General features: G+C 35.7%; 10 protein-coding genes and 3 pseudogenes across 13 annotated transcripts; 6 read left to right on the forward strand and 7 right to left on the reverse strand.

Moving 5' to 3' along the window:
• The first annotated feature begins 2,514 nt into the window (after positions 1 to 2,514).
• LOC121240593 (D-xylose-proton symporter-like 3, chloroplastic) lies at positions 2,515 to 7,262 on the forward strand. 2 transcript variants are annotated; one of them, XR_005935570.1, is made up of 15 exons: positions 2,515 to 3,508; positions 3,592 to 3,692; positions 4,164 to 4,242; positions 4,384 to 4,443; positions 4,547 to 4,613; positions 4,693 to 4,817; positions 4,918 to 5,019; positions 5,121 to 5,498; positions 5,630 to 5,677; positions 5,773 to 5,835; positions 5,949 to 6,029; positions 6,137 to 6,235; positions 6,525 to 6,662; positions 6,775 to 6,965; positions 7,054 to 7,262. XR_005935570.1 is itself a non-coding variant. In XM_041138071.1 (14 exons), the coding sequence occupies exons 1-14, from the start codon at positions 3,302 to 3,304 to the stop codon at positions 6,907 to 6,909; spliced, it is 1,683 nt and encodes a 560-aa protein (XP_040994005.1). In that variant the 5' UTR covers positions 2,515 to 3,301; the 3' UTR covers positions 6,910 to 7,262. The 2 variants fall into 2 exon arrangements, 1 of the variants encoding a protein (XP_040994005.1); XM_041138071.1 differs by having other exon boundaries at positions 6,775 to 7,262.
• Positions 7,263 to 9,145: 1,883 nt separating this feature from the next.
• On the reverse strand, positions 9,146 to 17,979 carry LOC121240594 (annotated as a pseudogene).
• A 2,522-nt stretch (positions 17,980 to 20,501) lies between these two features.
• LOC121240591 (D-xylose-proton symporter-like 3, chloroplastic) lies at positions 20,502 to 24,561 on the forward strand. Its single transcript, XM_041138070.1, has 14 exons — positions 20,502 to 20,840; positions 20,924 to 21,024; positions 21,499 to 21,577; positions 21,718 to 21,777; positions 21,879 to 21,945; positions 22,025 to 22,149; positions 22,250 to 22,351; positions 22,440 to 22,817; positions 22,949 to 22,996; positions 23,089 to 23,151; positions 23,265 to 23,345; positions 23,453 to 23,551; positions 23,841 to 23,978; positions 24,091 to 24,561. Exons 1-14 carry the CDS (start codon positions 20,634 to 20,636, stop codon positions 24,223 to 24,225), a joined length of 1,683 nt encoding a protein of 560 aa, XP_040994004.1. The 5' UTR covers positions 20,502 to 20,633; the 3' UTR covers positions 24,226 to 24,561.
• A 1,359-nt stretch (positions 24,562 to 25,920) lies between these two features.
• LOC121240590 (L-type lectin-domain containing receptor kinase SIT2-like) lies at positions 25,921 to 28,214 on the reverse strand. Its single transcript, XM_041138069.1, is given in 2 exon segments — positions 25,921 to 26,538; positions 26,541 to 28,214. Coding segments are annotated over 2 exon segments (2,004 nt in total). The 5' UTR covers positions 28,138 to 28,214; the 3' UTR covers positions 25,921 to 26,131.
• Positions 28,215 to 31,148: 2,934 nt separating this feature from the next.
• Positions 31,149 to 33,460, reverse strand: LOC121240595. The gene is made up of 4 exons (XM_041138072.1): positions 33,197 to 33,460; positions 32,718 to 32,978; positions 32,147 to 32,611; positions 31,149 to 31,403 (listed from the first exon to the last, which is right to left on the reverse strand). The coding sequence occupies exons 1-4, from the start codon at positions 33,285 to 33,287 to the stop codon at positions 31,360 to 31,362; spliced, it is 861 nt and encodes a 286-aa protein (XP_040994006.1). The 5' UTR covers positions 33,288 to 33,460; the 3' UTR covers positions 31,149 to 31,359.
• An 8,378-nt stretch (positions 33,461 to 41,838) lies between these two features.
• On the forward strand, positions 41,839 to 46,093 carry LOC121240596 (protein TOC75-3, chloroplastic-like). The gene is made up of 7 exons (XM_041138074.1): positions 41,839 to 43,092; positions 43,387 to 43,608; positions 43,726 to 43,833; positions 43,941 to 44,132; positions 44,265 to 44,513; positions 45,111 to 45,365; positions 45,682 to 46,093. Exons 1-7 carry the CDS (start codon positions 41,953 to 41,955, stop codon positions 45,919 to 45,921), a joined length of 2,406 nt encoding a protein of 801 aa, XP_040994008.1. The 5' UTR covers positions 41,839 to 41,952; the 3' UTR covers positions 45,922 to 46,093.
• Positions 46,094 to 47,016: 923 nt separating this feature from the next.
• LOC121240768 lies at positions 47,017 to 51,715 on the reverse strand (annotated as a pseudogene).
• A 608-nt stretch (positions 51,716 to 52,323) lies between these two features.
• LOC121240769 lies at positions 52,324 to 57,591 on the reverse strand (annotated as a pseudogene).
• LOC121240597 (transcription factor PCL1-like) lies at positions 56,016 to 60,193 on the reverse strand. 3 transcript variants are annotated; one of them, XM_041138076.1, is made up of 2 exons: positions 58,990 to 60,193; positions 56,016 to 56,438 (listed from the first exon to the last, which is right to left on the reverse strand). In XM_041138076.1, exon 1 carries the CDS (start codon positions 60,012 to 60,014, stop codon positions 59,010 to 59,012), a length of 1,005 nt encoding a protein of 334 aa, XP_040994010.1. In that variant the 5' UTR covers positions 60,015 to 60,193; the 3' UTR covers positions 56,016 to 56,438; positions 58,990 to 59,009. The 3 variants fall into 3 exon arrangements, with proteins under 3 accessions (XP_040994010.1, XP_040994009.1, XP_040994011.1); XM_041138075.1 differs by having other exon boundaries at positions 56,016 to 56,446; XM_041138077.1 differs by having other exon boundaries at positions 56,016 to 56,468.
• Positions 60,194 to 80,051: 19,858 nt separating this feature from the next.
• LOC121240599 lies at positions 80,052 to 80,920 on the forward strand. The gene is made up of 2 exons (XM_041138078.1): positions 80,052 to 80,487; positions 80,610 to 80,920. The coding sequence occupies exons 1-2, from the start codon at positions 80,134 to 80,136 to the stop codon at positions 80,772 to 80,774; spliced, it is 519 nt and encodes a 172-aa protein (XP_040994012.1). The 5' UTR covers positions 80,052 to 80,133; the 3' UTR covers positions 80,775 to 80,920.
• Positions 80,921 to 82,254: 1,334 nt separating this feature from the next.
• On the reverse strand, positions 82,255 to 91,494 carry LOC121240600 (pumilio homolog 2-like). Its single transcript, XM_041138079.1, is given in 11 exon segments — positions 82,255 to 82,748; positions 83,476 to 83,650; positions 84,177 to 84,371; positions 84,988 to 85,098; positions 85,191 to 85,403; positions 87,089 to 87,196; positions 87,294 to 87,435; positions 87,521 to 87,668; positions 87,671 to 89,069; positions 90,165 to 90,394; positions 90,397 to 91,494. Coding segments are annotated over 11 exon segments (3,180 nt in total). The 5' UTR covers positions 90,818 to 91,494; the 3' UTR covers positions 82,255 to 82,710.
• An 18,750-nt stretch (positions 91,495 to 110,244) lies between these two features.
• LOC121240601 (E3 ubiquitin-protein ligase RDUF1-like) lies at positions 110,245 to 111,862 on the forward strand. The gene is given in 2 exon segments (XM_041138080.1): positions 110,245 to 111,163; positions 111,166 to 111,862. Coding segments are annotated over 2 exon segments (1,113 nt in total). The 5' UTR covers positions 110,245 to 110,365; the 3' UTR covers positions 111,481 to 111,862.
• A 25,029-nt stretch (positions 111,863 to 136,891) lies between these two features.
• Positions 136,892 to 139,969, forward strand: LOC121240603 (laccase-2). Its single transcript, XM_041138081.1, has 6 exons — positions 136,892 to 137,325; positions 137,471 to 137,622; positions 137,741 to 137,985; positions 138,074 to 138,202; positions 138,407 to 139,369; positions 139,505 to 139,969. The coding sequence occupies exons 1-6, from the start codon at positions 137,194 to 137,196 to the stop codon at positions 139,633 to 139,635; spliced, it is 1,752 nt and encodes a 583-aa protein (XP_040994015.1). The 5' UTR covers positions 136,892 to 137,193; the 3' UTR covers positions 139,636 to 139,969.
• The last annotated feature ends 4,210 nt before the right edge of the window (positions 139,970 to 144,179 follow it).

Raw genomic sequence — 144,179 nt, forward strand, 5'->3', positions numbered from 1 at the left:
CTCTTAGGATTTTTGTGAGGGAGATTGAAGGAAAGAGAGGGAAAGAGAGAGGGAGAGAGATTCTAAAGATTGGTTTAGGTTTTTCGTGAGGAAGAGGAAAGAAGAGAGATCGAATGAGAGAGAGATTCTGAAAATTGGTTATAATATTCAGAGAGGGAAGAAGAGAGATTGAGCACAGAGAGAGATCAGTTATGGTATTCAACTCGGGAAGGAGAGGCGTTTGGCTCAAGCGGGAAGGAGAGAGAGCAATAATCTCCTACTATACGTGTTTCACGATTTACTAAAGAACACCTACGTAACAGCTCATAATTCGTCTTTGATAAATGCCGTTTACAGGTGCCACGGGACCCAAGAGGAACTCTTCAAGGTATCCTTCTCAACTTTTACAAAATTAATACCTTTGTCAATCTTTTGTTAAAGAATTAATAGGAGGCTATGTGTTAGCTAGCTAGGTTCTGATTGACTGACATGTGATATCAATATCAACACTAGCCAATCGAAGACTACACGCCACGTGGCAATCATCCGGCCAGTTAATTTTTTAACAGGAAATTGATGGAGATGCTAATTGTAAATTTCTTGAAATTTCAGGTTTAAATTTTATAAAAGTTGAAAACTAAGATCTCAAGTTGCAAAACTTTGAAAATCCAAAAACTGATTTTGCAATTAACATTATTTAAAATTTTTACGTTGTAAAGTTAATAGCACAACTATAAAAATAATAAATCGAGTTTATACAACATTATTTGAAAACTTGGCTTGTTTAATTAATAAATCTAATATTTTTCTTCAAATTTGGTTATTTTGTATGATCTATCGAATTACTTTTAAGAGTTTAGTAGGTGGCATAAGTGAACCATGCAAGGTGGTTAGATGAATGGGTGTTAAATGAATTGAATTTGAATTAAGTATACATATAAGTCGAGTTGAATTTATACGAGTTCAGTTAAATTAAAATGAATCTAACTCGTTTAATAAACGAATCTAAAATTAGTTCCAATTTGATGAGCTTGTTAAATGAGGCAAACTTGATCGATATTTTACAAACTGAACTCAAACAGTCAATGAACAAATCATTTGAATTTGCATCCCAAGATATTCTGTTAGTGTGCAATATTATGTTATTTTAATTTTCTAGTTTGGACATTCCATTTTTAAGAAGAGTAATGATATATCTATAATTTTTTTTTATACTTATTTTAAAAATTTATTTCAAATAGAAAGTGGTAATGAAAAATTCAAATTATCAAACAACAAATCCTTTAGTCGTCGCTTGTAAATATATATATATATATATATATATAAGTAATACTACGTATACTTATAATTTTAAGTACAAGACTCATTTTTTCGATTTTCTTTTGAAATTCAAATTTTGAGTTTCATATTTTATAATTTTTAATATATTAATAACTGACACGCAGAGAAGTAAGCTTTTTATAAATTTTTATTAAGTACAATAAACATTAGAATTAGTCTACGTATAGTCCTCAAATAGGGACTGCTCATGCAAATTTAAATAGTTGTCTTTAAATTTTTTTTTAAAATTATAATAATATCCCTCTTAAAATTGTGTTTTTTTCCATTTAATAAAACACATCAATAGGTCTACATACGCAATTCTTAAGTGAGGACTGTAAATAGAATTTCTCTTAATATTATTCAATATATATATATTGTAAAATAGCATAAAAAAGTTGGAATTATATATTTTCTTAATTATATATTTTTTAGGATTGTGAATAGAGGAAAGTATAAAATTTATAGGAAAAGTTACGGATCAACTACTGTTCGCAGTTGATCTATAGCACACCTTGCATGTCATATATATATATATATATATATATATATATATATATATATTTTTTTTTTTTTTTCTTTTTTTCAAATCGTGCGTTTTAGAGGGTTGGTTTGAATGCCGCCCTCTGTTCCACACCACTCCAAAATTCAAAGAGTTTTGTTATTTATCACATACAATACACTACAATTTTTTTTTCTTTTTATTCTTTTATGTTTTTATTTTTTTAATTTTTTTTAGTTTTATTATTTTTAAAATAATTAAATTCTTTTACTCATCATCGATATATCACATATTTAGCAAGAGAAAAAATTAAAAAAATAACAAAAAGAATAATTTGTAGTGTGTGATTATGAGTAGAATTTTTCAAATTCAAAACTAGCACTATAAAAGTTTCACTCTCTAGGCATTTCATTTCAGTTAAGGAAAACCTCCGACGAAAAATATCAAATCCAGAAAGAGTAATGTTAGAGATAAGTTATTATAACAGTACATACTTTACATTCACTACATAACTGCTTTTAATTTTTTACTTTTTTATTTTAGACTTAAGAGATATATGATCTAAATGATATCACATAATATATACAAAATGATTACTCTCAATAATAATTTCTATCTATATTTATTCATATATATCAGATAAGTACTCCGAAATGCCCCGATTGCTGCAAATACGGCCTTCATACGAAGCAATGGAAAGGAAAAATCAAAAATAAAAAATTGTTCCTAACAGAGTAAACCAGATTGTAAGCCCACAAACAAAAACGAAAAAAAAATAAAACCAAGAAAACCCTAGGCATACAAAATGAGTAGAAATGGAGAGGCTTTTCTGGGGTCTTCTTCGGCAATTTAGAGGCTTTATCAGATTCAGTAGCTGTTTTCTTGGGCAGCAAGATGGGGTTGATGTTCGGTAGAACTCCGCCGCTAGCAATGGTTACCCCCTATAGCAACTTTCCCAGTTCCTCGTCGTTCCTCACGGCCAAAAGGACATGCCTCGGGTTGGTTCTAAAAGTACTTCAGCAGCGAGATACTCAAGAACCGCGGCGAGGTAGATCGAAGCACCAGAGCCTGTCCTCTAAGCGTAGCGACCCTTCTTCAAATACCGAGCAATTCGACCCACGGGGAATTGAAGCCCATCCTTGATAGACTTCGAGACCAACTGAAGGAACGCGGGCTGGGGATGGGGGAGGAGGAAATCAAACGTACTGTTTTCAAATGGGTGAAATAGAGAGGGAACATGCAGAACATGGGTTTTGTTGTAGGGAATTTTTGGTCATTTCGCTTAAGCCATGTAGGCTGCTCCCCAAACAGTGGCGCTGCCCAGATTTTTTCAAAATTCATAGCGTGTAGAGAGGCCACAGGTCCGTAACCATCAAAGGTCAATGCCGACAAAACTATCAAGATTGGACCACAGAAAACACCCCAAAACACTGAAGAACAAAATAATAGAGCGGCAGCCATTAACAGCTTGATCGTAATATTCGGTCACCACTTCCTCATATGGCTTGCAGTGCCTCAACTCAACTTCTCTTCGTCCTAGAATTCTTACATTCTCACCCAACTCATCGAACGAAACCATCACAAGCTTTCATCTGTTACACTCAACGGAGGACACGCCCGTGTTTATCATATGACAGTCAGTTCAAGGCCAATTTTCCCACGTTCCCGAAGCTCCCTTTGCTCTCTGGCCGTCTAAGCAGATTCAATGTGAGGACCCAATTTCCCTCATTTTTTGTTTCCTCCTGTGCTTTAGTGTTTGGTTTTTGTTTCTCTTTTGGTTTTGTGGGCAGGCAGGAGTACAGAAAGTCGATGCTTCTGGGGAAGAGGGTGGGTCGCTTGTTTCTGACGCAACGTATCAGGAGAAATTTACTTGGTCTTCTGTGATATTGCCGTGCGTTTCTACCACTTTCTCTTTATTTTAACGCTTGTTTTACATCTTTTTGGCCAATCGGTATTCTGCTTTTTCTATGTATTTAAGGGTGTTGAAAATACCAAAGTATTCCTTAGCTCTTGCGCCAGAATTGATGCGGCTGACACTTATTTGTCATTTTTTAGTGCGAGCTATGGTTTTTGTGACGTGCAAATGCAATCTCAAAATTGGATCTTCAACCTTGATGAAACTAGATAGAATATTGGAATTACTTCTTTTTTAGTTCCGGTGTCAAAGCAAGACGGGTGCTTTTCAATATGTTGGCTATGGTTAATTCATGGTAGTGGGATTTTTCACTTGGTTGTTTTGGATGTAAAGAGAGTAGCGTGAATCAAGAAATAGTACATGACTGTGGTTTTTGTATTGACATTTTTTTCAAGGAAAAGATAATCAAATCATTGCCTCAATTTAATTTTGTTCCTACAATTTTAGGTTTTTGTTCCCAGCCTTGGGAGGTTTGTTGTTTGGGTATGACATTGGTGCCACCTCCAGTGCTACCATCTCATTACAGGTGCATATCTATATATAATTTTCATTTACTTCTTTCTCATGTATTTGATTTTCTTTCGGCCATCTTTCTTGTTGTTCTACTAACCACCAAATAATCCAAAATATGCATTTTTCTTCTTGTTGTACCTTGATGATTTAACAGTCACCTGAGCTCAGTGGAACAACTTGGTTCAACCTTTCAGCCATTCAGCTTGGACTTGTGGTACGGTTCAAGGATAATAGTCACATTATCTACTATCGTTCTGGAAACTTGCAGTTTTTTTCTTCCAAAAACCTTCTATGATATGCTAATTCACTCAATTCAGGTTAGTGGTTCCCTTTATGGAGCTCTTCTGGGTTCCCTTCTTGTCTATCCAATTTCAGACTTCCTTGGTATGTCCTAATTTTCTCTGTCCTGTCCTTAGAGCTTGTTTATGAGTTTTTATCTAATATAATGGATTTTATCACAAAGGGAGGAGGCGAGAACTTATCACGGCAGCTGTGCTATATGCGCTTGGTGGTCTGACCACTGCCTATGCTCCAGCCCTTGGTGTTCTTTTAGTGGGACGGCTGCTCTATGGCCTTGGTATTGGTTTGGTGGGCTTCTTTGAAACTCCACTACTATTTTGTGTGAACTTAGCTGCTATGATGTACTTAGTCATACTCCACCAACTTAATACGTGAATTTTTTTGTCAGGCCATGCATGGGGCTCCTCTCTATATTGCAGAAACTTGCCCATCTCAGATTCGTGGAACTCTAATATCTTTAAAGGAGCTCTTCATAGTTCTTGGGATTCTGGTATTGTATACTCCTTTATTATTCTTGACAATCATGTTGTTCACTTTCTTATATTTACTGAAGCTAAAAAATGATTTTTTTTTTTTTTTTTTTTTCTGCAGTTGGGCTATTTTATTGGAAGCTTTCAGATTGATGTAGTTGGAGGGTGGCGTTACATGTTTGGAGCTAGTGCACCGATTGCTCTTATTATGGGACTCGGCATGTGGAGTCTTCCACCATCTCCACGCTGGCTGCTTCTTAGGGCCGTCCAAGGAAAAGGTTTATTACAAGATTACAAAGAGAAAGCAGTTCTTGCTCTGAGCAAACTAAGGGGCCGTCCTCCTGGTGACAAGCTGTCTGGAAGGCAAATAGAAGACACATTTGTCTCATTGAAATCTGCATATGCGGATCAGGAGTCTGAGGGCAGTTTCTTGGAGGTCTTTCAAGGCTCAAGTTTGAAAGCCTTCCTAATTGGTGGGGGGCTGGTCCTTTTTCAACAGGTATTTTGCCGTTTCGCTGTTTTGAATTGCCTCTTTTAATTCCATTTTGAACTTGAGTTCAAACAAGCATATAATGGAGAAATGTGGAGTTTTTCTAGTTGGCAAGCCAATTTACCACATGACTGTGACAGATAACTGGGCAACCAAGCGTTCTATATTATGCAGGTCCAATACTGCAGGTACTTGTTGTTTATATAAATCTTTGATTTTGATTAAATGCATTCCTTTACGTCAGTTCACTTAACCACATAATATTCTTTGTTATTCTGATAAGTCTGCTGGGTTTTCTGCGGCCTCTGATGCTACCCGAGTTTCTGTTGTAATTGGCGTTTTCAAAGTAAGTAATAATCTTCTAGTGATGTCTTTGAATATGGGGGAGAGTCTCCCTGCATATTTCTCTTGGTAAAGCTAATGGTAATATGAATAAATTTGTGATGTTTCCTCCTGCAGTTCCTGATGACATGGATAGCTATCCTAAAAGTAGATGATCTTGGGAGAAGACCCCTGCTAATCGGAGGAGTCAGCGGGCTTGTATATCACTTATGACCATCTATCTATTAAATGATTTTACTCATTGGATTTTCCCTGATAAAAATTATGACGAAAGTTTAAATCTGCTTTTCTTCAAATTACTACAGGCTCTTTCTTTATTTCTGCTTTCTGCTTATTATAAATTTCTCGGAGGGTTCCCTATTGTTGCTGTAGGCAGTCTACTTCTCTATGTCGGTTGCTACCAGGTAACATTTTGTCTTTTAAGGATTGAAATTCTCTGCACTATTTCTTTCAGAGAATCAAATATAATTCCGAGGAGAAATACTAGAGTGTTGCAAAAGTGGCTGAAGTCAAACTTGTTACATCCACTGAAAAGTCTACCTCAGAAAGCTACCTTGATTTAGAACTTTCTGAAGAAATAAAAATAAAAGGAAAGTAGTTATATATAACGAGTAATGACAGTTTTTCTTCATTACAAGGTTAATGTGAATGTTGATTCATTAACAGATTTCTGTTCTTTGAATGGACTGTCAGATCTCATTTGGCCCGATCAGTTGGCTTATGGTGTCAGAGATATTCCCGCTTCGGACAAGAGGGCGAGGGATTAGTCTTGCAGCTCTTACTAACTTTGGCTCAAATGCCATTGTAACCTTTGCATTCTCACCATTGAAGGTATTGATCTACTTTTATGAATCCATCCATTCCTTTCAAAGCTGGTTATCTCATTGTTTACAGTTCTCATTCCTTGTGATTTTGAATGTGGAGTGATTTGCTTATATTGCAGGAGTTTTTAGGAGCGGAAAATCTCTTCCTTCTTTTCGGGGCTATTGCTTTGTTGTCACTTTTGTTTGTACTGCTTGTTGTCCCGGAGACCAAAGGGCTGAGCTTGGAAGAGATTGAGTCCAAGATTTTGAAGTGAAAGCGAAAATTTAAAATATGTACCAATCGAGCTTCCAATACACCCAAGTCGTTTTGGTTAGTCTGTGAACTCGTTTCCTCATTTTTTTTTTCTTTTTTTCTTATTCCCGTTCTGTGAACTTGTTTACTATCATGATACGTCAAGGTCACCTGTTTGAAGCTTCCTTGAGCCGCCTGTCTTACCATTTCATAAAAGCAACCTTATTATATTGTACACAAGTAATGGCTCTTCAGCCAGAGTACTAATTAGCTGATGGTATTTTCTTATAATCACTCAGGCATCCAATCAGAATGGGTTATGTAAAGATTTAGTGCATATTATTAGTAATTCGTGGTTCCAACTTCTGGCACAAATCGTTTTGGCTTTCGCTAGTTTTTACTGATTGCATTGAAACTTGGACATCTCCCTTTTATTTATGGTGATTGCTGCAAGATTAGAATTTTAGGAGGTGAACAGAGATTAATTCCTGCACTTGATTGTCAAAAGGCATACAAGTTCACGTTTTCGGATGTGAGACCAATAAATTATTTTCTTTGGCATTATTGTCAGCACCCGATTTCTGTTATATTACAGTTCGTCTCAATAGCTTAAACTAATCGAGAGAGAAGTGAATTTAATTGTTTAATTCATATTTTGACACTCCGCTCAGGCATGGTTGAGCTCCTTTTTTATTTGTGAGCTCGACATATGGAATCTTTAATGAAATGTAGTTGAAGTTGAGATTGAACTTAAGACTTCTAATGCGATGATGTTATGTCAAAGAGAGATTCTTTAGCCACAAATAGATTTTACAAAAGTAAATTGATAAATTGACGTGATTTGATGTGACAAGTAAAATTATAAATTTATTTTTATTGTAAAGTTGATCTAATGCACCACATGAAATGTTGTGAAATGTTGTGTAAACATACACACCAACGATGACAATTTAAGTAAAAGCAACACAATCAAGCACACGATGTACAATATACGTGGTTCAGTAAATTACCTACGTCTACAGAGCTGTAGAAATCTTATTAATCAGAGGAGATTTATAATCACTCAATCTCAACTCACATTCTCTAGGGCTTTTTGCTCTCTTACACAATATGCAATTACTTGACAATTGTTTTCTCTCAAAATATGTTGAAAAGTCGTCAAACACAAGTCAAATATGACAAATATATAGCAAATGGCACTGGAAATCCGAATTGACAAAATCTGTATTCTTCGCTCGAGCAGCGTGTCGAGCGTTCCTCGAGCGAACAACCAAATTAACATTGGCTCAAGCGGGGTGTTGAGCGAATACTAAGGTTTATGTCTTGCTCAAGCTCATTGTCGAATGCATGTCGAGCGAGCTCACGGGTTGAGTTTCGCTCGAACCCACTGTTGAACGCACGTCGAGCGAACTCACGGGTTGAGTTTCGCTCAAGTGCACATTAAGCAAACACCTTTTTCAGCTCCAAAACTAGTTTGCACATACACCTCAACATGAAACTACGTCAATTTGTCAGTTTACTTTTATAAAATTTTTTTGTGACTGTAGTATTTCTCTTAGTTGCATAGCTTCACATACTTCGCCCCATTTCATTAAATATTCTGTGTTGAGCTCACTAACTAAGGAGGCAATGATCCACTCACGAGCGACAATATTGGATATTAGAATATAAATGAAATGATTAAACTCATATCCTCCCATCAACTTAATTTAGCTATTAAACAATTTCTTGTATTAGGAGAGAAATCGATGTTTTGTAGCTATAAATTCCCTCATTCCTGATAAATATATCAGCTTAATGCACGCATGTAGGAGGGAGAGAAGGAGGGAGTTAAGATAAGCAAATGTAGAGAGATTGGGTTCCCATGCAGTAATTATTTTTTTCTATGGAAAAAAAAAAAAATCTTCTACTGAGTAACGAGAATTGTTTGGTCACTCAATATGGTTTGATCAAGTAATAGATAAATAATCTATCACAGTATATAATTTTGAAAATTATGAAATTTTGCTTTTGTGAAGTCCGGTTATCTTTTTCCAACTCATAAATTCTTTGAGTTTATAGGCTTAAATTCAATTGTTACCACTTCAATCTTGATCTCTGATCGATAAACTCAATAAGCTCTGAAGTTGCTTAGTTCTTCACCTGGAAAAAAAATAATGTATTTTAATTTTAATTTTATAATTTGTAAAGACATATATATATATATATATATGATACCCTTGGAAAATCATATAAAGTTATCTGACATTTTAAACAACTATATATATTATTTTTCATTAAATAATTTTAATTTTCCTTATGCATCACACATGTTTACAACTAGTGTATCTACTGTATACATCATAATCTTCACAAGTTTGTTCTTCCTCTTCTCTCCACCCACAAGTAATTTGTTGGCTTTTTGTGTGCCAAGGGGCCATCGATCCATGCTCTGGTTTTACTTATGATGATTCATGAGACACACACAGCTAATTCAACGACCACTTTTAAGGATTGAATCTGTGGTAGACATGGAAGGAGCAGAACCCTGGCCAGATGATGAAATAAGTGAAAAAAAGAAAATGGATTCTTCATTACTTGTAAATGTACCAAAAGAAGCATTGTCATATGGTAGATCCGGCAGATCAGCATTGCCATCCAAGAACTGCATCACTTGCCTCATGCTAGGCCGGGCTGCTGGAATTGCACGTGAGCAGAGCAGCCCTAGTTTCAAAACCAACACCATTTCCTCCAACACATAGTAACCTTCCAATCTAGAATCACTGGCATCAAAGATAGCTCCTTTTCAACCAAAACTACTTTGTTCTATAGGCCTCCTTCCACAGGCCACCTCGAGCATGAAAGCCCCGAAAGCAAACACATCAGTGTAGGCGGTTGCCCTTCCTGTTCTAGTAAGCTCGGGAGCTAAATATCCTACAGTCCCAACCACTTGGGTGGTTTGGGGATTGGTACCATGGTCATATAATCTGGCAAGGCCAAAATCTCCTAGCCTTCCATTTAATTCAGCATCTAAGAGAACATTGCTTGCCTTTACATCTCTGTGTAGAACAAGCTGTTCCCACTCTTCATGGAGGTAAAGAAGGCCAGATGCTGCTACTCTCAGGATTTGAAATTGTTGAAACCAGTTAATGCTTGTTCTTTCATTGCTATATAATAACTTGTCCAGACTTCCATTGGGCATATAATCATAGACCAAAAGGAGTTCTCTCCTTCGCAGGCAGTAGTCGAGGAGCTGCACCAAGTTCCTGTACCTCAGTCTTCCCATGCTAATAATCTCAGCCACAGATTCCTTCATCCCTTGTCTGGAATCATGAGCAACTCTCTTGACATCAATTTGAACATTAGAAGGAAGTGTTCCTCTATAAACCTTTCCAAAACCTCTTGCTCCAAGTAGGCCTGTAAACGAGCCGAGCTCGAGCAAGCCTGGGGTGTGCGAGCTCGGCTCTTTCACTACTCGAGTCGAGCTCGGGCTCGTCTCGTTTATCAGCCGGACATATTATAGTGTCCGAGCTCAACTCGTGTAGAAGGGAAGTGAGCTCGAGCTCGGCTCAAGCTCGGTTCTGTTAACGAGCTCGACTCGAGCTCGGCTCGCTTATTACAGAATTTAAAGACTAAAATATTTAATATAAAATTAAAATAAATGCATCAGTAAAATAAAAAATTAAATACAAATTTACATCATAAAACCTTTAAGAGTATTATGGCTATATGGACCTATGGTACATTAAATTACATTTTTAATTTTTACATCATAATGGAACTAGTGAATCAAAAAATACTTTACAAATTACAATAATAAATTATGAAATAAGATACATTATGATAAAAAAAAATGGTCTGTGAAATGAATGAAGTCCTCATTTGTTGGTGAATGGAGCTAGAAATCTTGACATTGTTGCCCTGCATACACTAATACACTAAAAAATTTAAGGTTATTTTTAATCCCTTGCTCAAGTACTGTTAACTTAATAATACTGTCAAGGGATGTTTGATAGAAAATGCAAAACTTAATTTGCCTAAAAAATCAATGGCATATCTCTACACGATACAATTATACAAGCAATCTCATAAACAAATATGTGCATTAGGGATTCAGACTCATTGAAATCTGAAATCACCATGACAGAGTCACAGAAATCAATAAGATTAATAAAAATAGAATCAGATAGATATGCATCAGGGATTCAGCTAAGTTACCAACTGCAGTTACCAAATGCAGACTATGCAGTTACCACAGAACAAATCCAAAATAGCGACCCAGCAATAGGCATGACTCATATCAGCCAGACAACAAACTGTTAGGTAGACAAGTTTACAACTTCAATAGGCATAGACTAATACAATAGGCATTACCAGCCATTCAGCCACAGGCCCACAAGAACAATCGAATCTGCCAACCAGCAGGCAACAACATGCAATACTCAATAGGCATACACTAATACCACAGGCAGTTATCAAATAAGTTATTAAAGAAGTTACAAGTTCAGTAACAAGTTCACAACAAGTTACCAAAGTTCAGCAAAATTAGCCAGACAACCAAGACAGACAACTGCAGTTACCAAAAAAAGTTCACAACAAGTTACCAAAGTCCAACAAAAACAGCCAGAAAAATCAGCAGAGAACTAACCAAAACAAGTTCACAAATCACAAGTTACCAAAGTTCAACAAAATCAGCCAGATAATTGCAGACTGTACTAACAAAAATTAACCAAAATCACAATGACAGGAAAATACCAAAGTTATACAAAATCTGAGTTCACCATGACAGAAGTTAGCAAGTTCCCAAATTTTAAGAAAATCACCATGACAACCTGCACACACTGATACAATAAAAAATGTTAATATCATTTTTATTCCCTTACATCATTACTCAAGTACTTTTAACTTGAAAATATTGTCAATGGATGTTTGCAATGCAAAATTTAATTTGCCATTTAAAGAAATTTAAGAAATCTGGATGGTGAAGAGTTAGAACTTAGAAATTACCTGAACTGTTATGACTCATATCATCCCAAACAAAATCAGATAGAACAAAACTGTCCAAATATCAGCTAGCAAATCATATAGATTAAACAATACAGACCAGATAAAACTAGAAAGCTGCCCAAATGTTCCATAGATTAAACATGATAAAAAAACAGAATCTGAGTCTGTATGGGCCTATGGCTATGGCAAGAGAATCTGAGTTTCTGATGGAACATCCTTCTATTGACAAGAAAAAAAGGCATTAGTATTTTTGTAAATAAATTAATAATAGTAAGAATAAAATAGTAAAAAAGCAACAGGTAGTTAAAATAAATAGATTACACTTACATAATTTGTTGATGATCTTTTAAGCCCATATAATGCTCTAACCCAATCAGACCCACATAACAACATCTGGACAGTTTCAGTTGACAATGAAACTCGATGAGGATCAACGACTCTGCCTCCTGCGCTGAATGTTGATTCTGAGCTAACTATGGTAATTGGTGTAGCCAATTTATCTTGGGTCAATTTGGACAAAGTTCAAAACTTAAGATTATTTGCTTTCCACCATTCCAAGGCATCAAAACTTGCATCTGAACCCTCTTCACAGATATATATACTCTCCTCTAAATAATTGTCTAGTTCTGATTTACTAGGCTGCACGGTATCAACACTTCTAACAAAAGATTTAAATAATGACTGGCCACTCTGCATGTTTCTCCCAACACTTGAGAAACAACTGTATACGTTTATTCAAGCATTTTCCTGCTCTCTTTGTGCCTCAAGAGTTTAATTGTATTCATGAACATACTCATCATATAACTCATGCAACACTTGTGAGACGTAATCAATATTCTTAGAAGCGTCTGAGTCTTGATAAATTAAAAAAAAAATAGAATTGGATCAGGACTATTTTGAATCTAGGGTCTAACACCGCAGTGATTGCCATCAATAGATTACACTCCCCCCAATATTTGTCAAACTTAGCAGTCATTTTCCTTACCATTGATTTCATGTATTCATTCTCATCTCTACTCTTCTTATCTAAGATGTCCTTCATTCTCCATACTTCAGAAATGAATAAGTTTGCTGTTGGGTAATCACTTCCGGATACAATATTGATTACTTAATTGAAAATAACAAGTAGTTGACAAACATTTTCAACTTGCCCCCACTCTTCAACAGTTGGAACCCATTCAAAACTACTATCTCTATCACCATATCTAGGAAAAACTTCTTTGAACTGAATTGTAGCATCCAATATTAAATATGTGCTGTTCCATCTTGTAGGCATATCTAAAATCAGTTTCTTTGAGGGCAATTACAACTGTTTTGCAATTTTACTAAACTATTTTAGCCTACTATTTGATGCTACCAGATATTTTTATACCATCTCTCACACAATCAACAATATCCCTAATCTCCCCAAGTCCATACTGCACAAGTAAATTAGTTATATGCGCACAATAACATACATGAAATAATTTCCCTCCTACAGACAATGTTTTCTTCAACCTAAAATTATCTTTCAAGATCCTAATGGCAACATCATTAGAACTTGTATTGTCAACAGTAATTGAACTAATTTTATTCTCAATTCCCCAACCTTGGAAACACTTTTCTAAAGCATCAGCAATACGAAAGCCAGTATGTGGAGGTGGCACATTACAAAAGTTCAAAACACGCCTCTAAAGATGCCAATCAGTATCTATAAAATGACATGTCACTACCATATATGAAAGTTTTTTACAAGAAGTCCACATGTCAATTGTGATATGAACTTTGTTAACAGGTTTAAGCAAAGCCTTTCATTTTGTCTTTTCAGTCTCATAAGTTATCATGCATTCCTTCTTTGCAGCAGTCCAAGACATTTTTTTCCAATATAGAGTGTTTGCCCTCATGAACTTATTAAATACCACATGCTCTATTAAAGAAAATGAATATTCATGGTAAAGTATCATATGAGAGGCAAGCTCTCGGACCCTACTACAATCATAGGTAAAGTTTGAGACAGTGAAGCCACCATCTTTCTCCTTAGACTCAACTGCTAAGACTTTCTGTTTTTTTTAAACCCCATATATGGCAAACAAGTTAGCAAGTGCCTATGCAGTGTAGTCGTAGAACTTGATCGAGATGCTTTAAACAAAGATTTACACCACTTACATTGAGGTTGTTTCGTCCCATCTCGTTCAAGTTCGATAAAATCATTCCATTCATTAGAAGTCATTTTTCTCTTTTTTCTTTCATTGGCTACTGTTTGAACATCTGTTTGGCCCTCAGTAGAGACAGTATTAGGGGCATCAATATTTGCAATGTCTCCACCATCATCAGATATGGGCTCTACATGGCTAATCCCAATAGAGTTTTCATTTTCATACTCCTCCACCGGATCAACCAAATTCGCACGATCATTCATTTGCTAAGGTCTAATATTTTTAAAACACAAAACCAGAAACATAAAATAAACATACAAACATTGACCATACAAGTTATATTAATCAACTAAAATGAAAACAACCTTATTATGATGGTTTAACGTGCCTCCAGAAGCAAGGATACTAAAATATGCTAAAGACAAAAACATTTGACTCCAACAATTTTGCCTTGGCAGCCTTGCCTTGATGGCTCAATGTGCCTCCAAAAGGCAAGGCTGATATAGCTGATATAATCAACCAAAACATGTTACAGTCAAACAATTTTGACTCAAACAGTTTCAGTAGACTCTTGCCTTGGTGGCTCGATATGCCTCCAAAATAGATTGAAGAAAGCATATTTAAAGACTTGAACTAAGAATATAAACACAAAACATATTGAAGAAAGATTAATCAACCAAGACATGTTGAAGATGTCATAATTAAATAGTTGAAACAAGAACAATATATGATAATTTATAATCAACCAAAATAGGTTCAAGAAGGCATATATAAAGACTTGAACTAAAAACATAAACACAAAACAAATTGAAGAAAGATTAATCAACCAAGACATGTTGAAGATAGTATAATTAAATAGTTGAAACAAGAACAATATATGATAATTTATAATCAACCAAAACAGGTTCGAGAAAACATATTTAAAGACTTGAACTAAGAACATAAACACAAAACAGATTGAAGAAAGATTAATCAACCAAGACATGTTGAAGATGACATAATTAAATAGTTGAAGCAAGAACCATATATGATAATTTATAATCAACCAAAACAGGTTCGAGAAAGCATATTTAAAGAGTTGAACTAAGAACATAAACACAAAACAAATTGAAGAAAGAAATACTTAAGAACATATGTTAAAGATTTTAAAAAAATGATAATTTATAATCAACCAACACATATTAAAGATGGTGCTTAAGACATGATCATAATTTATAATCAATCAACCAACCATATTTATTATCAACCAACACATCTTTCAATACTTAAGATAATAACCAAACATGAACAATAAAACATCATTAAATACTTCAAGCAAGAATATAAAGCGATAAACAAGAACCAGATAGAGTCAGATTAATCAACCAAAACATTTAAAAGAAAGCATATTTAAATACTGGGAGCGAGAAGATACTCCAATCAACAATATACACAAATAACCCGAGACTACTTAGAAAAGGAAATGAAAAATTGAAACTCACAGTGGGCTGTAAACGTTGCTTCAAGCACAGATCTGTAGGCAAGCTCTTCAAAATGCTTTTTTTCCTCAGTTCTCTTATATGAAATATAAAGTTTAAAACATATATTTGTAATTGTAAACAATAGCAAAACAGCCTAAAGCCCTAACATGGCATATTTTGCCATTAGAAAGTAAAATAAAAAAGATAAATCATAAACTTATCAATCAAAGTGATGGACATTGAACAGTGACAAAGCTACAAAAGCATGCATATACGACTGGGGATATTACTGATGTATGGTAGAACAATGTCAAACCACTGACCACACAGCATGTTTGGCATACAGTGTACTTAAATGATTAGATCTAGATTTACAAGACTACAATGTATAAAGAGTTAAGATAGAACTAGAATGAATCCTTGAAAATGCTCAGATAAAACTATAACTAGATAAGATCAATCAAATCTGCTAAGTTACCAAATCCCAGACAAATGCTTAGAAACAAGAAAAAAACAAGGGTAATCGACTCATAGACGGAAGAATCGGCGAACTAGAGAACCACGAACCATAGAATCAGGGATTCGGTTAGTTGGGAGTCATAAATGCATGCATTTAATAATCCATGTGTCGATGACCGGCTGTGATCTTAGAGGCTGAGATTACAGCCACGGCTCCCCAAAAATACGGCCGCTTGCTGCATCTACTAGGAAACCCATATCACAAGATTCATAATAGAAGCCCATTGGGTTCTTGAATCTTGATGGCTGCAAGCCTTCAAGGATCAAGAATCAAGAATCAAGAATCGGTTTCATTCCATGGCAATCACGAGGTAAGCGACGAAGCCATTGAAGCGTAGAAGGCTAAGGTTTCACGCTGGCTTTGAGACGAAAACTGAGGAAGTGTGAAACGACTGAAGGAGAAATGAGAATCGAGATGCAAGTGGCCAAGTGGGTGGGACGGCTAGGGTTTTGCGATGAATCAACGACTCAGATTTGGATATAAAGATCCAAGGGCCTTAATAACTACAAATGTCATACGGGTAGCCTCTCTAACACGTAACACTACTAACACATTACAATGTTATAAGTTATAACTGGCTGTAAAATGTAAAACTATATTTTAAAATTTAAGTTTTTTTTTAAATATTTTAATATTTAAGTTGTAACACATGTTATATACTATTATAATATATAACTATACTAATAGTATAATAGTATAACTATAAGTATATAACATTGTCTAACTTTATATTTTATCAAATATTATAATTTATTACTCATGATATAATATTATAGTTATATTATATACTAATACTATAATACTATTATACTAATATGATAAGGAGATGGTGTAATTTGTAATGTTAAAATGTTATATATTATGTAAGATTATACTACTAATAGATTAATAATACTATATAGTTATTAATACACCACTAATACTGATACACCACCATCTGTATATACTAATACTAATACGATATGTTAATATTATCCATCATCATACATAGTAACATATACTAATATCTTATACTAATACATCACCATCTTTCTTTCATATTAATATTAGTATATTAGTATATCATATACCACTATACATTAGTAATAGGATATGAATGTATCATCTTTCTAACACCACCGGTCACCATCTTTCTAACACCAATAATATATTAACATACATATACTAATATACTATTACTAATATCAATAGACAATATACCATATTTCTAACATACATTTACTAATATGAATATATATATATATATATATATATAATATGGACCATATGGTGTAATTTGTAAATTTGTAAATTTGTAAATTTATAATGTTATATATTTAATGCATGTATTCATCATAACTTCTAGTTTTATAAGACTATAAGTTAATATTATAAATTTATATATAGTATATGTAGTGGACTATAAGTCTATAGACTATAATAATAACACTAAGTCTATATACTTAATTATGAATATTATAAATTATATACATATCTAAAATTTGGTTATTATATATAATATATTGTATTATATATGTATAAATATATACGAGTTGAGCTCATAAGTTGAGCCGAGCTTCATACGAGTTTGTTCATGAACATTACTCGAGCCAGTTGAACTTTATACGAGTTTGTATCGTTTAATAATCGAGTCGAATTCTATGTTTACGAACGGCCTATTTAATATTCGAGTTGAGTCGAATTCGAGCTGTCTGTCGAGTAGCCTATTCATTTTACAGCCCTAGCTCCAAGAAGCTCTTTGTCTTTAAAACCTTTGGTTGCTTTATGGAGACTCTTATAGCTGAACCTGTGAGGACCATACTCCATTTCCCAATCTTCACGCACTTCTTCATATTTCTTCCTCCTTCAAAAGAAAACAACTCCAAGGATTGTTATCAGCACAACCGCTACTGCAACGAGAAAAGTCATGATCATTAGTCTTGGTTTATCTTTTCTTTTCCTCCGCGGGGGAAGTGGAGGGAGGCTCGAAACATCGAGGCTTTGTGCTTGTCCACTTTGTACTTAACATTACACGTTGTAGATACCCTTCATTCTTAACTTACAAGATGGCATACAGTCCCCCGATCACGTGAGAAAAGTCTTACGAGATATTATTTAAATTTGGATAAGGAGTAGGGTCAATACAATATATGACTCTTGAGATCTTAGGGGATTTAATTTCTTATGATATTATCTCTTTTAGCTGAATATTGATGATTGTTTTCTCATTTGTTTTGCTTGATGTTTCTTCCTGTTCTTTTTTGTAGCTTTGTTGTCCTTTACTCTGATCTCATCGTTTTTATCCTTCTCATGGCCCATCTTTCTCTGTTTAAAGTAAATATATGCTGGAGGGTTGGATTGATTTTGGATTTCTTGCTCAGCTAGAATATTTAGGGTTGTAATCGAATCGGGTCGAGTTGAGTGTTTAATATTCAAGTTGTTTTGTTCATTGTTTTTACCCAACACAAATCATGTCAAGTTGAACTTTATCAATGCGTTACATTTTATATTTGCGATCTATTCATTTATTTTTGAAGAGATTGAAATTTGTTCATAGACATGAACTTGATGAATTTTTATGATTTTCTTAAATAAAATGAATTTCATTCAGAATAGTATGATTAATAATTAGTTATTACCTAATTATGCTAAGACTACATATAAATTTATGTTGGTTATATAAACTATATATGAGCCGTGCTATGCCCACCGAGGGTGTTGCCCGAGGATGGCTCTCGACAAAGCCATTTGGTATTTTTTATTCTTTTATTCATTTTTTTCATATTCTTAAACATTTTAAAAAAATTCACTGTATCAATAAAAAACAATTCCTTAATTATTAAGTAAAAAAATTAAAATAAAAAAATTGTATCGAGACCCATCCTCGAGATGGATCCTTGGTGAGTTTAGCTTTTCTATATATATATATATATATATATATATGAACAGATAGAAGATAAACGGATAGGTCTTGCTTGTATTTATTATGAGTTAGTCTATTTGCAGTCTTGAATTATGCAGTCTCATTGATAAATTGGAGTAAAAGAGAAAAAAATATCATTTTAAAAATGATATTATTGTAATTTTAAGATTTTTTTAAACATAATTACATGGACTTGCATGAACAGTTTTCATTTGGAGACTATATGTAGACTAACTCATATAGAGATTACTATTAAAGATTACTATATGTAGATTATTATCAAAGAGATTACTTTGGCTCCAAACTTTTGAAAACCAATTTGAAGTTTATATAAATACCTCTATAAGAATTTAAACGACGTTTGCGGCAATAAACAACATGATTTCAACTTATCTCTTTAAATATTTAAAATGGTTAATTGCAAATTCAGTATATGTGTTTTTAAATTTTTGCAATTCAAGGTATCATTTTCAACTTATACAAAATTAATACCTTTGTCAATCTTTCCTTAACAGAATTAATAGGAGGCTATGTGTTAGCTAGGTTTCGATTGGCTGACATGTGATACCAATATCTACGCTAGCTAATCGAAGACTAACACGCCACGTGGCAATCATCGGGCCAGTTAATTTTCTAACAAGAACAGAGATACTAATTGTAAATTTCTTGAAATTTGGGTATTAATTTTATAAAGTTGAAAATTGAGATCTCGAGTTGCAAAATTTTGAAAACCCAAAAACTGATTTTGCAATTATCATTATTTAAAATTTTTACATTGTAAGGTTAATAGCACAACTATAAAAATAATAAATAGAGTTTATACAACCTTAGTTTGTTTAATTAATAAATCTAATCTTTTTCTTCAAGTTTGGTTTTTCTGTATGATCTATCGAATTACTTCTAAGAGTTTAGTAGGCAGAATCAGTGAACCGTGCAAGATGATTAGATTAATGGGTGTTAAATGAGCTGAAATTGAATTAAGTATAAATGCAAGTCGAGTTAAATTTATACGAGTTCAGTTGAATTTAAAAGAATCTGACTCGTTTATTAAACGAATCTAAAATTAATTCCAATTTCATGAACTTGTTAAATGAGGCAAACTTGATCGATATCTTACAAACTGAACTCAAACAGTCTGAATAAATCAGTTGAATTTGCATCCCAAGATACTCTGTTAGTGTGCAATATTATGTTATTTCAATTTTCTAGTTTGGTCATTCCGTTTTTAAGAAGAGTAATGATATATCTATAAATTTTTTTATAACTATTTTAATTTTATTTTAAATAGAAAATCCTTTAATCGTCGTTTGTAAATATATATGAGTAATATATATACTTGTAATTTTACGTACAAGACTCATTTTTTTATTTTTTTTAATTCAAATTTTGAATTTCAAATTTTATAATTTTCAATATATTAATAACTGACACGTAGAAAAATAAATTTTTCTATAAATTTTGATTAAGTACAATTAATATTATTCAATATATATATATATATATTGTAGAATAGCATAAAAAAAGTCGGATTTATATATTTTCTTAATTATATATTTTTTAGGATTGTGAATAGAGGAAAGCATAAAATTCATAGCGTGTAGAGAGGCCACAGGACCGTAACCATAGAAGGTCAATGCCGACCAAACTATCAAGATTGGACCACAGAACCACCGAAGAACAGGATAATACAGCGGGAGCCATTAACAGCTTGATCGTAATATTCGGTCACCACTTCCTCATGATATGGCTTGCAGTGCCTCAACTCAACCTCTCTTCATCCTCAAACTCTTACCTTCTCACCCAACTCATCGAACGAAACCATCAAAAGCTTTCATCTGTTACACTCAACGGAGAACACTCCCTTGTTTAACTTATGACAGTCATTTTAAGGCCAATTTTCCCACGTTCCCGAAGCTCCCTTTGCTCTCTGGCCGTCTAAGCAGATTCAATGTGAGGACCAAAATTCCCTCATTTTTTGTTTCCTCCTGTGCTTTAGTGTTTGATTTTTGTTTCTCTTTTGGTTTTATGGGCAGGTAGGAGTACAGAAAATGGATGCTTCTGGGGAAGAGGGTGAGTCGCTTGTTTCTGACGCAACGTATCAGGAGAAATTTACATGGTCTTCTGTGATTTTTCCGTGCGTTTCTACCACTCTCTCTTTATTTTAACGCGTGTTTTACATCTTTTTGGCAAATCGGTATTCTGCTTTTTCTATGTATTTGATGGGTGTTGAAAATACCAAAGTATTCCTTAGCTCTTGCGCCAGAATTGATGCGAGGGACACTTATTTGTCATTTTTTAGTGCGAGCTATGGTTTTTGTGACGTGCAAATGCAATCTCAAAATTGGATCTTCAACCTTGATGAAACTAGATAGAATATTGGAATTACTTCTATTTTAGTTCCGGTGTCAAAGCAAGACGGGTGCTTTTCAATATGTTGGCTATGGCTAATTCATGGTAGTGGGATTTTTCACTTGGTTGTTTTGGATGTAAAGAGAGTAGCGTGAATCAAGAAATAGTACGTGACTATGGTTTTTGTATTGACATATTTTTTTCAAGGAAAAGATAATCAAATCATTGCCTCAATTTAATTTTGTTCCTACAATTTTAGGTTTTTGTTCCCAGCCTTGGGAGGTTTGTTGTTTGGGTATGACATTGGTGCCACCTCTGGTGCTACCATCTCATTACAGGTGCATATCTATATATAATTTTCATTTACTTCTTTCTCATGTATTTGATTTTCTTTCGGCCATCTTTCTTGTGTTCTAATAACCACCAAATGAACCGAAATATGCATTTTTCTTCTTGTTGCACCTTGATGATTTAACAGTCACCTGAGCTCAGTGGAACAACTTGGTTCAACCTTTCAGCCATTCAGCTTGGACTTGTGGTACGGTTCAAGGATCATAGTCACATGATCTCTATTGTTCTGGAAACTTGCAGTTTTTTTCTTCCAAAAACCTTCTATGATATGTTAACCACTCAATTCAGGTTAGTGGTTCCCTTTATGGAGCTCTTCTTGGTTCCCTTCTTGTCTATCCAATTGCAGACTTCCTTGGTATGTCCTAATTTTCTCTGTCCTGTCCTTAGAGCTTGTTTATGAGTTTTTCTCTAATATAATGGATTTTATCACAAAGGGAGGAGGCGAGAACTTATCACGGCAGCTGTGCTATATGCGCTTGGTGGTCTGACCACTGCCTATGCTCCAGCCCTTGGTGTTCTTTTAGTGGGACGGCTGCTCTATGGCCTTGGTATTGGTTTGGTGGGCTTCTTTGAAACTCCACTACTATTTTGTGTGGACTTAGCTGCTATGATTTACTTGGTCATACTCCTGCAACTTAATAAGTGAATTTGTTTGTCAGGCCATGCATGGGGCTCCTCTCTATATTGCAGAAACTTGCCCATCTCAGATTCGTGGAACTCTAGTATCTTTAAAGGAGCTCTTCATAGTTCTTGGGATTCTGGTATCGTGTACTCCTTTATTATTCTTGACAATCATGTTGTTCACTTTCTTTTATTTACTGACAAGCTAAAAAATGATTTCTTCTCCAGTTGGGCTATTTTATTGGAAGCTTTCAGATTGATGTAGTTGGAGGGTGGCGTTACATGTTTGGAGCTAGTGCACTGATTGCTCTTATTATGGGACTCGGCATGTGGAGTCTTCCACCATCTCCACGCTGGCTGCTTCTTAGGGCCGTCCAAGGAAAAGGTTTATTACAAGATTACAAAGAGAAAGCAGTTCTTGCTCTGAGCAAACTAAGGGGCCGTCCTCCTGGTGACAAGCTGTCTGAAAGGCAAATAGAAGACACATTTGTCTCATTGAAATCTGCATATGCGGATCAGGAGTCTGAGGGCAGTTTCTTGGAGGTCTTTCAAGGCTCAAGTTTGAAAGCATTCCTAATTGGTGGGGGGCTGGTCCTTTTTCAACAGGTATTTTGCCCTTTCACTGTTTTGAATTGCCTCTTTTATTTTCATTTTGAACTTGGGTTCAAACAAGCATATAATGGAGAAATGTGGAGTTTTTCTAGCTGCCAAGTCAATTTACCACTTGACTGTGACAGATAACTGGGCAACCAAGCGTTCTATATTATGCAGGTCCAATACTTCAGGTACTTGTTGTTTATATAAATCTTTGATTTTGATTAAATGCATTCCTTGTCAGTTCACTTAACCACACAATATTCGTTGTTATTCTGATAAGACTGCTGGGTTTTCTGCGGCCTCTGATGCTACCCGAGTTTCTGTTGTAATTGGTGTGTTCAAAGTAAGTAATAATCTTCTAGTGATGTCTTTGAATATGGGGGAGATTCTCCCTGCATATTTCTCTTGGTAAAGCTAGTGGTAATGCTAATAAATTTGTGATGTTTCCTCCTTCAGTTACTGATGACATGGGTAGCTGTCCTAAAAGTAGATGATCTTGGGAGAAGACCCCTGCTAATCGGAGGAGTCAGCGGGCTTGTATATCACTTTTGACCATCTATATATTAAATGATTTTAATCATTGGATTTTCACTGATAAAAATTATGATGAAAGTTTAAATCTGCTTTTCTTCAAATTACTACAGGCTCTTTCTTTATTTCTGCTTTCTGCTTATTATAAATTTCTCGGAGGATTCCCTATTGTTGCTGTAGCTAGTCTACTTCTCTATGTCGGTTGCTACCAGGTAACATTTTGTCTTTTAAGGATTGAAATTCTCTGCACTATTTCTTTCAGAAAACAAATATAATTCTGAGGAGAAATACTAGAGTGTTGCAAAAGTGGCTGAATTCAAACTTGTTACATCCACTGAAAAGTCTACCTCAGAAAGCTACCTTGATTTAGAACTTTCTGAAGAAATAAAAATAAAAGGAAAGCAGTTATATATAACAAGTAATGACAGTTTTTTCTTCATTACAAGGTTAATGTGAATGTTGATTCATTAACAGATTTCTGTTCTTTGAATGGACTGTCAGATTTCATTTGGCCCGATCAGTTGGCTTATGGTGTCAGAGATATTCCCACTTCGGACAAGAGGGCGAGGGATTAGTCTTGCAGTTCTTACTAACTTTGGCTCAAATGCCATTGTAACCTTTGCATTCTCACCATTGAAGGTATTGATCTACTTTTATGAATCCATCCATTCCTTTCAAAGCTGGTTATCTCATTGTTTACAGTTCTCATTCCCTGTGATTTTGAATGTGGTTTGATTTGCTTATATTGCAGGAGTTTTTAGGAGCGGAAAATCTCTTCCTTCTTTTCGGGGCTATTGCTTTGTTGTCACTTTTGTTTGTACTGCTCGTTGTCCCAGAGACCAAAGGGCTGAGCTTGGAAGAGATTGAGTCGAAGATTTTGAAGTGAAAGCGCAAATTGAAAATTTGTACCAGTCGAGCTTCCAATACACCCAAGTTGTTTTGGTTAGTCTGTGAACTTGTTTCCTTTTTTTTTTTTTTTTTTATCGTTTCTGTGAACTTGTATACTATCATGATACTTCAAGGTCACCTGTTTAAAGCTTCCTTGAGCCGCCTGTCTTACCATTTCATAAAAGCAACCTTATTATATTGTACATCAAGTAATGGCTCTTCAGCCAGACTACTAATTAGCTGATGGTATTTTTTTATAATCACTCAGGCACCCAATCAGAATGGGTTATGTAAAGATTTAGTGCATATTATTAGTAATTCGTGGTCCCAACTACAGGCACAAATCATTTTGGCGTTCGCTAGTTTTTACTGATTGCATTGAAACTTGGACATCTCCCTTTTATTTATGGTGATTGCAGCAGTCTAGACTGGATTAGAATTTTAGTAGGAGGTGAACAGAGATTTAATCCTGCACTTGATTGCCAAAAGGCATACAAGTTCACATTTTCGGATGTGAGACCAATAAATTATTTTCTTTGGCATTATTGTCAGCACCCCTGATTTCTGTTATATTACTGGTTGTCTCAATAGCTTAAACTAATGGAGAGAGAAGTGAATTTAATTGTTTAATTCATATTTTAACATTCCAGCTCCGGCATGGTTGAGCTCCTTTTTAATTTGTGAGCTCGACATATGGAATATTTAATGAAATGTAGGTTAATTGTGATGTAGAGATTGAACTTAAGACTTCTACTGCGATGATGTTTTGTTAAAGAGGAATACTTTAGCCACAAATGGATTTTACAAAAGTAAACTGACAAACTGATGTGGTTTGTTGTGGCAAGTCAAATTATAAAGTTACTTTTATTGTAAAGTAGATTTACCTCATCACATAAACCACGTCAGTTTGTGAGTTTACTTTTATGAAATTTCTTGGTGACTATAGTACCTCTCTTAGTTAAACGGCTTCACATACTTCACCCCATTTCATTAAATATTCTGTGTTGAGCTCACTAACTAAGGAGGGCCATGATCCACTCACGAGAGACAATATTGGATATTAGAATATAAATGAAATGATTAAACTGCTATCTTCCCATAAACTTAAACTTTTGTAACAATAAGCTATTAAACAATTTCTTGTATTAGGGGAGAAATCGATGTTTTGTAGCTATAAATTCCCTCATTCCTGATAAATATATCAGCTTAATGCACGCATGTGGGAGGGAGAGAAGGAGGGAGTTAAGATAAGCAAATGTAGAGAGATTGGGTTCCCATGCAGTAATTATTTTTTTCTATGGAGAAAAAAAATATATCTTCTACTGAGTAACGAGAATTGTTTGGCCACACAATATGGTTTGATCAAGTAATAGATAAATAATCTATCACAGTATATAATTTTGAAAATTATGAAATTTTGCTTTTGTGAAGTCTCGTTATCTTTTCCCAACTCAAAATTCTGAGTTTAAAGGGTTAAATTCAATTATTACCACTTCAATCTTGATCTCTGATCGATAAACTCAATAAGCTTTGAAGTTGCTTAGTTCTTCACCTGGAAAAAAAAATAATGTATTTTAATTATAATTTTATAATTTGTAAAGACATATATATATATATATATATATATATATATATAATACCCGTGGAAAATCATATAAAGTTATCTGACATTTTAAACAACTATATATATAATTATATATATTATTTTTCATTAAATAATTTTAATTTTCCTTATGCATCACACATGTTTACAACTAGTGTATCTACTGTATACATCATAATCTTCACAAGTTTGTTCTTCCTCTTCTCTCCACCCACAAGTAATTTGTAGGCTTTTTGTGTGCCAAGGGACCATCGATCCATGACCTGGTTTTACTTATGATGATTCATGAGACACGGCTAATTCAACGACCATTTGTAAGGATCGAATCTGTGGTAGACATGGAAGGAGCAGAACCCTTGCCAGATGATGAAATAAATGACAAAAAGAAAGGGTGTTCTTCATTACTTGTAAACGTACCAAAAGAAGCAGTGTCATATGGTAGATCTGGCAGATAAGCATTGCCATCCAGGAACTGCATCACTTGCCTCATGCTAGGCCTGGCTGCTGGAATTGCATGTGAGCAGAGCAGCCCTAGTTTCAAAACCAACACCATTTCCTCCGACACATAGGAACCTTCCAATCTAGGATCACTGGCATCAAGGATAGCTCCTTTTCTCCCACATTCAAAGACCCAATCAACCAAAACTACTTCCTCAGGCAGCGCTTGTTGCTCTATAGGCCTCCTTCCACAGGCCACCTCGAGCATGAAAGCCCGAAAGCAAACACATCAGTGCAGGTGGTTGCCCTTCCTGTTCTAGTAAGCTCTGGAGCTAAATATCCTACAGTCCCAACCACGTGGGTGGTTTGGGGATTGGTACCATGGTCATATAATCTGGCAAGGCCAAAATCTCCTAGCCTTCCATTTAATTCAGCATCTAAGAGAACATTGCTTGCCTTTACATCTCTGTGTAGAACAACCTGTTCCCACTCTTCATGGAGGTAAAGAAGGCCAGATGCTACTCCTCTGAGGATTTGAAATCGTTGAAACCAGTTAAGGCTTGTTCTTTCATTGCTATATAATAACTTTTCCAGACTTCCATTGGGCATATAATCATAGACCAAGAGGAGTTCTCCCCTTCGCCGGCAATAGCCGAGGAGCTGCACCAAGTGCCTGTGCCTCAGTCTTCCCATGCTAATAATCTCAGCCACAAATTCCTTCATCCCTTGTTTGGAATCATGAGCAACTCTCTTGACAGCAATTTGAACATTAGAAGGAAGTGTTCCTCTATAAACCTTTCCAAAACCTCCTGCTCCAAGAAGCTCTGTGTCTTTAAAACCTTTGGTTGCTTTATGGAGACTCTTATAGCTGAACCTGCGAGGACCATACTCCTTTTCCCAATCTTCACGCACTTCTTCATATTTCTTCCTCCTTAAAAAGCAAACAACTCCAAGGATTGTTATCAGCACAACCGCTACTGCAACGAGAAAAGTCATGATCATTAGTCCTGGTTTATCTTTTCTTTTCCTCTGCGGGGGAAGTGGAGGGAGGCTCGAAACATCGAGGCTTTGTGCTTGTCCACTTTTATTAAAGCTCCATCCAAGAATGTAGTGGTTGCATGCAAGTGTACCTGTGGCAGAAGAGAAACCAACATACATAGATTCCAAGAGAATTTGAGACAGATTGATGGATTTTGACAAGAGTGGACTGTTTGGTTTTGGGATTCTGGTAGGAGCTAGTGTTACATTCAGCAACTTTTCTACTTCATCGTACTCTATCCAAAGTTGCATTGGATTCCCACGTATGAGCTCCAAGCTTATATTCCTCCCTTCTTTATTGGAAAAATATGTTGCAGGAGCTGATTCAACTGATTTCAGGCCATTCACATCAATTCCCACATGATTATTATCGATGTCTTCAAATTCAGGATTCTTAACAGAATCAATCTCAATGGCCAAAATCTGGTTTGCAGGAAGCCCGTTATTTGACGAATTGAAGAGTCCAAGATACTGATTTGCTACAGCATGGATGAAGTCCCTGGAGGGACTGATGGCAAAGGCCAAGCCATGACCAGCGAGATTTGGAGGTTGAGGAACCATGGCAAAGACAAAGTTTGTCGAAAATGATAGAGAACTAGTTGGGTTGAATTTTATGGGAAATTTGTAGAAAGCATGACCAACTTGCTGGTTTGAAAGGTTGGTTAGCTGCAAGAGACCATTGGGGTGAATTTCTGCTATTCCGTCAAGATGCAGATTGGCTTGATTGAATCCATTGTAGATGAATTGGTTTTCATCTTGAGCAAAGGCCAAGGGAAAAATGGAAACATAGAGAATTATCAGAAAATAAAGTGATCTAAGAACCGTGGCCATCAGGAGAAGTGGGAGAGATGTGCCTTCCTGTGAACAGAGGGTTTTCACTGTTTCCAATAACGTGTCTATCTCTATTCCTAAATCATCACAGAAGAACTTTCTTCCTTTTCTTTGCAATGATCCTTTAAATGAGCCAGCCAAGATATCAACATCTGAATTCCCATATTCATGGGGAATTGCTGTAAAAAATCTGAATTCCCGTGTGTCACGATGGACCAACCAAGAGGGCAGAGGATTCTGTAGAATCTGTGATTAGGAAAATGATATCTCAACCTCTCCAATTTGATGGTCTAAATTTTTTCCGAGTATGAACAGAAAAACTAGTTGTCCAGTTGCTTTCTTGCTAAATTCAATGAGGAAGACATAAATGGTTTCAATCTTTCCCTTGTACCTCTTCATGGAAAAGTCTTGGCAATCTTACCATCGCTTGAAATAAATGGAAAAAAACTCAGCGACAATATTTGACTGTGATTGATATATGGCGTGTCCATTACAAACTGAGTTTTGCTACCTGCAAATATGGCGTGTCGAACACACCATTTATTGTGGGATTCATTATAATTATAAAAAAAGTTAGAACACATTTAAACTCATAGTAGGTGAATCTCACAAAACTCACTTTACCATCTCAACTCAATACTATTCATAAAGAACTCAACTCAGCTCAACATCTAAACGCAGCCTAATACCTTTTAATCACTGTGGAATCCATTTCAATGGTGTGTTGAGCGTGCAAAAAAAGTTTTGCAAATAGATTTCCGTCTTATTGAGTTCATGAGTAATCTCATACCTCTCTCTCTCTCAATTGCTCATTTCTTCTCTCATTTTATGAGATGATTGTGTTGCTTATATTGAATCATTTGTGTTAGGTGGAACCTTTGTTGCTGTCGAATCTAGTTAATCATTTAGTTATTTATGCTGAGTTATTTGTGTTTGTTGCTGTTGAATCCATTATTGTTTTAGTTATCATCTCCTTCAAATCACTCCTTTTCTCCCCTCTCATTAAATTGTTGTGCTCTTCCTATAGTGTTATTTATGTTCTTCAGTTACTCCTTCGTTGTCTCTGTTTCGTAGGTCCACGTACAGCAGGAACTAATGAAGGAAAGGGAAGAAGTTTTCGTGTGTTTTTGACTTGCACGCATGAAGAAATCAGCCTGCTTGTGCAGACAGCGGTCTTCTCCTTCCACTGAAATTTCCCTTGTATGTTTACTGAATGAAAAGTCAAGCTGCTCGTGCTTTCATTTTCTCCGAAATCTCAAGGTGACATTGAGATAATTGAAATATGTATGTATATATGGGTGTATACACTCATTCCTTGTGGGAGAAAAACTATGTTAGGGGTCCCCACATAATTAAGGTTTTTAAAAAAAGTATTGATGAGACAACACAAATGCAAAACTCAGAGAAAGAAAATGGCGATAAAAGTTAGCAAAAAGAAAGTGAGAGATGGACTGGAAAATAGAAGACAACGATGTTTGAAAGCTCTGGCTTTTCCTTCTTTCCCAACTTGATCTTCTTTCTCCTCTAATTATAACTGGAGTTGGCTTGAGTGGTAAAGGCCTTGGGCTTGGGGTATGCTCCCTGAGATCTAAAGTTTAAATTCCCTTGGGTGCAAATAATCTCTAGAGGCCATTAGACTAGAGGATTTTTCCTTTGAATTACCTGAGGGCAAGTGCACCCTTGAGATTAGTCAGGACGCTGTTCCTGGATGCCTAATGCCAATAAAAAAAATAACTGAGAACAAACATGGGAGTTGAGAGCTTGCATATAACTGATTTAAATTTATACTTCTAAAAGGCTGATGGAACATGCTCTCTGAACGACAGGGAGTAGTAATATATATATATATATATATATATATTGAAATAAACCTCATGTATTCAATATGTAAAATCATCCATTACAAAATTTGTCTTTTACCAGACCACTAGATACAAATTCTGGTGCTTCCTCCATCCATATTCTTTCATATTCAGATTGTAAAGCTGCTTTAGCTAATGTGTGTGCAACTGTGTTTTTCTCTCTATGTACAAATCTCACCTCCCACTATTTTCTATCATAGAGATATTTCTTTATTTCTTGAATGATGTTCCCACAGCTGGAAAAATCTTCTTCTTTATTGTTAACTGCGTTAATGATCACCATTGCATCACCTTCTAGTGTCACTTTTGTAAAGCTCAAGTCTCTACATAACTCTGCTGTTCTCCATAAGGCTAAACTCTCTGCTGTAGCTGGTTGATGTATGAACTTTCTCTGATCACAAGCTGCTGCCATTACATCCCCTTTTTCATCTCTAATAACAATTCCAGTACCTACTTTCTTGTTTTTTAAATCAACTGCTGCATCCCAGTTTGCTTTGACAAAATTCTCATAATATATATGAGAAGTACTACTAAGTTTCTAAAGGAGTTATAAAAAGAGAGTTTACAAAGTGAGGTACACCGATGTAGTATATCAGATGTGCTAGTTTTACATTAGAAAAAAATTCATAATATGATGTAAAATAACAACCTCAATTTATGAAATAATTTTATTTGTAGACTAAGCATTTTACGCGTGTACGGCTAGCATCGTTGTTTCAAGTATACCATGTTAAGAATATAATATAAATAATAAATTCTATATCTTTCCATAAGCTTAAACTTTTGGGATAAATTATGATTTCACATGATATTAGAGCTGGGGTCCTGAGTTCGAATCCTGACTACTCTACACTCTACCCCCTTTCATTCTATTGGGCTCACTCACTGAGAGGAATTTTGGCCCACACGTGAATGAGGGGCAGTGTTAAGAATATAATATAAATTATAATAAAATCTACCTCTTTCCATAATCTTAAACTTTTGGGACAAAGTAATTTCACACACCGTTGATCATCTGACGTAATGATGGATAAGACCCGCCATAAATATGATAAATGCGTCTTAAACTGCAATACATATATAGGAAAAATTTTACACATCACACTTCTATTCTACTTTCATTCTATTAGGATGAGATAGCACTGCCCATCAATCTAAGGTCATTTTTCATTGCATTGATTTCAACATTTTTGAACTTACAGCTAGAGCTGCAGAAACATGCAGTTTATTGGTGACAATATCATTACATACTCAAACTGGAAATTACCTGTGCAAACTACAAATATTGATACCCAAAACTCGAACACATGCAGTTCAGAAATTTGTTTCTTTATCATCACTAGGGTGCATTCAATCTCTCTCAATTGGCTTGGATTATTCTCCCATAACTTTCTTCTTCCCCAACTGCAACAGAAAGAAAAATCACACCAATTACATGGAATCCGTAGCAGGGTCAGGCCCTTAATTGTTCAAGCACAGATCATGTATCTTTGGTTTAGCTTAGTACTCTAATTTCACTACCATGATCAGTTAAATATAAGTTCATGATATGGTTGGTCATAAAAGATTTTTAACTCACTTGCATGATATTAGAATATAATTTAAATGATTAAATTTATTTATTTTTTATCAATCTAATTGATTAGAAAATAAATAATGAATTTAAACCCGGACTCTATGCATCGCGTCTATTTATTGTGGATATTTTGACTCACACGTGAGTTGAAAATATAATTTAAATAATTAACTTTATCTTTTTCTATCCCTCTATACATTATGTGGCGCTTGTGGTAAGAGCACAACGAGCAGACGTTCGAGGACAAGGAGAAATCGATGGAGGAGCTAAAAGTTTTATTTTTTAGAACTTTTTGTACTTGGGCCATTGCCATGAACTTTAATGGCATTGACTTACATGAATTCCTTGCTTCTAATGCGCCTACTTAGCCGGGGCATAAGAGTTTTGTAATTGGCATTTTGCCCATTATTTTTTAATAAAATCTGCTTATTTATCAAAAAAAAAAATTATCTTTTTTTATCAATTTAAACCATAATTCAGCATTACTAACGGAAGATGTTAACTTGTCTCCATACACCTTTAGAGTCGAATTTAGCAACAAATCATGAACAAATTAAAGAGTATTGATTACCTTCATGTGCATTGGTGGAGATCGGAAGGTCATGTGATGGTGAGGTTTTAGCCGAATGGGCATTAATGGTGGAGATCGGCATGTCTGATATTGAAGTATTAGCTGAATTAATGGGAGCCGTGTATTTGGACGTCGACTGGTCGTTCCTGAGCAAAGAATTCACAGCTTCTTTGACCTTCCCCACCACACCTATAGCCACAGGAGTTGTTCCTCTTGGACTGATTGCCTCAGATCTCTCTTGGGATATTGCTTTCTCTTCTTCCTCAGCCTCATGGCTATGCATCAAATTCTCCACTGAAACACCCTTACTCCATGTTTGATCGCCATTAGTAGCATTTCCGCTTTGTGGAGCACCAAGATTGACACTGCTTGCCAAAACATTCTTCTCAGAAACAAAGAGAACTGCTCTTGGATGCTGCATTGTGGTTTTCTTGTACCAGTCAGGAGCCAGCTCCGATTCATACTCTGCAAATGAAAGAAAAAATACTACGAAATTACAGAGAATTCACCAAGCATGCAAGAATGAGCAGATGATCTGTCAAGAAAACAGAAGGGTTTGATGGTGAATTACTTGGGGATTCAAGGTGGTGTTCTGCATCTTCTTCATTTTCATTGTCCTCCAAGCTGACACCCCAAGAGGGAGTGGTGCTTACATAATGATCATGACTATGCTTTTTCTGGCTAAAAGTTTGTCTCAATTTCTGGGCTTTCTCCTTCACTATGGTCAGAACCGATTTCTTGGGATGGTGGGAATTGTGGTCTGGATCTTCTTGATCTGCATGAGGGTCATGGTCCTTACTAAATGTAGGTGACCACTTTGAAACTTCACCTCCTGTGCAACTAAACTTGGTTAGATTCATGGGAATAGTGATGAATGCATGAATTTTCATGATGGCTCTCACATCATGACCATTAGTTCAACAAATTATAAACTTTTTCTGAGATCCCTGGCAAACTCTAACAGTTATGCTGCAAGATTAAACTGATATATATATATAAATAAAACGATGAATTTAAGTACGTTTGAATGCAATTAATGAAAGAAAATACCAGGGAAAAAGGGTTCAAATGTGGAGTTGCTGTTAGAACTTCTGGGATTAATGTCACCCGCGTATCTTTGAATGCGGTCGAGTTGAGTCATTGCTCCTCCAATTCACAGTGAAATGGGCTTAGTAGTCATGTGTTGATTTATGCCTTCAAATAACTGTGTTTGTTATCTCTTATAACGGAGAGAAGCTTAAAGAGAGAAGAATATGATGATGCTCAAGCGTTAGCATTATAGCATAGGGCCAGGGTTCTTGTATGCATGGAAAATAAACAAGAGCTAGCCACGTGTCATCTAGTTAACATACTTGTGGGCTCCATTGTTACACTTGGCAACAGATGACTGAGTAGTACTACTGAGCTAAACCAAAGGCTAATTTAAGGGGCAAGATTTGCTCTTCCTAAGGCTTATGCCTTGGGGAAGGAATTTCTTGATGAGGAGCACTTTAAAAGATATCTAGCGAGTCAACTGGAACCTGATACAATCAAAGCAGGTATAATAGGACAATTGTGGTCTAAATTCTCAGATAAATTCATAAGAAGTGGAAATAGAAAACGATATAGAGCTGTGCTATTCATCATCTTTATACACTATACCATTTTTTATTTTTATTTTTTAACTTTTTTAATTTTTTTTTGTTTTATTTTTCTTAAACTAATTAAATTCTTTTACTCAGTAGAGAGACTTTGAACCCTTGAGTATGCGGTTGGCAATATCTTTGAAATGGTAATTAAAGACTCCAAAATTACAGGCCCAATGGGCAAAGCTCTGGCAGCCAGATTATTACAATAAAACAACAAAGAGAAATTTTATTTGCAATACCGAGTGGGAGATTGCATGTGCAGTCTCATTGATAAATACGGGTAAAAGGGAAAAAACATCATTTCAAAAATGATATTATTGTAATTTTAATTTTTTTAAATATAACTGTATGAGCTTGCATGAGCAGTCTCCATTTGGGAATTGTATGTAGACTGACTCAACAACAAAAATGCTAGAAAGCACGAGGGAGTAAGGCACGAAAATGCACGAAAGACATGTCATCACCATAAAAAACTCTTTTACCCTTTTATTTAAATCCCCTTTTAGATAAGAAATGCTACAGACGAAATGGAGGAAGAAATCCCAGCAAAGAACTCTGTGTAGTAGAGGACGCTTCTTCGGGAAATGACCTTGACATTATGGTTCTCTCCCAAGACTTTTCCTAAACCTTGTCATTGTTGGGTTCCCTAGGTTCAATTTTTCTGATCTTGTTTTTGTTCAGGTGAGGAGAGACAGTTTTCAAGTCCCCATGCTTGTTTTCATTTACATTTGCAACTCTATTGGTAGAAGACTTTGAAGACAATGAAGCTACTGGATGAGCTAATACCTTATTTGTAGCTTCTTTAGAGGTCCCTGATGTCCTGTCCATCTTGACATCATTCCTTCTTAGGCCACTACCTACTATAGAATTAGGAAAAGATCTTGGCTCCACTTTCAAGGATTTTGGATTCAAAGAAGTAGCACGCTTTGCAGACAAGTCCGAATCTTTTGTTATTTTATAAGTAAGAAGAGACAAGTCCAAATCTTAGCCTTCAATGAATCTTTTTTTGTAGAAACTCTCACTTTTTCAGTAGATGGCACTTCCTGCTTCACGACTTTAGGTGCATCGGATGTATGGGTTTTTGAATAGAGTGAAGATTTAAGCATGACCCTAGATTTCTTTTTCCTTTTGGCCAGAACTTTATTTTTCACAGGACTTTTTCTATTAGATGGTTGTATTGACACTTCCTGCTTAATACAATCAAACAAGCCCACATGATTTCTGTGGCGCCCTCGAACCCCACGTGTTATTTTTTTTTTTTTGTGGAGTTCGTGACATTGGGATGATGACCACACGGATCACGCACCCCAACGACCAGTGCTCGAAGTGTGTACAACATATAATAAATGTACAGTATAGTATTCGCAGCAGAGAAAATAAAAGGGTCTTTCTTTATTAAGTACCAGAATTGTAGAAAAAGTAGTAAAATAACTTTACAAAAATTTTACAGTCTTCTGACAGATAATTTAAAGAAAACAAATAACATAAGGGAAACAAATCCCAAAACGCTGAACAACATAACAACGACTTAAGTTTCTGGCGGAGTCAGTCCTTCAGGTTCATACTTGGGCTCTGCGTCAAACTCTACGACACCATAAAACGGAACCGTAGGGTAAAACACCACTATGAGATTATGACATCTCAGCAAGTAATTAACCAAAATAACATCTAAGAGATTTAAAACATAATTATATAGACACGCGTTCCCATACGGACAGAATAACAACCCATATTCATTTTTCCCAAAAATATCATTTTTTATACTTACACCAAAAATCTCATTTTTTTGTCCCATTCATATTTATTATGAAATTTACGCATGCACCACGGTCTCCCCTATGGACCGTCCGCACACCCTGGCTCTCTTTGTCACATCACGGGTAACGTCCGTGCATGAGACTTCGTAACGAGTGATGTCCAGTTCCGCGCCCAGCGCGTACATGGCCAAGCATCCTCTAACCTCGCCAGCCAAAAGGTCACGGAATCGGTACGAGAGCGTTACCGTCTCGTCCGTTCCCGTCGTCGCCCTGCGACAACTCAGAGGACGTCATGTCAGTCTGTTACGCTCCCGAGTGACCAGAGGAGCTCTACCGAGATAATGCCCCATCTCGGCTTGGGGTCGTGATACACACGCACCCACGCCATTAATAACAATAGTCTCAATGTCAACAGACAACGTGACATCACAGCACAATTTATTATAAACGATAAATATGCATTGCAACAGTTTATTGGAAATTTAAATATTTCATATTCAATAAAATAAACCTCCACTTTACAATTATACAGTTTCACAAATACACGCAAAATCCCATCCTCCAATCCGGCCCAAGGCCCAAATCCAACAACTCCAATTTAACAAACCCAACATTTCAACGGCTCAAGGCCCAATTTTCAACAAAAACCAACAGTTCAATAATTTACAAATGAACAACAATTATGATGTTAATTTAAATCACTTGATTTACGATGGAAAATTACATACACACGATGATGGGTATTTCTGAAAGATCACTCAAGGGTGTTGCTCAAGGCGGCGGCTCAACGGAACAGTGCCCAAAATTGGGTTTTATCACACGGCAACAACAACCCAACCGATCAATCAATTTCTCCCAATTAAAACAAAACCAAGCACAACAAAAATCAAAGCTCTCGGATTCAATCACTCAAAACTCACAAATTTCAGAATTTGAAGCTCTCGGCAAAACCACACAACACTCGGGTTCAACCCAAAAATTCACAGATCAAAACTCCACTTAAGAGGGACAAGATTGAGTAACTCCCAAAAATTATTTGTAGAAGCCGTGGCCTATTTATAGGCCAAGCACGGCGGTGGCAGGTGCCCGTGTGTCACACGGGTAGAAGAAGAGAAAACGGCATCAAGCCGTGGAGGAGTGAGATGTCTTCGCGCGGACTTGTGGTGCGGCGGTAAGGACAGCACATTCGGAGCCTAAGCACAACGCCACCGAGATGCTTACGGAAGAATGAGGTGGTGGCGTGGGGAACGGCAGCTCGACAGCAAGCTTCAGAGTCACTACCGAAAGACATGGAGAGGAAAAAGCAAGGTGGAGGTGGCGGCTTGCGGCTGACTTGCGGAAGGAAGTCCCAAAATGGAGTCGGTAGCAGCTGCGTGGAAGAGTAAGTTGCAGGAAGAAGAAACTTGCAGAAGAAAGGAGAAGAAATAAGAAGAAAGAAGAAGGAAGTCGTGCGGCGCATGAAGGAAACGATGGAGCCCTAATGCCATCCTCCAAAACGACGCCATTTCTGAAAGTGAGGGCTGAGTCTCACAGGCCGCACGGCTGGGCCGCGCTTCGCACACGGTCTGGGCCCTTGCTAGGCTGGGCTGGAACCGGCTCACCAAACTCACACACCCACGACCTACAGTAAAAAATACACATACACACACAGCCCACAATGAATAATACTACAATAAAATTACACAAAAATTACTAACACATATATAAAATAATAAATAAAGAAATTAAAATCCCAACATACCAAAAATAATTAACAATAAAATAATACACTTTAAAAATAATGAAATAACCCAATAATATAATTTAAATAAATAATTTAAAACCCCATAAAAATAGGGATCTCACAATTTCTCAACCAACAAGACCAACCAAATCATCCTTCCATTTGCTAGAGCCTAGAACTAATGTGATTGTAATTGGGATGCTAATACATAATCTTCAGATTCAACAAATATCCATTTTTGACAATTCAATACACCGATATACACTCATATTCATATTTGCTCTTTCAAAACCAACGCAAACATATAATGTTCAAGGTTGTCATCCATTAATGACCAATCCTTCATGTAAATAATTATAATCACAAATGTCATAGTAACAAAGGAAAGATAGATAACTTGCAAAACTATCAAGTTTCCAATGAACTATAATTGTTAAGGTAGCTGCTGCATATCCAAAGAGCTCCTTATCTATCTATAATTGCTAAGATGGTTGCTGCATATCCAAGTTTCCATGCCAATCAAAGCTAAACACAAGTCTCATGGTAGCCAGGGTTCAAGGTTTTGCACTCATTTTGTGATATGTTGCTAATTTTGTTGTGATAGAGAAGTAATGTGCCTCACCTAATTTTGCAATCGGGGTATAAGACTTGTGCTCGAGAAGTAATGCGCCTCACCTAACCTTTGTTGGATTACCTCCCTCGGTTGTGATGATGACGAAGCCTCGTGGTGACACAAGAAATTTGGTATACTCCTTCATGACATGGTAATCTGGACTACCAATAAGTTGTTGCAACCGATTTTGCAGCTATTGGAGGGTGCCAAATTTCTAGCATGTTACCACTAGGTTCTTGAGCCGCCTACAAAATACCCTAAACTTTGTTATTACATGTCTAACATTTGTACCAATTGTTGTTTGTGTATACTTTTTTAGAAATGGATTCACAAGACCTTGGATATATGTACTTCACCGATCTCCTAAGCCAAGATCCTCAACTCGACCCCACTTACGGTGGTCAAAGTGGACAGTCTCCTATGACTGTTGATGACTCTCCACCCCTACCTCATAACGATCCTCTCGGCATAATGAAAGCAGCTAGGGGTGCGAACTTCACCTCCGAAAAAGACAAGTTACTTGTCTCCGCATGACTTAATTGTAGCATTGATGCCGTTCAAGAAATAGACTAAAAACACTCCCAATTTTGGAAAATTTTTTTTTGAATACTTCCAGTAGTTTAAACAAACCACAAATGACCGGAATATAAAGTCCTTAATACATTAGTGATCCTCCATTCAAAAGGCGACGAACAAATTTTATGAGAAACTAGTACAGGTTGAAAGGTTGAATCAAAATGGTATGACCGAGCAAGATAATGTAGAATATTGATACTTTTACGTGTTTTACACAATAATTAATTTTTATCTCTATTGGTTTAATTGTCTTTTTTTGTTTACATGCAAGTTTGACAAAGCCAAGATCATGTACCAATCACTAGAGAAATGCTCATTCCAGTTCGAGCATTGTTGGCACCTGTTGAAGTTCCAACCTAAATGCATTCAGCGTTGCACAAATGAGGGTAAAAAACGAAGGTTAACGTTGTCCCCGTGCCCGATCCTGACTTGATGTTTGGGAGCTCCAATAGATTATGTTTTTGATCTTGAGGTGGAGAGTGTTGTAGACAAGGAGATTCAGTATTTGAAGCGGCCAATGGGAAGGAAAGCTGAGAAAGAAAAATGAAAGGCCGAAGGCAGGCCAACAGAGGAGATTGTTGTACTCAGCAAGTTGAAGTATACGCTTCTGGAGGAGTTACATGCTCAGGAGAAAAAAAAATTTCGCCTTAAGGTAGAGAAGATGGAATATGATCGAGAAAAAAAGGGAAATAAAATCCGTGAAAAGGACGAGAGACTGAGGTTGGAGGCAGAAAAACTAAAGTTCGCCAATAAAGAAGCGGATGAGCGCATTATGATTATCGACATGAGTACCTTGCCTGGACTATAGCGGGTATATTTCTAGCAATGACAGAGGAAAATCGTGGCGAGACTCAATGCTATAGAAGATTTGTTATGATTTGGTTTTTTTAAAAATTTTATTTCTTTATTTTCTGTTTCATACAATTTTGTATGGATGAGTGTACTATTTGCAATTTCTACCAAAGTTGGATGTTATTGATACTGAGACAGTTTATTTATTTTTGGATGCGGTTAAACATTTATACTAGAATGTTAAAGATGTAGTCATTGGATTGTGTGCATAGATATTTTGAAAATAGGAAATTGGCCGTTACAATTACAGAAACTATTACAGATTACCCCCTGATATTACATATCATAATTTCCATCTTCTGTTGATGACACATGTCTAGGGAATGGAAATTTGATAAACTGAAATATAGTCACTACTAACATGAAGAAAATACAAATATTATGCTGCTAGTCTACTGTTGGAAATATAATTGCCATTGATGTTCAATTAGATTTGCTTGGAGCTGATAATGTGCTAAGTTATCTCTAATTTGATGATGACGATATATGAAGTCCATAAGCTTGGTTGTACGATTGAGCGCGAAAGTTTCGAGACTTCATCATCAAGTTGATCATACTCAATGTTCGAAACCAGATTATCATCATGCTCATCTTTGATAATCATCTTATGTAGAATAACACATGCTTTCATTATATTTGTAAGATTTTTTATCTTGACCATTCGTGAATATCCATGAATGATAGCAAATCGTTGTTGAAGGACCCCAAATGCACGCTCTACATCCTTTCATGTTGATTCTTGTGCTACTGCAAAATGTTTCTTCTTATTCACTTGTGAAGATGGAATTGTCTTCATAAAAGTTGACCACTTTGCATAAATGCCATTGGCAAGGTAGTACTCCATTGTGTACTCATTGCCATTGACTGAGTAATTTACTGGAGGAGCACTGCCTTGTACCAGTTCCGTGAAAATAAAAAATATCTCTAGCACATTGATATCGTTATGTGAACTAGACAAACCAAAAAATGCATGTCATATCCAAAGATCATACGAAGCAACCGCTTCTAAAATAATTGTTGGTTCACGACAGTGGCTAGAGTACATACATTTCCACGTAGTGGGACAATTTTTTTTACTTATAATGCATGCAATCAATGCTTCCGAGCATCCCGGAGAATCCACGTTGTTCACCAACTGCGAGCAATCGAGCAATATCATTAGTATTTGGAGACTGCAAATATTCATTAGAAAAAACAATAACGATTGTCTTCACGAATTTTTTTAGGCTCTCCATTGCGGTGCTTTCTCCAATTCGTATGTATTCATTCATAAAATCAACAGTTATTCCATATGCAAACATTTTAATGGCAACAGTTATCTTTTGTATAAAAGATAAATAAAGTCTTCTGGTATTATCTATTTTTTAGATGAAGTAGGGCTCGTAAGCCTCAACCTCATTAAGAATATGAAGAAATAGTGGACGACTCATACGTAATCTTTTTTGAAAGAGATTTGAGGGATATATCGGTAGTTCTGCAAAATAGTTGCGAAATAGCTATTCATGCACTTGAATATGATCACGCCAAATATAATTACGACGTTGGCGATTGCGACCACATCAGGATGTTGATCTGTCATTGTCATTAAGAACAACCTCCAACGCATCTTCAGAGGATAAGTGAAGCATCAACTTGTAGAAGAACGAACGAGCCATTTGATGAAGTGGTAGGAGATAAAGTCAAAAATTGAAAATTTGTAAGATGAAATATGAGTTAGGTTCAAGAGAATGTGATTGTAACCAAATGCATATTTATTTAAACAAAAAAAGTTACCGTTACAATAGGACAAAAAAATGTTACCGTTAGAGAGAAGACAAAAAATATTACCATTGTAGAGAAGACAAAAAAAATTACTATTAAAGATAAGATAAAAAATGATACCGTTAGAGAAATTGAAAGGAATGTTACCGTTGCATGAAGTAGAAAAAATGTTACTGTTGGCAGAATGCTAAAAAGAATTAACCATTGGATGAAGTGCAAAAGTTGTTAATGTTACATTTCAAAAATAAAATATTACCATTGTATATGCAGATAAAAATATATTAAAAAATATCATCGTGTTGGAAATCACACATATTTAAAAAAAGAATTATTATTCGTAACACTGTAATAATTTAAAAAATATTATTGTATCATAGTAAAATTGTATATAGTGTTTACAAAATGTAGTAGAATGTGATTTTTGAAAAGAATAGGAAAAAGACAAAAAAAAATGTAATAGTTAAGAATGGAAATAAAAGTGAAAAAAAAATCAATAAAGAATGAATAGGAAAAAATTATTTTAATAGGATAGAAAAAAGATAGGGAATTAGATGTAGGAAGTTTTTTGAAAATAGATAAAATTTGAAATAAAATTTAGAAAATGATGTATTTTAATTAAAATTTAGAAAATTTTAAAGAAAATGAGATGAAAATACTCTTATAAAAAATTTAATTCATTTCAAATCAACCCAAGTTCAAACGGGTCTTTTTAAGTATGTTTGGGAGGGGTGGGCTGGGACAAGCATAGGAGATGTCGCCCATATGAGATGCAAACAGACCCGCTTCACTTCATAAACCCAACCTTTACATTTTTCTGACACTCCCCTAAACAAAAACCCTCTTCTCTCGCTTCCCTCCTCTTCCCCCTTATCCCCAAAACCAAACCCCATTCCGAGATGCAGTCTTTGGCCGCCCCAACCCACCTCCATTCCACCCCTCTCCCTTCCCGCCGCAAGCTTCTCTCTCCTACCCCTAGACGCTCCCTTCAATGCCACTCTCTCCTTTCCTCCTCCTGCTCCTCCTCCTCCTCCTCCTCCACTCCTAAACCTGAACCGCTCAAATCCACTTTCGTACCCCTCTTCAAAACCATCGCCGCCTCCTCCGCCGCTGCCCTCCTCCTCCATGTTCGCTCTCTATCCCTTGATTTCGGCTCCGGGGGCGGTTCTGATAGCGGTGGATTCGGTGGAGGCGGAGGCGGAGACGGTCACGGTGGCGATGGCGGAAGTTTCTGGAGAAAATTGTTTGCCCCTGCCGTTGCCAATGCCGACGAGCCTCAGAGCCAGGAGTGGGACTCCCATGGCCTACCTGCTAACATCGTTGTCCAGCTCAACAAGCTCAGCAGCTTTAAGAAGTACAAGCTCTCCGAGATCCTCTTCTTTGATCGGAGGCGCTGGACCACCGTCGGCACTGAAGACTCCTTCTTCGAGATGGTCTCCTTGAGGCCCGGCGGCATCTACAACAAGGCTCAGCTCCAGAAAGAGCTCGAGACCCTGGCAACTTGCGGGATGTTCGAGAAGGTCGACATGGAGGGGAAGACTAATCCCGACGGCACCATTGGTCTTACCATATCGTTCACGGAGAGCACGTGGCAGTCCGCCGATAGGTTCAGGTGTATCAATGTCGGGTTAATGCCGCAGTCGAAACCGATAGAGATGGACGCTGATATGACTGATAAGGAAAAGATGGAGTACTACAGGAGCCTGGAGAAGGACTACAAGAGAAGGATCGAGAGGGCGAAGCCGTGTCTGTTGCCAATCCCGGTGCACAGAGAGATTCTGCAAATGCTCACGGACCAGGGTAAGGTGAGCGCGAGGCTTTTGCAAAGGATTCGGGACCGAGTCCAGAAGTGGTACTTCGACGAAGGGTATGCTTGCGCGCAAGTGGTGAATTTCGGGAATCTGAATACCAAGGAGGTGGTTTGTGAGGTGGTGGAAGGAGATATTACCGAGACGAATATCCAGTTCCTTGATAAGCTTGGCAATGTTGTTGAGGGGAACACACAGGTTGCCGTGGTGATAAGGGAAATGCCCAGACAGGTACTAAAGTTCCTGCTTATCTTTCCTTTGTTATCTTTTTAATTGTTCTGGTTAAGATTTTAGATTGTTTCTTGGTTGTTTTTGAATTATCCACATCTCCAGTACACAGGCTTTTTAATTGCTGATTGATTTGTCAGAGTGTATGTTTTTTTCAAACTTTAGAGGAGCCATTGCCTTTTTAAAATTCTAAGCTTTTTTTCAATTGGTGATTGTTAAGCTACACTAGTTAATGTTTTGAATGGATAATTGATTGGTTGCTGATTTTCTTGCTGAATGTTTAAATTTGGCCCACAGCTTCGACCAGGCAATGTTTTTAACATAGAGGCAGGGAAGCAAGCTCTGAGGAACATAAACGCCCTTGGTTTGTTTTCCAACATTGAGGTGAACCCCCGACCTGATGAGAAAAAGGAGGGAGGGATTATTGTTGAAATAAAGCTTAAGGAACTAGATCAGAAGACGGCTGAAGTTGCTACAGAATGGAGTATTGTTCCCGGACGTGGGGGACGCCCCACTTTGGTATACTTGTCTAACTAGATCTCTGCCCCGTCAACGAACTATCAAATTTTCGGATTTCAGTTTTGAAAGTCTAATCGCATTTTGTCTCATCTTACCGTGTGTATGTTCCATGTTTAGGCCTCACTGCAGCCTGGTGGGACTGTTACTTTTGAACACCGGAATATCAACGGGTTAAATAGATCCATTAATGGTTCTGTGACCACCAGCAATTTCTTGAATCCTCAAGTAAGCTTATCTTGATATGCAGATAATGTTTTATTTATTCTAGGAATTCCATGTCATTTACGCAAGAACTTGTATCTTAAGATTCTCATAATATGTTCATCCCTCAGGATGATCTTGCCTTCAAACTCGAGTATGTGCATCCGTATTTGGATGGCGTGTTTGATCCACTCAACCGTACTTTGCGAGTGAGTTGCTTCAATAGCAGGAAACTGAGTCCGGTCTTCACTGGTGGGCCAGGGGTGGATGAAGTCCCCCCTATATGGGTTGATCGAGCGGGTGTTAAGGCAAATATTACAGAGGTAGTCCAAAATGCTTCTTTTTTCTTTTCTTTTCTTCTTTTTTTTTTTTTTTTTTTTTTTTTCTTGTGAGAAATTTTTAGTGAACTTTATAGTGGTGAGTCTAATGTATGTTGATCATTATATGGCTAGCAGAATTTCACCCGTCAGAGCAAATTTACTTATGGACTTGTAATGGAAGAGATAACAACACGTAATGAAAGCAGTACTATCTGTCCAAATGGTCAAAGAGTGTTGCCAAATGGAGGAATTAGTGCAGATGGACCTCCAACAACCCTCAGCGGTACTGGCATTGATCAAATGGCATTTTTACAGGCAAATATTACGCGTGATAACACCAAGTTCTTAAATGGAGCTATAGTTGGTTCAAGGAATGTATTTCAGGTGAACTAATCTGGCTTCTATTTTGGGTTTGAAAATTGTAAGGGAACAGAGAAAATAAAAGATCTTTATGACTGAGGCCATATAGTCTTCTTATTTTCAGTCAATTTGTTCACGGGAACTTACTTTTTATCTTATAATAATAGTTTCTGGTTAGGTGAGAGGACCTGTGTCCTTGGTTTCAGCTACTTTGGCAAACACAGTTATTCTGACTGTTTTAGATGTTGAACAGTATGAAGTAGAAGATTTCTCAATGTACACAAGGATAGATGCTAATCCCAGGGGTTGGCTCAAGTGGTAAGGGTCTTGGTCTTGGTGGTATGCTCCCTCCAGGTCTAAGGTTCAAATCCTCTTGGGTGCAATTAAGTTCTAGGAGCCATCAGACTAGGAGAATTTCCCCTTGAATTGCCCAATGTGCACTTATGGGAAACTCCTTGCGGTGGGTTTGTGGACTTCCGAGATTAATCGGGACTTTGTTCTTGGACACCCAGTGCCAATCACAAAAGAAAAGAAAAGAATAGATGCTGTCATCCAGTTTGACAAATTTTCAACTGGACATGTTTTCATATCTAATGTGCATATTGTATATATGAACTGCAGGTGGACCAAGGCCTTGGCATTGGCAGCAAGTTTCCATTCTTTAACCGCCACCAGCTTACATTGACCCGATTTTTCCAGCTGAGGGAAGTGGAGGAAGGTGCTGGCCAACCACCACCACCTGTGCTTGTTCTTCATGGCCACTATGGTGGCTGCGTGGGGGACCTTCCAAGTTATGATGCTTTTACCCTTGGAGGTCCCTATTCAGTTAGGGGTTACAACATGGGTGAGATAGGCGCAGCCAGAAACATCCTTGAGGTAGAAGTTCTAGGAAACAAGTATTTGATTAACAGTCCTTTAGGCTGATCACTCTACTACCATTCAATATTTTATCATTACTTCTCACCTACTTTTTACTACTATTCACTATTCAATATTTTCTTATTACTTTTTCACCACTGTTCACAGATCATCTGAGATCAACTCACTACCAACGTAGCTTAGTCATCATATATGCATTACAAGAGCTTACTATCAATTTCTCTATGGATGCAAAATACGATTACGCTTATGATATTTATACTGTTAAGTGGATCAACAAATATCTGATTCCTCTTCCTGGTGTTGCTTTCAGCTGGCAGCTGAGATACGCATTCCTGTAAAAGGTACGCACGTGTATGCATTTGCAGAACATGGGAATGATCTAGGAACTTCAAAGGATGTCAAGGGGAACCCAACAGAGGTCTACAGAAGACTGGGTCATGGTTCTTCATATGGTGTTGGTGCCAAGCTAGGTCTAGTTAGAGCCGAGTATGCTGTTGATCATAACTCCGGTACTGGTGCATTCTTCTTCCGTTTTGGAGAGAGGTTCTAAGATGTGTAATTGGATTTATATAGATATTTTTTTTCCAAATAACGTTCTAGTCATTAGCTTTTGGGATAAACTATTGGAGTTGTTTGTTATCTCGGAAAGGCATTTTAAGATGCTTGAAACTAAATACATGATTCAATTAGAGTGGAAAATAAGTTTGTTTTGTTTTCTTAAATTTTATTCTTTGTGACCTATGTTTACATGTCTGCGTCTAAAGAGCCAATAGTTGTGAGGCATGCTAGATGTTCTAGATGGATAAATTGTGCCTCTTTATCTTTTTTAAAGGTGGTGCATCCTGGGTTTGGTTGGTGGGTGGGGAAGCTTTTTGGTTGTTTACCCTTTGCCTTACACGCTGAAATCGCACCTTAATTACTGTTAAGTCCTTTGATGAGATTATCCTCTTTTTTTTCTTTTGTATTCTAGTTTTGCTTGAAAGCAAGGGAAAGCTTCTAGAGAGCAAGGAAATAGGAATTCGTATTTCCTTTAGAGCCCTAGGTTGTCATCTACGTGGGGATTTGCATTATTTTTTAATTGAACTCTAAAAGTCCAGAATGAGATAGAGAGATGCATGCAGTGAAACTCCATAACATATGTTGAACATTTATGCTCTTTTGGCTTCATAGATAAGGTGAGATGGTTTCATATGAAATTAAAAGTTGAATAAAATATTATTTTTTAATATTATTATTGTTTTAGGATTTAAAAATATTGAATTGAAACTTGAAAAAGTTAAATAGTTTATTATATTTTGTGTAAGAATTTGAGAAAGTTGTAATGATGAAATGAGATGAATTGAGATGGTTTCTCAATCAAAATGGGGCCTTAACATTGTTTGGAAATTCACTCGGGCAACCATAAATATAGTGTTGTCTACTTTATGCATATCTCTCTCTCTCTCTCTCTCTAAATCCTAAAGTTTTGTAAAAATTTCTATAAAATCTCTATCCATCCGCCTAGTACCTGGATGTGTAGCTTGAACTTTCTCTTATGCATTATCAATGTCTACATTTTTTTTAAGTTCTACATTGATCCGAAATATTAAAAAATATTCATGGCATTTTTTGGTGTTTGGCAAGACTAGCTTCTATGTCATCAGCTTTACTGCAGAGCTGGCATTCCCCCTCTTATAAACCCACCCAATTATTTTTTCAATTGAGCAAGAGCAGCTTCTATTTCATCAATATTCTCCTCAATGCAGCTTCCCTTGCCAGCTTTATTTTCACTACCACTTCCCGTTCTATCTAATCCCAGATGTTCTAAAAGAACTGCCTGTCTGAGGTCCATTACTGTAATATGATTCAGCGTCTTGATCAGTTATGTTGAGTTCTTTCAAGAAGAAATTCCACAAATTCTTCTCCAATTTCCTGCCAAGTGCAAATTTACAAAATATAAATCAGGTTTCCTCTGTTGGCCCTTTCCCTACATATTACATAAAATTTTCATGAGTAGATCACATTTGAAATACATGAAAAATGATTTATTCGCATAAATCTTCACAAATAGATTGCATTTGAAAAGGGTTTCTTCTCTATAATGTGTTGTAGTTTAGCTTACTGCCAATTCTTCCCACAGGCTCTTTGGCCTTACTTGTAAAGCAGCACTCGCTTCCCAATTCTGAAATTCTCCTTGAAGATCTCTAAAGAAGTCCCCTATACAATCAAATCCAGAACAAAATCACTACAATGAAGCAAATTTGCAACATTAAGGGGAACATATCTACCTAGTGTTATTTGAACGACATCCCTCACAAAATTACCTACCGAATAAAGGGCTCAATTATAAGAACGAACAAAACCAGCCTAACCCCGACGGTTCATCGGAGTAACCATTTTTTTTTTAACTAAAATAAAACAAGTAAATAAATAAATAAGAGTTTCTCCAGATGACATAAGAAAAAGTTTGGATGCATGCAAGGAGCCAGGGGCAACAAGGAAATTAAAGGTACTGGGAACATGACCACTAGAATCTACCACATAGGAAGAAGTATCTGCTCTGCAGATGATATAGGCAGGACCTTTGGTCTAAAGATCTGTTAGCATATTTCATCAGATAGATCTCCCCAGGGCTATCTGGAACCCTTTAAAGGGCAATTAGCATTGAAGTAGACATCCTTCATGATGTTCTAGTCGGTGTAAATGAGAGAAAAGGCTTCCATGTGCTTACAGGCTTGATAAGGTTATAACAGATTGGTTATATTTCAATAGAATATACCAGTAAAACAATCGGAATTAGAATAGCAGTTGATATATACTTTACCACCAGGTAATGCAAAGTATGAAGGATGTAAGATCGAAGAGTATCAAACAAACTCAACCTAGCAGAATATTATATGAAGTGGTGTGCCTGCTCCTAGGCAGTTTGTATCAAGATACTTTACAAGTATCGTGATAAACTGCCACAAGAACCAACATATTTTCAAGCACTTCTCCTTCCTTTAAAGCATCCAAATACACAATAATAAGAAATGACAAGGTTGTGCTGATCATATCAAGAATGTCAGTCAAAATTATGTGAAGCAAGCTGATATTGCATTCGCAGTGAGGAGTGGTAATTGCTTAGGGCTTGTTTGGATAGAGAAACGATTTTATCTCATCTCATCATTACAATTTTTTCAAATTCCCACACAAAATATAATAAACAATTCAACTTTTTCAAATCTCAAATATTAAAAAATAATATTCTAACAATATTTTATTTAACTCATCTAAAACCATCTCATCTCACTATCCAAACGAGTCCCAAGTCTATAAGAATAAACAAGAATAATAATATATAGGCGGGTGCCTTCCAAGCTTTTTTTTTTTTTTTTTTTTTTTTTGTTCTAATAAGTAATACAAACTGAGGTAGCTTAAAATTAGTAAGAATGCAATGCAGATTTTTGAGCACCACATAAAAGAACATGGAAACTTTATTAAATGGATATTCTCGAGAATCCATAAAAGAAAATGGAAATTTAGACAAGCTCTTTTCTAACAGTCTGTAGCTGGTTTCTACATAGAAGGACACTACCAATGGCTATAAGTTCCTAGAGACAAATAGAATACATCATTTCAGCACTTACAATACATACAAGTAGACTGATGAATAATTACACACCCCAATTTTGTGAAGTTGCTAGTCAGCCCCTGAGTGAATGTATATGGTGTGAGGTAAACAAACAAAAGATAAGTTGATCAAACTCCACATTTCCATATCTGACATAAAAAACTTGTCATCAAAAACAAAAATGCAAAACCATACATTTTTATGGAGTTCCATCAATACCCGGCATATCTAAAGAATTTGCAAAGCTCTTCTATGATATTTTCCACGGTCTGGCAAATCAGATTTTGTGATTGTGTTTGAGAAAGGTTTGGTGGGTTTTGCTGTCTTTTTTTCTTCTATGAGTGGATTGCACTAGTTTGAGAGATTTTCATGACTAGTGCAGTCACCAATAAAGAGTTGATTTAGCTGTTGGAAACTGCAATTGGTTCTAATCTCGATGCAACACATATTGAAAATGCGCCATAGGTGTGCACTTGGTTTTCTCTTATTTACTGAGAGATTCTTAATACCGTCTCGTTTGTTTTCATAACTTTTCTCAACTCATCTCATCTAATCATTATAACTTTTTCAAATTCTCACACAAAATAAAATAAACAATTCAACTTTTTCAAATCCGAAAACAAAGATAATATTAAAAAAATATATTCTAATGATATTTTATTCAACTTTTAACTTTAATTTCATCTCATTTGCAAAAATAAAAGATGTTTTTTGTGTCACTTAATTGTTTATGACCAAACTCCTCGAGGAGTAAACTGCCACTTCCATTAATTTCACATTAGTCTTTTCTTTTTCATAAAACATGTCACACTTGCACTTCAATTATATAAAGCAAACATTGAAATAAAAAATGTTATATGACACTAAAAAAATTAAATTCTTCGAAAATCAATTAATTCAATACAAAAACAGTTAAAGATAAAGCCCTATTCTTTGCCCATGTATAAAACTCAAAATAAGCCCAAAAGGAAATTACACTCTTGAGTTATATGCACGAAAAGTCTCAACTAAACTATAAACGAAAAAAACACAAACATCTATACGGGACTTAGGGCTTACTTTAGAAATTTGCCTCCTTATTCACATCGGGATGATATTTGAGAGCAAGTTTACAATAAACCCTTTTGATTTCATCCAGAGTTGCAGAGGGAGACACCCCCAAAACCTCATAAGGAGACTCTCTGCGACTCAAATAGTAAAAGAATGTCAAGTTTTATATAATTGAGTTTATTTTTAATTAAATTATATAATTATGTTAGTTGGTTGAATTTATTTTTTTCTGAATTATACAAGAATGTCATATTTTGAGATTTTTAATCCAAACTCAACAAGAATGTCATATTTTAAGATTTTTAATCCAAACTCAAGTAGTAAAAAGAAAAAAATTGAATAATAAAATAGTAATAAATGAGGTGTAAGGGTATCATTACTCTAAATATATTATTTTCTTATAAGGTATAAATATATTATTTATTATATACTTACATCACTCTTAAAAAAATTAAAACACAAATATTTCTGTGTTAATTAATATGACAAATTTGACCCAATTATTCATAGAATGAAACCCACTTGTTCCTATAATAAGATAAGAGAAATGTTATTCATCATTTTAAATTTTATCATTTTTATTAGGATTGAAAATACAAACATGTAAATCAGCCCAAACAGGATCGGATCTGGATATTCGGTCTAGTGCCGGTTTCATTTTTTCAACTCTGGTTCCAAACCGATCCGGTTCTGGATTTGGTTTTTTGGTTTTTTTTACACCAAACTGGTTCATATATATTATTTTTATTATATATAAATTATTTTTTATATGATTTATTTATATTATATGCTAAATTTTTAATTAATATAATATGAAATTTTAAAATCTTAAAATTCTTGTATAATAATCTAATAACATAAAATTGATATAACATTATAACAAAAAATTAAAATTAATCTTATAAATCTTATTATAACATTTGATATAATATATACATTTAATTTTATAACATAAAATTAATATAACATAAAATATTTTAATTTTAATTTTAAGTAACCATCATATTATCACTACCATATATGATAATATGATTCTTATAAATAATCTGCATATACTATAATAGTTTTACTATAATTCTTATTTGTTGTTGCATATCATTTTTATATTTAGATAATTTTTTTTAATTTATCAATTTTTTTGTTCTAAGCTCAACTTCCTAAGCGCTCGACCTTACTAGTTCATAAAACAAAATAGGTAAAATCGGACCAAAACTAATAAAACTAGAAGTACCGGTTTTGAGGGTGAATTAGTCTGGTATCGGTTCTTCAATTTTTAAAATCAGTATATATCAGTTCAGTTCTAAAATATGCCTAAAACAAGACCGATTACACGCCTAATTTTTATTTACATTTGTCATGTGATATATTTTAATTGATTATCTTTTAAGTAGTTGATGCGTGAGAAAATTTAAATTGTGTTATATCAACACGTGTGATTAAGATAATAAAATTTAAAATAGAGAGTAGCATTATTTCATAAATAAAAAAGCTATCTGCAAGCACGTGGGTCATCGTGGGAGAGTCAATGCCCACGTAAAAAATGAAACGATGCCGTTTCAGTCAAATGGAAAACGATCCGTTTCGTCCCCATCCTTCGTCTTCCCACGAGCACTCCTTCCCTTTGATCCAAATTCCCTTCTTTACAAAATCCATGAATCAAATGTAAATACGTGACCGCATTCGGCTTCATCCCCCTCGACATCATTCCATCAAGCAAAGCTTGGCCTCCGACGACTTCTTTAGCTTACACAAGCTCTGAATACTTATGTTATAGGTACCAGTACAAGGGTGCACCCCATGTTCCTGCATCAACTTCATAACTTTCCCAACGTCCTCGAACTTTTCCTCCTTGTAAAACCCAGCAATCAAGTTCCCATAGCTCGTCGCATTCGGCTTCACAGATTTCTGTTGGGTTTGGAGTCCCACACCGGTGGATAAAAATAAGGAACAAGCCTCAAGGCTTATAAATAAAATATTTATCCTCTTAATTAATTATATTAAGTCATAAACTTAATTAGTAACTTATAATTTAAAAAAAAATCTTTTATTAGTTTTTTCTTATAATAATAAAAGAGATGAGAGTTAAAATTTTACTAGTAGAAAAGTTTTATAAGTGTCATTTAAGGTGAGAAGAAAAATTGTGTGATTGTAATAATTTTTTACATAATATATTTTCTTCTCTAAATCTGATGATTTTTTTCTTATTTTTAAAAATTTTTACATAAATTCTTATATTGTTATTATTTCTCTATATTTTTTATATTTTACCAAAAAATAGATTCCGAATGTGAATTTAAAAGGTACAATTTCCTAACAATTTCCTCTCATCTCGGCTAACGAGTACCCGTAACTCGTAGAATATGAATCCCAAAACGCCTTTATAACCGTGTTGTATGTATCCAAACCCAGCTGGATGAAATAAATCTAGGGAACTCGAGTTAAATCCGTTTCAGCTCCTTGTAATCCTTGGAAAGAAGACAAGCGAACAGCAACGCATTGAGGGATTTGACCGATGCCCAGTCGGTCCATTTGGTGAAAAGTCTCGACTGCCTAGTGGAGCATTTTGGCCTGGCCGTAGAGTACAATGGCGTAGGATGCAAAACGCTCGGTTTTGAGGTCGGGGTGGGACTTGAGCTCCTCTTCAAGGAATTGGCGGATGACGTCGAAGTGATTGGTGCAAGAGAGCTTGGGGACGGCGACGAAGAAGGTGATGCGATCGACGTGGGAGTTAGGAGTGAGGGAAGCGGCGCGGCAGATCTCAATGGTTTTGTGGGGGTTTTGCTCGGACTTGAGGAGGGAGAGAGCGGCACGGGTTTTCTCCTTAGAGGTGAGTGGGGTGGTGAAGTTAGGGGATAGGACCGACGACGTGGAGAAGTGGTGGCGTTGGGCGATGGGGCAAGATGCGAGAGCTTGCTGGATTTAATCTGCAGTTTTTTTGAAAGTGATGGTTGACATGGCAGGACGACTCCCCGCGATTACCCACCGCGACTGTACGTAGAAGAGCAGTAAAACAATTAGGTCTCCTTGTAAAATATTTTATTTCATTATTATAATTTTTTTAATTTTTAATATAAATAAAATAAATAGTTTAACATTTTTAAATTTTAAAACAAAAATATTATTAAAAAATATATTCTAATAATATTTTTATTAACTTTTTAATTTTAATCTTAACTCTTCTCATCTCATCTGTAAAAATAAATAAAACCTATATGTTGTTATGACTGGATTATATATAACGACAAACTAAGAATTCTATGGTAAAAGTATGAATGAGAAAATAGCTTCATTATCACTTAGACTTGGTTTAGATAACAAAGTCCTTCTAACTCATCACATATCATCTTAATATCTAATTATCACAAATATAAATATTTTTTAATTTTAAATATTCAACTTTTTCATATAATTATTATTTAATCATTATAACTTTTCCAAACTTCTAAACAAAATATAAAAAATAATTCCATTTTTTTAAATTCAAAAACAAAAAAAATATTAAAAAATGATATTCTAATAGTATTTTAACTTTATAATATTTTTATTCAATTTTTTTTCTCTCATTTTCCAAAATCTCATAAAACATATTAACTCAAATTATTTCATTAATATTAACAAATTATTTCACTATTATTTACAGATCATCTCATCTTATCTTACTATCCAAACGAGGAATTAATTTTTGTTATCTTATCCAATTATTAAATAGGTTGTGTGCTAAAGATTCGGTAGATATTGCACTAGCATAATGGGTGGCTAACCAATTCATTCCCAAAACGACGTCGAATGCGTCCGACCAAAAAAAATTCGGTAGGTTTTGTTTTTGTTTTTTTTTTTTTTTTGTTTTTTTTTTATAGCAACGGATCTCATTCCATTAATTGAAGAAGGACATACAAAATTGACTTAAACAACAAGTCAATTATAAACGTTAGTAGTATCCCAGTACACTTTCGTGACTGACATAGTCTAGTCTAAATGGCTAATCTCTAAATACCGAAGTCTAAGAGATAGCACAACTCTATCCACGACAGAATTTACAGTAACCAAATAACAAAACTTCATACCCGACTAGACGGAGTATGGAGAAACCAACCCCAACCTCACCGCCTAAGCGGATGGGGGACAACACCCTTTGGACCTAAGTTTGAAGGGATAACATTTTTGGATTTTTTGTTTTCTTGAAAGTAAAGACAGGACATAAATAAACTACATAGAGAAAATACTATAAAAAAGGAAGAACAGTGCACAAAAAGGCTGCAGAAGGAAAAACCGACGGTCAATCTTGGAAGATCCAGAGTCGCCGGCTCGAGAGCAGCCGCGCATTGCAACGGCAAAGAGCTCCTTGGAGGCGCGCGCGTGAGGGACACGCGCCGACGAGCTCCAAAGTTTTCATCCAGAGCGTGCGGGCCATGCTCCACTCCGATTGATGCCGCATTTGGTGGACGTGTTGATCGGCGGCTGGGCAACCTCCTGGTGGGGCGTGTGTTGGCTATTGGGTATCGAAAGGTCACGATCGGCGATTCTCCCTTTATTTGGCTTGAAAAAACAAAAAATAAAAACTAGATTCTATACAAGAAGAAAACAGAGAGAGGGAGGGAAGGAGTTAGGGGGGAAGGAGCCTAAGCTCTCACCCCCTCGAGCCGGTCTGAAGTTTGCGGGGTGGTTTAGAGAGAAACAGAAGGGAAGAAAACAAAGAGAAGCGGAAGGGGTAGGTTTTGTTAATAGTAGACGAACATAAAGTTAGTTTCAATACCACACAACTTGTTTAAAGTATCGACATTTATGAATTAATGTAGAAAGAAATGAACATGTCACCACGTTGTTATTCTCATATATATGCACCACTTGGAATAAGGGCATCAACTTGCACTTATATTGGTTGTGTTCCAGATTTATCTAATTTTTTTTAAAGGTAGTGTGAAACTTGCACACTTTGAGATTACAAAAATAAGAATCATTTCTCATATGTATTTGGGCCCAACTCGCAATGCTGTATTAAGAATATACAAGACATTAAAATCCATAAAGATTTATCAGTGTTAGATTCATATAGAGATATTATAAAAATAAGTATGCAAACTGACATAATTTAATTTGAAAACTGACATAATTTAATTTGATACATAAAAAGTATTTTACAATAAGAGAAAGTCTTTAAAAATTAATGTCATATCAAACAACGTCATTTTGTAAATTTTTTTTTTTTTTTTTTTTTGGTAAACCAAGACATTTTCCTTTCTATCATACACAAGAAACCAGTGGTGTCTTTAGAATGCAAGGAACAAGTACTGCACACCATAATAATTCATTTTAGTCCAAATATAAAGGAATAATCAGATCATGAGGAAAAGCACCAAGAAACTTGAAAATAAAATGCAGGCCAAGTACCCCATAACAGTTTGGGAATTTAGATTATATGCAATGATTATTCGATAATTTTACACCAAAAGATGATTGCCATGGAAAGTTGAATGCTATTGGATGATGCTTTCATTTACATCGGTCATCGGATGTACAGATGCTGGACAATGATGTTTATAGGTCAGTATGAGTTATTGAAGACAATAATCTACACGATCATGTCTAAAATGAGACTGTTAGGAACTGACTGTCCAAACCATAAAGCACATTTTGAAAGAAATCATCCTGTTGGACCAACAAAATAATGGCACGTAAGCATGCCCACTTGACAATTGAAAAATCTGAGGAAAAAATAAAAAGACTCCCACTTGCAGCAAAGGGGACATCTCTAACCACTCCTGATAGATTCTGTCGTCGTCCATCTCCTTTTTTTTTAAGTGTTAACTCATTCATTATCCATCGAATCACAACATGGCAAACCAAAACAAACATCAGATCACAATCATGAACCCAACTAAACATCTGCCTCCATGTGAGTTGAAGTTGGCTGCTTTCATTCAGCAGATGTTCCAGAGGCTACACCAGAGAGGAAAGCCTCCTAGAAATGCGAACATGAAAAAGACATCAAGCAGTGGATGTTCTTGTTTTAGAAACTAACCAAAGCTGGTACGGTTTCAGCTCAGTATTATTAAGTAGAATTCAGTCTTTTGATGACTTTCAAGCACAAGCAGCATTAAAAAGAACCAAAAAGGAAAAACCCACAAAAGTTAAAATGTCTATGGAGAGGTACAGTGATGATCATCTTCTAGTCATAATCTTCATTGTCAACATAATTTTGTTGGATACAGTGATCATCATCTTCATAGTCAACGTGACAGTTGACAACATTATAATGCAATTTGTGAAATATACAACACAGATCAATACGTATATCATCAGCCATTGAGCATATATAATTGCTATAGGAGAGGCCTTAAGGACTTCAGCAAACTTTCCTTTGGTGTACATTCGGAGCAACAAGTCTCAGCAAGTGAGGTGTTATATTGGTAGAAACTCGATATCAACTGAAGTCCTAAGAAAAGAACACGACCCAACTGAATAGTTGCAAAACGAACCATGAATCTCAACTCAAACACATTATAATTTCATCCAACACCATTTACAATACCATTCAAAAGAAAATTAATCGACTAAGCCCAAAAAAAAAAAAAAAACCATCTTTCTAATTCCACTCGAAGAAAATAGTGATTCAATGAAGTTAGTCATTTCAGCCAGAAGTCATCTTCACTCTGTGATGCTACAGACAGTAACAGCATATGAAAGCAAAGCCCTTTCAGATAACCACATGAAATATTTAAATTAGTAGAATAAGATCCATTCAATCACGCCTACAAAGGCTATGTATAGGTTAATATGGGGAGAAAAAGAACAGATCTTATGGAGATCAGAACAATATGCATAATGATACTATATCCTCTTAAGTTACAAACAGAACTGGAGAGTTTCAAACAATCTATAATTAGAAAAACATACAAAGCGGTGACTGAGGTTAAATAAATTTTGCAGTATATTTCAGACATTCTGCAAGCACAGCTTGCAACAGCTCCTCAGCTCACTGGAAAATAGAAGACCAAATATAATAAAGTGAAAATAGACTCAAGACCCACATAGTTGTGAATAAATAAATAAAACCTTGATTCCATTAGTTCTCGTTTGGTTACGCAGTTCAAATAAGATGAGCTGAGATGTTTTGTTGAAAGTTGAATAAAATAATAAAATATTGTCATAATATTATTTTTTAATATTATTTTTGTTTTGGAATTTGAAAAAGTTGAATTTTTTACTATATTTTGTGTGGGAGTTTGAAAGAGTTGTAATGATTCTATGAGATGAGATGAGATGTGATAGTTTAGTTTTGTGTAACCAAATCAGCCATAAATCCCACAATCCTGGATTTCTGCGTTCTTGTAAATAAGATGCTTGGGAATATGGGATTACTAATTTGACTTGCTATTGCTATGTAAAGGTCTTGGGAATGTGTTAAACCAAGACATTCTCAGATACATGTTTTATCCAAGTTTTCAAAAACTGCCCGTGCCAGAGATGGTGGTCGGCAGAAAGGGAGCTTCAATTTGGTGGTGCCTGGCAGGCAGTGGACAGCAACAATGGGACAGCGGTGACAGACTTCAAGTAAATGGGTGGGACCATTTGAGCCATAATGCGTCAAACCCAAAATTCCTAGCTGATCTCAGATTACAACCCGTCTGAATGTACTTCTCACAAACTACAAGTGACGCCTGTGAAAATATTAAGACCAGTAAAATCTAGGTACAAGACCAGGAGCCAAATATGTAGATTCTATCCCATTTTTGGAAAGTGGTGGAAATTCAACCAAGTTTACATGATCAAACGGCCCCTAAAATGGGATCATATGAAACACCAAGTCATCTAGAAGTATGGATTAGGAGTTTATCCATTCTATTTCCCAAGAACAACTCCGACATCTGTGAGGTTCAAGACTAACAATAAGGCAACCTTATATGTTGAGTTGCAAGAGTTTCGCTTCAACCAAGTTGCTCAACTTCTCAATCTAGACAAACATACTGTAAATAATTTTGAAGTCTTATGCAGACAGAAACTAAGAACCACATCACGAGCAATAACATTCATCAATAATCTGAAAGTCTAATGCAGACGGTAACTGAATGCCATATCATTGACAATTAGTTGCAGCAAATGTTGAAACCGCCACAACGTGAGTATATGGCCTCAAGAGACAACTTCCATTTTAAAAGGAGAAAAAAAATGAAAATTCTATACACCACACTACCATCTCACTTTCATCCCACTATATATGATGTGGCACATTTATCACCATTGAATGATCATTTATTAGATAATTCTTTATCATTCAATGGTGATAAATATGTCACATCTTACATAGTGGGATGAAAGTAAAATGGTGGTATGGTGTATAGCATTACTCGAAAAAAAAAAAAAGGGAATTCAAGAGACAGCCGAATCTCTATGGTAGAAACATTTATTTCTCATTAAGGGAAGGTAAAAAAAGAAGCTCCTGCAGCACGGCAGATGCAAGTAAATGGAAACTGACATGTGCAGAACCAGGACTTGGAAGGTATTCCATTTCCACCTAAACTTTCTTCCCATCAACATTCAAAATTCAATTGTTTTTTGTCCCAACCAACAGGGAGAATATATATATATATATATATATATATATATATATATATACACATAACATTTCTTGAAACAAAAGGGAGAAAATGGACTCATAAGTTATATCAGACCAGGAATGTCATTAATTGTAGTGCTTAGTTACAAGCATAGCCACTATTTTTGTGACGCGAGTTTCAGTAGCCATCAAATTTGATTGAGTGAAAATTAAAACCGAGCAGCACACTCAAACAGTGTATAATCACGCATACGATTCATAGGCACTTTCTAGTTTTGATTCACCCAGACACAATTCCATTTCACTTGGTAAGATACAAAGCCCGTCTCAGAATCCAATAACAGTAGCTCACAATAAATGATTTCTTCTGAAAGGAAAAAAAGCAGCAAATGAAAAATCTAATAAAGATAAAAAAACTTCACCTTCTTTTTCTTTTTTGGGTTCATTTATCGTTAGGCACGACATGAGGGTACGACACCATAGAGCCGTACGCATTATTATTCTCCGACCAATCCCTCTGTTGCATCATATTGTACGCGTTGTGTGAGTCGAAACCGTGACTACCCACCGACATACCCATGTGGCCTACGCCAAAAACGGGCATCGGCATCATCGGCGGTGGGGGGTACGGCATCGGAATCGGCATGGGCACTTGCCCGTTTCCGTGCACAAGAGCAGTCCCGGCGGCAGCCTCTTGTAGGCTCTGCGGCGGCACTGGCGTCGACGCGAAGAGCTGGTGTTCAGAGGAGGAGGGGCCCTCGATCGATAATCCATGCATTCTCTTGAGATAAAGGCGGTACTTCTGCAAATGGCTCGCCACGTTCTCGCGGGTCAAGCCCTCCACGTTCATCAGCTGCATAATTGTCTTTGGGACTGCGCTTTTAATCCCGAGATGGCCCACCACGTCCACAAACCGCTTGTGAAGCTGCGGGGTCCAGACCAAACGGGGCCGTTTCAAGGTCCGGGCAGCGGACGAGTGGTCATCCGCCGAGTTCTCGGCGCGCAGAGCCGAATCGGCTTCCAATTCCGCACAGTCGATCCTCCGAAATTTCCGAGGCTCAGAACCGGAACCGGAACCGGTACCGGAACCCGACCCATCCCGATCGGTAGTCTCGTCCGCTTCCTCAACGACCATAGGGTCACCGCCCCTGGTCTCGTCGAAGGACTTGAAATTATCGCTGGACGAAAATCCCTTGGAGGAGTGTTGCCCACGGAGAGTGGAGAGCGTGGTCTGCGAAGCCCGGTTGACCTCGATGGCGGTCCGGTAGGGTTCTGGAGATATACTAAACGCCGAGGCAAGTCCCGGCGGGATAAGAGTCTGAGACAACGGAGTAAGATCGTCGGCGCCGGGAAGGCCCGACTCCCACTCGGACACTCGGTCGTCATGGCCACCATTCTGGTCCAGAGCCACTCCTTGGTACTCGGTCATCTTCACCTCCTCACCCATCGATTAACAAAAGAGAAAAATTGGGAGCTCTTCTAGCGAGTTTGAGGGGCATATCCCATAGATATGTGAATTTCGGATCTGGGAAGAAAAGAGGAAGTAAAACGAAGAAAGGGAAAAAGATATTTCGTGAGACTCGGGTGAAGTGCGTTTGTTTGGAATTGGGAGGTATGCTCTTGTCTGGTCCTTAATACACTTCATTCTCCGCTTTTTTTCATTTTTTAATTATCCTACGATTATATATATCAACGGATAAATGATATTTAGCCTATTTATTTAAAAACAAATTAGTAAATATATGATTTATATAAGAGTAATGTTAGATATAAATTTTAAATAGACAAGTTACATAAAAGTTCTTTATAAAAAAGTAAATCGTACTAATAAAGAATAATTTTTTTTATGTTTTTTTAAAGTGGAGTCTATTTTTTTTATAAGAATTTATATGAAACTTGTCTATTTGAGATTTATACAAATCATTTCTTTTTATACAATCTATAATTATATCTAATTTTAATTTTAAGTAAAATGTAAAGATTTAGGTTGTTAAATAATTTTATTATGTTCAATGATATAAAAAATAAGAGTAATATTATTCTATAAAATAACGAGTTTTGTTATTTAGAAGTCAGTCTGTTAACATATCGCTTATTGTTGGATTTATTGCAATTAAAAAAATATAAAAAATACTATTTTATTTGTTGATGTGTCTCCCTCAACATTGTCCACATTATTGGCGTGTGAAAACATTGACTTATAAATAAAATTTTTAAAAATAAATCTTATAAAATATTTAGTACGATATAAGTGGTTTTAAGAAAATAGTAAATATTATAAATTTCTTTTTATATAAATATTTACAAGAATATTTAAAGAATCTCAAATTAATTAAAAAGAAATATATTACTCTTTATTATAAATTTTATCATATGCGTTATTTTGTCAATATGATAAATTTAAATACAGAAATATATATGAGGTAGAAGATTTATTTAAATAGTAAGATGAGATGAAATAATTTTAGATGATTTGAATAAAATATTATTATAATATTAATATTTAAAAATTTAAAAAAATTGAATTATTTATTAAATTTTGTATAAAAATTTTAAAAAATTATAATAATAAAATTAGATGCATTGAGAGTGTTTATATATTTAAAATAAAAATATGTCTCTAAGTTTAAATAGTCATTTAAAATATAATAAATTTTAAAAAAAAATGAATAACTATTAAAAGCTTTTCTTATTCAAAAAAGTTAAAAGTTTGGTACTTTGAGAAAGGGAAAAGTGCAATATCAGATTCGCAAATCGTCCACCAAGAGTGCCAACGTGGACGCCTTAGCCGGATATTTTTGATCGTCTATAAATATCTTTCCCACTATTTTGTATTACACTCGCCTACTCTACCATTTCATTTACAATCGCTACTGTTCTCCGACACGTGTCCAACAGACCGATGGAGTCCCGCCACGAAATCAGTGTGCTGGATCTGTTGTATTGGAATTACAAACAGACACGGACCTAAGGTCTTGTGATTTGTTGGGAGTGGGCCACGTGGGTAAAAAGCGAGCTCTATTTTAGATTTTGCAGTAACTTGGTCTGCCTTAGCGCCCCACCGGACAACGCTTCACCATCCAACGGCAGACACATCACCGAAACGTTGTGCTGTCGTAAAAAGTCCACGGTTTTCACTGTCCAGCTGTCCTACAACTCCCGCCCTTACTACCGGTCTAACCGCTTCAAATAATAATAATAATAACAGAATAATATTAAATACATGAGTTACGTAAATGTTACATACTCTTTTTAATAAAGAGTAAAATTTATAATTTAAAAATTAATATTTTTATATAAATTTCATATTTATTTATTTTTTAAATATGTGATACTTATACAATCTATAATTATATTTAACATTATTTATAATAATAATATAAAAAATAATAATAGAATCTATTTGTCTTCAACCCACTTTTATCGATTAATATCATTACCCTATAATTAGACGTCACTCTAATTATATAGATTAATGTATCATATTTTAAATAATTTTATAAATTAATTATTTAAAATAAAATTAATATAAAATGTGACACATCAATAATAAAATTTAAGATGAAAACTTTTTATCTTTACATATATATTTTTTTATACAAGAGAATTAGGGGTTTTGAACTCAAATTTTTTATTTAAAAAACTGGATCATATGTTATCAGACCATAAACTCCTTACCCATATTTTGATTTGCGGTTAGTGTATCCAAAACAGGAGAAATATGTTATATGTCACACGACACCTTTATTTATTCATTGTTTTATACATTTTATCCAAAACACTATTTTCTAATATAATATAGCTGTAAATTTGTGCTTCAATCATACAAAATTACTAACTAATGCGTTATATTTTAAGTGGCTACTTAGGAGAACCTCTTAAATACAAAACTACTTAAAAATTGAGATATAAGTTGATATGATTAGGATGATAAATTTTAAAATAAGGAACAATATTATCCCTAAAATGTTGGTGATGAACATTTCTTCCATGTGAAATAATTATAATTAAACTCAGTCGCAAGCATAGGAATATTTATATTTCAAGAATGAGATCCTGATCAAATATTATTGTGTGAATAATTAATTGTTCATGGAAGTGTTTAACAATTGGCTAGTATTTATAATTGGGGTTAAAACTTAAAAGTTTCAAGTCATGAGTTTAACTTAAGGTCTCGTTTGTTTTCAGAGATGAGTTGATATTAAAGTTAAAAAAGTTGAATAAAATATTGTTAGAATATATTTCTTAATATTATTTTTGTTTTAAGATTTAAAAATTTTGAATTGTATATCTTATTTTATATGGAAATTTAAAAAAAATTGTAATGATGAGATGAAAGGTTTTCAAAATTTTCAAAATTTTGGGCTTTAGTTTTTCAAAGTTGAAGTTAGAAACCAAGCATTTTAGCCAAATTTCCTAGCACTTTAAGTTCGAGTGCTTTGAGAGTCCGAATCCACTCTTTGTCACTATAAGAAAATTACTTATAATTTGTGACCAATTATTTCCTGCTAAAACAGTTATTTTCTGTTAAAATAAGTCTATTCTCGTTATAAATAATCATTATCATCGCAAATAACTTGTTATGCCTATCAGATCACATACATGAAGTGCGCATGTAGCTCCCCCCAACAACAATGTTAAAAAAATGCTTCAACTACACAAAGCGGGCGGTTGCGGAAATCACTAAATTCTAATTTGGTAGGTTTTAGTTGGATGGTGTAAAAGTCCCTCTTCTACTAGGATAGTACTTATGTACTTACAATTATATTTACAATTTTAAGTCATTATGTATTGTTATTTAAGTAAAAATTGTTAATACATATAGAATTTTCTTTTACACTATATCTTGATTTTAGATTTTTTCATATATAAATTCAAACACTAAAACCAAATAAAATGAATAAATAGTAAATAACATACCTAGTAGTGATACAAATTTTATGCAACTTATTAGCACCAAACGAAATCCCAAAATCCGAGGAAAACCTTATTACAAAGTATCAATATTATCCTTAACAGTGATCTTTTCTTTATTTATAAAATGATAATAAAATCTTATCCATATAAATATCAATATTATAGTTAGGTAACTAAATAAATCAATATTCTTGATAGGAACAAACAATAGAATGGTTATTTATTTGTTTTCCAAAACTTATTGTTCTTTAAAAATCAATATTCTAGAATACCAATGTTTAGAACACCGAAGATGATATTCTAATTACAATTAAAGTAATAGACACAAATGTTCTATTTACATTTCAAGATAAATTCTTTAGTTTTAATTCTTATTTCGGTGATAAATAAATAAATATATATATATATATATATATATATATATAAAAGATTGCAGAGAGAATCTAAGAGTGATGATCTAAGAGTCCACACTTAATGCTTCTACCTAGCATTACTCTTTTGGAATTGGCCAAATATATGAACAGTAACTCGTGTAATGTACTATGCCACATTACAGTCAAAAATAAAAATAAAAAATCAGTCATCAATATTTTTTTTGAGTTCTTCTTCTATGTCTACATACAGTATCTACTAACAGTTCTTCTGGATACAAACGATCTTGCATACAATTGTGTACAAATTGCCTACGTGTGAGAGTTTTGTCAGATGGCTTTGTTATATTATATATATATAAAAAAAAAAAAAAAAAAAAAACAATGCAGGTTGCAGAGAATAGTAAGAGAACATCTTCAGTAAAACAACACAGCCTTCTCAACGCATTCATCTCTTCCAAATCTCTTCCTCAACGTAGGCATCTCCTCTGCGCACGATTGCGATGGTCTCCTCTGCCCGTGAGGATCTCCTCTGTGTTGACGGTCTCAGGTACTCCTCGATACGAGCAACTCCAAAGTAAGCAATTTTTAGAGTACACGTCTTATCTAGAAGCATATTCTCTGTTTTAACATATCTGTGGACAATCTTCTATGAATGAAGATAGCTCAACCTATAAAAAATGGTGGATAATAATGAACTTGACGTCAAAATTTTTTATCAATAACGAATTAAATTCATACTTGAAATGCAAAACCTCCAAAACATTCAACAAATTTGAAGAATTAAATAAAATAAAAATGAGGTGTGCAGTTTGACCCTCTTGCAAGATCCAATGCAAGATGGACAACCACTTTGAAAGCTAGCTTCCTCCTTCAATTCTTTATGAGGTATGACGTTAGTGCACCCCCAGGGCAATATTCCACAACAACACAACAAAAATTACTCGGCATGCCAATGTTGCCATTATCTGTTTGAATGTGTAGCTCAAGCGCACCCACAGTTGCCCCTAGAAAATGCAAAAAGGGATTACGAAGTTGAATTAATCAATAAAGAAAACATTCATGTAAATGTCTAAACCTATATAACAAGGAGATGGGCAAACCGGGGGGGGGGGGGGGGGGGGGGGGGGGGGGGGGGGGGGGGGGGATTGTAAGAAGAACAACCCTTTATTTTCGCATCAAGACAAGATGGACTCTAACTGGATTTAAGAGCACAAATCACAACCACCTACCCTCTATTATTAGTACATCCCTTTATTGTTTTGCCTTCAAGATGAGGAAACTGAAAATCAAGTATTTCAAGACTTTATAAAAGAAAAAGAAAAAAATAATATACTTTTAACATGTATCAATAGAATTCTTGTTACAGATAAAAAGAAAAAAAATGAGTGTAGAAAATGTACCCTACCTTAGGAAGAAATTATTCTGTTTGTGCAACATGATGCGCAAAAAAGAAAAAAGGATAATTGAGAACAAAACTTGGGTGACGTGCATATTAGAATTCAAAAAGCTTCACATAAACTACCCATGGAAATCAGTTCTTTGTAATTGTTAGTGCAGGTGCAACTGCAACTCCCACAACCAGAGCTTTATGGAGCTATAGATGGAGAATCTGGCTTTGGAATACAGGTATTGTTAGGACATACTATTTTTTTTTTCTTAGTGGAACTTTAATGGAAAATTATTTCAGTCCCTCATATATATTTCTATGTTTTTTTTGCAGAAATAATGATGTTGAACCGAGGGTAGGATTGGACAACATTGTAGACACGTACAGGACTGAAGATTTATGGAAAAACTTCAAGTTAGAGAAGTTGGTGTATTTTTGTGACGCCCCGACTCCCACGTATAAAAACACGGTCACGCATTCCAATGAAATGTGCTCAAGTGTGTGCAACATGCAAATGTGCACAGTAAAAATCGCAGTGGGTAATATAAACAAGTCAACTAAGTACCAGAAATTTAAATACAAATATTCAAAACAAATTATCCTTAAAAAAAAGTTGTACAGTCATCCCAAAATATATTACAAAGGCAAATACATAAATCATTGATAAAATAAATCTCGATATACGGGAGCAATCTCAGATCACTCCTCCAACGGAGCCAAGCTAAGGCTCGTCATCCTCATCTGCATCAAAATCTATGATACCATAAAATGGTACCACAGGTAAGTAATAATCCAAATAACTCTCGGGATAAAAACGCATTAATGCAACTAACAAACAGATCCCAAAACCTCATTTTTCTCGAAAATGATTATTTTCCAACACACGCCAAAATCTCAATTTGGCCCAAAAATTTAATTCGTCATTTTTCCAGAAAATGATTCACACAAAAATCAACCATTTATCGGACACTATAGACGGGAATTACAGGCGGGACTCTACCATCATCCCTACAGTTCCTTTCCACACAATGAAGACTTATCAGAGCACTGTAGGCGGGAATCACAGGCGGGACTATACCACCATTCCTGCTTACCACCATCTCTTCCGCGTGCACCATAGGCGGGAATCACAGGCGGGACACAACCACCATCCCTACTTACCACCATCCCTACCTCGTGCACCGTAGGCGGAAATCGCAGGCGGGACTCTACCACCATCCCTGCTTACCACCATCTCTACAGTCTCTTTTCGTTTTTCTCAAACCAGTCAATCCAGTCATTTCAAACACACTCAGAATCATTTCACATGAAAATCTAATTTTCAAATGAACAAATGAGAACTCAGTTTTCAATAAACACATGAACATGAATATGAATGTATGTACACGAAAATTCAGTTTCATTTACAAACATGATCATGCGTACAATATGCCATGTACATGAATAATGCCATAACAACCATCAACAATGCAAACCAAACACACAACAACTCTGTCCACAATCCATCCGACTCTCGAACTCCTCGGACTCAGTCTGGCATAACCAACCAGTTCACAGATAAAATGAGTTAGTGTAAAAATACATTTAAATCACGAAAATTATTTGAGAAAATACTTACAGCACTATATACTAATTTCCGAATGATCACGGAGCTGCAAAAAGTGGAGGCTCAGCAACGTAACAGTGTAAAATACATTGTAGCCGTGGGTCTCAAAAACTCACTTTTGAATGGGGACAAACCAAGACCCGATATTAATAGCGTAGGGCTTAGAGATGTCGGTGAAGCCAATGGTGGTGGTGGTTTGCCATGGGTGGCGGCGTATGAGGCAGTTTTAGGCCAAAAATGCCCAAAACGGAAATGAGAATAGTGGAGTTTCACCGATGGCGGATCGGAGCTAGGGATGGGTGGGTTAGGATGCTAGGAGGTCGAGGATGAAGTGGTGAAGAAATGGTGGCCAGAGGTGGCGCGACGGCGGCGCGCGAGCTCAAAGGGTGCCGCGGCTTTGCATCGTGCGAGGGAGGTAATGGCGGCAAGGGAGGAGCTGGGAATGGAGGGGAAGGTTGTCGGTGGGTGGAGAAGGAGGAGGAAGGGGCGGTGAGGTGCACGGCGGCGCAGAAATTCTACAACCCGAATGGGTTTCACACGGCCAGCGGGGAGAGAGAGAGAGAGAGAGAGAGCGTGGGGAAGGAAATCTGGGGTAGGGGAGGTCGCCGGAGTGTGGGGAAGGAGGTGGGAGAGACGGTGTCACCGGACGGTAGTGCACGGCGACGGGCTGGTGGACGAATGATGCGGACGCAGGGGAGAGAGGGAGAGTAGGTCGCGCGAGGAGAGAGAGAAGGGAGAAAAAGAAAATGGAGGAAAAAAGAAAAGAGAAGGAAAGAAAAGAGGACGAAAAAAATAAAGAGAAATAAATGAGATCTAATCCTCACATATCTTGGGTCCCAAAAAGGATCCAACGAAAAAAATTTTAAAACAGCATCTCAATTAAAATAATTTAAACGTAATGATAAAATAAAAATAAAAATAAAATAATTAAATCCAACAATCAATTAATTTAAAATAAATAATAATTTAAATGCATCACAATAATTAATATTAAGGAAACATATCAAATTAATTTTCACAATTTAAAGATCATAAAAATAAACCATTTAAAAATATCCAACAATTTTAAAACAAGAGAATAAATTTTTGAATTAGTAAAAATAATCATTCAATAAAAATACACTAAAATACGGAGTGTTACAATTTCTATAATATTTCTAATTTTCTTGGTGTATTTGTTTACACTCAAGTTAGAGAAGTACAATACATTGTTTATGTTTAAGTTGGTGTATTTCATTGCATAGTTGGGACTTTGAGTTGTAAGTAGTAATTAATACTTGTGAAGTAGGGAGTATGTTACAGGTAAATGCAATGGAATGAGGTGCTTGAATGAAGTTATATGTTGTGTTAAAGTGAAATCAGGGACTTGAATGAAGTTATAATTTGTTAAAGTGAAATTAGGGACTTGAATGAAGTTCTAACTTTATGCTACTGAGTGTAGGAATTTTCCATATAATTTGTGGATTGTCTCTTTTTGCCATGCAATTTGCAATGATCTGTCTATTTTTGCAGTTGAATCTCCCATTTATAAATACCAAGAGTACTTATGCACATGCATCTTTTCAAAATAATCAATCTATGACACCCATGATCAAGGTAAAAATAATAAAATTGTCTACAAAGATCACACTTCCCAGCTTCATACAATGAAATTATATACAAGAGTACTCATACGTCGTTTACAAGAAAGTTCACAACTCGTTGGTTGAAGTTATACACAACAAAGGCTACAAAAGTATATACAAAGTTCCCTCCAGTAATATGGTTTCATTGTGACCATATGAAATACAATGAAATTAATATAGAAATAATATAATTGTTGCCTTTGAATATCAAGTTAGTCGTTATGGACTCCCAACCCCCTCTTAAAAATCTCTTCATCTCTTCTTCGAAGCTCTTCCTCATTCCTTAACAACTCAATTTCTATCTTCACAAGTTCTTTTTCTCTTTCCTCACTACTATCCACAGCATATGTAAGCTTTAGGAAGCATATGTAAGCTCTGGGATTAAGACAAGTTCAAACCAAATATAGTTTTGAAAACCTAAATTTGAAACCTAAATTCAGAACCTAACTTTTGAAAACCACAAGACCAAAAAATGGGGGTTAAAGGAAAAATGTGTAATGGACCCAATTCTATAAATAATCTTAGGGAAGGAAGAAGTAAGAGATGAAGAAAATTACGTAAGAAATAAGAAGGAAGAGTCTGAGAGAGAAAAGAGAGAGAAAAGATCAGGAGGGAAATCAACTTAATGAATATACTTCATATCTTTCTCTTTCATTTAATCTGTTTTTATAGTTACAGTAATGTCATGCGACACCATTTCATACTTACATCAAAACGTGTGTTTCATTTATTCCCTTATGAGCTAAACGACCTATAGCACCTAGTATCTCTATTACAATTAATACATGTAAACGACACTTGTAGTAAACTATTAATAGAATTAACTAACAGCCTCTTTCATCCTCAATGCCTTCATCACAATTGCCTTCCTGGTTGGTCCAGACCACTACACACCCCTCCCCTTCAAAACACCTTGCCCACAAGGTGAGGATAGTGTTGTTTCAACTACCAGTATGGCTCCCAAGTGATGTGTTCAATATCAGTTCCCTGCCAGTGTACTAAAACTTCAACTAAGACTCTATTGTTGTACTTCCTGGTGCGCCTTTGTAAAATAGCTTAAGGTTCAGGCACCAACTCTCCATATCTGTCAACAGGAGGTAAGGTTGAGAGGGGAGATACATGCTGTCCAACTTTTCTCTTTAAACAGGAAACATGAAAAACTGGGTGTAGTTGAGACTGTGGTGTAAGTTGCAATCTGTAAGCAACCTGGCCAATCATTGCCAAAACCTGAAAAGGACCATAAAATTTTGGGGAAAGCTTCATATTCTTTCTAACTGCCAAAGACTTTTGTCTGTATGGTTGGAGACCCAAAAACACCCAATGCCCTACAGCAAAATTCCTCTCAGTATGTCTCTTGTTAAATGAGTCTTCATTCTTTCTTGAGCCAGCACCAAATTACTTCTCAAAGTGTCTAAAATCTGTTCCCGAGTCCATAAGATCTCTTCCACAGCTTCATTAGGTGACAGGCCTGAAATATAATCTTGCAGCTTAGTGGATGGTACTCCATAAACAGCCTCATATGGGGTGGTTTTAATAGAGGCATGGAATGTGGTATTATATCACCATTCAGCCAAGGGTAACCACTCAACCCACTGTTTGAGTTTATCACTAGAAAAACACCTCAAAAAGTGTTCCAAACACTTATTAACAGCCTCGGTTTGACCATCACTCTGAGGATGGTATGCTGAAGAATAGGACAGGTTCACAGCTTGTAACTTGAAAAACTCTCTCCAAAAGGAGCTTGTAAATGTACAACCTCAATCAGAGACAATACTTTTAGGCATTCCATAAAGCCTAAAAATGTTATTCATAAAAACAAAAGCTACCTTTGTTGCAGTGAAGGGATGATTGAGAGCCAAAAATGAGCATACTTGGACAATCGATCCACAACTACCATTATCACTGAGTAACCCTTAGAGGCAGGCAATCCTTTTATAAAATCCATGGAAATGTCTGTCCAAATGTGTTGAGGGATTGGTAAGGGTTATAGCAACCCAGCTAGAAGGATATTTTCAACCTTGTTTCTTTGGCAAGTCTCACATTTCTTAATGAATTTCCTTATCTCAGTTTTCATTCCAGGCCAATAGAAGTCATTTCTAGCTCGATACAATGACTTGTGAAATCCTGAATGACCAACATTAGGACTTGCATAGATGAAGTTCAATATTTTCAATTTCAACTCTGCACAATCAGGGATGTAAATTATTCCCTTTCTGAACAAAACACCTACTCTCCAGGAATAGACTGCATTGTTTCAGGAACCTTGTTGTAATTGATTAAGTTACTGATGGACAGCTTGATCAGGCTCATAAGCCTTCTTAATTTCTTCTAACCAAATTGGATTAGGGACAGTTATGGTGAGCAAAATTGAGTCCTCTTCAACTGCACTCCTTCTGGACAAAGCATCAGCAACTTTATTATCCACACATTTCTTGTACTTGACAGAAAAGTCATAGCCTAGCAACTTTGACAGCTACTTTTGTTGAGCAGGGGTGCCAATCTTTTGCTCCAACAAATATTTTAAACTATGATGATCAGTTCTCACAATGAAAGAGCCCCCAAGTAATTAAGATCTCCATTTCTTTACTACCAAAATCAATGCCAGGAACTCATTTTCATAGGTTGACAACAACATATTTTTTCCTTTCAAGGCTTGTATTAAGAAAGCCAAGGGCCTTTGCTCCTGCATTGACACAGCACCTACACCACTAGCACACGCATCACATTCAATTATAAAATTCTTAGAAAAATCAGGTAATGATAAAACAGGAGATTGTGTTACAGCTTGCTTGAGTTGCTCAAAAGCACTAGTTGCCTCAGCAATCCACTTGAAAGCTTCCTTTTTCAGCAAAGCAGTTAGTGGGGCAGCTATGATGGCATAATGCTTGATGAACTTTCGATAATATCCAGTCAAGCCAAGGAAACCTCTCAAGGCTTTCACAGTTTTAGGTACAGGCCTTGTTAACATCGAGTCCAACTTCTTCTGGTCTGCTCTAACCCTTTCCTTGGAAATAAGGTACCCCAAATACTCAATCTCAGCACATGCAAAGTGACACTTAGATTGCTTGGCATACAACTGATGGCTTTCCAAGGTATGCAAAACAGAAGCTAAATGGCCCAAATGAGATTGAAAATGTGGACTGTAAACCAATATGTCATCAAAAAAGGCAATGACAAATTTTCTTAAAAAGAGCCTAAACACATCATTCATGAGTCCTTGAAATGTGGATGGTGCATTAGTGAGTCCAAAGGGCATTACAAGGAACTCATAATGACCCTCATGTGTTCTAAATGCTGTCTTCAAGATGTTTGCCTCCTTCATGAGAATCTGATGGTAACCTGATCTAATATCAATCTTAGAAAACACATTTGCTTCAAAAAGCTCATCAAGTAACTCATCCACCACAGGTATGGGATACTTTGCTTTGACAATTGCCTCATTAAGTACCCTATAGTCTATACACATGCGCCAAGAACCATCTCCTTTTCTTACCAAGAGCACAGGTGAAGAAAAAGAAGATTGACTGGGTCTTATAACCTTTGACTGCAATAATTCTGTCACTATTATCTCAATTTCAGTCTTTTGATAAAATGGATATCTATAAGGTCTTACACTAACTTGTGTTGTACCTTGTTTTAAGATAATTTGATGGTCATGAGACCTTGGAGGGGGAAGGCCTTTAGGTTCATCAAAGACCTTATTGAATCTGTCCAACAGATTTAAGATATCATTAAGTACCTCAGTTACCATCTCCTGGGACTGAAGAGATGTTATTTGCAAAACTAGGCCTTTAGATTGGACTAAGGTGAGTTTAGCAATCTCAACATCATCAACTAAATTGCTAGAGGCAGAAGCTAAACCCTTCAAATAGGTCAAGCTACCTTTATAAGTAAACTGCATGTGAAGCTTACTAAAATCCCATAAAATAGGACCTAATGACAGCAACCATTGGATCCCCAAGATCACATCACAGCCACCTAGGTCCAAGGTTAGCAACTCAGTTTCAAAGGTTGTACCTTGTACATGCAAAGACACACCCTCACATCTTCCTACACTGTTGATCATGTCACCATTTGTAATTCTGACTGGCCTGGGAACAAATTTTTGAATCAACAAGCCACACTTCTTTGCTATTATAGTATCTGCAAAGTTGTGGGTACTGCCCGTATTGATCAAAATGGTGAGCCACCTCTTCTTGAGCTGACCAAAAACCCTCATAGTCTTTAAGCTTGGTGTCCCCACCATAGCTTGCACAGAGATGGAAGCAACTGTAGCCATATCTTTTACATATTTATCAGCTATGGTCAAGGGCTGATCAGAATCGTCCTCAAGATTCAATGGCTCCAACTGAGATAAATCCATGCTCTTCAAGACATACAATCTTGGCCTTGAACATTTATGACCTTGCTGCCATTTGTCATCAAAGAAGAAACAAAGCCCTTTCCTCCTTCGATCTTGCGTCTGAGAGTCTGTCAGTCTTTGATAAGAAAGTTTAGGAGCAAACTGCACCTTAGAATTGACTGGTGGAGGCCCCAAAATTGAAGGAGTTGGAGTTGGCTTTGGTGACAAAACTGTTGTGTCAAAAGAATTGCTTCCCCATGGTCTTCTTGTACCCGCCACATATTGCTCTTGAATCTTGGCTAGCCCAAATGTATCGTTTAAACTTTTGGGACTTAACATCCTCACGGGCAGCCTCACTTCATCCCTTAAGCCACTTAAAAAGCAACTCAATTTATTCTGTTCAGAAATGCCTCGCACTCTAGTTGAGATTAACTCAAATTCTGTTTTGTAAGCTGTGACAGATCCCACTTGCTTTAACCTTGTAAGAATTCCATTGGATCATCATAAGGAGATGAGCCAAACCTTACTTGAATTGCTTGGGTCAGATCCTCCCAAGAATGAAATACTCCTGCTTCACTGGCATCTTGAAACCATACCAATGCTTCCTCATCCATATGGAAGGAGGCAATAAAGATTCTTTGGCCTGGTGGCACTTGGTGGTATAGGAAATATTGTTAGCCCTATAGACCCAAGCGGAAGGGTCCTTACCAAAAAATCTTGGAGAATCAATCTTGATACCCCTTAAGATGATTCTATCACCTGGTTGTCGAAAGTGTGTCTCATCCCCACTTCCGTGTGTGTCATTAACATTCATTGCAGCCTCCTCATGACCCACTGAACCATTCAGAGAAATTTTTGAAATTTGTTGTAAAATTTTTGTAAATCATTTATCTTGGTTCTCTCGATCAAGTCTTGCCGTTTCTTACTGTTGAACCAAGACAACAATGATGTCTTCAATCTGCTGTTGTTGACGATCATGCTGTTGTCGAAGCTAGTTTAAAGAATCAACCACTTGAGCATAGGAACGTGTGCCTTCTGCCATGGCTTTGGATACTAATTGTAATGGACCCAATTCTATATATAATCTTAGGGAAGGAAGAAGTAAGAGATGAAGAAGATTATGTAAGAAATAAGAAGGAAAGGAAAAGATTGAGAGAGAAAAGAGAGAGAGAGAGAAGATCAAGAGGGAAATCAGCTTAATGAATATACTTCATATCTTTCTCTTTCATTCAATCTATTTTTATAGTTACAATAATGTTGTGCAACACCATTTCATACTTACATCAAAACGTGTGTTTCATTTATTCTCTTATGAGCTAAACGACCTGTAGCACCTACTACCTCTATTATAATCAGTACATGTAAACGACACTTGTAGTAAACTATTAATAGAATTAACTAACAGCCTCTTTCACCCTCAATGCCTTCACCACAATTGCCTTCTTGGTTGGTCCAGACCACTACAAAATGGGAACTAGAGAAGCCACGCGGAGAAGAGAACTAGAGAAGGCGAGCAGAAAAGATGGCCAGAGAAGAGAGAGGGCACACGAGGAAAATGGCCAAGGAAGAGTTTTGCAAACTGTGCGTTTCGTTCAAAATTTTCATTTAAGAAACGACCCCGCCCAAAACTGTGCTCATTCAAGTAAAATCAAACTATTCATTTCATTAAATCGGTCCATATTAGCTTCGATCGGTGCACAAATTCGCTTGAAAGAATCATTTTCTATCTACAAAAGCAAATTACACATTAATTTAGTACTATGCCATGTCATTTGCTTCTCCCATATAAGAAGCAAAATGCACAGGCTATGTATTGGAAAATTCAAAAAAAAAATCTTCATGGTTTCTTTCTCCTTTCTCCAAACATGTTCATTCACTGTGCAATTATTGTCGTCTCGTTGTTCCATTCCTGTCTCATCGTCGTTTCATTGTTGTCATCATGTCGATTGCTTAATAGTACTTTGGCTATCTTCTGTAAAGCTAAATTAGGTTCATTTCGTTCTGACACCACAACGCTGCCACTAGGCCCTCCTACCCACTCTATCTTCCCAACACCATCACCATCTTCCCCACCTAGACATTGCTATGCCTCATCATCGTCATCGGGATGAGGCCGACTCCAGCTTGAGGCAAAACACTTGGAATATAGAAACCTGTTGGAAGGCACCTCTAAGCTTTGACACTGCCCCCTACAGGTGTCCACTAATAATGACCCTTCAAGCTCTACAAATTGTCTAACATGGGTTTGTTTTGAGCTTTACAACCACTTTGTTAGGATTAAGCAAAAATCTAAAAATTTGACTTCGAATCCGACTCCGACAAATCGAAGTTGGATTTCTTTTTAATTTTTCAATCGGAGTCGAAGGGGTCATTGGATCGACTCTAACTTTATGCTTCAACTAGGCCTGCTACCCGCATGGTGCGGGGCGGGGGTGCCCTTCCCCGCACCCCGCCCCGCACCATGCGGGGTTGGGGATTTTCCCCCCGCCCTCCGCCCCGGGAGGCGGGGGTGGGGTCCCCGACCCGGTGCCGGGGGGCGGGGGAAAAACCCCATCCGCCCGCCCCCCCGCCATTATGTTAAAAAAAAAAATTTTTTTTGGTCTAAAAATATTTTTTTAGACCAAAATTATAATATATTTTAAATAATAAATTAAAATTTATAAATATAAAAAAATTTAAACTCATTAGAGTTAGATTTTGGATTGATTTGGCCTCCTAGGCCAATCTTTATATAGGAGGCCAAGGCAATACAATAGTCATCCTTAAGCAATGTGGGACTTAGTAGTAAGTCCCACATTGCTTAAGGATGACTATTGTATTGCCTTGGCCTCCTATATGAAGATTGGCCTAGGAGGCCAAAACAATCCAATGACTTGAATATAATTTTAAGTCTTTTATAAATTGTGTATATCTATATACAATATATTTATTTAATATATATAAATAATTTTTTTTTTTAATGTGGGGCGGGGGCGGGGGCGGGGCGGGGCCCCGCTGGGGTCATCCCGCCCCCCGCCCCCGCTATACCCTCTCTATGCGGGGCGAGACGGAAGCCGGGCGGGGCAGCCGGGGCGGGGCCCCGCTGCCCACCCCTAGCTTCAACTCCGATTCTAATATTGTACGTATATTATAAAAATGTATTTATTTATATATTGATCATATATACTAATATAAATGATCATATATACTAGTATAGTTATATAACTTCGATATAACTATATATTGATCTTATATAGTTAAATTCAATAATATATTAGTATGAGTTAATTATTATAAAATAATATGCTTATACTATAATATAAATAAACTAATAATAGTCTAGTACATGTAAACATCATAGTATTACTACCACACATAATCAAGTACGTATAGAAAGAAATAAGTTAGAAACTCGTATTGAAATAAGTCTAGTATAATAAGTTAATAACACATAATACTAATTTACTAAAATATAATAACATGTAATTAGACACTACATTATAAGTCTAGTATAGAAATAAGTTTTAACACTTGTATAGAAAGAAGTCTAATATAATAAGTTAATAGCACATTATACTATAATATAATAACATATAATTAGATCCTAGTGTTATTGATAATCAATACTAACAATTATAAAAACCATGAATAAAAAACTTATTGCTTAAACAAAGATTAAAACTAATCTTAGCTCCAGTGCCACTGCCCCTCGTGGTCGATCTTGGTCTGCTTACTTCCAGATTTGCTTCCAGATTTTTTGTTCACCACAGTAAGTCCCTCAGGCTTCCACTGCCAATTTTTCTATGCTTATCTCCTCACCCACAAAAAATCGGTTTTCATGTGTAAATTGCTCTTGCACGTTAAAACAAGGATGTGAATGTATTTCTTGATGTATTAGCTGCTTATTATTGAAGGGCATATATATTGGTACCGAATCATATTTGGGACTATAAATTTAGGACTCTTTGCAATGTAAAACACGATGATGATTAACTAATGGTTTGTATTATTACTTTGGGGTTGTTTTTATATGATTAATCATGCTATTTTGTTTGGGTATTGTGCTTTAGTTTTTAAATTATGAAAATTGAAGACACAAGCACTCCTACATCCATATCTACATCTTGTTCATAAGAACCACAACTACAACAACCTATCGAGGCTCCCATAATTGAAGAGTCTAGTGAACCATTAGACTTTTCGATAGGCATTCTTACTACCTTCCATTCTACCCTCACCCTCCACCAGGTAGTAGAAACGTCAAGAATAAGTCTGAGGTATGGGATCACTTAACAAGAGTGTCTGATTGTGATCTTGATGAACCTACAACAACTTATAACTATTGTGAGGGTTGTGGAAATGTCATCTCAAAAGACAAGGCACTTCAGCTATAAGAGCACATATCCACATTTGCCCTAAAAGCTGTAAGAATAAATTGGACAAGAGTCAACAATTCTTTGTCCCAATGACAAGAGTTGAATAAGGGGAAGGGGAAAAGAATCAGGGATGACCAAGTATAATGAGAAAAAAGTTAGGGTTGGCCTTGCTAGGATGGTGATAGTGAATGAGTTACATTTTATAGTTGCTGAGGGCTAAAGGTTTCGAAAGTGCTCTAAAAATCTTGATACTAGATTTTCTATTTCTTCTCGTTTTACGATAATGAGAGATTGCATGAAACTATTCTTGAGCGAAAAAAATAGCTTGAAAAAAAGATTTTTGACTACCAAATAAAGAGTGTATTTAACCACCGACACTTGTACTTCTATCAAAAGCATTAATTACATGTATGTCATGACTCACTTTATTGATTAGTTAGAAGTTGTGTAAGTGGATAATTTCATTTACTCAGGGTTAGCGATCATAAGAAGGCAGTGATTGAGAAGGAGTTGGAGAAGTGTATGCATCATTGGGGCATTGACAAAATTCTTACAAAAAGCAAACTCTACATGATTCAACTTAGAAAGAAACGAAAGGTTGACTCCATATGGTCTCTCCAAAATCATCTGATAAAAAGCTCAAGAATCAACAATCGAAGAAGAAATTTCACTAATTCCATAAGACTAATTCGATTTTGGAACCAGTTTCAAGATTCAATAAGATATTCTCAAGAAAACAAAAATTCAAGTTTTTCAAGTTTCACTAGTAGATTTTGTAGAGGAACAACAGCTCCCGTTCTTGAAAGTTACACCCAAAAACTCCCCCAAAGTGCAACAAGCAGTGACGAAAGAAATACCTGGAGATGGCTATTGCACATCTCTCCTCCATATTTATCGTTTGTCGTCGCCTCTTGTTGAATAGTTTGAAAAAAGGATCATACTAGCGGGCTGCCCAGCATTTACCATTGGTCGTACCTCTAGTTATAAATGTTTTCTTTTTTATTATTTTTTTTATGTTCTTTTAAATATTTTCTTAACATTCTTAATTATTAAGAAAAAAAATACAATTTCATTAATAATCACTTTCTTAATCATTAAATAAAAAATAAATTAATTAATTAAAAATTAAAATGCATAAACAGTAAGTTTGGGTGGTTTACTAGCAATTTTCTTTGAAAAAATACTCTCTCTCTCTCTCCAAATGGTTTTATGAGAGCTACAGTGGCATATAGCTACATGAGCAACGGTTGGAGTTTTGCGTTATTTTTGTTTCCGTTGCAGTAACAGACATTTGAAACAAATTTATTTTGAAAAAAGTTTCAAGTTTGATTGTGTGCACAGTGCAACGGGTGCCCATCAAAACGGTAGAAAACAAAATAGAAAGGCGAAAGAGAAAATTTTCTCAAAAGTAATATTAGATATAATTTTAAGATATGCAAATCTCGAATATTTTCATTAAAAAAAGGTAGAATTTATTATTAAAAAATTAATTTTTTTTATGTAAGTTTCAGCTTTACTCATTTTTTTTTTTTAAATAAATGTGCGAGATCATCTTAAAACTAAAAACATCATTTATCTTCCTGGATTTGGCTCAAATGAACGACAAACCTATCTTATTAGTTCCTACATACGACTTTTATCAAAGATAAAACAAGAAGCTCAGTTTTCCAAAATAAAAAAAAAAGAAGAAAACAAGAAGCTCATTAAAATATGATTCGAGATTTGATCATACCCATATTTGAAAAGAAAAATGAAGACAAATGTTAAAACACAATATAAATTTCTTAAATTCAGAATTCGAGATAGATAAATTGAAAATGAAAATGATTAAGATTTTATAAAACTTATTTTTAGACTCTTCAGCAAGCTCCATAAAAATTACAGAGAACACATTCTCAACATTGCCTACTTGATAAGACTTCACTTGCAAGTAAATTTAAAAACTTAAATCATCTTATACATCAAATCTTAACATGTAAACGAAATGTGTCATCTATGCAAACTTATAGCACTGGTATTAGTTTAGTCAAATATCAGTACCTCTAAAAATTTTGGCTTTATTTAGTGAAACCATCTGTATTGGAATAATCAAAACTTAAGAGTTCTACATATGAGCTACAGTAAATCTAAACTTTTCTCCATCTTTAACTAGACACTGCTCATAGCCAAAACACATATTTTATTCTAAAATACTGCTATCTCCAATTATTAATTAACATTTTCAATAATAATATTAATTAACTAATTCGTGTATGATTATTAATATTGCTATCTCTAATTATTAATTAACGTATAGTTAGTGTAGTTGTAAAATATGAAAAAAAATTAAAAATAATATTATTAAAAAAATAATATTATATTAATATTTTGACTAATATATAGATAATCTAATGTGGGATTATATGTTGAATGACTTTAACTGTAAGCAAAATATGTACTTTTAGACAAATTTTTTACTAGGCCATTATCAATACTCTTACAAGTAAAATCGTTGCTAAAGTCATCGGTGGCATTTTAAATGCATCACTTTTTATTTTATATTTTTTATGATAAAGTAGATGAGTGATTTCAAACCCAAATTTTCTATTTGAAAAATCAAATCATATAACATCATGCTCTTGGCATAATGCGTCACCTTTAAATAAACAATCTTTTGTGCTATGCCTTGACAATGAAGACTTGAGATTTTGACCATTGGGCTTAAGAGTTTTCAACTCAAGAATTTAACTTTGGGTTCCAAAGCTGAAGTTAGAAACAAGTCTTTTAGCCCAATTCTCCAGCACTTGGGAGTGGGTCTGAGTGAGCTTTGGGCCTCGAATCCAGAGATTTCATGGAAAACGAAAGCCATTGTGAACTTAAGATTGGAGTTTCTCTACATTCTCATCCATCTTGGCACGAGGGCAGCTTTTACCACTGCAGAACAGAGACTGAGAGGGAGAAGTGGTAGCAGCAGATGAACCATGAGTACCACATCTTTATCTCTATCTCCCAAACCGTTTCTTTCCATTTTCAAGCCAAAACCTAAATGTTTCCTCAACACCCATCTTTCATCCTTGCCATTTACTTCACAAAACGTTTTCTCATCCAAAAGGACCAATCTTTCACACAATTTACCTCGTGAATTTACTCAACCAAGCACCCAAATTTGGAGAGTCTCTGCTGCCTCTGAAGGAGGAGACGTTCTGCCAATAGAAGCCACCCCACTACTAGAGAATTCTCAGGAGCTAGTATCCACGAGTGACGATGGTGTCTCCACCATCATATCAACTCTTCTCTTCGTTGGCTTTATTGGTCTGTCTGTTCTCACTATTGGGGTAAAGCCAATACCTTCCAAATTGTCTTATTTCCTTGTTAAGCTTTGTTTTAATATATGGTTTGGCTAAAATTTGTGACCTTGGGATGTGGGTTGTTGCTAATGATTTGGGTCTCCCTGCAGGTTATCTACATAGCTGTGACAGATTTCTTGCAGAAGAGGGAGAGAGAGAAGTTTGAGAAAGAAGAGGCTGCTAAAGAAAAGAAGAGTGGGAAGAAGAAAAAGGTAAGAGCAAAGGCTGGGCCGAAGGGGTTCGGCCAAAGGACCGATGATAGAGATGATGATTAGGATGTTGGGTGGAACTGTGTAAGCTTTTTAGGGGTCTTTTCGTATTCCAAATTGGAATGGCGTGGTTTGCTTCATTCATTTTTTATAAATGTTTTTTCCCTGGCAATTTGAAGAAGTACTAATTAAAGGTACGTTATTATGTTGTTTATGGTGTTCTCATTAGTTGCTGAAGTATTTGGCATTTAATTCTCTGCTCTTTCAAGTCTTCCACTTGAACATCCAAGGGAAACTTTCAGATTGTATAGGAAGTTCAAAAGAAATTAACGAGAGAGATAAACTTGTAGGTAATAATGAGTCATGAACTCATATCAGATGTTAATCTTTAATAGTTCTTTCTAAATTTAAACTCCTCAATCTAATGCCCATGTGAGACATCCTCAATAACTCCAGCATCTTCATTTTCATGTACAACTTAAATGCAAGAAGAGATTGGTTGATCCATGACAGTTTTTGCATGTTCCTGCATCTAGAGCTGTGATGCAGCACATCTTATCTCTCTGCAGGGAAAGGCAGCACGAGTGTGAGATCTGACAATAAACCATTGATTTCTTGCCCTTTGGTATCCTCAGCATACGTTCTCTTCAATGGCTTTGCAATAACAACTGTCGTGAGGAAATCCATACATTGGGCTGCAATATTTTTTATATGCTCACAAAATTAGGTCTGTTAAACGCCATCTGCCATTGTATATTTTCTGTCTGTCGGACAGGTAAGATTTTAATTGACTCGAGAACAAAATCGATGGAAAATTGGCTAAAATGAACTCAACTGAATGCCATTCACACTCTCGTTCATTCACTCACCACTACCACCACCATTGTTGCCGACTCTGAACCCCAAATCACCTCTATTGTTCTGCTTTCACTTGCACTATCCTTTTCTTCATTTCCAACTTTGCATCAGCCCTTCCCATACCATGCATTATGAATTATGGCATCATTCTTGTGAAAAGAACAGAGCAATGGTAAGTTAAAAAAGCCTTCCTAGCTTGTTTAACTTGAAAACTAGCACTTTATTATCGGTAGGATTAATATTTCTTGCAAATATAATTTTAGAAGTACGTAAACATCACGTAATCATCTTTAAAAAGAGTGAAATTTACTATTAAAAAACTAATTTTTTTCATGTGAATCTTAAGTTTTATTTACTTTTTTCAAAACGATTACACGATGGTTATACAATTTCCGATTGTAAATATCTTTTCTCATGTTACAAGAAGGATAATTCACAGCCCATTGACAGGCTCTGGAGGTAGTTTCAAGTGATGCGATGTAAGATACCACCAAGTCCTCCACTCGACTCCCCAAGATCACCACGAGTGCATTCACCGGTTGCTCATACAAGAACCTACTCATTCACGTACTAGGAATGAAACCAAGAACACATTGTTCTTAGCAAGTTCACTTAATAAGCCTGTTCTAGGGAAGAGCATATGGAATAACAATGATAAAAGACATGAACTAATATCAACATCAAAAGATAGACAAATGGAGAACAAGAGATACTTGCTGCATAAGAAAATTGTACTTTTAGTGTCGGGGAAAAACGTCAATAACCATACATTGAATATCTCTGGCCTCGCTAAACATAAACTGCTCTCCACATGGCAACATTTGTACAGTCGCGTTTAACGTGAAAAACTACCTCGACATTCATAATTTTTACACCCTTAAAAAGACTCGTATAGTCATTTTTATCTCCTGTGCAGGCGCATCAGGTGCATTCAACACCTGAACCTCGGTTTGCTTGATTCTATGTATATAAACCTTAAACTACACAATGTACAGTTTTCCAACACAAGCAACAACTTTATTTCCGATAAGCTCGTACCTGTCTCAACAGACAGGTAAGAGTCATAGCCTAGACATGGGATGAAAGAGAGGAGGAAGCTCACACTATCCTCAGTTAGCTGTACAGAACTTTTTCCCTACGCTGCCTAAGCAGGGTGTGGAGACTGAGCGGCGATCCTCCTTTCTGCAAGCAATTTAAGTGAAAAGTTACCAAGCTATTCTCAAATGGAAGATTTCATATGATCAATCAACTATTCTTTCTTTTTTTTTTTTTTTAAAAAAAAAAAAGAAGAAAATAAGTAAATGACTAGAAGATAAAAGCAATATGAAACCCATGCTGCATATACAGAAACATTTGTACTGTGTTTCATAAGCAGTGACTAGATGGCATCAAGAGATCGTTGTCATTTGCTGTAGCAGACCTGTGTCTTTTATGCTAACTTCATTTTACATGCATATAAGTCATGTCTTTTATGAAAAGTAACTAAAGTTAACAATTGGTTCATAACGATATTGTATATTATCAAATTTTTTTGGTGGTTCAAAATATAAAAAGTTTAAATGCTTGAAGGTTTTCAATTATTTGATTCATGAAATGCACCAGGTTATAGATTTCAGGACGTACTAAAAAAAAAAGATTCCCTATATCAACAAAGTAATCAAAGTATATCCAGAATGGTGCAACTAGTACATCCAAAATGGTGCAACTAGATCTCTTTTGATAGGTTATAAAAATGCATTATCACCAGAACTATTATCAGGCTGCCACTTGGCAGCTTTTATCATTTTTTTGGATGAAAAGTAATACAAAGCTTAAACTTTCTTCTTCCCTGAAGTTGAAAAGTTGAACAATGTAAATAGAAACCCAAACTCGAATGTGAAGCAAAAAATAACAAAGGAAGAAAGAATACCCCCAGCAGCAACAAGTTTCTCTACTCGTGCAACAATGTGCTTTCCGTAAGTGTATTTTTTCAACGCACTCAAATGAACTTTAATCCGTGAGAGGATCAGCTCACGCTGCTGGTCGTCACAAGTCTCCAGCACTTTTTGTACAACATAGTTTGCAAACTGATCTTTCATCATTGCCTGGATAATAAACAAAAATAACAGAGGACAAAATGATAAGATGGCAAGCAAAAGAGCACAACAAAGATACCATGGAAGCATCAGTAACTGAAATTTTCATCTTCTCAAACAAATGCTGATAGCTAACTGAAGAAACTATTTTATCAACAGAATCACTTGCAGACCCAAAGCCCAAGATGCTGAAATGTTATTATAAACACACAATTATCTAAGGAAATACCATAAATTGCTCATCACAATGGTCAAGTCAACAATGGTTTTTTTTATAAGTTCAAGTCAACCAATGGTACAATCTATTTAGTAGAGAACACAAAATCGAGTTTAAAAATCTTGATACACCAGCTTGATATGAGGACATGATAATTCTCTAGTGTATACCCGATGTCCTGTGTGAGTCTAAGAGACTCCAAAACTCACGGGCCGGAAAGATCCTCAAGTTTCGTAAAAAGTTTTTAATCACGTGACACATAAAAGATACAGTAGAATCCAGAAATCTGTACTTTAAAGGCCAGGAGCGAGGGCAAACCTGAAGCGGCTCATTTTCATCAGTAGAACCAAGCATCTCATTCACTAGTAGCAAGCGTTCACTAGGACCACCAAAAGTTAAACACTTCTCCACAACATTGGAGGCAAACTTCTGCTGACTCATTTGAACTATATTCCCAGCTAATTCTTTAATAATAGCAGAACGCTCGTGAGGCTTTCCATGCTCCAGCACATGCTATTTGAAAAAACAATACAAGAGATCAATGAATTATCCATGAAAAATAAAATAGATGGTATAAATTAAACATATTTGGAAGGTCCAAAATTTAGAAAAACAGCTGGATCTTCAAAGCAGAGCATTATAAAAGGAGAACTTCAGACTGTCTATCGTGAAATGAAACAAGACGAGCTGGCATCTGAGACATGACTAGATAAACATCCCATAGAAGATATAATTCAAATCCAACTAACATTTTTTATAAGTAAATCCAATTAACAATTTTAAGTGGAAGAAGATGGGAAAAGAATCGCAAACTATGAAAGTTCTGCAATAAAAGAACTGTGAAGATAGAAAAGCAGCAGTGCCAACAGAATCTTCAGGAGAAACTTTAATTGCTAAGAAAAGAAGAATAAGTAATGGAATGGGAGGCTGGAAGGTAAAACAGATGGAAATAACACGCCCAAAGGACTTAAGAGTAGTTAGGATGGTGCCAATAAGTACAGCAGCAAATTTAACAGGCACTCGTCCAAATATAACATAGAGCATGATATGGTAATTTACATCACTCCCGTAACAATGACTGCCAAATGTATCGAGTCCAAGCAAATAGTAGTCAGAAAATATTGTGAACCTGAACAACGTAATTGCCATACTGATCTTGTGCTAACATGCTAACAGCTCCTAAAATCTCATCCATAACTTTACTTTGAGTTGTTGGGTCATTGCAGTGTTCTAGTACTCTCTGCAATATGAAAGACATTGTCATAGAACCCATGGGTCATCCATCACAAGTTCAAATGAAATAATCAAAATTAACAGTAAGAATTTCTAAACCTGTATCACCCGACAGCCATACGGATGTGTGGAAAGGGTGACAACTTGGTCAAAAAATGTTGAGACAATAAAGTGAATTTCATCTTCAGGAACACATTCAATACATTTCTGGATGACATGGTTCCCATTCTGATCACGTACACAGCGCATGACATTACCATCAAGCTCTTCAACCATTTTGATCTTCTGGTCCAGATCAACAACTTCTATTGCCTGACAGTTGAACAAAGCATATGACTGCCAGAATCTTCCGTAAAAGCACTCGGATTATCACACAATTTTGGGAAGCACTTCAAGAAAATCAGATGAAGAGCAATTCATATAGTAGTTATCAACTAGCTTCTCCTACATAGTATAGCATGATGATGAAAGTGATGGAACAATATAGAGACAAGAGTTTTGCTAGGTTCAAGCCCCGGTACGTAAGCCTTGGGGCACACTGATAATGTGGCAGGTCATCAACACCAGCCACGTCAGCCATTAAAAAGAAAAACTGAGTAGAGAGAAATGACAAAATTCCCACTTTATCTGGAATGAAAATTTTGCACTGAACGTTTTCATTCCCTTGTTTCAGAAATTAATCTTCAAAGACATCTGTTTGCATCAGGAGAGACCAACAATGAAGGTATCCTTCTATAACTATCACCATTTCTCTCAGCCAAGAGCTTGGTCTTCTTATGTCAATCTTTCTTCTTTTCCGTCTGTTTTTGAAAAATCTGTTTAGTTGCTCAGAAACTTTGGAAAAAGTTAAAGAAAAATGATGTTTCAAAAATTGAAGAATGAGCCTTAACTTTTTTTTTTTTTTTGATAAGTAGGAATGAGCCTTAAATTGAAGAATGAGCCTAAACTGAGGTTAGTAGATGCGTTAGAGGCAATGGAGTTGAGATTTTTTTTTTTTTCATGCTAATGCAGAATCTGGCATTATGGAGTGACATTTTCTTTTCCTACATTTTCTTGGTGACCAAACTGAGCATTGTTGTGAAATGTCCAGCAATATCAGAGCATTAAACATTCATATAAACTGAAGAAATGTGCAGCAAATAGCAGAGGATTAAAAATTCATCTAAACCAAAGAACTATGCGGCAAGTAGCAGAGGAAAATTTCTTTTCCTACATTTTCTTGGTGACCAAATGTGTATTGGTGTGAAATGTGCAGCTATAGTTCATTTTCTAGTTCCCAGACTGTAATTAGGTGTTTTCTTGTATATCTTCCTGTGAACTTGGGAAACACCTTTTGTTGTGTTTCAATAAAATTATACTTTTTACCTATAAAAAAATGTGCAGCTATAGCAAAACATTAAATATTCTTTTAAATCCAGGAAATGTACAGAAATAGCAGAGAAATCTTCTTTTCTTGATGACCAAAGGGACGCATGACACCGAGTTTAAGGATTGTCTGAAAATTAAGTGGAACGGGAATAGTAGAGGAAGGGTCAGAAAATTAGAAATGGATGTAAAAAAAAATTAAATTTGGTCTTTTTAGAGCTGACATGGCCATGTCAGTGGTGTGTTCCAGGGATTGCAAATAGCTTTGCTGAAGAGAAAATGATGTCTACACCAGTGACATCTATAGATAGGATGGAAGCTTCTTCCTTTTAAAGGAAAAACTCCGTATTTTTTCCAAAATAAATATTTTCATGCTTGATCAACAATAGAATTATACCATAATTTCAGAGATCTAAACTCTTAAATTGTCCAAAAATGCAGAGTCCAAAGAAAAATACTACTAGAAAAAATGAATATACACAAGCTGCCAGAACAATGATTGATCAGTCAAACCAAAAAAGATGAATGAAAGTGTTAGTGCTGTGACTGCAGAACATTGATGATAGGGATCCATATATGAAAACTTTCGGGCAGAAAGAGTAACATCTGCCAACCCACAAAATTATTGATACCTTCTGGATTACTCGACAACCATACATTTGAAGGCTAAGTGTCAGCACATGACCAAAAAGCTTGTTAGCCAATTCCCTTCTCTGGGATGGAAGTCCATGCTCGAAAAACTGTATTCAACTACCAAGTGTTAAATAAAATCCACTGAAAACTATTAGAAAAATAAACCAATGATTTTTTGAGGGGGAAAAAAAGAATGTGGGTTACCTTCTGAACAACATAATTACCAAACACATCAGTCATTAAAGCAAGAGCTTGGGGCATGATTTCCTGATAAACCATGGTTTTCTCTTCTGTTGTTGCTGTTTCAAGTTTCTGTTGAATAAATCGGCTCCCATACTGATCCGCGCTGCTCACAAAAGATGTAAAACCACAGAAATCAACAGAAGGTAGAGAAACAATATAGGACAAGCAAATCAATAAACAGTGTATACCTAAATTCAACAACATGACGAGAAATTTCAGAAAGTTCAAAAGACTTAGTTTTATTGCTCTTAAATTCTTCTAGTAGTGAAGATGCAAAGCTTTCATCCATGTTAAATCCAGCATCCAGGTGCCAGGGTCCCATGACGCCCCTGCTAAGTTCCTCGTGCCAGTAGGAAAACGCATGTTCAGCTCATTGTACCTCATAGGACTACCAGGTCCAACTGGAGAGCTAGGAATAACAGAACCTGCCATTGGACTTCCAGGATAAGACATGCCAACACCAAATGCAGGATTCCCATAATAACCATGATTATTAGAACCACCAGACTTGCTGCCCAATGGAAGACCATACTGAGACTTCTGCTGGGATAGAAGAGCCCCAAGAGAAGCTTTCTGGAGCTCATGTAAATTCATGTATGAGTTACCTAAGTAATTCCTATCCATAGAAGGATCATTAAGAGCAGCAAGCTGTGCTGCATACTCAGATGTCCTAAAGTACTGAAGATACATTGGATCCACAAATGATGCCTGAAAAGCACTCCCGGGCATTTGGCTACCCATTCTACCATGATTATGTGCTTCAGAAGCAGCAGCTCCAGAAAGCAAACCTCCTGCAATAACTCTCGAGTCCATCCCAGGAGCAGCAATAGCAGATGCTGCAGCAACATTTTCATAGAAGGGTGACAGGTTACCAGTTCCAACTTGGCTAGCCATCATGGATGCCAGAGGTGGATTTACACTGTAACCACTTAAATCATAGTTAGCAAATGACGAATTTGTGGCATCTATATGCTGATACTGAGCATGGAACCCGCCTCCACCATTAGTAGATCCTCTTAAGTATGAATTACCAGACGAAAGAGCAGAATTTTGCAGTTCCACTTGCCTATCAGAGGGAGAGTTGTTCAGCTCTGACCCAGCCCCAGTGCCCTTAACCGAGTCAGAATACAACACTTTCGCTGATTGAGGATCAGAATGCATATGCAAATGCCCCGATTCCGATTTATTTAAGTATGAATGTTGCTTGCTATGATTCTGACTACCTTGTAGACTGAATAGATAATTTTGTTGTTTGTTGATGTCCTGTTCAATCTGTGATGGCAAGCGAGTTTCATCATCTAGCTTACCATTAGTTGACAAATTCATGCCAGACAAAGCAACTACCAGATCTGCCGAATCATTGATGCTAGATGAGACACCATTATATGAGTTTGGACTAGTAATGCCTCTCTTTTCAGATGGGCCAGCCCTGCCTCCTCCAATAGGAGTAAGGCAAGGGCTAGGAGCCCTAGCAACGAGTTGGGGATCTGGAGTTCCACTTCTTGACAGGGAAGCACCTAGAGCAGCTGCATAAGTATATGAAGGAGCGCCCATGTTTTGGACAGCAGATGATCCATTTGCCCCAGATCGTAAAGCATCAGAGGTTTTCAGCTCACGGCGCAAATGAGCTAGCTCTGCTTCAGCGGATCCTACCATTTCAACATTCTCATCAAAAGCATTGCGGCTGGCTGGACGAGATGGAAACCCATTGACAGGAGATGCACGCCCTAAGTCATCCTGCACATGTAAAAGATTTGAAATGAAGAGCTTTGCAGATATCAGGACCTCAAGTACAGTTAGATGTAGCCTATGCAATGCCAATGACCTATGTTGGCCTATGCTTTATAGCATGAGCACAAACCTCGAAAATTTTAAAAATTCATGTGTGGGAAACAAGAATTAACATGGCAAGAAGCTGAGCTGTCCCAAAATGTCACTTCCCCTTCATAAGAGTATGGTGGTGGGAATTCCTCCAATCACAAGAACAGGATGGAGGATTTGTGAGATCATGGGTACAAGACGTGTTGGATGCACGTAATTCATCAATTAAAAAAAAGTGAAGTAACATGAAATGACTATATGATTGACCCACAAGATGGAAACATAGAGCTCTTAGCTAATAGCTATCTTGAATAAGTTTTAATTCAAAGAACGACAAATAATCAGAGGAAGAAACACAAGAAAAATTCACACATCAGGCTTGTAGCCATCTAGACTCTTGTATAATCAAATGAAAAGGAGGTTGTCAATGACGCAAAACCTAAATCCTATCTTCTAACTTGCGTTTTGATAGTATGGACTAAATAAACTAGGTTTTATTTATTTTTTTGTAAGTAAGAAATAAACTAGGTTTTATAAAACTGACTTCGGTTTAGATGACATGATTGACTAATTATCATTCCCAGTTAGCATGACTTTATTTTCAATTAAGGACATCAATTTCTGCCAGACATCCTACTGATTTTTTATTTCCAGCGAAGGTACAAGACGCATAACTATGATATAGGTAAAATTTAGAAATTATTAAATGTACAAAAATATCAACAGATAACCAAAATGAGTGACACACATCCGGCGTCCCCCTCCCCCAAAAAAATGGATACAGTTCAACAAGCTATATTTTGAATCACATAAATAATTTACTTCAAAGTTATGCAATATGTTCATCTAAAAGAAAATCTTTAAGAAAAACACTAAATGCCGCAGCATATAGCACAAGGGGGAAAAGACTTTGAAACTCATAGTACAGTCAAACAAATACTTCACAAAAACAAGGATTTCACTAAAAATGACACAGTTAGAAAGATGAATACAGGCAAAACAGCAGGTCACCTGAAAGATTTCAGCTAGGCTCTTTTGTTTGCTCCCGAGTCCTAAACTCGGCAAACCAATCAGTCCATCACCACCCCACTCTGCAGAGCCATGTCCTTGGTCTGACTCAAGCTTAGTTTCTTGTTTCCTCGTGCTAAACCCCGGGGGCATCGAAAACAATGACCTACTGCCACCATCGTCGGCCCTGTTCACCTTCCTCCTGTCTCCAATCCCATCCAGCACCGAACTCCCCCTTTCAATCTTTGTGCAAACCTCCAATCCTCCTTCGAGAGCAAAGGAGGCGGAAGTCGAGGATTGAGGTTTACATTCGAGTAGTAGTAGGAAAGATAAGATGGATCGGACCTAAGCTCCTCCTCAGACGCAAACCCATTTCCGTTCTTACTTCCAGAAAAATCCGAAAAGGTGCTACCGCCTCCACCACTGGCGCCGGCACCACCACCACCGCCAAACAACCCGCCAACGGCACTCAATGAACCCTCCACAGTTGGAGGAGCAGACCCACTTCTATACATATTAAGCTCACGTTCGAGATCATCAGCATCTTGCCGACTACGCTGCTCTCGGAGCAACAGTCCTATCTCCTTCTCGAACTCATCCCCAAACGATCCTTCGTTACCTCCAAGCATCGGTCTCCTTCCCAATTCACTCAACATACTCAAATCCTAAAATTGATCATCCCCTCTTAATAATAACTCAAACTGAACATTACCCACGTATAAAGACCTAACCCTATACCCTAAAACAACCCCAAAATCAAAACTTTAAACACCAAAGCTCCCTAAACAGTCTATTTACAACTTCATAATTATCCCTTCAAACCTAATTCAAAGCCCAAAGTTTTCACCACCGGACCACGCAAACATAATCCAAACATCAAGTTAGAAGCTCCCCGAATCAATTCCATAAATTTGTCAAAGATAACAAAATTCTTAATATGTTTTCACGTAACACCATATATCCCACAACAGATAGAAACACAAGAAAACTGCTGAAGTCAGGGAAAAAAGCGTTAAGTTGTGTAGATTTCCTGCAAGATCACAGGTAAACGAGTGCTGGAGAGCACTGGCGGGTAAGATCAATCCGGCGGCGATCGATTCTCTTTTTTTTGTTTTTTACAAGAACCCTTTTAGGGTTTTGTTCAGAATGCAAGGGCGATTAAATACACTGACAGTTCGTAATATTTAAAAAAAAATTAATCTTTTTTCGGGTTTCTTTATTTTTATGTATTTATAGAAAATAATATCTAAAATATTTCACATATTTTCCTAAAGATCAGGTGTAATTGACCAAGCGTCAGCCGACCGATGTATAGAAATTCCGAAGGAAAGAAGATGGATGGATGTTTGGTTTTTGCTCAGCCTTCCAAAAGAAAAAAGGAAAGTATCTCTGTGACTGTGAGTGTTGCGTCAGCTTCTTTTAGATTCCCTACAACCTGCTTTTTAGGAAGTGAATCGGGTCAAGGGAGCGGATATTGCCTATTGGTTAAGGAAAATCATAGAATTACAGAATTTTCTACAATTTTTGGTATAACAATATTTTAAAGGAGGGTTATTTTTATAAAAAATAACATCACTTTATATAAATATTTTTATTTTAAAATATAATCATAAAAAAGATTATACGTATATCATCACTCATTGGTTAAAAGCATACAATAAATCTTCAAAAAAAGTTAGCTGTAGACCTAATTCTCTAAATAAGGAAAGGGGTTCCATTCAAGCATCCGTTCTAATTTTTATTATTTCTTAATTTTTTTATGTAATGATTAAAAAAATATTGTTTAATAATATTGTAAATTTTTTTCTTTTTTAAAAAATATTTAAGTGTTAAAAAAATAATGTGTAAAAAATGATGATAGTGATTAAAAAAATATTTTTTAAATAATGATAGTGATTAAGAAAATATTTTTTTCACATCATTTTTTTAACACTTTTAAATATTTTTAAAAAAAATCAGAATATTGTTAAACAATATTTTCTTAATCACTATATAAAAAAAACTAAGAAAAGAAAAATGGAATGGGATAAATGAACGGGATCCCTATCATTTTTCATTCAGTAATTGCATGGCCTAAAATCCTAAACAAAGAGTTCAATGACAAGAGTTAGCGGAGGTTTGGATAGTGTGTTGAGTTGAGATGAGATGAAAGTTAAAAATTAAATAAAATTTTGTTAAAATATCATTTTTCTAATATTATTTTTGTTTTGAAATTTGAAAAAGTTGAATTGTTTATTGTATTTTGTATGAAAATTTGAGAAAGTTATAATGATTAGATGAGATAGATTGAGAGACTTTTTGCATCCAAACCTCCCTTTAGAGATGTTGGAATAAACTCTTGACATAGAGTTTTGGGATGAACCATGTTTTAAATTCTGCAATCATATTATTAGGTTACATTTGGATGCTAATGTGATCTAAAATAGTCTGTAAACAGTGGTCTTTTGCGATAATCGTAAATTCATTTAAGAGAATAGCTCGATGGAATCTGAGATATCATTATCTAGATGATTACTTTAGGTCATATATAGATCATTTGAGCTTGCACACTTTGTGCTCTTGACCTTTGATCACAAAACCCGTGGGTTGATCCATATAGATCTCTTCATCTAATTCTTTATTGAGAAAGATCGTCTTAACATCTATCTGATAGAGTTCCAAATTCAAATGTGCTACAATGGTTAGAATCAAGTGAATTGAGGCAAACATTACTACTGGAGAAAATGTTTACTTATAGTCTACACCCTCTTGTTGGGTATAAGTAGAAGCCTAGTGGTGTGCCTACTCGTTGGATCTCATGGGTTCAAAACACATGAAAAACACTTTTTACATTTTAACACAATAAAGCTCACAGGTTAGACCAGAAAATAGATTATAAGCCCAAAAAAAACTTCAAGCTTATGCCTTGCTTTAAAAAAATTCTCAAGCTGGGTTGAAAAATAAGCCCAAACCCAACCCTTTTTAAAAAAACCAACATAATAAAACACAACAATAACCCAAATAAGTTTAAATAGTAAAAAAAAAAAGTCTTCAACCTCAATAACCACTTGCTGCCGCTATAGTGAGCAACTGGTTCACAGAGTCACTCTGGGATGGAAGAGTACTCGCCGGCGTGCTCTAAACGTCATGACGTGTAGCAACTGCGGTAGGTTGTGCTCATGGTGGACGCTGCACCACTGCGATGCGCACTGCCCCACACGATGGGTGTTGCCCAACACGGTGCGCGCAACACCACACGGTGCACTTAGCACTACGCGATGCAAGCAGCAGCCGCGCAGTGCGCACCACCATGGTGCATGCGGCACCTGGTGAGCACCAACACCGTGCATATCATCACGGTGCAGCGCATGATGAATACAACATATATAATATTCTAAAAAAAATACAATACAATATATATACAAATCAACAAATGAATGCATAAAAAAAAATCATACTGTCAAATACATCCAACAATGGCACGATGTTCATGTAAATGAAGATGAATAAAACCTTACAGTAAGAGATCATGGCATTTCTAACAGTCCCAAATATGTTTTATAAACAAAGGCTCATCACATTATATATTCTTATGATCAGATTCACATGTAAGAAAAAAAATATCAGTATTACATGGACAAGAAAAAAAACAGAGACATATATCACTGGGAACAACTAACGATTGCTCTGATCAAATGTTAGAGTTTATGTAAATATACACAGTGGAAAAAATACCTCAAGGATAATCTGTGTAGTTGTTCCACAAGTGAATCTAGTGTTCAAACCTTTGATTTTATTTCACCCGGTGTGTAAGTGTGCTGCGTAGATAAATCTAGAGACACACTCAATATGCCCACAACCTAAGTATTTTCACTCACAGAACAAAGAGACTCCCAAATGCCAAGATTATATCTCCCATATGCCCACAGCCCAAGTATTTTCACTCAGTCCTCGCATCGTAACCGTTGGTCAACGTTATGACCATAACTCCAAGCATAACCCTTGGAGTAATGCTAGGCGTAAAGGCTAGCCAACACTACGGCCATAACTCCAGGCATAATGCCTGGATTAATGCTAGGCATTATGCTTGGCATCCCAATAAGGGGAGTGGTAGGGGCACACCCAGTAAGAGTGCCCCCTACTTTATTACAGTCCTCAAAACAAAAGCTTTTATTTGAACAATTGTGTTGTAGTTTTGTGATTAATGTGCCTTCTAAGAGCACTCATGAATCACGATTCATGATAGCTAAGCAAATTTGTATTTGAATGTAAAATGTCCGATGTTAAAATAAGGTCTCATTTTCTTTTTAAATTTCTGTTTGGGTTATTTCTTCATTTTGATAATGGAAAGATATTGCAAGTATATTAATATATGAGATAACATTAAAAATATTGACAGATGTAATAATATATAAATTTAATGAAAGTTAGAGGAAATCTTTAGAATGAGTATAAATTTAGTGAAAGTTCGGATTGACCTGAATTTGACCTAATTAATAATCCGTTCATATTAGGTTCATGGGTTGACTTGATTGATACAATTACAAAAAAATAAAACGGCCATTTGGGTCATTTCAAGTTATTTGGGTCAATCGGATCGTATGTTAAATGGGTCAACCCGTGACCCACCACATATGTTTTCCTATAAATTCAATTTTAAATTGAAAAATATAGGTTTTTTTTTAAGGTAGAACAAACTCATTTCATTCATAACGGGACATTACAACTTTAACCTAAAGCATACATAATACTAGCCAACTACTGCTTTTAAGGCTCTCCTATACACATATATCTTTGTAACTGATATGATTTAGTTCATTGCTGTAACTCTTTACAGACAAACCATCTAAGAGACAACACTCTATCCTAAGACAGATTTAACAAACCCCACGTTTTGTTTTAAGACATAATTAAACAACCCCACACTCTGTATAAGACAGAGTAGATGACACACTCTATGAATAAAAATCCAAGAGACTGTGTTTTTTTTTTAATCTAAAACAAAAGAAATAATAGAAAACGTAAAAGATACATGGGAAAATAGCGAATTACAGCTTGAAAAGTTGAAGATCCACATTTTCAACCTCAGAGAAAAACAAAAATACAGACACCGAGATTGTGGTGGCACGTGAGGGACACGTGCCACCCTGAAAGTACAATAGAACGTCAGGTCTGAAGAAACTGATGGCCCTGGTCCTAGAAAAGCCGCGTGTGGCTCACATGCTGCTCCGTTCAATGAGATTCTTCGTCTGTCTAAAGGATCGACGCCTTGAGAATCTTGTGGTGCGGCGTGTGGTGGTCACCTAGCTCTGGAGAACAATAGATTTGTATTTCACCCTACTGTGTACAAAAAAAAAACAGAAAAATAAAAGAAAAATTAAAGAGAAAATGGAGGAGGGATGAGGGAGGAAGGGAGAAGGGAGGGAGGAGCCAAAGCTCCAACCCCCTCCTTTGGTCCGAGTTTTTTGAAGGGGCAGCTGTATAGAGAGAAAAGGGAAAGCCTTTGTTTTATTATATATTAGTATGAATGATCAAATATTTGTAAATCTTTTTCATTTTCTAAATTTATTTTTACTTTTAAATAAGCTAAACTGATGGTATCAGGTCAACCCATGAAATAACCGTGTAGGACTTGAGTCGAGGTGTTTAATACGTTTAACTTAAAACTGAACAAAAATTCAAAAATCCAACTCCAAATCCGACTCTAATAAAACAAAGTCGTAGTCGATTTTTTTTTTTAATTTTTCAGTGGAAGGTGTCGCTAGGCGACTCCAACTCTAATCCGATCTAACTCCAACTTTATGCTCCGACTCCGACTTCGATATTGTACATATGTTATAAAAATATGTATTTATTTATATATTTATCATATATATTAGTATATTTATATAGTTATATAACTAGAACTTATATAGTTAAATTCAATAATATACTAGTATGAACTAATTATTATAAAATAATCTATTTATACTATAGTATAAATAAATTAATAATAGTTTAGTATATGTAAACATCATAGTATTGCTACCATACATAATCAAATATAGAAATAAGTAAGACAGTAATATTGAAATAAGTCTAGTATAATAAGCTAATAACACAAAATACTAATTTACTAAAGTATAATAACATGTAATTAGATACTAGAAAGTCTAGTATATGATTAAGTTAGAAATATGTTAGACATTAGTATAATAACATGTAATACTAATGTATAATAATATGTAATTAGACATTATAGTACAAGTCTTGTATGAAAATAAATTAGATAATGGTATAGAAATAACTAATAAGTCTAGTATAATAAGTTAATAACTCAATACTAATTTATAAAAGTATAATAACATGTAATTAAACGCTAGAAATAAGACTAGTGTAGAAATAAATTATAAATAAGTTAGACACTAGTATAATATAATAACATATAATTAGACACTATAATATAAGTCTAGTATATAAATAATTTACACACTGGTGTAAAAATAATGTCTATTTGGACAGTGAAATCATCTAAACTCATCACATCTAATTATTACAACCTTTCCAAACTTTCAAATAAAATACAATAAATAATCCAATTTTTTCCAAATCTTAAAACAAAAATAATATTAAAAAATAATACTCTAACAATATTTTATTCAATTTTCATCTTATCTTATCTCATCTCAACTAATTATCCAAACCAGACCTAATATAATAAGTTAATAACATATAATACTATATAGTATAATAACATGTAATTAAACACTAAAAATAATATGTAATATTATAGTATGATAAAATGTCATTAGACATTATAGTATAAGTCTAGCATAAAAATAAATTAGATAATTAGTATAAAAGTAAATTAGTAATGAATGATTTAGTTTTAATTTTTAATTTTTGGGAAAACTAAAATTTGAAAACCCACAAAAAATTCTTTTTAAAAAATGGATTAAAGATGAAACTAAAAAATCCAAATCCAACTCTACAACACAAGTCGGAGTCAGATCAAAACCTACAAAAGTTGGAGTCAGAATTCATATTTGAACTCCGACAAAGTCCGAATCAAGTCCTGAATGACTCGACTATGTTGGTCTTCACCCTTAGAGTATCCTCATTAGCTTGGCCAAATGAGGAGGTTGGCTAAAATTTGCATAATTTATGTAAAAAACATTACACATTGAATTAGGTAAATCTAAAATAATTTAGACTTTTACTACAGTGGTTGGCCAAATATGGATAACCACAATTGATTCACCAAATATTAAAATACTAATTTCTCACTCTAAATAAACATTAAAATATTAATTTCTCACTCCAAGCAAAAATACTATTTGGTTTGTAATTAAGAAATTTAGATAGAGTTTTAAATGAGTTTAATCAAATTTTTTTGTTATTAGCATTAAATGACTTTTGAAAATATGATTTTTTTTAATATTAATTTAATTACAATATAATTATTATTAAAATTTAATTGGTAGGGATACAAAATGTGATAAAAATAAATTAAATAAAAAATTATTAAATTAATAATATTTTATTATTATATAGAGAGTGAATGGATAATCCAATGTGAGGGTTGAATTTAAATGAAATAAATAAATGTAAAAAAGTGTGATATTGACTAAATTTTAAAGATGAATTTAACGAAGTCAATGAGAATGCTCTTAGATTAACTCTTCTCATCGAATTTTACTCGACTCGAAATTGACCTGAATCCAAATTGTAAGAAAGGGGCACCCATAGTGGGCACCCCTTCACCTCCTATTGGGGGTTATGAAGTAGCTCTTAAGCCATTTCATGAGGCTTGATGGCTGGCCCTTGGGGTTACACTGGAGAGACTATCTCCTCCTCTTTAGGTGATACACTTAAGAAAAACAAGCTCTCTCTCTCAAATGGTTCTCTCTAGTCAACGGCATCTAGGCTGTGGAACCTGTGAGTGTTGCTCTGGTATTATTACGTAGCACACTCCACCATCGATTTGAAGATCGTGGATGAACAACGATGCTAAAGAATCTGTGGAACAACCACACTAGATCCAAGATATTTCCTGTGAGATGTAATATCGCTTCCGCTGTGCATTCTGATCTAGCATTTCTAATATTGGTATCAGAGACCGATCAGTTGTTCCCGATTTGTATTTGATGTGCGTATTGTGATTTCTCTTACGGAAATATTTTCCCGCACGATGGAATTTTTTTTTTCTTCCTGTAACTAAGGCTGCCGTGAGATACCACCTACACAGTGCAAACCATAGGTGATTGGAGCACTTTGGTGTTGTGCGCTTGCCAGAGAGGGCAGCGGCGTCCATCTGAGGTGCTGCGGCACCATGTGATGATGCCGCAGACCAAACGGGGTTGGTACACCTCGCTGCGATGGTGCATACTCGTGAGCCCGCAACGTGTTGTGCCCACTGTGGTGGTGCAGCGGAAAAAACGGCATGCATGGCCGCCTCTGCTACATGTTGAGCTGCGCAAGCCTTGACGGAGGCACTATCATCTGCTGCGTGCAGAGCAATGCGTACCATGGTGGTGCTGCAAGTGCTGCCGCGCACAGAGCACAGAACCTCCATTGTTTTTGGTGCTGCACGACAAGCACCGGTTGGGTGCTACGTTTCCCATAATGTTGCACGGACAGGCAACGCAGGTGCAACGGTGCACCCTGTACTGAGCTAAGCAGCAGCGCACCGGGCCCTGCAGCAAGTAACATTGTTGTAGGCTGCAGTGCGTTGGGCACTAAAGGGCGGTGGCGGCGAGCACCAGGTGCTATGCCCACCAGGAGCCGCGCGCACCAGGTGCGACGATCACCAGGTGTCGCGCGCACCAGTCAGCAGCGGAGGAAGTCAAGAGCCCCGCAGAGTGTCTGCCATGGAGGGCAGAGCCCCGTGTGCTGGCTGATGGGGTGGCGACGAGCACTGCAGCTTTGGGAAGTCGCCCATGGCGCAGCCTGCACAGCGCATCGCACACAGCTGTGTGATGCTGCTATGGTGTAGCGCTGTACACAGTGCAACCCACTGAATGGGGGCAGTGCTGCCATGGCTTGGAGGACCTTCGGAGTTTTGGTTAATCCCACCCACTGCAAAAGGCAGCGGTTACAAGTTGTTGTTTCAAGTTTTTTTTACGTTACATGTACTATAACCATTGGCTGAGTGAAGAAGACAATGAACAGTGCTTTTAAACAAGGAAAGATGAAGTGTTCTTTGTTTTGTGATGGACAGGCTTGGTGGCTTGGGCTTGTTTTAAAATTATTTTTTGGGGTAGCATATTGTTTTGTAAACATTTTTTTAAAACTCCAACCCATATCTTTTTTTAAGGGTGCTAGTGCCGTGAGCCCAGTAGGCAGAGATCCATGCAATAGTTGGGTGCCCAATAGGGTGCGGCCCACTGGCTGTCTAAGATCTGTGGCATAAATTTTTTTTGAAATATTTTTACATGTGATTATGGTTATTAAATACATGCTTGCCATGATATTATTTTTGTCACATTTGTTTGGCATTTTATTTTACGTTATAAATTGCCTAGATTATTATTTTTTGTGAATAATAATTATTTGAATGAAATGTGCTGATTATTTTTTGTACATGTATTGTGATTACATGTAATTGTACGAGCTTATTTTATCACTTGTATTATTAGACTATTTTTAAGAATTGTCTTCAGTTTTTTAGAATGTGATAAATTAGAGGATTAAGTAGCTCGAGTTTGATTAGTCCATGCTTCTGATTGGCTCAAATTAATTTTTTCGATCTGAGAAGAATTTTTTTTTTTTGTATGAGACTAACTCGGTAGATTACTTATCCTAGTGGAAGTATGATTGAGATTCATTTGGAATTAATCTCCTATACGATATAAATTTGCGCGAAAATTAAGTTAGAAATTAATAATTAGACATTGAGGCGCAAGAGATGATTAGGAAGCTCAGCGAATTTTTCGATCTTGCAACGTGTATTAATTATTTTTGTTCTAACTTAGATTAACGCGGCAAATTTCATAGATGTGTGTGCAATAAGATACGCATAGTTTAGTAACTTTGAGATAACCAAGAATAAAGCCTAGAGATTATGTATGCGACTTAGTTGTCATATTAATTTCCTCCATGAGCAGTAGTTGGAAACGAATGAAAATTATTTTGAGTGTCAGATAGTTTTAGACCATCATTATTATGAAACCTCTAAAATGTCTAGAATAAAATTAAAAGTGCGCATGGGACGCATGCACTACAATTTTTATAGAAGTTGATGGGATCAACTATCATATAGAGTTAAATCACTATTTTGTCTTTAAGAATCTTGTGGGTAATAGTAGAAATTGCGCATTGTTTTTGTAACGTAAAGATTAATTGCTCCTATATTTTGAGATTGAGCGTTATAATCTTAAAGCAACATAGATTACTCATAGATAAGAACATACTCTCTAAAAACTTGCTAGTATGTCTGGCGAGTAAGGATATTAAAATCTGAGTGTGCAAGCGTGTTGAGGACATTCTTGATTGGCACATTCATTTTTTAAAAATTTTATCAGTGCCCTTTATGTGGTGTTAGCACTGGTAATCTTGCTCAAGTTTTATTTCTCTCTAGCGAGAATAAATAGGTTCTTACAGATATATAAACTTTGGAGCACCCCTTGAGAGTAATACTAAGCACCTTGGAGGTTTGCATGGCAACTGTGGCAAAAGTCTGAATAATTAGGTATAACTTATCTAAACCTAAACTAAAAATTTTGCTCGTGGTTGCACTGATGCAAGATAGGTTTTAGGCTAAGAAAATTTCTTGCAAAGTTTTTTTTTTCTCAACTATAGTGGATTGGAGAATATGAAAAATATTGAGTATGCAAGAAATAAGGAAATATCGCTAGTTAGTAGCTAAAACGTCACATACTGCACTTGTTGCATAAAACGATGTTTTTATTAGCGCTTTTTAATGTGATATTAGTGAAGTCTATACCTAATTTGATTTAAGACTTATTGAAAGTAGTGGTGTTAGTGAGAATTTCTAGAGGTTTAGAAGTTAGATGGCCACTCATTGACTCAGTAGTATTATTTCTCAGGTGGGGAAATGATGTACTAAAATATGCCATGGAGGCATAGGATGATGGGTGTGAAGCTTGAGAAATTGAAAATTTTCTCGCTAATGAGATCCTTCTCCTTGATTTAGTAGAGTCAAAGAGAAAAGGCAATATGAGCATTTGCTATGTGAAAGTTCCTATACATGCACACTAAGGACTTTGATAATAAATATGTTGTTTCATCATATAAATGCGATCCAAAATTTTCTTTAATGAAAATATATTTTTCAGTTAAAATTTTTTTGAAATCGCAATCGTATGAGTTATATGATCAGAACAATTATCTCGCAGTTCATTGACTTGCTAAGAATGGTGTTATAAATGAATTATGGCGCAAAACAGTTGTTACATCACACTTGGGTTGATGTAATATGGGGTTGCAGCCTTAATTCTGATTTGTTGTCCTTAGATCGAGTTCATTCGCTTTTGAGAAAGGCTGAATGACTATTTTGTGCAAACGTGAATTCTATCGAGAGGATCTAAGCTTGATCAATTTTTGGTTGAGTCAAGAAAATTACTCGTATTTTCGGCGAGGGTGGGGAATTGTGGATTTTTGTAACACTTATTTTTGGAAAGCGTTTTTCATCACATTTTATTCAACATTACATTAACCTTAATATTTTCAAAATTCTTTTTATATAAGATCGTCGAAAATAGTGGGAGTAATTCAACAACTAGTAGGAGTATACCTTTGAGTTAAGGTGTACCATTAGTGATAGTGACTCCCAAAAGTTATAGAATATAAGGATCCTCATAAATAGCGTGGTAGCTTTATATTAATATTCTCTCTTCGTTTAGAGACTAGAAGATAATATTTATAATATGGCTCTGCTAAAGGTATTGAATTCACATAGTAGGAATCCCAACATAGAATCTTAGATTCGTTTCACTTATATGATCCAACCTAGGGTTGTTGATCTAATTGATAAAGGAAAAGTGGAGTTAATAGAGGTATAGATCCATCTCTTGACACTAATTGAGTTGCATTTAAATAGCTATTGATCGCATATTTATTGAAAACTTTTCTTGAAGGTGTTAAATAGCTGATTCTCATAGGAGAATTAGATGGTTGGCTTTTGTACTGTTTAGGCATGAAGTACTTTGAGCGCATGATTGTTACTAGTACTTTTTTGGTAAAGAAAGCGAATGAATGCTGATGGTACTATTTACATGTGGCCTAAACAAACCATCTATTCAAAGATACCCAATGTACCTAGTCGTTGTTTTTTACTAAACAACCTATTGAATAAAATGGGGGTTCTTTAAACGTTGTTGACAATATTAAAAAAGTGTCATCCAAAGAGATATTGTGAATTAGTTATCTTAGATAATTAATTGTCGCCTAATAAGAGGTTTTTCATACTACGAGGTAATGGACATGGGTTTGTGAAAAGTAGCTCAGGCTTCATGTCTTGTGAGATTGTTTATAAGAAAAATAGTTTCTAGGAGCTCTTGTTCAAAATCTAAAGACAATTAATGAGATGAAAAATACTAAAGAATCTCGTTTTGCCTATACTGTTTTGTGTTTCCATTATGGTTTGCTCATGAGAGTTAGAGGTTTAGCTTTTGTTAGAGGGTAAATATGGCTTACTTGGTTAAGTGAGTTTATGATGCGATTTTCGTTAAAAGTAATGACTAGACTATTATGATTATCTTTGGGGCAAAGGCCATAATCGCTTTACCCTTAATGAAAAATAAATAATGGTTATCTCACATGTTTTTGTTGAGTGCAAGAGATTTATATGAAACCTTGAAGTCGTAAATTAAGTTTGCTGAATAACATTTGTGGTCACCTTGTAGATTCTTAAAAATCGCAGTTAGACTTGCTGACTAGAATCTACGGCTTATATTGTGAGTCTGACCTAAATGAGATTCGTGATGAGTCATCGCTGACTTCATGGTTGTGCAAATGATTTTTACATGTAAAAGATGAGTCTCTTGGTAGGAGCATGTTTTGGAAAGTTACTACACATTAGAACGCGTATGGAGAGAAATGGTCATTAAACACCACTTGAGAGTTGTGATTTAATAATTTGTTGTTGACCATGTGATTTCTCTGTACCTCATGGTATTGCTCGTCGTACACATGATACTGATGTGTTCTATGATCATGTGGCGTGATTGGAAGCATTCTTTGGTAAGCACACACAATCACCATAAATTTAGGAGTTATGGTGAAAAATGTATATTGACGGGCTTAGATCGGTTCACTCACACGAGCGATCACCTTTGGTGCTACAAAGAGGTAGTGAGCAAAGATGAGACAATGTGTTATTCGGTACTTGTCCGGAGATGGATAAGTTGGAAGACACAAAAGATATGTCGTCTTAATGGGAGCTAAGATGAGGTCTAAAGACCGTGCATGATTACCCACAATCCATGTAGCCTGTGGTTTAGCCAGATGCGAGACCCTCTTTGGCGCTTTGGATAGTGAGCAAATGGAGAGACTCGGGTTAGGAACTGAGATAGTAACTAGACTAAGATCTGTACGGTGAATTGAGAATAGATATACGCTCTTTCTTTTGAAAGAGAACTCCATCGTAACATGTATTTCATACTACATGTGCTTTTACGACCAACAGTAGAGGTGAGTGAATGGTTCCTTGCTTCCTCACTGTGTGAGTCCTGTAGGTTATAATTGATGACTTTAATTTATTTATGCCCTTAAGAGACCTTTGACTATGTCACGAGGTTGATGTTTTAGTGTCTGCTACTTTGGCATGTTATCTATGGCCATGAATGATGCGGTCTAAAGAGGCATTGCTGGGAAAGCGACTGGACTGAAACTAAATGACATGAGCGCGAAGGGAAGACTATTTGGTAATACATCGATAATGGTGTGTACTCATTGTCGGCAAGTTATGTTGCTTCTTGGGAGTTGCAATATAGCTGTGAGTACATCATGTTTTATGGAGATTGAGCATTGCTCTGAATCATCTAGACTCAAGAGGGATTAGGGATGCTTAGTCTGATGTGACCAAATGAGTCGGGGTATAGCGAGACACTTTTAGGGATGTTGCTATGCTAGTCTTCTCTTGGAGAGATTTGGTGTGGTGCTTCCATTTTTTCTTTTACAGCTGTGCTCGATGGTCGCACGACCTATTTGCTAGTATGAACAAGATTGAGAACATATTGAGGGATGCAGACCTGTGGTCTTGCCCACTATGTGTGAGTGTGAGATGTAAAAAAGGGGCACCCATAGTGGGCACCCCTTCACCTCCTATTGGGGTCATGAAGTGGCTTAAGCCACTTCATGAGGCTTGATGGCTGGCCCTTAATGGCCAGCCATGGGGTTACACTATATAGTCTCTCCTCCTCTTTGGGTGATACACTTAAGAAAAACATGCTCTCTATCTCAAATGGTTCTCTTTAGTCAACGGCATCTAGGCTGTGGAACGTGTGAGTGTTGCTCTGGTATTATCACATAGCACACTCCACCATCGATGTGAAGATCGTGGATGAACAACGATGCTGAAGAATCTGTGGAACAACCGCACTAGATCCGAGATATTTCCTGCGAGAGGTAATATCGCTTCTGCTGTGCATTCTGATCTAACATTTCTAACACAAATATTCTGACATAATCCACACGTTTAACAAGTCTAGTTAGAATTTTAGATAGGGAGCTACTGGAGCTACCGAGAAAATTCCATCAAAGACTTCTACCGATTTTTTTAAAGTATTTTTATGTATTACTTTAGGAAAAATAAAATAAAAACAAATACTAAAAATAAATACATTTCGATAACTTTTGTGGATGGAATTCTCGGTTGATATTTCATTTTCCCATCTTATCATTATAATAAGTGTTTGGATATAAAAAATATTTCATTTTATCTCATTTCATCATTATAATTTTTTTAAATTTTCACACAAAATTTAATAAATAATTCAAAATTTTCAAATCTTAAAATAATAATAATATTAAAAAGGTATTTAATAATATTTTATTTAACTTTCATCTCAACTCATTATTCAAATAGTGTCTCAACCCATGTTTATCAATGAAAAATTGAATTATCTATTTAGTATAAAATATAATATATATTTTTCTAATTTTTAATTTTTACAAAATAATTAGATTGATAAGTGAAAGATAAAAATACATCTCATATTTTCAAATAAATGAACAGTATCTATTTAAAGTGAAATAGATTATAGAGATAACTTTATTCTCAACTTGTAGTATATTAAGCTACGTTGTAAATTTAATTTCATACTCTCCTTAACTGTTCGATCATAAATTATTGCACATTTGAGTGGAAGGAAAAATAGTTCCCTTACTTTTTATCCTCGTCAAGGTCTATAATGGCGACCTACATGTCCCACCCAAATCTTTAAGAAAAAGATAAATAATATTTATAGCTCTAGAGTCTGTAGTCTCCGTATATTCTATTTGAGAAAAATTGATAATCTAAAACTCACATAAAAAATTTACATTTTTAATAGTGGACCCTATTTTTTTTTCAAATGGAGGAGTACTTGAGGACTGCACACTTCAGAATTAGGACTATATATAATAAAGTCGTGCTACACAGAAGCCTCACACTCTGCACATCATTGAAAAACATGTGATTTTATTTTTTTACCCTCACATTTCGTATTTTAGAAATATGAAATGTGAGGGTAAAATGATAAAATCACATATTTTTAAGTATGTACAGAAGTGTGAGTCTTATACTTGGAATTTTTCTATATGATATTAGCTTAAGGACAAAAACTCCCCCCACCACTTTTGTCATTTGATAGAGAGGACTGTTATAGCCACAAAAAGATTACACAAAAGCAATCACACAAACTGACGTGGTTTCATGTGATCCGTGAGATTTACTTTACAATAAAAATAATTTTACAATCTGACGAACCACATGAAGCCACATCAGTTTGTATGATTATTTTTGTGTAATTCATTTATGGCTAAAGTATTTCTCTTTAATAAATAGTCTAAGTTCACTTAAAATATCTGTCCCAACCATATGGTCTTGAGTCAAATTTTATGAAAAAGAAAAGAGACACTTCCTTTGTAGAAACCATGTTCCACTTAAATCGCACAAGAAGTCAAATTCAAACTCAAAATTGTTAAGAACTTCGATTTTGAATTAATATTTGATGATTTTATTTTAAAAAAAATCGCAAACTTCTGTTTTTCATCTGAGACATGTCTATAAGGGTAATGTTTTAGCGGATAGCCTCCTCTCTTTTGGAGCATGGGGAAACACGAGAAGTTTCTCTTCTCTAATTTAATTGCCTAAACATATGTTTGGTATATTTTCTCTTGATCATACAAATGCTCTTAACCTTTGTCATGAACTCTAGCTTCTTTATAAACTACTTGTAACTCTTTTATTATAAATTTTCATTCTTAATTTTCTTAGGAGTTTGGTTTTAGGATTTTGGTTGTAGGAGATGTTCTCTTTGTATAAGATATTTCTCAACCATAAATAAGAGTTATCAATAAAATTAGGGTACTGACTTCTTATAAGTACTATAGATAAGAATGAGAGGGTATTGTAGGTGTGTACTTCATAGAATTAACTTAAAGGAAATTTGATCGAGAACTCAAGCTGGAATACTTAAGGTGTTGTTTGGATTGATAAAGTATCTCAACTCATATCATTTTATCTCATCTAATCATTATTATTTTTTTAAACTCTCACACAAAATACAATAAACAATTTAACTTTTTCAAGTCTTAAAACAAAAATAATATTTTATTCATTTTTCAATTTTTATCTTATTTAAACTCATTGTCTAAACATTTCCAACTTTGAAAGGAATACTTCAAAAAGAAGGGTTCGACTTTGTCTTGATGAGCGTAAAATCACTATTTTTAATATCGTAACGTACCGGCTGGTATTATTTTTCTTACCGGCCCAATGGCCGGTACAGGTATCATATATGTTTCGTACCGGCCAGTACCGACCTATATTTCGGCTTTTAATTTTTTTTTTCATTTTTTCAAACTACAAGCTTATTTTTTGACTTCCAATTCAAATTAGACTATTTATAATTTATATATATTTATATATAATTTATTCATATATAGACTATTATTTTGAAATATAATTTTTATATATATTTATATATATAATTTATTTATATATTGACTATCTCGAAACGATACACGAAACGGTACTAATATCAAAATATTTCGTTTCAGTGCCTTGACCGATACGCCATCCAGTACGGTATTCGAAACATTGCATAAAACCCAGAGTTTCAATCACATCGATTGATGCATTAAAGATGATAAGTTTAAGATGAAGAGTCATATTATTGCGAGGAAGAGACCAAAGATGTAGCACGAGACCCATCCTGATAAGAACAAAAAATGTCTTTTATTTATTTTTATTTTTTTCATTCATTTTTTTATATTCTTAAACATTTTTTTTAAACTCACAACATCACTAAAAAATATTTCCTTAATCATTAAATAAAAAAAAAATTGTCGAGACCCAATATTAGGTGGCTGTAGCATTTTTGTTGCGAAGAAATCATGGATTAGGATTGGGTTCGAAGCTAAGCCTAACGATGGATTTGCAATTCTAATTCGTGTTAGATGGGCTGTACCAGACCCAGTCACATGAACTCTGAAGAAGGGCCTCTGAATTGTCCTAATCCTTGAAGAGAAAAGGTCTCTCTTGGTCCCCAATGCTTCCCAACAGAACCTTACTCGAAGGAATGTGGTTGTGTTCTTTGATGGTGTTTGGCAGAAAATGACACCAACAAAGGACTTAACATTTTCTCAAGATAACGCGTTCTCTTTTTTGGTTCGGAGGATCTAGACTCTAGACTCTAGACTCTAGACTCTAGACTCTAGCCCCTATGTTTGGACGAAAAACAAATATTTGGATTGGAAAATATGTTGGAGATAAAGTTTTATACATTTTCTTGAAAATTTGTGGTTTTTCATGAATAATGTGTTTGGATAGGTAAAGCTTAGGAGAAATTGAAAAAAAAATGTTTATATATATATATATGCATATATATATTAAAATATATAATTTTAAAAAAAATTACGCTGTCCGAGAGGAGTGACGTATCCGAAATGATTAAAATATCACTTCTTTTATACTAAACAAATATTATTAATCTCACTTGAAATGAAAATCATTATATTGTCTCTTTTTCACAAGGATGACATAAATAAGTGCACATGTTACTCAACCTTAGTAGGCAAGGGACATGACACAAACTTACAAAAAATAGGATGTTTTTAAGCATGTAGCTCAACAAAAACTTACCCTTATCATGCTCTCTAGATTCCATGGCACATAATTGAGTGAGTTCCTTAATGTTCGTTTTGGTTCTGTAATCCAACCTTGCATAAATAACAATTAGATCTTAATATCTGTTAAATTTCAGTCTTGTTTGTTTTCATAATATTTTTCAATTCATCTTATCTCATCATTATAATTTTTTTAAATTTTCGTATATAATAATATTTTATTTAATTTTCAACTTTTATTTTATTTACAAAAACGAACGAGCGAGACAGTTCTTGCACTCCCAACAGCTTGGAGCTCGGCTATAACGACACTGTCAATAATGTTTACTTTGACCACCGTCACAAACATTTGCTAAAAAATACATTTATGTTAAGAGTGAGTATTCGGACAGGTAGATCTCTTATGGCAAAAGATGAAAATCTGTTTTAATTTTAATTTTTAATTTTTAAATTATGTTTGACAAGTAAACGTATTTTAAGTACTCTTATTACTATTTATTATTTTTTATTTATTTTTTTATTTAATATTTTATTATTATTCACAAATATTTTTAACACTTCTAAAATATTCTCAATATCCAAACTAAACCTAACGCATCCAAGAGTTTCTCACCGGCCATCTCTCGATAAACTCTTGTTTTCTTTCTCCTTTATTTTGTAGCATTTTGTTGACCGCATCAACGATAATTTAAAAAAAGACTTGTCAAAAGACAGTTGTATATTTGATCATCCCCATACCTCAATATTAATTTGACCACTACATAACACGTACCGGCTTCTTATGAAAATATCAAAATGACATGGCATTTATGTCTTCTTGTTTTTTTAATATAAACTTCCCATTAAACTAGTAATTGGAACACAACACGTTTAATTATATTATATGTCATATTTTCATCACACATTCATCATATTGTTCATTAATTATTAAATTAATTCTTTTAAAAAATAACAAATTTACTAATCAATAGATAATATCATATCAATATAAAATGTAAAATGAGTTATTATTCTATTTTATCAAGTTGATACGTATTTTTTAAATAATAATATATATAATCATATAGTATACAAATCTTGCGTATTACTTTTGAAGAAAAGTAGTATTTACTATTAAAAAATAATATTTTTCATATAAATTGTAAATTTATCTATTTTTTTAAATATACAAAATTTACACATCTTAACATTGTAAATATTATTTTTTTATTATATATTCCTTTCTACTAGTGACATACAATTTTTTTTACGAAATTTAAGGAAAGAAAAATTAGAGTGGGTTTTAAAGTCAAGGAGATTTGGATAAAAAAAATATTTTAATTTATTTTTCATCTAATCATTATAATTTTTTTAAATTTTTATATAATATATAATAAATAATTTAAAATTTTAAAATAATAATAATATTAAAAATAATATTTTATTTAATTTTTTTTTTTTTTATTTCCACTCATCTACTCGAGAATAGGCCAAACGCGAGCATATAACTTTGGGTGCCTCGTTGGAGAATATAATTCAAACTCGGCGTCCCAATCCAACGTAAAATTAAATCATCCGGTCGCACACATCTGGTCAACGTCTCCATCCGACTCACCGAGTCAGCTCCGCTCCTTAACGCGCCAGCCCCAATTTTTCCGTCGACAATTATTATGTCCTTTTCTTTTCTCTTTTTTTGAAAAATAATAGTAATTTCCCCACCTGACTTTCCACAATTGTATCCAATTGTTATTCGCCACGTGGATTACACTCTTATGTGAATTCATCTCTTTCTCCTCGTTAAAAAGGAACATCCACGCGTCCGCGTGCCTTCATAAATGCTCTTTCTGCCCCCTTACTCATTTCTCAAACTTCTCTCTCTCTCACTCTTCTCTCTCCCTCTCTCTCGCTCGCTCCTCTCACTCGCCGGAGATCTGATACTTCTGAATTGGACCTCTCCGTTATAGTGATCGGACATGTCGTCGCCTGCAACGTCTTATTGGTGTTACAGATGCACGCGCTTCATTCGCATGTGGGCCCATGAAAATACCATCACCTGCCCCCACTGCGATGGAGGGTTCATCGAGGAGATCGACGCCTCTCCTTCGTCGGATAATCCCCACCCTCGGTTGGCAGCCTCCGCCATGTATTTGTTTGGAAACAACGCTCAAGATTCTGAGCACGCCCCGGCCCTGGTGTCCCGCCGGAGCCGCCGTAGCCCAGGCAGCCGGTCGCCGTTCAACCCGGTTATCGTCCTACGCGGAGTATCGGCAGACCCCGTAGGCGACGGTGACGGAGAGAGGAACAGCTTCGAGTTGTATTACGACGACGGAGCTGGGTCCGGGCTTCGTCCACTGCCGGCGACCATGTCAGAGTTCTTGATGGGTTCGGGTTTCGAACGTTTGCTGGAGCAGCTGGCCCAGCTCGAAGTGACCGGGCTCGGACGTCCCGAGAATCCACCCGCATCTAAGGCCGCGATAGAGTCTCTACCGACGATCGAAATCGTGGACAGCCACGTCGGCTGCGAGTCCCACTGCGCGGTCTGCAAGGAAGCCTTCGAGCTCGGCGTGGAGGCCCGCGAGATGCCGTGCAAGCACATATACCACTCAGACTGCATCCTCCCATGGCTTTCTCTACGAAACTCGTGCCCGGTTTGCCGGCACGAGTTGCCGAGCGAGCGAAACGAGGGCGATAATTCGGAAGAAGACACGGTGGGGTTGACCATATGGAGGCTACCTGGAGGTGGGTTTGCTGTGGGGAGGTTCTCTGGGGGAGAAGAGCAGCTGCGGAGAGAGAACTACCGGTTGTGTACACGGAAATGGATGGTGGGCTTGGTGCTGGTGGGGCTCCGAGAAGGGTTTCGTGGGCTTCAAGAAGGAGTAGAGGGAGGGAGAATGGTGGGTTCCGCAGGGCTTTCCGGAATTTCTTCTCCTTCTGGAGGTCGAGGCCTGATTCTTCGTCTGCGCACTCTGGGTCTGAGTCTCGGTCTATGAGCAGAAGTCAGAGTCATTCGGGTTCGGTGTTCAGTAGGTACGTGCGAAGGCGGAACAACGCTTGGGTTTTGGGGGATCAGAGTGGGAATGGGAGGTGATTCTTTTGGTAATAAATGACAAAACTTGGCACTATATTTAGAAATCAAAGGTCGATTCACTGTAAATAGCATTGAATTTGGCAAGTTTTCATGAAATGGAGACCGAGTAGAGAATGGGCCAGTTTGATTTATCATACTGCAGACTGCAGAGGTTTCGCTGGTGCGCAATTTGGAAGCTATGTTTTTGAGCGAGAGACAGACTCTATGGAAACTCCGAAGATAGTTTTCAAGTATTGCAAACATCATGCCTGTTTGATGTTTCAAGGCCATAGTTGGGAAGAATTCTTTATTTCTTTGTTCTAATATGTAGTAAACCTCAGTTTCAACTTTATGTTAAACTTCTTTTCCTTGGTGATCAATTTATAAAACTATTGCTTGGATATGTTTGATTTGCTGCGAATGGAACTGGGATTACTATTCAGATGGACAAAAGGATAGCAAATTAGCAGCATTACAGATTGGAGTAATCTAGCTCAAGCGGTCTTGTGGCTGGAGAAAAAGACATCTCCTGTCACCAATTATTGGGGAAATTTATATGCCCCAGAACTTGATTGTGGTACAACTGTCATCCCTAGGTTCTGGCTCCTAGCCTCCTAGAATTGTGCGAGTCTAATAATATATGCATATGCATGTTGGGATGGATTTGCTTGTTGACAAATATGATGCATGAGTGGATGACCAAAATCGTGGCCTTGTTGGCTCCAAAGCAAAGTACCGGCTTTAGCATGTGCTTGGCTTTTTCAGAGGAACTCTTTGCCTTTTCCCTCGTGCAATCCACTAGGTTGCCGTGGTCTGTGGAACATCACGTGGAGCTCAAGCAACCATTGTTCAGTGGAGGTCGAGAACCTTGCATAGCCTCCTCCATCGGTTTATTTTGTGTCGTTGTTAGAGTGGACTTCGACTCTGCAGTCGGAAACTAAAACTCCGAATTCCGACTTTAATGGCAGTCGGAGACTATTCTGGACTCAAACTTGAGCCCGGGCTAAGGCTTAACTCTAACTCCGATCTGTATGATTGGTGTTGGAGTGGAGTTAGACCATGCTGGAGTTGAATGAATATCATGTTTAAGAACAACTTTACAAGCAATTGTCATATATGGTACTTGGCAGCTACAAATTCAACTGGTTTCAACAAATATAAAGATCTTGCAATTTTAATGAATAATTATGGTTAAGATCTGACTTATGGAGGAGAAAGGAAGACGAAAATGAGGGTGTTGACCTTTCAGAGTGAGGAGGGGAAGGGGAAATTGGCACAGACGCCTTTGAATGGCTAGGGCTATTGCATTGCTCGACTCTGCACGGTGTTGTGTGGCTACGAACTTTGATTGAGGCTGTTGAAGACCTATTTCACACCCCGCCAAATCCTTGCTAGAGCCTGCGTCGAAACTGTTTGATGGCCCGGAGTGTCTGGAACACCTCTGATATTAAAATTAATAAGTTACTTGAGAGAGATAGAAAGTGAGATAAAGATGGATGTTAGGAACTGAACCTCTTTTCTTTGTGCCTGCGTTTGAGCTTTTATACTCCCCTTTTCAAGGCGAGCTCCTGCTCTTTCTGTGCGTGGGATGTCCGCCCCATATCTTGGGCCGCATGTCGTTGCATTTCATGCGGTTGTCCCTGTCAAGACAAGGTCTTTGATCTTGGGACGGCATGTTGCCGCATTTAATACAGCAATCCCTATCAGGAACAGGATCTAGACCCGTATGGAGTCATTTAATGCGGCGTAGCTGGAGGCTCAGCCCAATGAGAGATAACTGTGCCCTTCTAGAGGCGATTTGGAGTCGAGTCAGGGCAGAGAAAGTCTTGAGATAAAGATGAGAAAGTGTTAGATATTGATCAAGAAATCACTAATATTAGATACAATGTTCATATGTGCGAGTATTGCCTATTTTGTTTGAAAAATAGTAGAACCACCACTAGAAGGTAAGTTTTTTTTTTTTTTTTTTTTGTGTGGGTCTAAGATTTGCCTATAATTTTAAAAGAGTAATGCTATTTGAAGTCTTTTACGTTACACAACATTCATATGACATAATTTGATTTGTAATATTCAAATTTTAAAATTTATCTTTCAAATCAAATTATGCTATGTAGATAGCAAGTGGTGTAAATGTTTTCAAATATAATTATTGATTTTAAAAAAAGTGCGCGAGACTTGTACATTTTAAAGACTATATAAATCATTTTCTTTTAACAATAATGCCAATCATGCCATTTGCAATTTTCATCTTTAAAATAACAACTTTCTGTAAAATTATGTACAAATTTATTTAGAGTCTTGTTGGCCTCAACTCTAATTCCGACTTTAAAATTTTTCAAAGATGAACTTCCACATTTATTACTAAATCTAAAACTTCTAACTCCAATCCGAACAAATTCAGATCAGAGAACAAAATGGAATCAAAGTGTCAAAAATTTTAGACATCCTAATAGTCATTTATAATGTTGTTCTTGTCACCCAACAGACATTAAGCCTGACAAGAGAGAAACATAGAGATGTTTATTGAATGTGAATCACCCCTTGTGTCAAACCCAAAAGAGCTACTTTCTATACATCACATGGGCAGCTTTTAATATCTTCCAACTCCCTTTATGCAGATTTTTAGAATAAACAAATCTTCAATAGACACAAAAATTTTGTAAATTTTTATAGCAAACAAAAGGCCAGCCAAGCCAATCCAAGCCAACTCACAGTGTCACACCCACCTTGATATCCCTTTCCAGTGGTTAAACAGTAGGATTGGATCTTTGCTTAATTCACTAAAGATATCTAACCTACTACTTGCTGATAAGGTCATATATATTTATATATATATTCACTGTTTATTTCATAGCACTGAATTTCAGCGGCACTTTTCCCGCAAATGCAGGCATCGTTGTCAACTGTTGATTTGTTCTTTAGATATGAAAATAGGCTAGCTGAGTCTGCATTCTGAACCCCTTCCTCGTAGCGCTAGCATTGGTTTGATATGGTTAGATATTGAGATAAAATAATTTTAGATAAATTAAATAAAATATTATTATAATATTATTATTATAATATTATTATTATTTTAAAATTTAAAAAAAATAAATTATTTATTATATTTTATTTGAGAATTTGAAAAAATTATAATGATGATAAAAAATAAGAAAATGTGATATAGCCACGTGTGAGGATTATCTAAAATTTATTTAAGATGCAAAAACATTAACCTACATTGAAATAATCAAATATAAATCATCTTAGTTACGAGTTACCGTAGTTATTTATTTTAATATATATATAAGTAAATAGTAACTTAGCCATCTAAGTATTTTATGTTATTTTATCTTTCATTCTAGCCAAACAGTAACATTTTTACTATACCTCTTCTCATAATTTCTAGGTGTTTATATATTTTAACTTTTAGGTTGTTGGATATAAATATGAAGTTGATTTTGTACATATTTTATAATAAGAAAAATGGGTAATCTAATATAGGGTTCAACTTTTGAATGATTAATCAAAAGTCAAAAAATGACATATTAGTATTAGTATTGGTTTAGTTAAATCCTTATGCAAAGTTTGACTAATATGCCAAAAGTTAGGTTTACATTGAATTAACCATCTCATTTCATATAATAATAAATACTACTTATTTGAATTTTTTTTTTAAAAAAAAAATTATCAAACTGTTAATGGATTGCAACACAAAGCAAAACCGCAACCTTTGTAATTTTTGCATTCAAATTGTGCGCACTCTATATAATTGTGCAGCAACCAAAAGTCATGTTACACCTATAATATCCAAAAATCTAAAATACAATAATGTTATTTAAAGTAAATTAAAGTTATTTAAAATATAATTTTTACAATGCATTAGCAAGTCATTTAAAGCATATTAATGCTTTTTTTAAGGGATGGCTAATTAATAGTGTCAACTAAATATGAACAAGAATTGTAGTAGCTAATAAAAAATGCTTACTCTCACCGACAGTTGGGTTTCGATAATTCTTTTTATTACTTAATGATTAAATAAGTATTTTTTAATGATGTTGTAATTTTTCAAAAAAAAATATTTAAGGGTATAAAAAATAAATAAAAAAATAGATTTTTTACTCTTATCGAGACCCGTCTTGTGCTACACCCTCGGTGGATATAGCACTGCTCTTAGCTAGTCCAATATAGTGCATTTTAAGCTCAAATTCAGCAAAATATACAATACAATAGCACTTGGCTAAGCCAATATCATTCCTCTTTTCATGTGACATTACCCCGTCAAAAAGCTGTTGGTTATGTTTCACAGTCAATTCATTGCAAAGTATTTGTTCTAAGTCCCCATGGACCTTCTACTTGTTCTCACAATCATCATGTTTTAGCTTTTAGGTGTGACTAAACTGCATAGAATGTTGATTTTCTTTTCCCCAATGGAAAAAAGGTCTTACCTTTTATTTGTCCAAATAAAGTACTGAATACTTAATTTCAAGTCCAAATAATTACATGCTCACATTTAGATTTTGTAGCAAATTGGCAATGTACAATATAATTGGTCAAATCCTAATAACTCAAACATACTTGATGACAACTTGACGAGGATGATCATGCAAATAAACACTATACTTGACGATGGATTCGTACTTTCTGTCTAGCCAAACATCATGAGAGGTGATTTTGTTAAGGAAGGATGATGAAAATAAGAATGATTTGATCCCCGTCAACATCCGCTAGCAAATACATGACTTGACATGGCTCCCATAACGCTCTACTAATGTCAATGATAGTAATGAGAGAGGGAAGACATAGATTACTTTCATTGAAATAGCCAAATAGTTGTTGATGTAGGGAATTATCCAAATAATTCTCTTGTGTGAGTTTGAGTGTGAGCAAATGCTAAAAATGATAAGAGAAATTGGAAGGGTTGGATTTTATAAATTGTAGCAGAGGGTGAGGAAGCTATTTGAATAGGAGATTCATGGATTAAAAGCTTTGTACCATGTAAAAGAAATAAAACGAATTTTGCATAAAGAGTAATGATATGCGTTACATTCCCATCGTATTTTTATCTTATTATATAAAATGTGGCACTTTATCATTCATGAATAATCTTTTATTTTTTTAAACAGAAATATAAAAATTGATGGAGTATGTCATCTCATTGTAGTGGGATAAAAATGAGAGTGAATGTGGTGTATAAAATCTTTTAAATGAAAAATGTCCATTGAACATGTGTTAGGCACGTATAGACGTACTTTTTTAAAAATATGAATTAAAAAAAGAGAAATTATATTCTTAAATCGATGTGATGAGTATATTTAATAAAGCGATTGTATGTCATAATTTAATTTAAAAAATAAATTTTAAAACTTAAATATTACAAATTAAATATTATTATTTAAATAATATAGATGATATATTTTTTACGTCAGATTGAGAATAGAATAATCATTAAAATTCGTAAAAACTATGTGCTTATTGAAAAAAAACCTTGTCCCATCTAAATTGGTGGACTTGCTTTTGCATTTTATAAAATAGTATGTTATAAAATGTGATTTACAAACAATATTTATCTACAAGAGTATTTATCTAAGAGGACAAGTCATCCTCAAATATGGTTTTTAAGGATAGAGAAATGATACATGCTTATATATAGAGTATTTAAGCGCTATATAGTTCATTTGAAAAAAAAATATAAGATTTATATAAAAAAATTATTCTTTTACAAATAAATTATATATATTTTTAAAAAATACATATCATTTGGTATCTAAAATTATTGAGATGGATAATAGTTTAAGGATAGCGATGGGCTAACAACTCATTTATAATTTATAGATAATTTTAAATATAATAATATTTATTATTATATTTAAACACATCAAATCAAAATTAAAAGTCAAAATAAAATTTAAAATAATATTATTTTATACAAATTGTTATTTAACAGTAATTTTATCATTTTTCGAAAATTAAATACGCAACCAAAATGAAATAAATAAAATCCAAAGAAAATAATTTTGAAAAAAAATAAAAAACAGTTAGGGACAACAGGAGAAGCGTTATCACCACCGACATAGACTACAATCCTGGGTAGGGTAGTCCATTGAAAATCTCTAGAAACATTGTACCTTCGATCTATCCCACTTTCTTTTACCCGTTTTTCGTTTCCGATAAGCAGCGAATCCGGTTTGAGCCACTTGTTCTCTGCTCCGGGGTTTTTCGAATCTGTAAGTGTTTCCTCGCTCCTGCATTAATTCCACTCTGTTTGATCGCCGAGAAAATCTCCAGAAAAGTTCGACAGAACAGAATGTTAAACTTTTTGACACACCGAAACCGAATTTTAAATCTTTTCCTTACCTCTTTACACTGTTTCAGCAATACTTGAATTGTTGGAAACCTTTTTCTTTTGCTTAGGAATTTGTGCGGGTGTGTGGACGTCAATGAAAATGTGCGTTCTCTACTGCGAAAAAATGCTGTGTTGCATGCTTGTGAGAAATTTTTGTAATAGCAGAGCAAGTCCAAAAGAACAAAGCTTTTTTTTTTTTTTTTTTTTAATTGGTGTTTGTGATTGAATAATTATGTGAGAAATAATTTTGTTAAACTTGATGGAAGAATTTCATGCTTGTTACGTTGCATGATTACGATTAAGTTATGTATTAGGGAAGTGTTACTTGCTGAGTCCCAATCCAGTTCTCTGTGTATCACCATTCAAAATTAGGGAAGTGTTTCACTAAAGAGGAGCTCACGAGCATGACAAATGAAAATAATGCTAGAGAATGGAAAAATCATTGTTCCATTTAGGCTATTTCAGTGCTCCCATTCGTGGGTTATTACATGCCGTAGTGGCAATATTAATATCAATGTCTTTTAACGAATCATCATGAGTCATATTTAAGTCCTGGAGTAATGCTTCAGTATTTAGAGAACAAGTTCCATCCTCTCACATAACTTTTGGACTTCCGGAGCTTGTATTGTCTTTTTATTTCTCAATCAAAGGTCTGATAAATCATGCTATCTCCAGACGTGATTCTTTATGTTTGTTGAAGATCATTTTTCATTTTGAATCCCTTTGCTGCTTCTTGGTCATCCTTAATTATGCTTCCTCCTACTGAATGGTGGTCGACATAATTATATTTTGTCTCCTTAACTGTACCCTGAACCTATGATTGCATCTTCCATTTTTGGGTGATTAGCATATACAAGTATTGGAACCAACAGCTATAATGTCTCCTACACTGAATTATCAAAAACAAATAACGTCTCCTACACTGGATTTGGCAGGACAATTATTTAGATTTTTGGATGGTATGCTTTTTATTTCTAGTTTGCGTTACTTCCCAGAAAAAATATCATACTTGATGATTGAATACATTAATAGTACTTATGTCGGGCTACTTATATCCTAACTTACATACAGTTCTTGTCTATAAATTTCTCATGTGGAAATATGAGATCTTTAATGTTATCTGAATAAATTTCTATGTCCTTAACCATGCACAGAAACGACTATATGCTCTCTAATTTCTCTGACCATGTCCTGTGCCTGTGTGCTGCTCAACTTTTACTGGTTATTTGGGTAGGTGACATGAGACCAACTGTCTCATTTGTTTTCAACTATGAGATGAGATGAGATGAGATGAGTCGAGATTAAAGTTAAAAAGTTGAATAAAATATTGTTAGAATATATTTTGTAATATTATTTTTGTTTTGGGATTTGAAAAGGTTGAATTGTTTATTTTATTTTGTGTGGGAATTTGAGAAAGTTGTAATGATGAGATGAGAGGTTTTCAAAGTTTCGACTTTTAGTCTTGAAAGCAAACCAGGCCGCAAAGTAATGTCACTTTTCTGGGTTTCTATTTATTTATTTATTGGGGAGGAGAATTATTGCATATTAGCTAGAGGAAAAAACTTGTGACTGGCATCTATGTAAATCTGTTGTACACAGAATTTTTTCTGGCAAGTTTGTAAACTCAGTTTCTCAGCTAAGATGCAGAGCACCACATTATGTCTTAAATGTGTACAGGAGTAGAATTTAAGCAGTCTCTACTTCTTGCAATTCTATTTTCTTGCTGCAAGATGCTTGCAGGATCATTGATTGCATCCTATTTATACATTCATTTGGTGGTGTGCAGTCTGAATGTACCTTTATCGATTCATCACTTAACTTGACATGTGAGGTTCAGCACATTTAGCATAATGCTAGACTTACTAATCTGTGGGTCTGATTTAAACCTCAAGTCAATAATGTGCTAAATCATGACTTCCGGGGTCAACCGCACTTGAACTTAGCTTGTATTTGTTTTGCATTTACTCTTGGAACATTTCAGGTTCTAAATTGTTTCAAGTAAAACGTAGAGCTTGCTGTATTCGAGTGTGCTTACATCCTATCCAGTAACTTTTTGAAGGAAGATGAATTTAGAACCATGAATTTTGTTTTTTGAGGGAGTAGAGCAGATATTGAATTAGGATTTGGAGGGTTTATTCCTGAGCCACCTGCAGTGGTATGTTAACACATGTCTTCATACATGTTTGAGCTTGTACTGCCACCCGCCTCACCCCTTCTGGCATTTGCCTGGTCGAGGCGGGGGGGCCCTGTCCGCAAGGCGTGCAGGTGGATGCCCCCATTCAGCTGGGAGTCGGGGGCGAGGCCCAAGCTGGGTCCAAGCTCGCCCGTCCCAGCCCCATATATATAATATTTATACATAAATGTTAAAAAACAGTTTTCTTTCATGATGTCTTTTTACTTGGGTTTTATTTATTTTTTGAAATAAAAATGACATGAAGGACATTGTTTAGGATTAGGTTTAACTAGTTAAACCTCCACCTCCGCCCCCCTCTCCACTGTCTCTTTCTTTCCCCCTCCCTCTTTCCTCTCTCTAACTCTTGCTCCCCTGTTGCTGTCTCCTTCCCTCCCTCTTCTTCTCCTCCTCCACTTTTATTCTCTTTCTTCTTAAAGAATGGATCCGAATGGCCATGGTTCTTTGTAGAGTTTGCTAAGATCTATTATGTTTTGAGTTTTTTCTTAACGTTTTCCGGTTGTTTTTAACTTTTCCACCTTGGGTGGGCAGTGGAAGGGGTGGGAGGGACGGGGGCACCCTCCCACTGGAGCGGTGGTAGAGTATGGGGGTCCAAACTATCCCCCCCGCTCATGCAGGGGCGGGGGTTGGACAGGGGCAGCCTAGCACCCCTACTTTCTTGCCACTATTGTCATTTGTTTTAAGGGAAGAAATAGATTTTGACTGTAGTTTGCCTTTAGACTATTATTTTTATACTTATACATAATAACCATTTATATATATATATATATATATATATATATAAAACCATGGTATTTAGCGTAACTCTTCCTTGAAGTCCTTCCTCGTACTCCCTCTCCATCGCAACCTCTCTATATATACCGAAATAATCCAGTAAAGAGTTTCATTGCCGCTCATTAAGCCAGGGGGACACGGATGGTAGACTCGGAGAGAAACTCTCCTCCTTTGTCCGTTCACGAAGCAATCCAACTTTATATAAATGTCACATATTTTCCCAAACCCCTAAGCTCCTATCCTCGCCACTGAACCTCCAAGCGTACAAAACCCTAAGAGCTATTCATTTTGTTTATAAAAATACCTACATAGCCACAAATTCAATCCCTCGTGCCCTTTTATCCCCTTCAAAAATCTGATCATTTTTAGGATCGGTGTTTTTATTTTATCAATCTTTTGTTTGGATTTGATTGAGCTAACTTTTTTGTTAATTACTTTGATCGCTGCAGTGACGATGGAAATACGGCATCTGATTAAGCAGGCCAAATACAAGACAACGGCAAAGGGCTCCGGGATTCCTGGAAATGGTAAATGCCAACATAGTTCATTTTTATTGTTATTCTCATGAATTTGGTAAAAGGATTTTGGAGAGAGAAACTATTTGCATAGGATAATTCATTATCATGCATTACCTGCCCATTCATAATGTTCTGATGCACGTTATTATTAGTTATGGATATGATGGTGATACACATGATGCTGTTATTAAGTTTAACAATTAATTTTGCAATCTGGGCTTTGTTGCTAATGGGGTTCAGTTTGATATGTGCAGATTAATATACGTAGTTTCATGTTAAGGCAATGCAATCCTGTGTTTTATATGCCAATTGAAACAGTTTAACGATTCTTATAGACTGTTGGTGTGAATGGAGGCGTGAAAGTGACATGAAAATGACGTTCTATTTGTGCACTAGGGTGTTAAGGTCATATATGTGACGAAGTAAAATCACAAGACTTTATTAAGATCATTGCTGAACCAACACATTATTTCTTATAGTTTTTTTTTTATTAAATTGCTGATCATTTTGAGAACTCATGCGTCTATGTTGTTTTCATTCTCTTCTCTGGTACTTATGGCATGTGAGGTGGTGACGAAGCTGTGGAACGAGATTTTTGCAAGGGTAGGCATTGCTTGGGTGATGCCTTTGCGTGTGGTGGACTTGTTGGCTAGCTGGCAAGGTTCAGTGGGATGTGGAGTCAGTGCAGCAGTGTGGAGGATGATACCCTTGTGTTTGTTTTGGTGCTTATGGTTAGAGAGAAATGGGAGGTGTTTCAAAGATTGCGAACGAACCATGGGGGAATTCAGGAATTTTTTCTTTAGCATCATAAGTTTTTGGGTGAAGAACCTTGTAAGGGATGGGAATATTTGTAGTGTTTTGCCTTAGTTCTATTTTGCTATAGCTTGTATCTAGGTGTTCTCACTTGTATACATCATGTGTACTTGGGCTATGCCTATTTATTTGGAATAAATTCTATTATTACGTATCAAAAAAAAAAAAGCCCGAGTGTGTACCCGAATACACAAGAAGTATGCAAGAAAACCACCCAAACAGAAGGGGAAAAACACCAAACTAAATCCACCAAATCCTATTCCACAGAAACCCCTCCTGAGATTATCCACATCAGACTTTACAAGTTATGTAATGAATTCCCCATAAAGCCTGGAAAAGCACCACAAACTCCCCACATAAAGCAAAACCAAAATTGGGGACTCTCCCTGATCAAGCACAAACCACTTCATGGCATGGCTCTGATATGCCCACAATTAGTCCTCCCTTTAGCTCTACCTAGACTCATGCTTGCACAATCATTGCTAATGGAAGAGTATAGCCTTCTTAACTCTCTATTGCCATCATTACCCAATTTAGATCAGATACCAAAGACTCTCCATCTTCAAGGATGTATGGCTTGCTTTAATGGCCGTAAACAAGGCTTAAAGGACTCCTCATAACCATCATAGGAAAGTCCCACCACGTGACTGATATCCTTCAGAGTCTTCAAAACTCAGGTGGAGACTTTTTCCCATTCTTAACCTTTTTTAGTAATTGGCGGGTGACTGCTCAATGCCTTCATGGGAGAGTATCTTCCTTAAAGAACACTGCCAAGTCTAGGCTAGACTAAGAGGCTGAAAACCACACACCAAATACACCCGTCACCTTTTTGCTGACTAGACTATAATTTTTAGTGCGAATAATAAGGATCATCTTTGTTCTTTGAGAGCCCTCTTGTTATGTTTTAAAGCTGTTTCTGGTTTTAGAATTAACTTATCTAAGTCTGAAAGTTCCAGTGAGTTCTGCTCTGAATATTTTGGATTTGGTTAATATCTTGGGTCGTAAAGTCTCATCGCTGCCTATGAGATATCTTGGTCTTCCTTTGGGTGCTCACAAATCTTTGGTGATTTGGGATTGTGTGATTGAGAAGATTGAGAGGAGGTTGCTGGTTGGGAAATGACATATTTGTCTAAAGGGGGAAGAATTACTTTGATTAGGAGTATGTTGTTTAGTCTTCCAACGTATTTCGTTTCTCTTTTCCCTTTGCCCGTAGGGGTAGCCAATAGAATTGAGAAGATTTTTTAAAAGGCAGTAATGGGGAGGAAAGAAAGTTTCACTTGGTAAGTTGGAACAAGATTTGCTCACTGGTTTCTTGTGGAGGATTGGGGGTTCGAGTTTGAGGCTTTTCAACAAAGCTCTACTTGGGAAATGGCTATGGTGGTATCACCTTGAGAGGGCTGTGTTATGGAGAAATATTATTGATGTTAAATATAGGAGGATGTGGGGGAGTTGGTGTTCTAATGAAGTTAGAGGAGTGTATGGGGTGGGTTTGTGGAAACCTATTCGGTTTGGTTGGGGGGAATTTTCCAATCATATTAAATACAAGGTGGGTGATGGGATAAGGATTAATTTTTGGCATAATATTTGGTGTGGGGATACGCTCTTAAGAATGTCTTTCCTTCCCTCTTTAGGATTGCAAGAGATCAAGAATTTGTAGTGGCTAATTCTTTTATTGTTTTAAACAACAATATTCAATGGAATGTAAATTTCATTAGAGATGTGCATGATTGGGAAATGAATGTCATTTCTGATTTTTTTGGAAGGTTATGTGATATGAAGATTGTTCAAGGAAGGGAGAATACTTTTCGGTTAGCTCCTTTCATAAGATGTTAACTTGTCATTGTGTCAATGAATTCCCTTGGAAGTGCATTTAGAGATCAAAGGTGCTTAGTAAGGTTGCATTTTTCTGCTGGTTAGCGTCACTTGGAAAAATTTTGACTACGGATAATTTGAGAAAGCGTGGATTATTTATTGTGGATTGGTGCTTCATGTGTAAAAAAACTACAGAAGGACCTAAGGTAACTACCAAAGTGCCCTTCACACCAAGATGGGCAGGGGCTGCCCCCCCTCAGTATCTCTGAGTTACTGATATTATACTTTATAAGCCACACTTAATACTGTTGGAGAAACTGTACTTATTGAAACTGTTCCCTCTTTCTTTCCCCTTATTTTAATTGGGTGATAAATATCATTTATATGACAAGATTCAAGGTCGATACTTCGTCAATTCTGCACATATGGGTAGTAGAAGATAACAAAAACTATCTTTTTTAACCTCTAGGTAATTTTCCTTATTATGGGCACGATCTTGTATTTCCATAGTACCTATCCATTTACTACTGTTGTGAAGAATCTGATGCGACTGCAAAGGAGGAGAGACTTTATAGGACCTCTCGGATGACTGAGATGGAGGACCTTCAGGCACCTCATGATCATCCTTTTGCTCCACTTTGTATCAAGTTCACTTTGTCTTATTACATAATTCCTCTAAATTATTTACATAAAGATGTTTTATGCTGAGTTTTTTGAAAATCAGGATCCACGTGATTACTTTGATTCTCAACAAGCTAATGCACTTAAAACTATAGTTAGTGCGTAATAGCTGGTGATCAGATTATCACCAGAATCTCCGCCACATCAGTTAGGTAAAATGCATCCAAAACTACTAAATATATCAAAATCAAAATCAAATAACAAAAAGCATTCAAACATAAAAACATTCAAACTAAAAAAAAAAAAAAAAGAAAAGAAAAGAAAAAAGAAAAAGAAAAAGAAAAAGGGGGTTCCGGTCCAAGTATACCCGGGTTCCCGGGCCGAAACCTAGATGAACAGTCCTAAATAACAAGTATTGCCTTCCCCCCCCCCCCCCCCCCCCCCCCCCCCCCCCCGGGCAGCAAATGTGAAATTGATTAAAATGGGGATGCACGATGAATAACATTCGAAATAGGGATTTCCAGAAATTTTAGTACACGATTAGCTTTTATTGGATATTGTAGTCTTTTGATTGGTTTGATGCACAGATTGCGTATGCCTATTGCATTGTTCATTTAGTGATTAATGTGCAGGTGAGCAGACTGAAGGAAGCCATGTCAAAAATTTATCCGCAGCTGGAGGTATCTTTCAGTCAAGAATCCCTTCTATCATATTTTCCTACCCCAATAACACATCTCCATGGTTATTGCCTCTACCTCTTGAGGAGTTATGGATCCTCGTGTCTATTTTAATTGCATGAGTTTCTTAGCTTTGGTTGTTACTTCTTTTGACTTGCACTCAATGCTTTTGGTGACTACAGCTTTGCAAAATTGCATACTGTTTTGGTTGAGGTGGTATTTTTATCGTTTTATCAAATCCCAGGAAATAAAGGAATCCATTCCCTCAGAGCTCCGCCAGCAGGTTTTCCTCCTCGTTCGTCCTATGCATCAGGTCAGCACTTAGCCTTCCATCCATTCTTTTAATTTTACTGCAAGGCTAAAGCCAACAGACAGGCAATAAATAGTATGTGACTTTGGCCCGTTGGTGCATACAATTGATGTTTCTACCCTCTTCTCCTCTCCCTATTTATCAAAGAAATTAACTAACTAACTTAGCCCGGCTTGGATTGAAAACTCATCTCATTTCATTATTACAAAATTTTCAAATTCTCACATAAAATATAATAAATAATTCAATTTTTCAAATCTTAAAAAATAATATTTTAACAATAATTTGTTAATTCATCTCTGAATCCAAACGAGATTTAAATAACTCCAAAAATAATGTAAAAGGAAAATACATATGCACTTTAATTGGATGGTTTATTTTTGGGTTGGGTTGGGGCCTGGGGGTGGTGTTTTGTAGTTGGAACACGGTATTAATGGCCGCCAAAGCAGAAGGGAAAATAGCTTTATTGGTGCAGGCTCTGGATGCTGCTTTTCAACATTACAATAAAGTGCAGAGAGTAAGTAGTGAACAAATTGGAGTGGAACTTGACGGCTCACCATTTGAGGTATCCGAATGCAAGAATCAATCCTCTGTATGCTTTTCTAGCAGCAGTTCACAGAAGACCCTCGACGCATCCAGTCTTCCTCTCACTCTATTACCAGCTGTTGCTAACTTAATAATTCATCCCATTTAGCTGCACCACAATTTATTTATTTACGAGTAATGTTATATACTATATTTTTATTTTATTTTGATTATATTAAATAATATATGGTACATTTATTATTATTAGATGTTAAAAAAATATGCAATAAATAATTATTTAATGGTGATAAATGTGTCACATCTTACTTAATAAGATAGTAGTATGATGTATAAAATTTTCTTTTATTTATTCTTTCCTGATGAGAATTTTATACTTTTTAAGTAAATGATATATTTTGATTAATTTGGAAAAAAAGAATGGGAAAGCCATCTATCTCATCTCATTTAATTATTATAATTTTTTTTAAATTTTTATATAAAATATAATAAAAAATTCAATCTCTTCAAATTTCAAAATAATAATAATATTAAAAATTAAATCACAATCCAAACTTCATTTGAGAGTTGCGTAAGATTTTGTCCAATGCACGTCTCCTGTTGCTGCCTAGCTCTACTCGTTTAGTGGCTAATAAAGTAAAAGATAAATACTATTACTCCTATTACTTACAAAAACGTAAAAGTAAATGTATTATTATAACATTCCCTTTTTTTTCCCAATCATGTTTCAAGAAGAAAAACACGACCAATCCAACACACGGATCAAGGCTAAAGAAATCTTGTATCATACAACAGCGATGTGGGTGGTTCCAACTTCCAACAACTTTTTAAATTTCTAATCCAAGCAAAAGATTGCGAGTGTTCTTAAGAGGATATGAAATGTCTTAGAAGGGCAATGCTCAAAATTTTGAGATACTGAGAATCATAGTTTCGGATTTCGTACCGTACTAGCCGGTACGATCACCAGCCGATAGAGGTATTATATCTGTTTCGTATCGGCCCAAATACCGGCAGTACCGGCCTCAATTTCGGCCTGTACCGGCCTATATTTTAGCCTGTGTTTTTTTTTTTTTTTTTTTCAAATTACAAGTTTATTTTTTAACCTCCAATTCAGACTAGACTATTTATAATTTATATATATATATTTATATATAATTTATTTATATATAGACTATTATTTTGGAATATAATTTATATATATTTATATATATAATTTATTTATATATGGACTATCCCGAAACGCTATCCCGAAACGGTACCGGTACCGAAATATTTCGTTCCAATGCCTTGACCGGTACGGCGTCCGGTACGGTATTCAAAACATTGCTGAGAATACCTCACTATTATTCATTATTTTATTATTATTTTTTACTTAATTTTTACTACTATTTACAATTATTTAATGAAAACCGCTTCCCAGCGGTCAGGTTGAAAATCCCACTAAATCAGCCTTCTACTCAACTGAAGTTACATAGGAAAATACATGGTAATTTGAATATACTTACCCACAGAGAATCAAAGAGTCGTACGCCCTCTCAGCCCTTTCCCTTCGAGACCGACCCTCTCTGCCCCTCTCTTCCTCGCTGCCTCTTGTTGCACTACCTTAGTCTGACGCTGATGCAAGCATTTCAGTCCGATGCCAATGCCAATGCCGATGCAAGTGCCCCTCTGTAAATCGCACCGCCATCTTTTCCTCGCAGCCCTTCTCTTCCTTCTCATTTACACCGCCACTCTCTACCCTCTCTTTGTCGCTGCCTCTCTTTGCATTGCCCCAATCTCAATCCGATGCTGACGCAGCTTAGAAAGTCCGATGCCGATGCCGACACAACCAGTTACCTACACAGATTTCATAGCTAACACTCAGGTATGTATTTGATTAAATGTCACAATAGTGGTGGGTGGAAGTTGATTTCTCTGAAACACCTAAACAAATCATAAATTACACTTAGTCCACATCTTATTCCACACTCTCTGTTTAATACATTTGCAGATTCACTACAAACAAACCATACACTGTAGGGCTCTTGGTTGTAATTATTAAGACTACTATGCAGCTATTACAAACTTTCTTCTTAAATTGTCATCCAGAATGGTAGACAACAACAGCCCATAAACAAACTCGCAATCAATTTCATTTCTTACGGACAAGCATCAATTTCATTTCTTAGGTGTGAAGGGGCTGAGACGCAACGTTGGTTGAGCTTCGAAAGGGTGCGGGGGGACTGAGACGCGACGAAAAGGGCTTCGGATGCGATAGAAAGAGTTGGTGTGCGATTCATGGGGCTCAAATCAGCTTTGAGAAATCGCAAAGAAGAGATTGCAGGCGTGCAAGGGCTCTGAAGCTTGAAATCGTGAAGAGAGATAGAGAATTTTTGATGTAGTGCTGGTCCAGGATAAGTGTGGTGGAAGTTCTACGTGTTGCTATGTGCTTGAGAGGCTGTTATTTGACTAAAACCAGCCCGACCGTTTCTAAGGAATTCTCTTATTCAATATTCCATCATTACTTTTTGGGAAATACTCTAGCCATAAAGTGAATATACAAAAATAATCTCCTAAACTGATGTGAGTTGATGTGGTTCGTCAGATTATAAAGTTACTTTTATTGTAAAGTAGATCTAACAGATCAAGTGAAGCCACATCAGTTTGTGAGATTATTTTTGTGGATGTAATACTACTATTCACATAATTACTCACTATCCAAGCACAACCTAACGTTGCGATGAATGCAATGGTTCTACAGGGGATTGCACTTTTTGTGCGTTTTTCACTTCAAGTTGTGGTGGATGACACAGAGGCTGGGTAATTGAGGCCAAGATATACCCTTTGAGACCCAATTTTTGCTTGTTGAAGCGCGCGATGATTCTAGTACTATTGACAATGAAAGCAAAGGTGGAATGGATTAATTTGCCTTGTAGACCATTTTCTTACCTGTTCTTGAAGGTGATTTCAGGGCTGTTGTTCAGGAAAATGAGCATGATGAATTGGAGATTTGCTTGGACAGTGGTATGGAAAAAGAGAATCATCAACAATTCATTGACGTTCTCTGGCTATCTTTAAATTAATCAATGATGTGAAATTGTGATTCCTTGCAGGAGATCCCACGGTTGAGGGCTTTGAGGGGAGTCATTTTCTTCCAAAGTACCTCTAGCTTGAGTATGTTTTATACATCATCAGTCCTAAGTCATGAGACTATAACCTATAATTTCGTTATATTATGCCTTTCAAATGCCAGACATGTTGAACTAGTTCGGTTGGTGTACATGGGATGCTTTCTATACTGATGTCACTTCAGAGGGTGTGAAGCAAGGTCTAGATAGGTCTAATTTGTCTCCTCATGGGTAGTGATTTAAAAATTACATTGTTCTACCATTATAGAAAGTGTTTGAAGCTTATATATTTTGTAGCTTAGACAAGGGTGGAATTCCTCCAAAGTTTGTTATAATAGATGATGGGTGGCAATCGGTTGGCATGGATCCCATGGGAATTGAATCCAAAGCTGATAACTCAGCCAAGTGCGTGCTCGATTTGAACGAATTTTCTACTTGTGTTGCCACCTTTTCTTTCTTTGTCCAATAATATTTATTGTTTTTTCATTCTTGTCCATCTTTGCAAACAGGCTGACACATACCAAAGAGAATCACAAATTTCAGAAAGATGGCAAAGAAGGTCATAGGGTAGAGGATTCAGCTAGGCCTGTACAAATTTCAGTCCGAACCAGACCAAAACTAGTTTTGATCCCATACATTGTGGACCAAAAAAAATTTGGTCCGATCCCGGGGTCTGGAGATTTTGAACTGGACTGGACTAAACCGAACTATATATATATTTAAAATATTTAAATAATTTAATATATTATTTTTATATAGTAATTATATAAATTAATAATGTAATTTTTATCTAATTTATTATCATTGACCATATAAAATATTAAATGATATATTCTATCAATTAATAATATATCATAAATCATGTGATAATTTATGTAATTATATGTAAATAGACAATAGTAATGATTTTGGAAGAAATATTAGTTCCATAATTATTTTTTATTCTATTCATATGAAAAAATATACATTATGTGAAAAATACAGTACTACCAATCAGGCCAACCAACCATCATTGATTTCGTAAAAGTATTTATTTCTTATAAGTTATAACTACCAATTCATGCAATTTTTCTTGAAAAAACAATATAATACATAATCAAAGACTTGTTTATAATACAAAGAATATCACCAACAGTAAAAATAATTATATATATAAAACCACCAAATTTTCAATATATAAAACTTAAAAGACTTTTGGTTGGAAGCACTCTTGCATATTTTTTGGTCTTTTGATCAATCAGTCTTTACTCTTTAGGAATCTTCACACCTGGCTGATGAATAGAGAAACAAGCAAGCATTTAAAAATGAATGATACTATATTACTAAAATAGTAAATACATTATATATCATAGATTGATACATACTCTACTATTTACACTTAAGTAAAGTAGTTTGCTAATTTTTATAAGATACCTAAGTTGCAAACAAGCATTAGTAATATATGCTATCAATTAATCATATATGATATATTGTTGTGAAACTAAAGAGAGATAATAAAATATACAAGATAAAATTGGCTACTCAGGAGCTCAATATTATTCACTGCTAATTTTTATTTTCTTCACATAGACTCGTAGTACATAGGGTTAATGGGTCACTCAAGCGATGTGTCAAGTGCCTATCGTGTGAACTCACGAGTTGATCTTCGCTCGAGTGCCATATCGAGCAGAAGTCGAGCAAACTCACGGGTTGCTTTGGACGCTTTCTGAGTTGCGTGAAAATTTCTTTTAAAAATTACCCATGTTGAAACGGCTTCGTTTAGCTTTATTTTCAAGCCAAACGACGCCGTTTCAACCCATATTCTCACCAATATCGCCCCACCTCCCCCTCAGTTCTCACTCACTCTCTCATTCTTCCTCTCGAGTCACTTTGTCAAACGACTGAAGAAACCCTAGAACTCCTAGCGCCTCCGCCGCAGCTTCCAACAACTCCTGCCATTGTTCTAAGGTACAAAACAATCCAGCACCGCCATCGTGTTTTCCTATTTACATTGGAAAAAAATAAGAAAAATGAAGTTCGTTAGGAAACTGAAAAGATCCATATATTAATTGATTTAATCACATATTTTTGCCATGTTCTTGTCTATTTTGCTTCTGAAGAGTGGGGATGTAATTTTTCATGGGTAGTTCGTAGTTGGGGTTTTTTATAGTTTTGACCATTTTGTGATTTGATCTTTATAATTTTTTTTTTTTATGTTTACATGTGTTTGATTATTGATTAATGGTTATGATGAATTGAGGTTTTTACAGTTATGTTTGATGGTTATGACAAATTGGTGTTTGATTTTGTGATTTGATTGGATCTTTGGTTAATGATTTTGGTTATGGATAACTGTTTGTTACTAATATGTTAATTGTTAAGTTGGTAATATGATTATTTGTTATTGGCTTAGTGATTTCAGATTTATTATTTGAATGGCATAAATGCTTAAGTTTAGAATAAATTCAGATGTGGACTTGTTAAACTAAATTGTTAAGTTAATTTTTGTTTGATTATTTTTCTAGATGGACCTTACAAAAGAAACGATTCTGGGAAACTCTACCACCAATGATGTTAATGAGTCGACACAAAGATTTAGTGGCATTCCTCTACTCCCACGTAGACCCAATGTAAGTACTAAAACGAGTGGTAGTGAACCTAGTGGTGGTAGAGATAGGTCAATGGTTTGGAATCACTTTACAAAAATACTAAAATGTGATCCCACTAAACCTAGGGTTGCATGCAATTACTGTGGTATTTCGTATGCATATGATACGAAAATCAATGAAGTACCACATTGAGAAACAATGTAATAAATGTTCCTTTAATAAGACAAACAAGTCCCAAACTACTTTAAGTTGGAAGGCGAAGGATGGAGGAAGTGGTAGTAGGAGACTTGTTCCTATATCATTTAGTGTTGAGACTTGCAAACAAGCCTTAGAGGAGATGTTGATTCTTGATGAGTTGCCATTTAGGTTCGTTGAAGGAGAGGGTTTCAAAATATTTAGGCTTGTTGTTTGAAGTGGGTAGGGATTTCATCCTTTGTCAAGATTGCGAAAGATTGTTTTAATGTATATTTGAAGAAAAAAAGTAAGTTGAAAACTACTCTTCAAGGGCAACAGATTTCCTTTACTACGGATACATAGACACCCGTGCAAAATCTCAATTATATGTGTTTTATTGCACACTTTACTGATGATGATTGGAATCTACACAAGATGATTATTTCTTTTTCTTTGGTTAAAAATTACAATGGTGATACACTTGATAAGACCATAGAGGTGTGCGTGTATGATTGGGGGCGACCAAAAATACTTAATTACTGTTGATAATGCAAGTTCTAATAACGAAGCAATAACTTATTTGAAAACGAAAACCAAGCGTAGGAGGGTCTCTGTCTTGGGACATCAATTCTTGTATATTTGGTGTTGTGCCCACATATTGAATTTATTGTCCGTGAGAGGTTGAAAGAGTATAATGACTTTATTGCAAGGATAAGAAGTATTGTGAAATACGTGAAATCCTCCCCTCAAATGTGGAGTACATTTAATTCGTGTGTACAATTAGAAGACATTAAATGCAAATGTCATGTTTGCGTGGATGTACAAATTAGGTGGAACTCCACCAATCTTATGTTAGAGAGGGAGGGAAAATTTAGAAAATCTTTCGAACGGTTAGCGGAAGAAGATTCAAACTTCCTTTGTAGTATTGGAGATGATGACGACAACGATGATGGTTCCTAGATGAGGAGAACGTCAAGGAAGTTAGGGTCTCCCAAGAATGATGACTTGGAGAAGCTAAGGTTGTTTGTGAGGTTTTTTCAAATTTTTCATGATGCAACTTTGTTGCTCGGGGGGAAAATATGTAACTTGCAACTCTTTTTTACGGAGTTAATTACAATTCAAGATGCGATTGACATGGAGTATGCAGAAGGAAACCCTGTGGTGGGACTAATGGCTGCGAATATGAGGAAAAAATTTGATAAATATTGGGGTAACATTGAAAATATGAATTTGTTATTGTATGTTATGATTGTTTTTGATCCTCGGTACAAAATGAAATATCTTGAATTTTCATTAGAATCAATGTATGTCCATGAGCCAAAAAAAATAGTTGATTTGAGTTGGAATGTGAAAGATGATTTAACTCACATGTATGATACATATGTTGAAAATAAAGAAGGGAACATTTCATGTCAACAACAGCAGCGCATAAGTCCCCTACGTGAATATGTAAGTGTTACAGTTAGTAGACTTGAGGATAGGAATGCACAAAAATTAGCCCTATTTAAGCAACGATTATAGTCATAAAACTCTTTGAAAAGCAAGTCAGAGGTTGATAGATACTTAGTTGAAAACTGTGAGGAACAAGATGCAAGTTTTGACATTCTAAATTGGTAGAAGGTTAATTCAGTTAGATATCGAATACTTTCAAAAGTTGCACGCGATGTACTTGCAATACCAGTATCTACAGTGGCCTCTGAATCTACATTTAACACGACAGGTTGTGTACTTATTCTTTCCGAAATAGTTTATCTCTAATGATGGTCGATGGTCTCATTTGTGTACAAAATTAGCTTTGTCCTTCTTCTACTCCAATTAGCCTTAGGACTTTAATGGATGAGGTGGAGGATTTTGAGAAGCAACTGGATATGGGTATGTAAGTTTACTTCATTTTATATCTTTTATGATTTATATCATTATATGTTCTGTAAATTTATATAATTTGTTTTGTTTTATGATTTTATCTTTTATGTATAAAACTTTTTGGGGAGGTTGAAAATTTTATGGAGGCTTCGAATATAGTGCTTACACCCAATGCTGATGAATATGAGGTGAGAATAATATACTTTTATACTACTATACTAGTTATTTTTGTTATTAAACTAAGACATTTAATATTTGTTTGCTATGTTTTTGCAATAAATTTGTGCAGACTTGGAGTTTTGGATTTGGAGACTAAAGACTTGGAGTTGGTTTTTCTATTACGATTCAGTCATTTATAATTTGTAAATTCTAATTTGTAATTTCGACTTAGATGCATGGATTGTAATTTATAAATTTTATTGTGTATTTTCTTTACTTTTTTTGGTTTTGAAACTTTTTTTGGGTCCTTCGGAGTTTGGATGATTAGGCATTTTTAGTTTTATTAGTATTTTTTCCTTTTTTCTATATTCTTTTATTTATATTTTGGATGTTATTGGCATTTTGCATCTTTTTCAAGTTTTTTTTTTTCTAATTTTTTGTATGTTAATAATAATTTAGGTTAAAAATAGTCTCAAAATCAAGACTTGGGCCAAAACTTGACTAGTAAAGTCAGTTGGGCCGAAACTGGAAAAGTGGCCCATTGGGATAAAGGTCGGACCGATTGACAACGGTTCGGTCTGGTCCATATGCCACTTTGGTCCGGTCTAGGGTGGGAAAATCCTGGACCGAATCCCTTCGGTCCGGTCCTTAAGATCCCTTAGGGATCGACCAGATTGGATCGAATTCACCCCTAGATCTAGCTTTGGGACTTCGCCACATTGTTGATGAAATAAAGGGCAAACATTCTTTAAAGTATGATTCTATTATTTAGATTTTCGAATCTAATACTTCAAACCATTGTTTGATATGGTGCTTATATTTTCCTTTTTATCTTCGAATATCCATATATGTTTACGTGTGGCATGAAATAACAGAGTATTGGGGAGGTGTTAAGCCTGGTGTTACAGATATGGAGCACTATGAGTCTAAGTTAGCTGGCAATGTTGAAGTGATTGGGTGTTTGGCTGCAGGGATAAGCTATCCTATCCTCAAGTATAGATAACCCCAACCTGAAGTAAGAGCTTGTTCCTATCTGGAATAAAGCTTATTTGGTAATGAGGATAAGGTAATTCCTAGACTAGTTATTCTCGTTTAGAATAACCTAATTCGTGTTTAGGTTTAGGTTGAAGTCATTTCGGCCGATACCCGATTCCGAATCGATACAGGCCAATACCGGCCAGTTCAGAGCCAGTTTCGGTCGATTCTGACCCAATACAGGCCGGTACACTCCAATTATGAGCCAATACGTGCCTGGTTAGGCCGAAGCAGAGCTGAAATTTGCTGATTCAAGTGGATTTTTCAAGTACTTGAGTTGGATTTCAAGTCTTCCAGATTGTATTCCTTGGTGTTTCATCCATATTTCACATTTTGTGTGAATTTTCTATCTCCAAGTTGAATTGTGATATTTCTCTACATCTGTGGCAACTACAATTGAGTCACAGTCCCTTGCACCCAACATGAATATTCCAATGACTTCGGTGAAATTGAATGGCAAGAATTATATGTTGTGGTCTGCATCTGTTTCAATATTTTTGAAAGGCAAGGGACTCTCTAGTCACCTGGTTGATCCAAGCAAAATTACCAAGGTTTTAAGTTAGATGATTAGTACCTCTTGTTTTTTTCATATTTATCTTACTGTCTATGTTGCCTTAATTAAATTGTATTGTCTCTTAAATCAAATTACTTTTTAACTCCTGAGATTTCTTTTGGGCAAATTTTAGGTAAATTTGGTCATCCCCTTGTGCTATGACATGTTTCGGATTAGTTTTATGTGGGATTATTTTTAAGAATAACACTATATGGTATGAGTTATTTAGAAATAAAACCATCTAATAATTTTTATGTCCATTAATATCTACAAAAACATTGTTTGAATCACAAGGGTTAGTGACTTGTATGTTTATAATTTTCCGTGCCAAATTTTAGACATTCATTTTTTTTTAAATCATAAATGGCATAATATATATATATATATATATATATATATATATACACATATACACACGTATATATACACATAACAGATGATATTGTAGGTAAGAGATGTAGATAGTAGAAATAGGAGTAACCCATAATCAAAGAGCTGCGTACGTAGTTGGTGCAACTACAAAATTTAATACCATAATATGGAGAAACTTTGAAACTCAAAAGTGCAGTTTTTTTGGCCTCGAAGTAAAATCTTTGAGAAGCCCTGTTCACTAAAATGGTTTTATTTATTTATTTAACTTCATTAGTAAACTTAGTGCTTATTTAGTTATTTTGGGTAAAGATCAGCTTTAACGAAACAACCTAACATCCCCATCATATCATTAGTTTAACTTTATTACTAACGAAAGGCGGGTCAAATGTCCTGTCTTCCAAACACTTTCATAATCTTAAGGCAAATGTTGGATTAGGAGGGATGATCAATGCCATCACCAACCTGCAGGCCCAACCAAACGAGTTCATGAAAATGATTGGAACGTTTTGAATGTTCAGTAAAACATATAGGATCATTGACAAAAATTAGGAATTAGATCATTGACAAAGAACAGGAATTAGATGGTTCTTTGACATTTCTTGCTCACCAACTCTAAAGTTTGCTGATTTTTTTGGGATTTTTTTCCCATTTTAGAAAAAGTTTTAAAATGGATTTATTCGTTCTGTCTCGCCCTTCTTCTCGTTTTCTTTTTTATAAATGATTAAGCAAGAAATGTATTGGTTCGAAAAAAGTTTAAGCAATGTCTAGGTTTATACTCAAAAGTCCAGCCAATGAGTCACCAATGTCAAGCTAATTAACAATTGATGCAAGTCTTGTGCTATACTCATTCACATTTGCTACACTTCTTCTTCCAACTTAATCTTGGGCGAACCGATTAGAACTTAATGTGGTAGCGATGGAGTAACCTTCATTTCATTCGAAGTGATACCTTTATTTTTATTAATAGCCCTCACTATGAACGAGCCTTGATCATATCATATGTGATGAGAGTTGATTAAGAGGTACAGTAGAATTGACTGAACATAGATCAACTTTAATGATACTCCACATTTAAGATGGGACCAAGGACAGTTGGTAATTCTCTTCTTTCTCAAACCTGAGACTTTAGAGTACCTAATCAACCAAACATGTGTGCTGTGGTAGTCTGATATGTCTATAAAAGGAGCCCTTACAGGCCTCGATAACTCACTGCAGAGCTAAGAAGGAAGCCGAGTTAAGGTTTACTCAATTCTGTCTCTCACTTCCTCATCAACTGTATAGAAGATCTGACCCCAAAACATGGGTGCTTCTCTTCCTGTATCATCGGCATTTGTTGTGGCTTTTCTCTTTGCCACTAACTCTCTTTGGGTCTTTCCTGAGGCAGCTGCTGCAGAACATGCAGCAGGCGTTACAAGGCACTACAAGTTTGACGTACGTACCCAACTTTGGAGCTAATTTTCTGCATCACAATTCCCTTTAAACTGCTGAAAAAACAATATATATATATATATATATATATATATCTAAAACTTGATTTACTTCATTGCTAATATTTCTGTTACTTTTATTTTCCCAGATAAGGTTGGAAAATGTTACCCGATTGTGCCACACGAAGAGCATGGTGACAGTAAATGGGAAGTTCCCTGGGCCTCGAGTTATTGCTAGAGAAGGTGATAGATTGGTAGTTAAGGTGGTCAATCATGTTCCCAACAACATCAGCATCCATTGGTAAACTCAGAACGATGCTTATATGTCATCAGATTTCCTTAAAATTTGACAATATGTACATTAATTTCACAATTTCTGATATATTTGGTGAATGATATGGATGAAAAAAATTAAACAGGCATGGAATCAGACAACTAAGGAGTGGATGGTTTGATGGGCCATCATATATAACTCAATGCCCTATTCAAACTGGCCAGAGTTATGTGTACAACTTCACCATTGTTGGCCAAAGAGGAACTCTGTGGTGGCATGCCCACATCTCATGGCTAAGAGCTACTGTCTATGGGCCTCTCATCATCCTCCCTAAGCATAATGCATCCTACCCATTTGTCAAACCATACAAGGAAGTTCCCATCATATTTGGTACCTATTAACTTTACTTCTTACCATGCAACTTGAACATGACCAAACTATATATACTGATTCGCTATAAATGACTGGTTGACAATAGGAGAGTGGTGGAATGCTGATCCAGAGGCAGTCATCAGCCAGGCTCTTCAGACTGGCGCCGGTCCGAATGTCTCTGACGCCTACACCATTAATGGACTTCCCGGGCCATTGTACAATTGTTCTAAAAAAGGTGCATGATCTCAAATGTGGCATCATTTGTTTAGTGGCCATGCAATCAATCATACTACAGTAGAAAATGATAAGCATAAGGATCATGATCAGATAATTCTAATTTGTCACACAAAAAGAAAAGAAACTAAACAACTTTTGGCTTATGAATTGATCTCACCACTACCTTTCTACTTTCTTTCTCTATTTGCACGTGCTTTTTCAGATACGTTCAAGCTAAAGGTGAAGCCAGGGAAGACATACCTCCTCCGTTTGATCAATGCTGCACTCAATGACGAACTCTTTTTCAGCATAGCAAACCACAGCCTAACAGTTGTTGAAGGAGATGCAATTTACATTAAGCCGTTCAAGACCAATGTACTGCTCATTACACCGGGACAGACAACTAATGTTCTTCTGAAAACCAAGCCCCAAGATCCCAATGCTGCATTCCTCATGTTAGCCAGACCCTATTTCACAGGCTTAGGAACCTTCGACAATTCCACAGTTGCTGGCATTCTAGAGTATGAGAAGTCATCAAATTCTTCTTCTTTGAAAAAACGTCCACTTCTCAGACCCGCCCTCCCTCCCCTCAATGCCACTTCCTTCGTCATGAACTTTACCAGGAAATTTCGAAGTTTGGCCACTGCTAAATTCCCTGCCAAAGTTCCCCAAACCGTCCAAAAACAGTTTTTCTTCACTGTAGGCTTAGGAAGCAACCCCTGCCCAAGAAACCAGACCTGCCAAGGGCCTAATAACAGCTCCAAGTTTGCAGCTTCAGTCAACAATGTCTCCTTTATTCTCCCCACCACTGCAATCCTCCAAGCACATTTCTTTGGGAGATCTAATGGGGTTTTCACCACTGATTTTCCGAGCTCTCCTCTCCAACCATTTAACTATACTGGCACAGCACCCAACAACACCAATGTGAGCAATGGAACCAAAGCGGTGGTGCTACCATATAATACTAGTGTGGAGGTGGTGATGCAGGACACCAGCATTCTGGGTGCTGAGAGCCATCCTCTCCATCTTCATGGCTTCAACTTCTTCATTGTTGGCCAGGGTTTTGGGAACTTTGATCCCAGTAAGGATCCTCTCAACTTTAACCTTGTTGACCCAGTTGAAAGGAACACCGTCGGTGTGCCCTCCGGTGGTTGGGTGGCAATTCGATTCCTTGCGGACAACCCGGGTGAGTTAAAACGCACACAGGCTTTCCATTAATATACTGTACTTCGTTCTACTTTAATTCCAAAGCAAGTTTTCAATGCACCAGCTAGAAGGCGTGTAACGAAATTGTTGTTTATGATGTTTTATGAGTTGACAGGTGTATGGTTGATGCATTGCCACTTTGATGTCCATCTCAGCTGGGGTTTAAGGATGGCCTGGGTTGTACAGGATGGGAAGCTTCCCAATCAGAAGCTGCCTCCACCACCGTCGGATTATCCCAAGTGTTGACCTTTAACACGTGTTGACTCACTGAATGCAGGCCATGAGCTATTTTGTTCTTATTTTTTTTCTAAATTTTTTGTAACTTAATTCTGTCATGTTATGGGGTATTTAGCCTCTAGAGTGAGTGGAGCCAAAACCCACGTTAGAACTCAACCAAATGTTTGTTCGGTTTGGAGTGCCAGACAAGGGATGGAGGAGGTTTTGGTACTTCCATGTTTTTTTTTTTTTTTGTGAGAATAAAGAAAAAGTCTATTTGCAACCGGTCAAGGGAACTGCAGGGACACCGCGTCCCATGTGGCCGGTTGCAAAAAGACTTTAACCAGATTTTCCCTCTCTCTTAATCTTTTAATTTTCTCTTCATAATCTTCTATTTTTCCTCCATGGTTTGTTATTTTCCTTTTCCTTGTTTTAAGTTTATTAGCTTGTCAATGAGCAGATGCTTCTCCATGAGTGCACTTCTCATGCTGGTAGAGACCTGCTTCATGCTCTTCTGGTATCCTTTTTTACATATTGTTTCATTAACGATGCCCTCGTTTTTTTCCTCACCAGCTTGTAAGCAGTAGAGGATATGGCCTTCTTGGCATCTGGTTCGGACTAGTGGGATTTCAATGGGCTAGAACAATAACCAAAGATTAGAATCAACATGGGGAAAAGCCAAATTGAAAAAAAACCATTAAAATCAAAGATGAAAAACTCGAAATCTAAATCCAAAATTAAAATAGACCAAAACCCATGTCTACAAACTAGAAGAAAACCCAACCAAGTTCCACAACTGAAAATTAATTATAAATCAAAACAGAGCCACGAAGAAATAGAACTTTGAATCGAACTCCCAAATCTAAAATCAACCAAAACCTAAATAAAATAATTAGAAAAAAAATCCAAAACCACCCACCAAAACAAAAATGAGCCAATCACACAAGTGCACCCTAGAGAGTTAAGGACCAGTCTTCATAGCATACAAGATAAAGAAGAAATTCTTGAGAGAGAGAGAGGAAAGGTAGAGCTCAATCGGTTACACAAAGAGGGAGAAAAGCCTTCATCTTTACGAGTTCAAGCTTGGGGGCAAATGATCTGGGATTCAGGCTCCTTTTTCCCTCTCTCTTCAGTGTGTTCTTTCTCCAAATGGTGTACTTTACTCTCAAGAACTTAAGGTTGCCTAGTTTTGGAATCCACATTAACTACGCAGAGATCTCCAGTTTTCCTTTTCTTTTGGTTTTCTTTGGCTTCTGAAATCTGAATTCTTCCCCTTTCCCTTTTCGTATGTATTATGTCATCTTCATCTTCTTCTTCGTCTTTTTCTTCTTCTTTTTTTTTTCTTATTTTTTTATGGGCTGACGTAGCATGCCCATTTCCCCATGGTTTCACGGGCCAGTTGTCTATAGCAAAACTAGAGAATAAATAAAACTAATATTCGTTAATTGAAATCTCCCTTTGGCCCCCCTAGAAACTTTATGAAATGATGTCTCTCTCTCTAATCTCTCATACGTGAGCTTACCTATGTATGCTTACTTTTTCCTCTCTAAAAGATATGGTTTGGCCCTCATTAAATATCCTTTTTTTAATAAGCAAGATGATATTAGAAATAGGCATGTTGGGTGGCCTCCCGCATTCGGCCTACTCGACTCACTCGTCCGGCCCAATTTACCCCTCCCCTCGTGTCTCGACTCTCTCACTCTCAAACCCTCTCTCTCAACTCTCTCACTTGTCGTCGCTACAGCTCAAGTTGTTGCTATTGTTGAAACCAGCCGTCACTCCATCTCACATTGTAGTTGTAAGTATCTCAAACTCGAAATCTTAATTTATTTCAAAATCTGAATTATATTTGTTTTATTTTTTGTAATAGACGATAAGATTGTTTTAAGAATGATGTGGTTGTGTTTTTGATCCTGTGGAGTTTAATTTTTGAGAGATTCGAATTTCTGTGTTTGGGAGTTTATTTTTGGATGTTGTGGTATTTGAGGCCCACAAGCAGGTGGATGGTCAGGGGGCCCAATCTGTCCCCGGCATTTGGGCCAAGGCACTCACCCAAATAGAACGGGGATGGGGCTCTTAGCTGCCCGCTGGTTAGGGGTGGGTAGCACCATTAATTAATAATGTGAAAAATAAATCTTTTTTAGAAAAGATTAGGGAAGTGGTGCCCAATAAACAACTTTAAAAGTGAAATAGTACATCCTGGGTATAAAAGTAATTAAGAAAAGATACCAAATTCAAGATGAGCGGCGTAGATGGATGGACGGACCAGATGGTAGTTGATAGATTGGGAGGCTGATAGTTCTTCGGTTGGAGCATAGGTGGATGGATGGTGACAAATTTAGCATTCCACGCAACAAAACCATAGAGAGAAGAGAGAAAGAACAAAGAAAGAGAAAAGTGACGTGGAGAAGAGAGAAGAAAGGGAAGAGCTAAGAAGAGAGGGAAATATCCATTTAATGAGTAATAATAATATGATTTAAGAAGAAAAATAATATTTTTGATATATACGACAGAATAGATTTTGTGATTAACTTTAACATTGACACGTAGAACCTATTAATTATCAAATCAAGATTTAATTTTAATTTTAACAAAAAGTTATTATATTCTTAAGTCAGTGTGTAGAATATATCATGCATATCACTTAAATTGTAAGATTTGATTGATAAGATTTAAAATTTAAAATTTATCTTTAAAATATTTATGTCATATAAGTACTTTACTTCGGCAAACATACATTCAATAGCTATTTTGTCCCAACAATCCGACAACTATAAAATGTTACGTTATTCACACATTTTTTTGTTGCTTTTGACATTCCTTGTAATGCTGATTGTATTTAAGAAAAATTTACAAAAAATTTACTTATCCATGCGTCAGCTATTGATATGCTGAAAATTATAAAATTTGAAAAATTTAAATTTAAATTTCAAAAGAAAACTAATAAAATGAATCTTTGGAAGTACAGTTGGAAGTATATGTATTATGTAGCACTATTCTCCTATGTATAATGGAGAGTGTTACTGTTATATGTGAGAAACTCTTGAGGCTGTTCGAGCTCATGTCATCGTTCATATTTCAGCAAAGAACCCCATCCCTGTTTTCTAGTTCTCTCCGAGACAAGTCCATCCCATTGGGAGGAACATGTAAAATTGAGTCAAAGAGAAGCATAAAATGAGGAGCCTTGCTTTACATTTATCATGGTGAAATTGAAATGAGAACGGGTCTCCCAAGCTCTGTGCCTTTTGGGTTGTTCCCTTTGATAGTTGTGACTTTTCTTCATTGGGTAATGCTTATCTTCGATATGAGAGCAAGATGGCAATAGGGAGGCTTTCTTTTTTCTTCTTGATGAGCATGAAAAATAATAATACCCAAGTAGGAGGTTTGAATTTGAAGCCTTACAACAACATATGCCTTATTACAACAAATAGAGGGTATTGAAATTAATTAACTTTTTTATAAAAAAAAAATGCAAAATGGTACCAAAAGTTTGATCAATGTGACAATGCCCATGTTTCTTGGTTGAATAGAGAAGGGAATAATAAAAAATGTCAGTTATTTATCGCAATTGACTGCTTCTTTCGAAGACATTTTCTACGCTCTCATTTTCCATATTCTATAATTTATTCTGAAGTCAGTATGTAGAGCACGCCATAAACCTCACTTAAATGGTATGATTTGATTTGTAAGATCCAAATTTAAAAATCTTTTCAAATTAAAAATTTTTTTTTCTAAATCAAATTATGTCATGTAAACACTTTATTACACATTCTTTACACACCCGCTTGAGAATAGAATTTTTCTCTAGAATAAGGAAGCAAAAACTTATGGTTGCTACTATGTTGCACTTGTAGGCAGAGATCCATCAATCATCATGAAGGCATGGTGTATAAGTTGTTACAAGTGGAGTTTGAACTTCTTCCATCTTGATCATGATGTATTGTAGAAGATTACCACTTCAAGTCCAAGAAAACAGTATAGAAGATGCAATCTTTGGTGAAGAATAAGCTTTAGTTTCACAAAATAAATATGATTAGATCAACAACATATAACCGAAAGATACATAATTCCCCACTATTACGATAAGAGAAATACTTTAGTCACAAAGAGACTACACAAAAATAAACTCACAAACTAATGTGGCTTAATGCAGTATGTCATATTGTAAAATTACTTTTATTATAAAGTAGATCTAAAAGATCATATGAAGTCACGTCAGTTTATGGATTTATTTTTATACTCTCTTCGTATCCGTAGTACTTCTCTTACGATAAACAAAGAGTGACCAAAGAATTATTGAACTCTGCTATGTCAACAAAATAATACTAGCAGAGTAGTATGAGCATTTTCCGGTCAATGAAAGTGAGAATTGGACAAAATAAACTACTTTACGAAGAATGCCATAGAGGAACAGTATTCACACTATGCATTAGAGTGATAAAGCCCGGACTCTTGAGAGGATTATTTCTTTTTCTTTTTCTTTTAATTGTTGTTGGTAATTTTAGCTTTTAAAACAAAGAGATGATTTGCACATCATAAAGATTTGAGCCGTTAAAAGAATAAACTTGATTTGG

Source organism: Juglans microcarpa x Juglans regia, chromosome 7S (assembly GCF_004785595.1).
Source record: "Juglans microcarpa x Juglans regia isolate MS1-56 chromosome 7S, Jm3101_v1.0, whole genome shotgun sequence".
NCBI classification, from domain to species: domain Eukaryota; kingdom Viridiplantae; phylum Streptophyta; class Magnoliopsida; order Fagales; family Juglandaceae; genus Juglans; species Juglans microcarpa x Juglans regia.

Coding starts and splice junctions, on each gene's coding strand:
- LOC121240593 (XM_041138071.1), top strand. CDS start 3,302: ATGGCTTGCAGTGCCTCAACTCAACTTCTCTTCGTCCTAGAATTCTTA. Junction 4,614..4,692: donor TCCAATTTCAGACTTCCTTG/GTATGTCCTAAT, acceptor TTTATCACAAAG/GGAGGAGGCGAGAACTTATC. Junction 6,030..6,136: donor TCGGAGGAGTCAGCGGGCTT/GTATATCACTTA, acceptor AAATTACTACAG/GCTCTTTCTTTATTTCTGCT.
- LOC121240591 (XM_041138070.1), top strand. CDS start 20,634: ATGGCTTGCAGTGCCTCAACTCAACCTCTCTTCATCCTCAAACTCTTA. Junction 20,841..20,923: donor GCCGTCTAAGCAGATTCAAT/GTGAGGACCAAA, acceptor TTTTATGGGCAG/GTAGGAGTACAGAAAATGGA. Junction 22,150..22,249: donor ATGGCCTTGGTATTGGTTTG/GTGGGCTTCTTT, acceptor TTTGTTTGTCAG/GCCATGCATGGGGCTCCTCT.
- LOC121240595 (XM_041138072.1), bottom strand. CDS start 33,287: ATGACTCAACTCGACCGCATTCAAAGATACGCGGGTGACATTAATCCC. Junction 32,612..32,717: donor ACACCACCTTGAATCCCCAA/GTAATTCACCAT, acceptor TTTCATTTGCAG/AGTATGAATCGGAGCTGGCT. Junction 31,404..32,146: donor CTCCACCAATGCACATGAAG/GTAATCAATACT, acceptor TTTCTGTTGCAG/TTGGGGAAGAAGAAAGTTAT.
- LOC121240596 (XM_041138074.1), top strand. CDS start 41,953: ATGCAGTCTTTGGCCGCCCCAACCCACCTCCATTCCACCCCTCTCCCT. Junction 43,093..43,386: donor TAAGGGAAATGCCCAGACAG/GTACTAAAGTTC, acceptor TTTGGCCCACAG/CTTCGACCAGGCAATGTTTT. Junction 43,834..43,940: donor GCAATTTCTTGAATCCTCAA/GTAAGCTTATCT, acceptor TTCATCCCTCAG/GATGATCTTGCCTTCAAACT.
- LOC121240597 (XM_041138076.1), bottom strand. CDS start 60,014: ATGGGTGAGGAGGTGAAGATGACCGAGTACCAAGGAGTGGCTCTGGAC.
- LOC121240599 (XM_041138078.1), top strand. CDS start 80,134: ATGAGTACCACATCTTTATCTCTATCTCCCAAACCGTTTCTTTCCATT. Junction 80,488..80,609: donor TGTCTGTTCTCACTATTGGG/GTAAAGCCAATA, acceptor GTCTCCCTGCAG/GTTATCTACATAGCTGTGAC.
- LOC121240603 (XM_041138081.1), top strand. CDS start 137,194: ATGGGTGCTTCTCTTCCTGTATCATCGGCATTTGTTGTGGCTTTTCTC. Junction 138,203..138,406: donor GTACAATTGTTCTAAAAAAG/GTGCATGATCTC, acceptor GTGCTTTTTCAG/ATACGTTCAAGCTAAAGGTG. Junction 139,370..139,504: donor ATTCCTTGCGGACAACCCGG/GTGAGTTAAAAC, acceptor ATGAGTTGACAG/GTGTATGGTTGATGCATTGC.